The sequence below is a fragment of the Gavia stellata genome, unplaced genomic scaffold (genome assembly GCF_030936135.1).
Source record: "Gavia stellata isolate bGavSte3 unplaced genomic scaffold, bGavSte3.hap2 HAP2_SCAFFOLD_38, whole genome shotgun sequence".
NCBI classification, from domain to species: Eukaryota; Metazoa; Chordata; class Aves; order Gaviiformes; family Gaviidae; genus Gavia; species Gavia stellata.
Genome location: NW_026776490.1, coordinates 1511353 through 1655531, shown reverse-complemented (window position 1 = coordinate 1655531; position 144179 = coordinate 1511353). Strand labels below are relative to the sequence as shown.

Below are 144179 nucleotides of genomic sequence, written 5' to 3'. Positions count from 1 at the left end.
AACAGATATTCTGTTACTGCATCCTGTCTTCATACTTAACTGTATGTTAGTGAAGACTTTCCAGCTATCAATACCGTTAAACTGAGAGGCCAAAAAGGAAATGTTATCTGAGCAAAGATAAATGCTGGCCAGCATTGTCTTTACTTGCTCAAATCCAGTGTTTTAAAAACCCTTGTCTTGAAGTTAAAGACACTCTACAGATAAAATGTCTCCAAATAATTCTAACTTTCATGTACAAAAATGTACATGCAGTCTTTATTTTTAGCTTCCGCTTGATTTCTGTCTGTCTTTGTTGCTATTATGCTAAAGAAACCTGCTAAAAACTAGGTACACAATACTGGCTTTAAAGTGAATATATTTTGGTATTGAAGTATTTTATTGTTCACTTCTAGCCTCTTGTAGTGCCTTATAGGATTCATTTGAGAAGTAGAAATGGGAGAGAAGAAAAGACATGCTCTGAAATAAACTGTAAGCATATGACAACATTAACTATTCTTAAAATAACCATTGATATTCACTTATTTCAACTCGTATTCTGCATAGCTGACGTATATAGAAACAGTTTTAGTGATATTCAGGAAAAGAAAAACTTATGCTGTTTCACTTACGGATATAGTTTCTAGATGACTATGCAAAAGAAACATTAGTGTAAAACATTTGAATGCCCCTTTTGTCAGCACTTCAGCAAATGTCACTATTGCTTCACCTTAACTGAACAGGACGCAACCTGAGCTCTTCTGAGAGCTGGTTGGTATCGCTTCATATGCCACTGCAGCAGGGATATTCGGAGTGATGCCAGATTGTGCTAGGTAGCAGAATGGCAGAGGAAGATTTTTCTGCCTTAAATTAGTCTCTTGTTGTGGTTTTTGCTTTTGAACTGAAACAGTCCTTTAGAAATCAGGAAAGGAGGTGGTTGATCGCTGGCCATTAAAAGCAGACTCCATCCCCCAAACTGTCGTCATTCTTTTGCTTGAATTAAATCAGAGCAGTACTTGGAGCTTTAGTTGTGCAAACTTTGTGCAGATGAGTTAAGATGATACTGCATTGCACAAACTGAAATATGCATTAGTTTTCCCGGAAACAGGCTGGGTGTGGCGATTAGCTCTATTGGGTTATGTTAATGTTGTCTACCTGGAGACAAAAGTAGATCTAGCACCTGATATAGCCTCTGGGTCTCCTGATAATGGCCGATATGCAAACTTGAGACTTGGCCAAACAGCCAAGTCAGTGAAATGCCCCAAATGGGTGCCCTAAGGCTGTCCTACCTCATTATAATGTTAAAAACCACACCTCCTAGCTAGAAAAGCCCCCAACCCAAATAAGCCCCCTACTCTCTGGGCATGCGTAGTGAATTAAAAGAGAACTGTATTTTTAAGATGAAGTAAGAAAGATCCTAACCAATAGTTAGCTAAAGGGTGGGACCAGTAGGCATAACTAACTTTGTTAACTGTTTAAATACCTGTCATGATTTCAACTGGGTGTGCATGCTAGGAGGAAAGATCCCCCATGCACCCAGCGCTGCAATAAACCAATGTCGGCTTTCTAAACTATCATTTGGTTTGGAGAGTTTTCTTGGTTACGATTTTCGGTAACATAATTACAGTCCAACTTAGATTCTTGTTTTCATTTCTCCTCTGTAGTTGGTCAAGTAAAATTTGGTCCACCGTTGAGGGAAGAGACAGAGCCACATCGTGAGTTCGTGAGTTACAAGCATGGGCTATGCTCTGCACATTATTCCCTGCAAATGTCTGTGGAGGAGGAGAAACCCAAGATGTGTAGCATACCTCCTTAGCGCTACTGAAGTTGGTAGTGAATTTTTCTGACAAGTAGCATATTGGTCCTGGATCTTTTGGTGCCATTGCACTATATGCAGCAAGACCCCTTATTTGTGGGCTCTGCCAGGTGTGATGTATGTGCTAAGCAACAGCCCTTGGTCTTGTGGGTTTCCCCTATGCTTTATACCTCATTGCCAAGTATATAATTCCCTTTATTTATAGAGTTATTTTTTTAATTGTAGAATTACTGTGCATATTCAAATGTTTCTCTCCCTTGTGCTTGTATTGACACCTGAGCCACGCCGAGTCTGGCAGTTGATGTATTCTGTGAAGGTGTGTTGCCAATGTTTTCATCCTACGGACCTGTCAGTACAAGGGGTGTGAGAACTCAAGCAGTGAGGGAAAAGGTGTCTGTGCTGCCTCACGCACACGATTGCAGCAGCTTCCTCTCTTCTATGGAGACTGTTGCTTTCCACACTTGTGCACTTGGGCAGTTTCTTCACATTCCTGGATAAAAAAGACACTCCTTTGCTTCCTTACTGCAGACTTCTGTGTTCTCTTTGTTTTTCTAAGGCAGGTGTTGAGGTGAAAAAGTTGGCTTAGTGCATAGGTGGGAGGGACATTGGCTTTGCTGAGTTGGTTTTGGGAAGGGTGTGTAGCTGGGAATGTAATTCCTCTTCTGAAGGCTACAGACTACACGTGAGTGGGATTTCTGGCGTAGGTTTCCTTGTACTGCTCTGTCGTTGTACTAAAATCTCCTTCCTGGTGCCTTGTCCTTTAGTAGTGGGTCAGCTGGCTCTGGGTGTATGAGTTTGTATGTGATCTTGCTCTTCCTCAGCAACGGCTGGACAGGTAGTCTGCAGGTTCTAGTGCCCGTTGGAGACAGGGGAGAATAGCTTACCACATCTCATGTAGGACTTAGGCAGTTGTTTCAGCTATGTTATTTAGACCTTGACATGACTGCATAACAACATCATTTCGGAGCCCTGGTTATACAAGTGTTTGTTAAACATGGTAATAAAGTCAGTGTTTCACTGTAAACTCATCACCGTAAACTCCAAAAGATTTTTGAACTGATTCCAAGTTATCCCGGCTTTGCTCCCCTGTTGCATTGTCTGGATTATAAAGAAAATACAATTGGTAGCATCGTATAGTTCAAATTATAATGCTTGGCTCCTTAAGAATTTCATTTATTTCTACAGACACAGACTCATAATTGCAAAGAGATGTTAAGGGAGAAGCTGAAGTTTTAAAAATACTTTTTCCATTTCTTTCTTGCTTTATCAGTTACTGACCAAACCAAACCAGTTAGCGGACAACTTCATGGGGCAGAGACGTGTTTTCCTTGCACCTTAGGAACCTGAGTTGCTAAACCGGGGAGAGGGATTTTCTGCAGGGACTAAAGCACCACTTTGGAGAGCACTTCTTCATCCGGTGTTGTTGGGAGGGAGGAGCAGAGCCTTTTCCTACCTTGTGGGTTAGCAATCAGGGCCTTTGCACTTTGGAATGGCAGAAGCCCTTGCTGCTCCAAGAAGGGACTTGAAGGATGCAGATTAATTCTGCTGATAAGGAAATCTCTTAGTATTGTCTGCTCCTGTTGGAGTTTGGGTATTTGAAACCTGTCCAAAGAACTTGCCTCATCTCCCTGCCTGTAGGGAAGATCCCTGATTGCTTGTTTGGATCTTTCTGAAGAGGGCAATTAACTGGTCCACTGCTCGTATCAGAATGAAGCATGCAGTCCTGATCTGTCCTTTCCAGATAAAACAGAGTTATGGTTTTGAAAATGATGATGTCGGGGTCTAGAGACCAAAGAAAATCTGTATTTTGTCATTAGATATAGAACCGATGGACAATTTAAATTGGCATGTCAAATGCAAACTAGAGCTCTGTTCACAGAATGGCTGCTCCAGCAAAGAGCCTTAGCACAAAGCAGGCTGAGGGAGAAGTTTGTAACAACCTACACGCTCTTTTAAATGCAAGCGGGAGCAAGAGGTGCCTGTCTGTTCCTCCAGCACTAACAGTGTGGATCCCTTTTCCTTACAGCAGTTCTTCTGACCCTTTTGCTTCTGTCTCACTAAAGCATGCTTAAATTTGATGTTTATAAGGCAAAGGACTGGACCGCTGCAGCATGAGGAGTTATTGGTGGTGGTGCACGGAGATGTGGAACTGGCACATACTCGCCTCTAACTGAGGCAGTTTGTCGCTCATTGCCACAGCTCAGGTGGTGAACAATAATCCATTCTTTTGGTGTGACTCGGTAGTGTCTGGTAATGTGACCGTACCCTTCGCTGTGTTTTACCTCCATCCCCAGAACTGGCTTAACATGGTTTGAGTTTCAACTAACAACTTTTGTTTTAGCAAGAAACTTTCCCTTTGTGTCTACCTGGCTTTCAGTCACAATGTAAATAATTTGAGTGTCTTGATCTCTGTCTAACAAACAGCCTGGCAGTAGTGATTTTTGGACGATTCGGAAGAAAAATACTACACTGCAAGATCTAACCTGGTATTTTTCATCTTATACCTTTCTTTGTCAATGTTAGTTTTGTCTTTGTTTTCCTTTTTCAAAGCTCATGTTGTGCCCTGTTGTTGTACTGGTGTTTTCATCTGTGTAAAAGCCATTCAGTCAGTATAAGGATGAGTCTAGATGTGGGTTTCTGTAATGTGGGAAGGAATTCTTAGTATGTGCAGTATTGAAAGTATTTAACCCATATTCATGTTTAGTTGAATCATTTGTATAGAAGGGGCTCAATATTAGGCATTCATTCTAATTTGTTTATTTAACTGCCTTGCAAAGCATAACTTGTTAATTTTTTTGAAAGTGATTAAAAATAGAAGAGATAGTCTCTTTGTATTTTTGTCTGGTAGTTCCTTTAAATAGTCCCATGAAAGACTATAAAATTACATAAATGTAAGTCTCTGAATTCTCCAGATGGTAATTATGTGACAGAATGAATATACACTGAATAGCAGTAACAGAAAGTGGGGTCATAAGTGTTTTCAATGGCATTTGGCATCGCTTACAGACTGATACGTTTTTGACATTTTCTTTTACTGCACTGCTAAAAAATTTGGTTCCTAGCATTGCAGTGTAGAAATTACTCTAGAAAGAGAGTTTTCTTATTTCTGTGCTCTTTAGGCACTGTGTAGTTCGAAAAGTAATGCTTTGAAATCTTGGACATCTTCATATACTGTTAAAAAAGTTAAAGAAACGTTCTGTACTAGATGAAGAGCATTATTCTGCTAACTTTCTTTGATTCGTGAGATGTTTCATAGAAGTGCAGTGAGGGGAACATGGAAGGCTGGGCTGCTTGGGAATGTCTTGGTTTGTTTTTCATGTGGTGTTTTTTGTTTTGGATTTGTTACAAATCTGTAATATAAAAACTCATCTACACGATGTACATAGGTGAGCAGGCACTTCTTTATTGCAGCGCTGGACGCCCAGGGGATCACTCCACCTAGTGTGCGTGCCTAGTTTCTCTGCTACAAAAGTTATATTCAACTAAAGTATACATATTCATCATATTTCATTTCATGAGGTTCAGAGAGGACCCCCTTGCTTTCTAAACTTCTGAGAGAGGAGGCTAGGTGCGGCTGGATCCAGACCTGGGCAACATCCTGCGGCTCTCCAGAGCTAAACAGAGGGTAGGAGCATGGGGCACACAGGGCAGGAATGCCTGGGTGTCCCAGCTTCATCCCCTTGGGGCTGGGGTGCACCGAGGTGGACGGTCTCTTTCTAAAGACCTCCCAAGGAAGGGTTTGTCCTCAACGTCCAGATTCAGCCCCCCATGGGTTTCCCCTGCCCATGCTCCTCTTCCACCTCTCAGCCCTTCAAAGAGTTGAAGGGGTGCTTTTCTCTCTTTGGCCTCAGGACATGCAGCTCAAGCTCGCCCTGGTGCAGAGCATCACCGAGGTCAGCTGTGCCATCCAGGCTGTGGGCGACTGTGGCAGCTTTGAGCTCTCCTTAAAGCGGAAGGCGATGTGGACCTTGCTGGTGAGTACCCGTAGGTGGGGCAGTCGCACGGAGGAGTTTTGGGCTGCGCCATCAGACTGGTTTCCGCAGAGGCACGATGGTCTCTGGGCTTCGTGCGAGCTCTGGAGCTGTGTCCGGAGCTGGTGGGGCCCTTGAGTGCTGGTGCTGGGTGGCTGTGGCTGGGGAGCAGGGTCCCTCCTGCGGTGCCTTTGGGGATGCGTGGGGGTGATGGGGCAGTGTCTGCCCAGACCTGGCAGCAGAGCCTGTCCCCAGGGGAGGCGGGAGGGCTGTCCCATGCCCCGGCCAACTCTGTGCTTCTCTCTCTGGGACTTGCAGGACTGGATCAAGGGGGAGCCCTGGGACTCCCTGGTGTATGGAGTGTTCCAGGCCCTGGAGGAGTTGAGGTGAGGTCTGTTCCCCAGGCTCTGGGGACTTCTAGTGTGCCCCATCCCAGCTGTCTGGGGCAGCCCCAGTGGCCTTGAGCATGGAGCCGGGAGCTGCTGGGGCTGTGGAGTGGGAGGGTGTCCCCCATGTCGGGTGTCTCCCCCAGGAAGGGAGCCCCCAGGGTTCCTTAACCTGGGGGCGGGGGTTTGCCTGCTGCCTGGGAGGAGGCAGGAATTGCTGGTGCTGAAGGCAGTGCTCGCTGGCATGGGCTGGGGGTGTTGGATTTGGGGCCCTCGATTAGGAGGAACCCAGCTGTGGTCTAAGCCACTCTGGAGAGGGCTAGTAAATCCTCTTTCTGTTTTCTTTTTTCCTCTGGCCAGCAAGCTGAGGCCACTTCTGAGCAGGGAGGAGAATCGCAAGCTGCTGTCAGTGTGCTGCCAGACTGTCTTGTCCTGTCCTTCCGAGGACTGGATGAACAAGGTCAGGAAGACAGTGAGGGCAGCTGTGAACACGCAGGTACCCACCAGCCAGTGCCTGCCCACCCCTGGGTCAGGGTCCCACCTCAGTGCGCCCCGGCAGCCCCCCAGCTCTGCTTTCCTGCTTTCAGCTTCTGCACATGAGATGCATGGAAGATCTGGGCCACCTCCTAGAAACTCTTCTGGAGGCAGAGGAGACCTCTGCCTGCTTTGATGACGTGGTCCATGTGAGTGGCCATGGTGCAACAGGGAAAGTGTCGTGGGGACAGAGAGTGGAGGCATTAGAGGGTGTTAGGAGGTGGATACCTTTCCTACGGGAAAGTGGGGCTTTGGCTCCTCGCTCTGAGGCTGTGCGTCTGGCTGGAGCAAGGGGCTGAGCTGGGGGACGGGAGCGCAGGCCAGGCAGGGAAGTGGGCCCTGATTTAGGCAAAGCCAAGAGCCAGCCCTGAGCTGGGTGAGAGCAGCCTGGGGGAAGGCTGGAGCGGGGAGGTGCCGGCAGGGAAGCAACAGTGGGCTCAGGGCAGAGGCGGCTGGAGAGAGCGAGGTGGTGGAGCCTGCAGTGCCAGTGCTTAGTGGGGCTGGGGGCCGTGCTGGGAAGGGGCCAGAGAAGGAGGGAGTTGGAGAGGGACCTCAGGGAGAGAAAGATGCCTGTTGCGAGAGAGATGCACCCTGCCTCAGGTCCTGAAGGGCTGGCTCACCTCAGCCAAAGAATGGGAGCGGGAGAGAGCCCTGCAGGTTTGCGTCCATGTGCTGGGAGCTTGCAAGGAGCAACGTGAGCTTATGGTGAGTAAAGCCCCCCTGCATGCCCTGGTGCCCCCTTCCCACCATCTGTGTCCCCCAGAAGGGAGCCCTGCCCAACTGGGTGCTGGGTTTGGGGGCTCCTGGGGGATGGAGCTGCTAGGAGCAGAGGCTGCTGAAACCCTGAAGCCCCAGCAAATGGTTCCAGGAGGAGGAGGGCTCTTTCCAGCCCAGGATTTCTCAGCAGGGAATTCCTGCTGCACCGAGTTCAGGAGGGCCCTGGGTTTCCCTGTGGCCTTCACTGCCATCCCTTGGGTTCTCCTTTGCAGTATCTGGGGTCAGTGGTTGGGTTTCTGTAGATGTGACTTGTCTTTTTTCCTGGTGTTTGCTCCAGCCAAGACCATGGAGGTGGTGCCTCAGGCAGATGAGATCAGGTGCTTTGGTGAGGAGCTGAACAGCCCAGACACGGAGACTGTGGTGGAGACCTGTACCAAAATAGCAAAGGTAACTGGCCCCAAAAGACCGGGGTGGGGGCCCAGCTCCTGGGCTCCTGCACGTCTCCCTGCTCCCCTCCAGAGTCTCTCGCTGTCTCCAGAGCAAGCTGTCCAGGATGGCTGTTGTTAGCAAGTAGCAGGAGGCTTTGAGACAAGACTGTCCTTTAGACACACTGGAGCAGATAATGTGATGTGTGTATGTGCGTTCGCACATGTGTGAGTGCTCTTGTCAGAATACAAATTTGGTATATGAGCCAACGACGTGGGGGGAGACACTTCCAAATCGGTTAGCTGTGTCAGATGTAAACAGCACTGTATGCACAGCAGGAGGAAAAAGTGATTGCCCCCTCTACGATTGCCTGACTAACAGTCCCGTCAAGTTTCCTTTCCTTGCCGAATTGCTGGAGCAGAGCTGTGACACGGTTTCTCCTGTTCCTGACTTCTCTCCAGGCTGTTTGCAAATGCATCCTTCCAGCACAGGCTACAGACTTTCTGAGTGCTGTCCTGGACAGCTTGCTGCATGTCAGACCTGCGTGTGTGAAGGCAGTATGGAAGTGGGTGTTCCATCTTCCTGGTGGAATGCAGGAAGGAAATAGTCCAGGAGGCAAAGGAGACCTTTTTCCCGTTTGACTTTGTCTTTTCTCCTGTTGGCTGTTGCACGACACCCTGTGCAGTTGGCATGGGCTCAAGAAACACTGCCTGTGTGCCGAGCCGAGGGGCTGCCGATGCTCTGAGTCGTGCATTGGCAACTGCTGCTGGGGTCTGCTCCAGCTGGTGACAGGGATGTGGGCCCGTCTTGTCCAAAGTCTTCCGTTGTCCAGGTCCTTCCCACGAGTGACGCACTGGGAGGCACCGACCTTGCCGTTCCTCCCCTTCCTCCGGGGTCACTGTCAGTCCTCCCTGCCCTGGGACCTGCTTCACTTTGCTCTTTCCTCACTTCTCCCCAATTCCCCCTACTCTGAGCTTTGCTGGGCACACCAGGTTTTCCATAGGTTGCATACTTGTTCATTGCTCTCATTGCTTTCCCCGACTGTGGTGTTTCCCAGCCTGCGAGGTGCCCTTCCTTTAGCCACCAGTTGCTGCCTGTTTGTAGCCTGGGAGCCTCTGGCCTCGTGCTGTGCCTGCCCTTTCAAGGCTCCTGTTCTCCTCCTCCGTTCCTGCTCTCCTGCGCTCCGTTTGGGCTCCAGGGCCAGCAGCAGCTCGCTCAGCCCAGACTAACTCCGTGGCTGTCCACCGCTGACAAAGGTCGGTCGCAGTGACAGCAGCCACGGGTAGCAGCCCACAGGATCGCGCCCAGCTGAGCTAAAGCTCACCCAGCCGTTAAGCCACTGCCATTACAGCCAGGGCAGGGTGTCCCTGTGCCGTCCCTGCGCCGTCCCTGCAGAGCCCGCGGCCGCTCTGGGCAGCGGGAGTGCCGCATCCGTGGGCTGTGGGGTCACCCCTTGCTGCTTCCCCAGGCGCAGAGCAGGTTCTGTCTGCACCACGGGCCAGAGGTAGGCAGCTGTGGGAGAAGCTGGAATCTTCCACGGATGAGGGACCTGGCTGCCTATTTGTCCTTATCATGGCCACGGCTTCTAGCTGTGAAAGGCTCAAGCAAACACTCCTTCCTTCAGGGGAAGGTCCTCTGTGTGGGGAAGGGGTTGGCGCTTTGGGAAAGGAGGGTAGAGGCAAGGAGAAGTGTCCCCGGAGAACTGGGTTCCTCTGGAAGGAGTCACGAGCCCTTGCAGAGGCCCTGCAAGGCATCTTCAGGGTCTCAAAGAGCGTGTTTGGTTTTGCTCTTGCATCGCTACAGACACGTGGGGAGAGTTAGTCAAGCGTTGGGTGTGAAATGTGTCCGTGTCCTCTGTGTGCACAATGGCACGCAGCTGCTCATACGGTGCCCAGGGACATGCCATGACTGAGTCTGCGCGTGTGAGTGCATGCATGTCTGTGTGTGCGTGTGCGCGCACAATTGCTAAGAGCACGCTCGGCTCCAGACGTGAGCCAGGATCAGGCAGGGTGGAAGGGGTGAGGTTTCGAGCTAGGTCTGGACTCTGTGTCACGGGAGCAGGCACTGCTCATATGCTGAATGACTGTGTCTGGGCCCCGCAGGAGGGGGTAAAGGATGCACCGAGCCCTTCTTTCTCCTCTTCTTCCATTCAGGTGCCAAAAATCCTGAACACCCTTTACACCTGCATGCAGCAGAGCACCCACAGGCCCTTACCCAATAATGACCAAAAATGGCTCTTCACATCAGTTTTCTGTATGTTCAGGTTAGTTCTTTCAGTCAGACACAGAAATCAGAAGTGATTTCTTCTTCTTTCCCTGAAGTAATCAGTCTTTTAAGTAGTTACTGCTAAACAATGCAGAAGCTACCAAAAGAAGTTGAAGCAGGTACTTTCCTCCTCACAAGCAGCATATCATTGAAGTGCTTCCCCTGTTAAATTCTCTTCTCTACTGTAAAGGGTCCCTGTTTTCTCTGCCCCCAAGGTAAACTCCAGAGCTATTCATGGGGTTTCAAAGAAAGGCACAGGTAGTTTACCTGCCTTTAAAAAAAAAAAAGGGCACTCAGAGCTGTGAATGGAGACTGTTTACTAAACACTGCACAGACAAATTCACCAAAGAGCAAACGTTAATGGGAAAAGCTGGGAGCAGAATGAGAAGCATCACACAACTAAAGCTATCCCAAGCACTTAGGCCTCCATCAAGGACCACAAGCCCTGAGGCTGATGATGGCTGTTGGATGAGCTTCCCTCCCCCAGGTGGAAACACCTCTCACTGCACTGTGCTCAGACCAAAGAAGGAAAAAGCGATACACCCCCCCCACATCTAAAGGCATGCCACTCCTTTCAAAGGTAAATTTTGATTTATTTAGATAAACTGCCTGGCCAGTTTTAGCACCTGCCTCTAGAGTATATTGATTTCATCCACCCCTACCCACAAAAACTTCTGACTGAGTGCTGAGTAATGTGGAGTCAGGTGGACTTAGACAAGCACGCTGCTACCAGGGAACTGTATTTTTAACCTATTTACAAGTATTTGTTGCTTTGAAGCTGCCCAAGGGTCAGCATGCCCTCGCTGCTGGAGGTTCTTGCTCTGTGCAGGCACTAAGGAAGACATTTCTGGCCACAGGTTATTTTAAAGCACAGCAGAACATACCATTTATGACCTCCTGAGAATTATCTCCCAGACAGATCCGGAACAAGGGCAAAACTTATATATTTAACATGCATTTGGGTTACCTGACTGTTAAACATGTTACAAATCTGTAATATAAAAACTCACCTACACAATGCATGTAGGTGAGCAGGCACTTCTTTATTGCAGCGCTGGACGCACAGGGGATCGCTCCACCTAGTGTGCGTGCCTAGCTTCTCCACTACCAAAGTTATATATAATCAAAGTATACATATTCATCATATTTCCAAGAAACAATTAACATATGCATACAATTTCTGAGAACTCATTAATATATGTAAATGCTCGTGAGGCATGGGCCTCCAGGTACAGAGGTGGTCGTCTGATGTCCTCTGGTGGTCGTCCATAGTCTTCCTCATGGTGTCCTTCAGTTGAACCCCATCTTTGCGCATGCTCAGGTTGGTTGCAAAATCCCATTCTTGGAATCTTCTTAAGTTTTCCTCGGTTTACTGACCAGGCCTATAACTTACCATTCTCTTGACAAGCAAACCCTATCGATTCACAATGCTACATTGTTCAACAGTTAGTTTATGATTAAATCACAGATAAATCATGCCTAGTTACCTTCATACAGAATATATATAATTTATTTTTTATTAATCGCTCTCTGGATTATACTATTCTATCAATATCCATCCTTAAAGTAATCAATGGTTATTTCTATTAATATCTATTGATTGGCATTCTTGATATTCAAATCAAGATGGGAAAGGTAAGGAATTTTCCAAGCAGCATCACTGGTGCCTATCAGGTCACATTGTCACGGGACTCAAACGAAACTTTTCTATTCAATTCTTCATCGTTCCATCTCGTTACTGTTAGTTCCTCAGTATGGAACGGCAACTCCCTGGTGAGGTTCCTATGGTTATTGTTTCTAACTGAAAAATCCTAACATATGCATTTGTATTTTATTATTTTATTTATTAATCATATTTAACCTTTCTGTATGGTTATATTTGATTATTTTAAAAAATCAGAGTATTTACAACAGATTTGTTTGTTTGTTTTGGCATGAGCTGGCTTGGTGTGACGTGAATCTGCCAATACCATAGTTACTGAGAGCTTAGACTGTCTTCCCCGTTCGTGGAAGGATTTTCCTGTATTGCTTGATTATGAAAATGTTTCATAAATTGTGTTGAGATGAGTAGCTTAGATTTCTCTGTACGCGGTTGGAGCACCTCCATCGTGTGCAATTGCTCTGGTTTGGGGAGTGTGGTTTTGGTTTTTCGGTTTGGTTTTCTTTTGTTTTCATCTTTTCAGTTTAACGCTTTTTAAAATCTGCCTTTTTCAGGTTACTTTCAGTGTTTGTCGCATGTCTTGCTAGCCTCGTGTCTGGGGGTCTGAGAGACGAAGGAGAACATGTCTCCTAACTGGACTGTCCTTTCCCATCCTTCTTTTGCCCCATGCTGTTCAGTACCCTCTTCAAAAATTATTACTATGATAAAGCTTGTAAAGTACTGTTGTTGTCCCATTGGTGGGAGGGTTTTTAAAGTCAATCGACAGCACTTTCTGTGTTTCACTGCTTTCTTCACAACCTCCTCTGCTCATTGTGAATCAAAGAGGAGAATTCTGGTTTGGTGGCAATGTTTCACCCATTTGTGAGGTTTTTTCCAGTAAGACCTAATCCTTCTGGAAATTAGGAGATCTGTTTAGTAGTTGGTTCCTTCTTCTGTTGTGGACCAGCACACACTGATCAGACTTTCTCTCTCTGTCTCTGTCCTTCCCCCACTCCCCGCTCCTGCTCTGACAGTATTGGCTTCAGCTATGTTCAGTGAGAAAAGTGATATGTGGATTTTTCAAACGTCATCAAGAGGAAAAGAAGCATAATATATCACCTACTATTGTTGGGGTCTTTCCCATGCTGTTTTACTGGGTTTATAAAATGCCTTATGAGCAACAACTCTTTTGCAGAGCTCCATGTCTCTAAGATCCTGCCCCAAAAAAATCATCAGAAATTGAGACATATTTGGGGCATCATGAGTCATAAAAGGTATACAGTCAAGGTTGGGAGCAAATCTGGGGAGTGAGTGAGGGTATTTTTTCCTATCGCCTCGCATTTGGCTCAGCTTGTGCAGTCACCATGCACATTACCTTTTAAAAACTTGACAGCTACGATGTGGTTACCCTTTAAAAATCATTCCTCTCCTTTTCCTCTTCCCCCTCCCTCTGCTGCTGTGTTCCTGAAACAGCTACCTGGATCTGCCAGAAGGATGGAGAAATTCAGTAAAGGTCTTGTTAGCAGGGAAAATTCCGTGTCCAAACCCCAGTAGCCGTTCATGCAAATGGCAAACAGACAAGAACAAGATAGTACTCCTCTTTGATCTTCTACAAATATACCCCTTTGATTCGTATCTAAAGACAGAATAACAGAATATTGTGGTCTAGGTACAGGGCTCTTCTCTTTTTCAGGATAGATCTTTTTTACTTTTTCTGCACCTAGACAACAAGTTTCTGAGGAACTTACTAACTTGAGTACCTTCCGCCGTTTGAGATTGTCTTGCACATTCTGCTTCCTGTCATTTCGAGTTCCTCCTGTTCCTATTCCGGTCATTGCGCTGTGTTTTGGCAGCTGTTTTCTGACAATCTCCTTTGCCTCAGGAGCAGCAGAGGTATGCCGGTCTTTAAAAAAAAAAAAAAAAAGTCTTACCTTCTGTGCATGTAGGTGAGCAGGCACTTCTTTATTGCAGTGCTGGATGCACAGGGGATCACTCCACCTAGTGTGCGTGCCTAGCTTCTCCACTACCAAAGTTATATACAATCAAAGTATACATATTCATCATATTTCCAAGAAACAATTAACATATTCATACGATTTCCGAGAAATCGTTAATATAAGTAAATGCTCGTGAGGCATGGGCCTTCAGGTACAGAGGTGGTCGTCTGACGTCCTCTGGTGGTCGTCCATAGTCTTCCTCATGGTGTCCTTTAGTTGAACCCCATCTTTGCGCATGCTCAGGTTGGTTGCAAAATTCCATTCTTGGAATCTTCTTAAGTTTTCCTCGGTTTACTGACCAGGCCTACAACTTATCCTTCTCTTGACAAGCAAATCCTACCTATTCACAGTGCTACATTGTTCATAGCTAGTTTATGATTAAATCGGGGTAGCTCATACCTAGTTACCCTTATACAGAATATACATATATATATATAACTTTAGATCTTTTAATAATCACTTTCTAGCTTATAATTTTCTGTCAATTTCCATGCCTATGAATAATCAATGGTTATTTCTATTAATATCTATCGATTGGCATTCTTGATATTCATATAAAGATGGGAGGGTAAGGGGATTTTCAAGCAGCATCACTGGTGCATATCAGGTCACGCTGTCACAGGACTCAAACAACACTTTTCTATTCAATTCTTCATCGTTCCATCTCGTTACTGTTAGTTCCTTAGTATGAAAGGGCAACTCCCTGGTGAGGTTCCTATGGTTATTGTTTCTAACATAACAATCCTAAATTATTTATTTATTAAGTAAAGTTAACTTTTTCTATATACCATATTTTGATTAAAAATCAGAATATTTACAACAACTCTGTCCTGGGAGGGGGCCAGGGAATCCAGTTTGGACTGGGAATGATCCCAATCTGTCCTGGGAGGGGGCCAGGGGATCCAGTTTGGACTGGGAATGATTCCAGCGTGTCCAGGGAGGGGGCCAGGGGATGCAGTTTGGACTGGGAATGATCCCAGACTATCCTGGGAGGGGGCCAGGGGATGCAGTTTGGACTGGGAATGATCCCACTCTGTTGTGGGAAGTGGCCAGCAGATCCAGTTTGACTGGGAATGATCCCAGTCTGTCCTGGGAGGGGGCCAGGGAATCCAGTTTGGACTGGGACAGGTCCCAGCCTGTCCTGGGAGGGGGACAGGGGATCCAGTTTGGACTGGGAATGATCCCAGTCTGTCCTGGGAGGGGGCCAGGGGCTCCAGTTTGGAATGGGAATGATCTCAGTCTGTCATGGGAGGGGGCCAGGGGATCCAGTTTGGACTGGGAATGATCCTGGTCTGTCCTGGGAGGAGGCCAGGGGATCCAGTTTGGACTGGGAATGATCCCAGTCTGTACTGGGAGGGGGCCAGGGGATTGAGTTTTGACTGGGAATGTTCCCAGCCTTTCCTGGGAGGGTGCCAGGGGATCCTGTTTGGACTGGGAATGACCCCAGTCTGTCCTGGGAGGGGGCCAGGGGCTCCAGTTTGGACTGGGAATGATCACAGTCTGTCCTGGGAAGGGGCCAGGGGATCCAGTTTGGACTGGGACAGTGCCCAGTCTGTCCTGGGAGGGTGCCAGGGGATCCAGTTTGGACAGGGACAGGGCCCAGTCTGCCCTGGGAGGGGGCCATGGGATCCAGTTCGGAGAGGGATAGAGCGCAGTGTGTCCTAGGAGGGGGCCAGGGCATCCAGTTTGGACTGGGACAGGGCCCATTCTGTCCTGGGATGGGGCCAGTGCCTCCAGTTGGAACTGGGGATGATTGCAGTCTGTCCTGGGAGGGGACCAGGGGCTCCAGTTTGGACTGGGGCAGGTCCCATTCTGTACTGGGACGGGGCTAAGGGATCCTTTTTGGACTGGGACAGGGCCAAGTCTGTACGGGGAGGGGGCCAGGGGATCCAGTTTCGACTGGGAATGATCCCGTTCTGGACTGGGAGGGGGACAGGGGATGCATTTTGGACTGGGAATGATCCCAATCTGGAATGGGAGAGGGGCAAGGGGATCCAGTTCGGACTGGGATTGATCCCAGTCTGTCCTGGGAGGGGGCCAGGGGATTGAGTTTGGAGTGGGACAGGGCCCATTCTGTACTGGGAGCGGCCAGGTGCTCCAGTTGGAAGTGGGAATGATTGCAGTCTGTCCAGGGAGGGGGCCAGGGGATCCAGTGTGGACTGGGAATGATCCCAGTCTGTCCTGGGAGGGGGCCAGGGGATCCAGTTTGGACTGGGAATGATCCCAGTCTGTCCTGGGAGGGGGCCAGGGGATCCAGGTTGGACTGGGAATGATCCCACTCTGTGCTGGGAGGGGGCCAGGGGATCCAGTTTGGACTGGGAATGATCCCAGTGTGTCCTGGGAGGGGGCTAGGGGATCCAGTTTGGACTGGGAATGATTCCAGTCCATACTGGGAGGAGGACACTGGATCCAGTTTTGTCTGGGAATGATCCCAATCTGGACTGGGAGGGGGCCACCGGATCAAGTTTGGACTGGGAATGATCCCAGTCTGTACTGGGAGGGTGCCTTGTTATCCAGTTTCGACTGGGACAGGGCCCAGTCTGTCCTGGGAGGGGGCGAGGGGATTCAGTTTGAAGTGGGAATGATCCAAGTCGGTCTTTGGAGGCGGCCATGGGATACAGTTTGGAGTGGGATAGAGCCCAGTGTGTCCTAGGAGGGGGCCAGGGCATCCAGTTTGGACTGGGAATGATCCCGTTCTGTCCTGGGATGGGGCCAGGGGATCCAGTTTGGACTGGGACAGGGCCCAGTCTGCCCTCGGAGGGGGCCAGGGGATCCAGTTTGGACTGGAACAGGGACCAGTCTGTCCTGGGAGGGGGCCAGGGAATCCAGTTTGGACTGGGACAGGTCCCAGTGTGTCCTAGGAGGGGGCCAGGGCATCCAGTTTGGACTGGGATTGATCCCAGTCTGTCCTGGGAGGGGGCCAGGGCATCCAGTTTGGACCGGGAATGATCCCAGTGTGTCCTGTGTGTAGGCCAGGGGATCCAGTTTGGACTGGGAATGATCCCAGTCTGTCCTGGGAGGGGGCCAGGGGATCCCGGTTGGACGGGGAATGATCCCAGTCTGTCCTGGGAGGGGGCCAGGGGAACCAGTTTGGACTGGGACAGGTTCCAGTCTGTCCTGGGATGGGGCCAGGGGATCGATTTTGGATTGGGAATGATCCGTGTCTGTCCTCGGTGGCGGCCAGGGGATCCATTTTGGACTGGGACAGGGCCCACTCTGTACTGGGAGGGGCCAGTGGATCCAGTTTGGACTGGGAATGATCCCAGTCTGTCCTGGGAGGGGGCCAGGGAATCCAGTTTGACGTGGAAATGATTCCAAACTGTCCTGGGAGGGGTCCAGGGGATCCAGTTTGGACTGGGACAGGGCCCACTCTGTCCAGGGAGGGGGCCAGGTGATCCAGTTGGGACTGGGAATGATCCCAGTCTGTCCTGGGAGAGGGCCAGGGCATCCAGTTTGGACTGGGAATGATCCCAGTCTGTCCTTGGAGGGGGCCAGGGGATCCAATCTGGACTGGGTCAGGGCCCAATCTGTGCTGGGAGGGGGCCAGGGGATTGAGTTTTGACTGGGAATGTTCCCAGCCTTTCCTGGGAGGGTGCCAGGGGATCCTGTTTGGACTGGGAATGACCCCAGTCTGTCCTGGGAGGGGGCCAGGGGCTCCAGTTTGGACTGGGAATGATCCCAGTCTGTCCTGGGAGGGGGCCAGGGGATCCAGTTTGGACTGGGACAGTGCCCAGTCTGTCCTGGGAGGGTGCCAGGGGATCCAGTTTGGACAGGGACAGGGCCCAGTCTGCCCTGGGAGGGGGCCATGGGATCCAGTTCGGAGTGGGATAGAGCGCAGTGTGTCCTAGGAGGGGGCCAGGGCATCCAGTTTGTACTGGGACAGGGCCCATTCTGTCCTGGGATGGGGCCAGTGCCTCCAGTTGGAACTGGGGATGATTGCAGTCTGTCCTGGGAGGGGACCAGGGGCTCCAGTTTGGACTGGGGCAGGTCCCATTCTGTACTGGGACGGGGCCAAGGGATCCTTTTTGGACTGGGACAGGGCCAAGTCTGTACGGGGAGGGGGCCAGGGGATCCAGTTTCGACTGGGAATGATCCCGTTCTGGACTGGGAGGGGGACAGGGGATGCATTTTGGACTGGGAATGATCCCAGTCTGGAATGGGAGAGGGGCAAGGGGATCCAGTTTGGACTGGGAATGATCCCAGTCTGTCCTGGGAGGGGGCCAGGGAATCCAGTTTGACGTGGGAATGATTCCAAACTGTCCTGGGAGGGGTCCAGGGGATCCAGTTTGGACTGGGACAGGGCCCACTCTGTCCAGGGAGGGGGCCAGGTGATCCAGTTGGGACTGGGAATGATCCCAGTCTGTCCTGGGAGAGGGCCAGGGCATCCAGTTTGGACTGGGAATGATCCCAGTCTGTCCTTGGAGGGGGCCAGGGGATCCAATCTGGACTGGGTCAGGGCCCAATCTGTGCTGGGAGGAAGCCAGGGTATGCACTTTGGACTGGGAATGATCCCGGTCTGGACTGAGAGGGGGCTATTGGATCCAGTTTGGACTGGGAATGATCCCATTCTGTACTGGGAGGGTGCCACGGGATCCTGTTTGGAATGGGACATGGCCCAGTCTGTCCTGGCAGGGGGCAATGGGATTCCGTTTGGAGCGGGAATGATCCCAGTCTGTTCTGGGAGGCGGCCATGGGATCCAGTTTGGACTGGGACAGGGCCCATTGTGTCCTGAGAGGGGGCCAGGGGATCCAGTTTGGACTGGGAACGATCCCAGTCTGTCCTGGGAGGGGGCCAGGGGATTGAGTTTGGAGTGGGACAGGGCCCATTCTGTACTGGGAGCGGCCAGGTGCTCCAGTTGGAAGTGGGAATGATTGCAGTCTGTCCAGGGAGGGGGCCAGGGGATCCAGTGTGGACTGGGAATGATCCCAGTCTGTCCTGGGAGGGGGCCAGGGGATCCAGTTTGGACTGGGAATGATCCCAGTCTGTCCTGGGAGGGGGCCAGGGGATCCAGGTTGGACTGGGAATGATCCCACTCTGTGCTGGGAGGGGGCCAGGGGATCCAGTTTGGACTGGGAATGATCCCAGTGTGTCCTGGGAGGGGGCTAGGGGATCCAGTTTGGACTGGGAATGATTCCAGTCCATACTGGGAGGAGGACACTGGATCCAGTTTTGTCTGGGAATGATCCCAATCTGGACTGGGAGGGGGCCACCGGATCAAGTTTGGACTGGGAATGATCCCAGTCTGTACTGGGAGGGTGCCTTGTTATCCAGTTTCGACTGGGACAGGGCCCAGTCTGTCCTGGGAGGGGGCGAGGGGATTCAGTTTGAAGTGGGAATGATCCAAGTTGGTCTTTGGAGGCGGCCATGGGATACAGTTTGGAGTGGGATAGAGCCCAGTGTGTCCTAGGAGGGGGCCAGGGCATCCAGTTTGGACTGGGAATGATCCCGTTCTGTCCTGGGATGGGGCCAGGGGATCCAGTTTGGACTGGGACAGGGCCCAGTCTGCCCTCGGAGGGGGCCAGGGGATCCAGTTTGGACTGGAACAGGGACCAGTCTGTCCTGGGAGGGGGCCAGGGAATCCAGTTTGGACTGGGACAGGTCCCAGTGTGTCCTAGGAGGGGGCCAGGGCATCCAGTTTGGACTGGGATTGATCCCAGTCTGTCCTGGGAGGGGGCCAGGGCATCCAGTTTGGACCGGGAATGATCCCAGTGTGTCCTGTGTGTAGGCCAGGGGATCCAGTTTGGACTGGGAATGATCCCAGTCTGTCCTGGGAGGGGGCCAGGGGATCCCGGTTGGACGGGGAATGATCCCAGTCTGTCCTGGGAGGGGGCCAGGGGAACCAGTTTGGACTGGGACAGGTTCCAGTCTGTCCTGGGATGGGGCCAGGGGATCGATTTTGGATTGGGAATGATCCGTGTCTGTCCTCGGTGGCGGCCAGGGGATCCATTTTGGACTGGGACAGGGCCCACTCTGTACTGGGAGGGGCCAGTGGATCCAGTTTGGACTGGGACAGGGCCCACTCTGTCCAGGGAGGGGGCCAGGGAATCCAGTTTGACGTGGAAATGATTCCAAACTGTCCTGGGAGGGGTCCAGGGGATCCAGTTTGGACTGGGACAGGGCCCACTCTGTCCAGGGAGGGGGCCAGGTGATCCAGTTGGGACTGGGAATGATCCCAGTCTGTCCTGGGAGAGGGCCAGGGCATCCAGTTTGGACTGGGAATGATCCCAGTCTGTCCTTGGAGGGGGCCAGGGGATCCAATCTGGACTGGGTCAGGGCCCAATCTGTGCTGGGAGGGGGCCAGGGGATTGAGTTTTGACTGGGAATGTTCCCAGCCTTTCCTGGGAGGGTGCCAGGGGATCCTGTTTGGACTGGGAATGACCCCAGTCTGTCCTGGGAGGGGGCCAGGGGCTCCAGTTTGGACTGGGAATGATCCCAGTCTGTCCTGGGAGGGGGCCAGGGGATCCAGTTTGGACTGGGACAGTGCCCAGTCTGTCCTGGGAGGGTGCCAGGGGATCCAGTTTGGACAGGGACAGGGCCCAGTCTGCCCTGGGAGGGGGCCATGGGATCCAGTTCGGAGTGGGATAGAGCGCAGTGTGTCCTAGGAGGGGGCCAGGGCATCCAGTTTGTACTGGGACAGGGCCCATTCTGTCCTGGGATGGGGCCAGTGCCTCCAGTTGGAACTGGGGATGATTGCAGTCTGTCCTGGGAGGGGACCAGGGGCTCCAGTTTGGACTGGGGCAGGTCCCATTCTGTACTGGGACGGGGCCAAGGGATCCTTTTTGGACTGGGACAGGGCCAAGTCTGTACGGGGAGGGGGCCAGGGGATCCAGTTTCGACTGGGAATGATCCCGTTCTGGACTGGGAGGGGGACAGGGGATGCATTTTGGACTGGGAATGATCCCAGTCTGGAATGGGAGAGGGGCAAGGGGATCCAGTTTGGACTGGGAATGATCCCAGTCTGTCCTGGGAGGGGGCCAGGGAATCCAGTTTGACGTGGGAATGATTCCAAACTGTCCTGGGAGGGGTCCAGGGGATCCAGTTTGGACTGGGACAGGGCCCACTCTGTCCAGGGAGGGGGCCAGGTGATCCAGTTGGGACTGGGAATGATCCCAGTCTGTCCTGGGAGAGGGCCAGGGCATCCAGTTTGGACTGGGAATGATCCCAGTCTGTCCTTGGAGGGGGCCAGGGGATCCAATCTGGACTGGGTCAGGGCCCAATCTGTGCTGGGAGGAAGCCAGGGTATGCACTTTGGACTGGGAATGATCCCGGTCTGGACTGAGAGGGGGCTATTGGATCCAGTTTGGACTGGGAATGATCCCATTCTGTACTGGGAGGGTGCCACGGGATCCTGTTTGGAATGGGACATGGCCCAGTCTGTCCTGGCAGGGGGCAATGGGATTCCGTTTGGAGCGGGAATGATCCCAGTCTGTTCTGGGAGGCGGCCATGGGATCCAGTTTGGACTGGGACAGGGCCCATTGTGTCCTGAGAGGGGGCCAGGGGATCCAGTTTGGACTGGGAACGATCCCAGTCTGTCCTAGGAGTGGGCCAGGGGATCCAGTTTGGACTAGGGCAGGGCCGAGTCTGTACCGGGAGGGGCCAGGGGATCCAGTTTGGATTGGGATAGGGCCCAGTCTGTCCTGGGAGGGGGCTAGGAGATCCAGTTTGGACTGAGACAGGGCCCATTCTGTCCTGGGAGCGGTCAGGGGCTGCACATGGAACTGGGAATGATTCCAGTCTGTACTAGGAGGAGACCAGGGGCTCCAGTTTGGACTGGGACAGGTCCCATTCTTTCCTGGGACAGTGCCAGGGGATCAGTTTGGACTGGGAAAGGGCCAAGTCTTACAGGGAGGGGGCAATGGGATTCAGTTTGGACTCGGAACGATCCCAGTCTGTCCTGGGAGGGGGCCAGGGGATCCAGTTTGGACTGGGAATGACCCCGTTCTGGACTGGGAGGGGGCCAGGGGATCCATTTTGGACTGGGAATGATCCCAGTCTGGAATGGGAGAGGGGGCAGGGGATCCAGTTTCGACTGGGAATGATCCCAGTCTGTACTGGGAGGGGGCAAGGGGATCCAGATTGGACTGCGAATGATCCCAGTCTGTCCTGGGAGGGGGGCAGGGGATCCAGTTTGCACTGGCAATGATCTCAGTCTGTCCTGGGAGGGGGCCAGGGGATCCAGTTTGGACTGGGACAGGGCCCATTCTGTACTGGGAGCGGCCAGGGGCTCCAGTTAGAACTGGGAATGATTGCAGTCTGTAATGGGAAGTGGCCAGGGGATCCAGTTTGGACTGGGAATTATCCCAGCCTGTACTGGGAGGGGTCCAGGGGATCCAGTTTGGACTGGGACAGTTCCCAGTGTGTCATGGGAGGGCACCAGGGAATCATGTTTGGACTGGGAATGGTCGCAGTCTGTCCTGGGAGGGGACCAGGGGATCCAGTTTTGACTGGGAATGATCCCATTCTGTCCTGGGAGTGGGCCAGGGGATCCAGTTTGGACTGGGAATGATCCCAGTCTGTCCTGGGAGGGGGCCAGGGGAAACAGTTTGGACTAGAACAGGGCCCAGTCTGTCCTGGGAGGGGGCCAGGGGATCCATTTTGGACTGGGAATGATCCCAGTCTGTCCTGGGAGGGGGCCAGGGGATCCAGTTTGGACTGGGAATGATTCCAGTCAGGACTGGGAGGTGGACACTGGATCCAATTTGGAGTGGGACAGGGCCAAGTCTGTACGGGGAGGGGGCCAGGGGATCCAGTTTGGACTGGGAATGATCCCGGTCTGTCCTGGGAGGGGGCCAGGGCATCCAGTTTGGACTGGGAATGATCCCACTCTGTCCTGGGAGGGGGCTAGGGGACCCAGTTGGGACTGGGCATGATCCCAGTCTGGAATGGGAGAGGGGGCAGGGGATCCATTTTGGACTGGGAATGATTCTAGTCCATACTGGGAGGAAGCCAGGGTATGCACTTTGGACTGGGACAGGGCCCAGTCTGTCCTGGGAGCAGGGCCGTGGATCCAGTTTGGAGTGCGACAGGGCCCAGTGTGTCCTAGGAGGGGGCCAAGGAACCCAGTTTGGACAGGGAATGATCCCGGTCTATCCTGGGAGGGGGCCAGGGGATCCAGTTTGGACTGGGACAGTGCCCACTCTGTACTGGGAGTGGCCAGTGGATCCAGTTTGGACTGGGACAGGGCCCAGTCTGTCCTGGGAGGGGGCCAGGGGATCCATTTTGGACTGGGATTGATCCCAGCCTGTCCTGGGAGGGGAACAGGCGTTCCAATCTGGACTGGGGCAGGGCCCAGTCTGTACTCGCAGGGGGCCAGGGGATTAAGTTTGGACTGGGACAGGGCCCAGTCTGTCCTCGGAGGGGGACACGGGATCCAGTTTGGACTGGGAATGATCCCAGTCTGTCCTGTGAGGGGGCCAGGGGATCCATTTTGGACTGGGAATGATTCTAGTCCATACTGGGAGGAAGCCAGGGTATGCACTTTGGACTGGGAATGATCCTGTTCTGGAGTGGGAGGGGGCCATTGGATCCAGTTTGGACTTGGAATGATCCCACACTACTGGGAGGTGGCCAGGGTCTCCACTGGAACTGGGAATGATTGCAGTCTGTCCTGGGAGGGGGCCAGGGGATCCAGTTTGGACTGGGAATGATCCCAGTCTATCCTGGGAGGGGGCCAGGGGATCCTGTTTGGACTGGGAATGATCCCAGTCTGTCCTGGGAGGGGGCCAGGGGATCCAGTTTGGACTGGGACAGGGCCCATTCTGTAATGGGAGCGGCCAGGGGCTCCAGTTGGAACTGGGAATGATTAGAGTCTCTACTGGGAGGTTGCCAGGGGCTCCAGTTTGGACTGGGACAGGTTCCAGTCTGTCCTGGGAGGGGGCCAGGGGATTCATTTTGGACTGGGATTGATCCGTGTCTGTCCTCGGTGGGGGCCAGGGGATCCAGTTTGGACTGAGACAGGGCCCACTCTGTCCAGGGAGGGGGCCACGTGATCCAGTTGGGACTGGGAATGATCCCAGTCTGTCCTGGGAGAGGGACAGGGCATCCAGTTTGGACTGGGAATGATCCCAGTCTGTCCTGGGAGGGGGCCAGGGGTTCCGATCTGTACTGCGGCAGGGCCCAATCTGTCCTGGGAGGGGGCCAGGGGATTAGGTTTGGACTGGGACAGGGCCTAGTCTATCCTGGTAGGGGGCTAGGCGATCCATTTTGGACTGGGAATGATTCTAGTCCATACTGGGAGGAAGCCAGTGTATGCACTTTGGACTGGGAATGATCCCACTTTGTACTGGGAGGGTGCCAGGTCATCCAGTTTGGACTGGGACAGGACCCAGTCTGTCGTGGGAGGGGGCCAGGAGATCCATTTTGGACTGGGAATGATCCCAGTCTGTCCTGGGAGGGGGCCATGGGATCCAGTTTGGACTGGGACTGGGCCCAATCTGTACTGGGAGGGGCCAGGGGATCCAGTTTGGATTGGGACATGGCCCAGTCTGTCCTGGGAGGGGGCCAGGGGTTCCAGTTTGGACTGGGAATGATCCCAATCTGTCCTGGGAAGGGGCCAGGGGATCCAGTTTTGACCTGGACAGGGCCCATTCTGTCCTGGGAGGGGGCCAGGGGCTCCAGTTGGAACTGGGAATGATTGCAGTCTCTACTGGGAGGTTGCCAGGGGCTCCAGTTTGGACTGGGACAGGTTCCAGTCTTTCCTGGGAGGGGGCCAGGGGATCCAGTTTGGTCTGGGACAGGGCCAAGTCTGTATGGGGAGGAGGCCAGGGGATGCAGTTTGGACTGGGAATGATCCCGGTCTGGACTGGGAGGGGGCCAGGGGATCCAATTTGGACTGGGACAAGGCCCACTCTGTACTGGGAGGGGGCCAGGGGATCCAGTTTGGACTGGGAATTATCACAGTCTGTGCTGGGAGGGGGCCAGGAGATCCTTTTTGGACTGGGAATGATTCTAGTCCATACTGGGAGGAAGCCAGTGTATGCACTTTGGACTGGGAATGATCCTGGTCTGGACAGGGAGGGGGCCAGGGGATCCAGTTTGGACTGGGAATGTTCCCACTCGGTACTGGGAGGGTGCCAGGGGATACTGTTTGGACCGGGAGAGGGCCCAGTGTGTCCGTGGAGCGGGTCAGGGGATCCAATTTGGACTAGGAATGATCCCAGTCTGTCCTGGTAGGGGGCCAGGGGATCCAGTTTGGACTGGGAACGATCCCAGTGTGTACTGGGAGTGGGCAGGGGATCCAGTTCGGAGTGGGAATGATTGCAGTCTGTCCTGGGAGGGGGCCTGGGGATCCAGTTCGGACTGGGACAGGGCCCAGTCTGTCCTGGCAGGTCACACGCAGAAACAAAATTCACAACTCACACAGTTATAAAGCTGACATTGGTTTATTGCAGCGCCGGGTGCAAGGGGATTTCTCCTCCTAACATGCACACCGGGTTAAAATCATGACAGGTATTTAAAACTGTTAACAAAGTTAGTTATGCCTCCTGGTTCTACCCCTTAATTAACTCTTGGTTAATACTTTTCTTACTTCATCTTAAAGTTACAGTTCTCTTTTAATTCACCACGCATGCTCAGAGAGTAGGGGGCTAAATTGGGTTGGGGCTTTTCTATCTGGGAGGTGTGGTTTTTAGTATTAAAATGAGATTATAATGAGACAGGTTAACTCTAGGGCACTATTTTGGCAGTCTTTTCTATATTTCTACGATTCGTCCTTGTGCTAATCATTATTGCTAGTTAGCAGAGAGTCAGTGCAGACAGTCTTTATCAGCAGAGAGTCAGTGCAGACAGTCTTTATCTCTAATATGTCTAAGTACCGGGTGCAGTTGTTACAAAGTATTTTCTCTACATTTTTCTTTCTTACTTTTAACCCTTGTTTCTCACGATGCCCTGTAACATTGTAAAGTTCCCCCAGGATCTAGAAAAATCCTCCAGGATACTATCTTTTTGAATGTGAGGTATTGTGGTTGAAGTTGTTCTTTTTAATTAGCTTAAGCAGGAATGTGTTCATTACTTGTAAAACATGCTCTGGAAGCTAGGCAGTATGCAGAGCTGAAAAGTAAACCCTCATCAGAGAATGTTCTGAGGGCCCCACAAGCTTTACCACGCACTTTTCAGAGTACTAGAAGTTGGGAAACTATTTGTCAAAATCGATGAAATACTGCCCTCTTCAGATTAAATTTGGTCTAGAGGTAGCTGCACTTGCAAGGAAAGAAAAGAGATCTGAAGAAAGAATAAAGGGACAAAAGATGCGGCTTGGCAACTGGGTGAACCTTCTACAGCGGTTGTTCATTGGGGAACCTTCATAATTTCTGAGTGGCAAATACAGTGACCCCCATCAAAGCGAGAGATATGGGTAGCCTGAATAAGAGCAACACGCAATGTACCGGTGTATTTTAGGATAATAGCGTAATGAAAAGAAAGGTGCCATGAAATGCAAGCAGCAGATGGATGCCTGAAAGTAAGCAGGCGGTGGTTCTTGGTGTAATTAAGCAATGGAACTTCTTGCTGCTCAGTTTTGTGCATACTAAGCTTTTGAAACGTTCAAAACCAAGGAATCCAAGCCCCCAAAAGAAAAGCCCATTGGAGAGCTTTCACACACAAAGACACATTCAGGAAGTCTCTGAGCTGCAAACTGCTGGGTGAGCGTGCTGCAAAACTACCACCATTTGCTTGCCTCTGTCTTATGCCCTTTCCTAGGTATTCTCCCCTGGCAGCTCTCACTGACTCACTTCTAGTACCTTCAGTGCTCACCTTAGTGAAGTATTCCTCCATTAATGGCAAAACTGACTTGCACACTAGCCACTAGGTAAGGCATTTTGCAGACCTACAAGCAGAAAAGGGTTCAAAAATAAGATGAGTAAGACGCGCTCATACAGAAATTTGTACACGCTGAACCATTTGTCTGATTAGTTTCACTGTTTTTATGATAACTTCCTCACACAGAGTTGCACACAACATTGTTCCAGCTGTAAGTCACCACACACTCTGAAAATCTGATTGCTTTTCAGACCTTTAACGAGAAAGATGGGCACAGCAGGATCTGAACCTTCATTGAGCATCTGCACAGCTGAGGGTCCAGGACATCGCTTTACCCTTTCACAAGATGAGGCCTAATCCTTCTCGCACGTCCTGCAACTTCTGCTGCAGAGATGAAAAGTGCTCTTGTTCATCCCTTCCTTTTTTTGACCCTTTGAGACTCCCGTGGAGAGAACTGAGGAAGTCATCCTTATGCTCCCATCCTGGTAAAACCCACAACTCCATTCAGCTTTCACACGTCTCAAACAAAATGGAAATCACCATCTAAGGAAACTGCTGCTTTCTCTCCACCATGGTGGACTGACGTGGATGCCACTTCCATTTTGACACAGTTTTACAAGTGAAAGAGTTCTTTAAAACGCTGTAATTCCTTCAAATGCATTGTAAAATCCTTCTGGTATAGAACATTTTTAAATACGTTCAGTGTATGAACAACACAAATCTTTTTGTACTGAAATATTTTATTTGTATTTCTTTAATTAATGTTGAATTGTAAAAATACTTGTACGTAACAAAATTTAAAAATGTACAAATTGTGTCACATTTTAATACCTGTCAATTGCAGTGCGTTTTTGTGCAGAATGCATAAAACAAGATGATCTAGTATTAATGTACACAGTTCTTAATTGTATGCTATAAATTTAAGTGTATGCAAAACTCTTCACACTAGAAGGAAAAAAAAAAAAAGGATTTTTTGGCAAGTAACATTGCGAGTTACATGCTCCATTGTGTCCTTAGGTAGGTACCCTGTTGCGAGTGAGAGCAGAATCTACATCCCAGAATTTTTAGAGTAGATGTCGTGGTTTAAGCCCAGCCGGACTAATCACCACACAGCTGCTCACTCACTCCCCTTCCTCAGCTGGACAGGAGAGAGAAAATATGAAGAAAAGGCTCGTAGGTCGAGATAAGGACATAGGGAGATCACTCACCAATTACCATCATGGGCAAAACAGACTTGACTTGGGGAAATTAGTTTAATTTATTACCAATCAAAATCAGAGTAGGATAATGAGAAGTAAACCCAAATCTTAAAAAAACAACACCTTCCCCCCACCCCTCCCTTCTTCCCGGGCTCAACTTCACTCCCGATTTTCTACCTCTCCCCCCGAGCGGCGCAGGGGGACGGGGAATGGGGGTTGCGGTCAGTTCATCACACGTTGTTTCTGCCGCTCCTTCCTCCTCACACTCTTCCCCTGCTCCAGCATGGGGTCCCTCCCACAGGAGACAGTTCTCCACGAACTTCTCCAACGTGGGTTCTTCCCACAGGCTGCAGTTCTTCACGAACTGCTCCAGCGTGGGTCTGTTCCACAGGGTGCAGTCCTTCAGGAACAGACTGCTCCAGCGTGGGTCCCCCGCGGGATCGCAAGTCCTGCCAGCAAACCTGCTCCAGTGTGGGCTCCTCTCTCTACGGCTCCACAGGTCCTGCCAGGAGCCTGCTCCAGCATGGGCTTCCCACAGGATCACAGCCTCCTTCAGGCATCCCCCTGCTCCAGCGTGGGGTCCTCCACGGGCTGCAGGTGGATATCTGCTCCACCGTGGACCTCCATGGGCTGCAGGGGGACAACCTGCCTCACCATGGTCTTCATCACGGGCTGCAGGGGAATCTCTGCTCCGGCGCCTGGAGCCTCTCCTCCCCCTCCTTCTTCACTGACCTTGGTGTCTGCAGAGTTGTTTCTCTCACATATTCTCACTCCTCTCTTCTCCGGCTGCCGCTTCCCAGTTTTTTCCCCCTTCTTAAATATGTTATCACAGAGGCGCTACCACTGTTGCTGATTAGCTCAGCCTTAGCCAGTGGCAGATCCGTCTTGGAGTCGGCTGGCATTGGCTCTATCAGACATAGGAGAAGCTTCTAGCAGCTTCTCACAGAAGCCACCCCTGTAGCCCCCCCCGCTACCAAAGCACTGCCACGCAAACCCAATACAGTAGACGTGGTATAAAAGCTTACTTGCAAAGGAGCCAACCTCAGTGGCATGGTTTGGATCACTTACAGTGACTGCTACACTCATTTATTAATATGACCTACAAGAAAGAAATACTACCTTGCACTTAGCTACATTTCTTCATGAAGTGGGCACTTAAGAAGGTCTTCTATGGCATGTTAGAATGACTAGTTCCAAAAGCATGAACAAGACGTTTTGTGGCCAAATGTTGTCAGGCTAAACCAAAACATCAAGCAGTTTGGTTTGCTTTTGTACTGTGGCGTGAGCTGCTATGCTTATAGACTACACTGGAATATTGAGACGTTACATTATGGAACGTATATGTAGATGACATGTGGCTGCCTAAAATGTTCCACAAAATATTCCAGCACTAGCTGCTAGGGGAGATGGGAAGAAGAAAGTGTCCGTGTTTCCCAAGGCCATTCCTGAAATATATGCCATGCAATTTAAGCGGCTGTCTTATTCTTTAAGGACGTCAGCTTTGCGATTTTTCATTTGGGAACATCTGCACTTTTGAAGTTCTGACCACTATCGGATATCATAGGAAACTCAGAGGCCAAAATTCACCCTCACCAGGGTTTCATGGGGCCCAGATGAGTTGCTGGCACGTATGGTGCCTTGTGGCAGCTCCCCTGAAACCAGGGAGGAACAGTATTAAAAACCAGTACTTGGTCTCTCGGCATTTCATCGGACGCCATGCTGAGAACAGAATTGCACTGGCTCAGAGCAGGGTCGACAACGAATATAGATCTGGATGCTCTGGGTTGTGGCCACTCAGGTCTTGAAGGCTGATTTGCAGGCTCAGGGATCCAACCTCGTCTCTGGGCAACCCACTCCAGTGCTTCATGATCCTCACAGGGATTTTGGTTTTGATCCCTTACCTCCAGCCTGAACCTCTCTTGTTTCAGGAGGTGCCGCCGTCTCTCACCCTCCCACCAGGCAGTGCTGGGAAGAGCCTGTCCCCATCCCCTTGATACCTTCCCCATAGGCACCGGGGTGTGCTGTGAGGTGCCCCGATGCCACCTCTGCTCCATGCTGAACCAGCCCCAGCCCCACAGACCCTCCTTGCCTCCCCTGAGCCCCTCTGCTCTGTCAACGTGTCTCCGGGACCCCACGTGGGATGTAGTGCCCGCATGAGGCCTGGTGGGTGCTGAGCAAAGGGGATCACCCTTGTGCCCTCCAGCTAGGGCAGAAAAAGAGGAGAAAACCCTGATGTCACCGAGTCCCCGAGCGATGGGTTCTGTTGTCAGCGACGGATGGGCTGTGTCACCTAGCGATGGTGACCAGGCGACCCTCGCTGCTCCTATGCGGGCACTGAGTCCCACTGAGCTGGCTCATGCCCACACTCCAGCTGAGCAGCTTGTGAGGCTGGAGTGCTGAGCGAGGCCTTGGAGCTGGTGTCCTGACTGGGGAGCTGTTGCTTGCAGCTCTCTGTGCCTGACCCCAGAGCCGTCAGCAGATTATCCCCGGCCCTGCCAGCTTTAGGCAGCCGGGGCACCCAGGAGACGCGCTCGAAGCAGCAGCGGTGAGCTGGGTGGGGAAACCTCACCCTGGGGAGCTGGGAGGGTTTCCTTCTTGAGGGACCTGGGCATTTCTTCCACCCCTCGCCGGGCCACCCAATGACCGTGGCCTCTCTTCCTTTTCCAGCACAACACCCGCTGCTGCAGCGCCAAAGGGAGGGAGCAGTTCATCACCCCCGGCTCCCCCCGCCCACCGCAGTGAGTGGAGAGCATGGCCATGGAGGTAGGCGACCGCTGTCCAGTATGCCTGGACAGCTGGGATGATGCTGCCTACGTGATGCCGTGCCTCCACCAGTTCTGTTACGGGTGCATCCTGCGGTGGGCTCAGAGCAAGCCCGAGTGCCCCCTCTGCAAGAGGAGAGTGCAGTCCATCGTGCACTCGGTGCGGGCAGATGATGACTTCGAAGAGGTCATCATCACACCATCTGGGTCGGCATCACCATCACTTAGCACCCGCCAGGCAGGAGGAGCGCCCAGGCAGCCAGCCACCCAGAGCCCCCCGCGCCCTGTCACACCCCAGCCGCGGGCGGTGGAGTCGGGGCCCAGGCCTCCAGTGGGCGGCCTCCAGCCCGACACCTGGGCCTCCCTCTTCGACGAGCACCCAGCTCTCCTCCAGCGCTTTCTGCCCTGGCTGCAACAGCAGCTGGGGCTGATCTTTGCGGAGGAGCCTTCAACAGCAGTCGTGCTGGAGGACCTCATCCTGTCTGTCCTGGGCTTCTTTGGGCTGGACGAAGGGGTCCTGGTCCGGCTGCTGCAGGCCAGCCTCCACGAGCGCGCGGCGACGTTCGTACACCAGCTGATCAACGTCGCCGTGCAGCGCTGCAGCAGGGAGGCCCACCGTCTGCTGGGCCTCGAGGACGGCCATGCCGTCGAGGAGCGGGAGGGCAGCCCTGCGGCTGCCCCTCGGCCTGCTGCCTCCCGAAGGGGGTCTCCTGCCCCTGGCCCAGGCCCCTCCGGCAGCCCTGCGGGAGCCGGCGAAGAGGAGCGCCCCGGCACCTCAAGCGCTGCTCTTCGTGGGGGTCCCAGCAGCCCCCCCGACGCCCCCGTTCCCACCCACGGGGAGCAGGAAGAGCCGCAGGAGGATGCGGGGGAGGCTGGGGCAGGTCCCTCCACTCCCAGCCGGGGCAGGGACCGCTCCCCTGGAGGGCCTCGGCGAGCCCCGAAGAGGAGGGCCGGCAGCTCCCCGGACTCTTGCCAGCCACCCAAGAGGCCACCCCACCGGCCCAACTAGGACCAGGCCCCAGGAGCTGCCGAAACCAGGGCCGGGCCAGCAGCTGGGGCGCGAGCCGGCCTGCAAGTCCATCAGACGGCCCCAGATCTATCAATCCAAATAAACTGCCCGCAGGCAAGTGCGGCCCAGCTCCAGGCCTGCATCTCTGCAGCTGGTCCCCGGACAGATGTTTCCAGCCGGGGGGTCTCCAGGGCCAGCCCGTGCCCCATCGCTCATCACCCCAGGCCCGTCCTCCTCCTCACCGCACCCTCTGCCCCCACGTCGCGGGGCTCCGCTCTCCTACCAGCCTGCGCTGCCCGGGGCAGCCTCCCTACGGCGGCACCCAAATCCTCCTCCTGCGCCGAGTCACCAATGGTGCTGCTCTCTGCATCAACCTGGGGTCGTACCCTGCCAAGGCATCAGCCCCAAGAACTGCAGCAAGGGGAAGCGCAAAGCCCTGCACCTGGGGAGGGACAACCCCCGGCACCAGCACTGCGGCAGGCTGCCTGGCTGGAAAGCAGAAACAGCCCTGGAGGTCCTGGGGGGCACCTACTTTTTTGGAAGTAAAAAGATTTCCTTCAAGCTCAAGCTCTGAACACCCAGAGATGCTTACGAACCTCAGTTTTCATTACGAGGAAATGTTTTTGATCCTTGTGACTGCAGAGGAAAAGCTGAAAAGAAACAAAGAGGAGCAAAGCAGAGAGAGTAAGTAAACAAAACTCCGGGTTTCCCCACTTTCTGACTCTATAGCACCAAAAAACCCCGACAAACCAAAGCCAGGGAGTTTGGTGACCAATTTTCTTGAATTCAATTGCAATTTTGCAAATTTTGCAACTTGCAATTTGCAAATTTTCCAAATTTCAGAGCAGAGGTTATGTAGCACCTGTTCAAAACACTAAGGCTATTAAAAGGCTATTAAAAGGCCAGCTCTATCCTGAAAATTTTTTTTTCCCACAGTGGACATTTGGGCAGCCTGATGGATCACTATTCAAAGTCTGCATGAGAGATCCTTGGTCTTGTACGCACTTCTAGGCTCGTTGTAATACTAACTACATGGGCAATTACCTAAAGGCTATGTACCTCAGGTATCTCAGGGACATCTCAGGTACCTCAGAGAAGTAGGACATGAACTTGACGTCGGGGCCAACACACACAGGGCTGTTTACATTTCCCTAGGACTGCAGAACATTTCTGGAGAGTCTTACCTGCTCTTTTACCCACACAACTTTACCTATGCTTTATGGTACATACAAGACCCTGCCTGCGGCAAAAAAGTCCACAAGTTAGTATAGTCACGGAATGTTGTTAAAAATGTAAGCAATCTTGATGAACATACCAAAAGTCCAGCTTGTCAGTAAAATATTTCCAAACTGCAGAGTGGAGGCCACATCATTTAGAAAAGGCTCCCAGACTGCTCAAGTGTTCCTGAATCCTAGATTGTCACACAAGGTGTTTCAAGTATTTGTAGTAATCATGGCTGAAACTTCAAAAAGGAGACCGGTCGATGTTACGCACATCAGATTGTAGGGATCTTGTGTGATCTTCATAAGTCCTCCTCGATGACCGTTTCAAGAGATGGCAATTACTGGTTGCCTGAAATACGCTAACAAAGTTAATAACACTGATGCTAGAAAGGTTTTTTTCCAAATCTTAGTACGTGCTTGTGCATGATGTTGTTTGAGACTTCAGGGTGCTGTTCTAAATACTGAAAAAATGATAAATAATGCAAAGTTATGAATCACCATGTATTGCAAATGCCAGAAAATCCTGAGGTGAAACCTGGCTACCTGAGAAGGTACACAGTGTATTGCCTGAAACGTGTGCATGTTCATCAGACTGCTCAAACCTGTGGAGGATTAGATGATGGTCTCAAATTCCATGGGACCACAAAAACAACGCAGGCAGCGAAGAAGAGCATGTTGGGCGCATCTTACAGATGCACAATACTTAGCATACATCCATAATACACATACGATACCATACGAATTAACTGTTTGTTTCCAACTTTTTGGGGATTTGCCAGGGTACAAAAACAATCTAGACAAAATTATGACTCCAAGTTTTAAAAAAAAAAAAATGTGTCAAATTGCTTCCTGAATTCGTTTTCTTTCATTTGGTTTTTGGATCCTTTTTACATTTCTAAACTTCCAACTTGTTTTTAATTGCCAGTGTCTTTTTCATTCTACTGTCACCCTGGCCACATTCTTTACTCTGGATGAACTCCTCTGCCCTGACAAACTGCACAATCTTTTTCACTCTTTACTCCCTTTTTCTTTTTTATATTGTTCTGGGCCTTTGTATTCTGGTGAACTCCAATATGGTATTTTTAAAAGTTCTCAAATTAAATGGTGGAATTGTAATTAGCTTATTAACTCCCAGTCTCTGTCTTAAAACTCATTATTAATTATAGTAATGTCTTTTATACCTCTGAAATAGCTAATCTATTATTCCCCGCCCCCCCCCCAGGAAATAATATGGGCTTGCACGGGGCTGTCACTTTGCACGTGGCTATGCACGTGGCTTTTGACAGTTGCTGGAGGACTAGTGTTGCTGCTTGTGTCTCTGAAGACCTTTTTCCCATCTTTCTGGGAAGATCTGATCTACTTCTTGAGGCGCAAGAGCTTAAAAGCAAGAGCAAAGAAGTGGGCAAGCAGTGGAATTCTCTCCATAATTGACCTGTTCATGCAGAGAGTGGGAAAGATTCCCCACAAGCTGTTCCTCATCTCCGAAGGGAAGGTGAACACCTACCAGGATGCGGACAGGAGGATCAGCAGTGTAGCGCAGGTCTTCCTACACTCTGGGAATCTGAAAAAAGGCGACACAGTGGCCCTGCTGATGGGTAATGGACCTGACCTCATCTACGTCTGCTTCGGGCTGGCCAAGCTGGGCTGTGTGGTGGCTTTTCTCAGCTTCAGCATCCACCCTAGATCTCTCCTGCACTGCGTTAATACACGTGCAGCAAAAGCAGCGGTGATAGGAGAAGGTAAGTTCTGTACTGTGTTTGACTTACTACTGACTTTCTACTGCTTCATGCTTTTGCTCAAAAACAGGAAATCAGAGCCATTCCAAGCTGCAAGCACTTCCTAGAGACATACACATATGCTGGATAAAAAAGAGGGGAAAGCGATAGTCTTGTTTAAATATCAAATGCATAAGCACCAAAAATATGTGGAATTAATTAGTGTAATAAAGGACTCAGATCTGAAACTCTCCAATGTACCAGCAGAAACAATCATCCATCAGCAAGAGAACAGCCTGGGCAGATGCTTTAGCATCATCTCATTGCTGTTTCTATTTATTGGCTTAGGTAGCTACAACTCCACTGACTACAGGGAGACTCAGATTCCCTTTGTTAGTGGTGATTTCCTTCAGCTCAGTATTTTCACATACAAATTTATGGTTACTTCAGAACTCTTTTAAAGTGGTGGTCCCAAGGTAGCGCTGCTTGGAGCAGAGTACAGCATGTTGAGCTGCAATTTTGGCCCTCTTACTGGCGTATTAGGTAATACTGGGCAATTTATTCAACCTTTCTACTCCTCTTTTCCCATCTTTCATACAGGTTGGCAATACTTCCATAACTCCATATGAACCCGTGAGGGCTCATTAGTTGGTATGTGTACCAAGACATAAAACAAATGTTCTAACATACCGACTAAATGAAATCCTGTATATTAGCATCACCAAGTAGGAACAGGGAGTTCCTCAGGACACATACCAGGATGTATGACACAGGTGCAGTTTCTGCTACTAAGTAAATGGACTGAAATCTAGGACTGCTAGGAAAGACCCGTAACCATATTACGCTCTAGGATAAATGTTTTCTCTCTCTTCTGCTGATCCTGTCGTTTTTATTTCAGCTGAGACTGTTCAGTCTTCTTGACCTCACTTTGTGTGTACTTCCCAGTGTTGTCCTTGCCTTCAAGGACAGAAAAACCCACCTTTAAAATACATTCTTCACAAGGGAACAGCAACAGCAAAATCACACATCTCTACTTCCATTATTAGAAATAAACCAAACCGTTCCTCTGCCTGACCCTCCCTCCTAGCCATTAGCTTCCTGTTTTTCTTGCTCTCTGACAGGCCATTCATGCTTTCAGACAACCTACTCCATAGTCATGTGGTCTCCTTTACAGCTTCTTTAATCTTTTCCTCCAGTCAGGGTGAGAGTCCAATCCTTCCATAATGTGCCAATGTACCATACGACCGGCCCAGAATTATGTCCTCCAAACACAGCAAATGAAATGAAATATTTAGTATGTGAACAGAACAAAGTCTCTAAGCTTAATTAATATATTCTAATCAGGTGACATAATGTAATCTCTTAATTATTCAGTAAAATGAATTGTAGGGAAAAAAGTAATGGCCTACAGCTTTTCTAAAATCCGAACACCATCATTATGCCTCAGAGAACATTCATACAGTGATAGAAGATCCTTCTTATGAAAAATTAAATAGTACACAAACAGGAATGCAGCACACCCATGTGTATTTAGCAACCTTTTTCAAAAGCTGTTCAGCTTGTGATTTTGACTTTTAGAAATGAAAGGCTTAGTCCGTGTGATTTAAGTTGTTAGCCAACAGTGTATATGCCTTCCTGTATTCATGTAGTATTGCCTACTTCTTCAACCCATTAGGCAGCCAGAGGCATATAGTATAGTGTCCTTTTTCAGCATTTACAGTCTGTAACAAGACTGTCCTCCGAGGTTTGTATGACTAAGCTTAAAAAATGTGTTTGTCAGAAAATACTCTTCAACCTAATGAGGCCTTTGTACCTACTGCAGAGAACATACGACAATGTGAGAGAAATGCTATGGAAACATTTGCTGTATACTGAATGTATTGGAGTTAGGAGTACACAGCAACATCACTACACTTCTTCCATTACACTGAAACAGTCGTTTCAACAGAGTAGTCCTTTCCTTTGGTACAACGCTCTGCCTTGCTGCTTATGGTCCTTTTAAGCACATAAACTAACAGAGCGTAATTGACTGCTTTTGCTTTTAACAATTCACTCTCCATACAGTCAGCAAACACACTGCGTTCTAAGGTGCAACGTCCGATTCCCTTTCAGTCAGATGCTTGAAGATAGCTGCAAAGCTGAGGAACTACAGAACAGGAGACCTGGGACATCCAGGAGACAGAAAGGAGGCTTCAGCTGTATGTGTGGGCATGCAGTCACCAGTGAAACACTACGGGTGTGGAGCTTCAGGAGAACATCTGCTTGGATAAACTGAGTATGTTCAGATTACCCACGCAACCTTCCTATGAGTGATGCACAGGGGCAGAAAGGATCTAACCGAATACAGGACACTAATCAAAGTACAAAATCAAAAAGTTGGTAAGAAAATATCTGTTTACTTATCATTCAGATGCTGGAAAAAGCACTGGTTATACACTTAGCTAAATTATAATGTTCTCATGTCTTTTATAGGTAATTTCTCAGTACTTACACAGAACAACGTCCACTGTATGTAGCTGAAGTCAGATTAGATTATTTCCTTTCTTTGCTTGCCTTACACTTCTCTGAAGCTGTCTTCTGTGCCTCTCTGCCTCAATCAGATAAACTTCTTAACCTATTCCTATTAACGAGACAGTAGGGTGAGCTTCAAAACGGAACTTTTGCTGCCTGCTGATTAGATTGCTTTTAGCAAGGGTAGCATGTTGTGTAACTGAAAAAGCTGGCAGATGACTTGGAAAACAGAACCTTCACTTGAATTCTTAGTGAATGTTTGGGCTCACTGTGTTTGGAAAGCCTTCCTGTTTGTCATTAGTGCTGTGGTTGCCTAAATACTGGAAGATAGTTAATTGTGCATTTCAATGCCGTTGACTACTGTCTTAGCCTTTTGTGTTTTACTTCAAGCTCAGGCTCTGAACACCCAGAGATGCTTAAGAATCTCAGTTTTCATTACGAGGAAATGTTTTTGATCCTTGTGACTGCAGAGGAAAAGCTGAAAAGAAACAAAGAGGAGCAAAGCAGAGAGAGTAAGTAAACAAAACTCCGGGTTTCCCCACTTTCTGACTCTATAGCACCAAAAAACCCCGACAAACCAAAGCCAGGGAGTTTGGTGACCAATTTTCTTGAATTCAATTGCAATTTTGCAAATTTTGCAACTTGCAATTTGCAAATTTTCCAAATTTCAGAGCAGAGGTTATGTAGCACCTGTTCAAAACACTAAGGCTATTAAAAGGCTATTAAAAGGCCAGCTCTATCCTGAAAATTTTTTTTTCCCACAGTGGACATTTGGGCAGCCTGATGGATCACTATTCAAAGTCTGCATGAGAGATCCTTGGTCTTGTACGCACTTCTAGGCTCGTTGTAATACTAACTACATGGGCAATTACCTAAAGGCTATGTACCTCAGGTATCTCAGGGACATCTCAGATACCTCAGAGAAGTAGGACATGAACTTGACGTCGGGGCCAACACACACAGGGCTGTTTACATTTCCCTAGGACTGCAGAACATTTCTGGAGAGTCTTACCTGCTCTTTAACTGACTGAATGCTTCATGTGTTCTTTCTCTCTCCAGGACTTCCCCTGCCTCCCTGCCTTCAGGGAAAATACACCAGAGTCTACCGACTCATTGGAACAAGTAAGTTTATTTCTGACCACGCAGAGATACAAATCTGGATACACGTGCAGCAAAATGCCCCTTTGTGAAACCTGGTGAAAAGAACGCAAAGGAGAAGTAACACAGTCACATTGCAAGCAGTTACCTCTTACTTTGACAGAGGGCCTTGGCAAAAAAACCCCAAACCAAACCATGCCAAAACTTGACCATTAGTCGATACTGTAAGAAGAATACAAAGGCTTTGCTGAGACTGCCAATTAAGCATGCACTGGGTAAGATGGGGAACAACTGAGTTGTATGCATTTACAGCTAAATCCCAAGTTATTCATCAGTGTATGAATAATTATTTTCTCCAGCGTGCCTTGAGTTTGTCTAGATTTAAGAAAATGCTTCACTGTCCTGAGCAGCTCCTTCTTATGGAGTGTGTTATAAATTCCTGGGCACGTAGCCTTTGTGAATGTTTTGGAGAATCCTGAAGTCCAGTAATCAGAAGCAAGCGAGGTGGTACCGCCAGGTTACTGCAGCCAAAAGCAGGTATCAAGCTTGTCATTCCAGGCATAGGGGAGGTCATGGCAGTATGGCTTCTGGACTGCAGCTGACTGTATGCCTGTAGTCTCACTCAGAGAGACGCATACTCTTTCTTAGGAGTCACTCTTTCCTAATATTCCCTCCTTTTCTTCTCCATCTATATATCCTACGTTTTTCCTTTCATCTCCTCTCTTTAGCTTGTATTTAATGTTTCTGCCCCATAGACAGTACCTCGCTCAAACAATTCTGAAACAAGGAATTGGTGGGCCTTCCTGTGCACATTCAAGTGTGAAAAGGGTGAACCTAAATTAATCCTGAAACAACTCTGAAGACCAAAACTCTTTCATGTAGCCTGCTTTAGTCTTTTGTCTGTTTTAGAACAGGGAGTTTTACTTACTACAATTAAATCCACAAGATAAATAGAGGGACATTAAACCATGATTTTTTTTTTCCACTGTCGAATAGATGGGTTAGTTCTGCTGTACGCAGGTTCACTGTACGCAGCAGTAGTGTCTATCATTCCAATGCAGCTTATCGGGTCTGTAGTTGTTCTTATTTTAATAATAAGCATATAAATTCTTTAACTTGGCAGATTGATTGGGATCAACAGAGAAAGACTTTCTTTTTCATCTCTTGGAAAATAATGTTGCTGTCTGGCTGATGAGCACTAGCTCTCCTTTCCAGCATCTTCACACTACGCCAGACAAATTCGACAAGGTGCCAGATCACCCCGTTCCATCTCACCGTAAAGTTTTCAGTAACACAAGAAACACTGCTTCATGTATCTTCACATCGGGAAGTACAGGTGAGGATGTGTGCTAACAAAGTACAACTGCAGCTCTCTGAAAATTTAGCTGGTATAAATTTAGCAACAAAACAGGTGCACAAAAAGACAGAACTTGAATTTTTAAGCCAAGATAGGGAGAAATTCATTTAGTTAAAAGCATAGTACACTTTAAACCATTTTTGTCTTGGCATAACAAGGGCGTAATTCCAGTTAGTGACCTTTCACATAGCTATTCCATGGCTGAACTTTATTTCTTAAACATAAGGCCAATAAAGTCAGTCTCTAACAGCTGCTCAGATTCCATAGTGACAGAATTTCACAGGTCTATACTAAAAAGAAATATGGGCAGTACAAGTGCTTGGGCCTTGGGAGAAAAGTGTTCCTCTGAGACTGACCTGAATAATGAAGCTTCACCTTACTTCCCTGGGAAGCAAAGGGGAATCCTTCCTCTTGTCAAGCCAATCAACTTTGTAAAAGTTTTTCCTATTGCAAATAGCAGCCGAGCAGCACAGCGGCTCTTCAGAAGCTTTCCCATTCTCGCTTTGTGGCGAGGGAACACTGTGTGCGCGGTCGGTCTGCACTCGCCTGTGAAGGGTATGGACTTTCTCCCACAGACACAGCAGATGAGAGGATTTAATAGCCTTACAGGCAGAAAGACTAAAGAAGCTGAGAGACTAAGGAGATGTACTCATGAGGTAAAGACTAAAGGACGGGACAGACAAAGACTCAGAAGAAAAGACAATTCTCCCTCTACCTTCCAAACATAATTCTGTTTGCAGCAAAATTATTAATGCAAGCAGTACATTTATAATTATTTGCTTTTCTCCCATTGACAGGTTTCCCAAAAGCCGCTATCATCACTCATCTAAGAGCTCTATCTGCCTGCTTAGCATTTACTCAGTGTGATGCAGTTTCTCAGCATATTCTGAAGCTCACTCTTCCCTTGTACCACATGAGTGCTTCTCGGCATCAGTGGATGCACTGAGTTAGGCAATCTTTGCCTTCTAGTGAATTTTCATTAACTTGAGAATGCTGTAACATTCTGTTGTTTGGCAAGTATCTCCGTTTGGTGAGTAACTCAAATATTATGTCTACCAATAGACTTGTGTCATTTTCTCATTTTTATCACCTTCTACGGTCTGCAAACAATATCTAAGATACATGCCTAGTTTTTGAAGCTTAGAACAGATGCCAATCGTTACATAGATCCACCATAACATGACTTGAGGTCTGCGTATTGCTCATACCACTGCGTATGTTCTGCAGGTTTAACTTAGAATCATATTTGTATCCTGTACCAAAAGTCTAAAAGGGCATTCACATAGGCATCTCGGCAGTCAGGCTTGATTTTTAGTGTCAGAAGGGACAAATGCATTGCGGAAGCTTTAACTAACCTTCAGAAGAAGGTCAACTAAATCTGTGTTGGAGCTTTTTGAGTCACATATTTGAGTAACACCTACAGAATTGGATTCTTTATATTAAAGGGAAGGAAAGGAAGAACGACGGAGCCTCCCCTTTGGATTCTGATAAGGGGGGTTATTTGTAGAGAGCTAGCAACCAGGTGTTTTTTCAGGTATGTCCTCCTGTCCTGTCCTTAGAGTCTTGCCCAGATGCTGGTTTTTGGTATGCTAAGTATACACCTGGACTGTTTTAAAAGCCATTTCAGTGCTTTGTTTCTTAGGGAACAGCATGGGCAGGCATGCTGGGCTACAGCAACTGATCCCAAGACTGCTGCTGCCTAACCAAAACACAAAAGGGATAGGAAAAGGCACCTTAAAAGTGCAAGGAATACACCCCTCGTGTACTCCCCACAGGATGACCTTCTGCAACAGGTCAGGAGAGTATCATCTGCAGAGAGCAGGAAAGGGCCCCACATTACATCTTCTGAAAGTTTGAGCAGACTGTTTTGTGCTGTTAGGGGATGCCGAGAGGCATTCGGCAGTTTTGCCTCTCCCTAAATACTGACAAATTGCCTGAAAGGCACAAATTTGACTGCGAACAAGATGGGAACCTAACGGAGAAAGCACACAGAGAGAGTATACATTTAGAGAGAAGTGTAATTTTTAGATAGTTTAAAGAATTGAGGAAAGCTATTTTTTCACTAATAGGTTACTGTACTAAGTAAATGTATCTTCAAATGCAGTTAGCATAGGTTATCTACGGTGCCTCAGGACAGCAGTGCCCTCTTCTCGGAAAAACCTTTGGAACAGACTTGTCTTTATGGTTCCATTAGATGGAGAAAATCTATATGGAGCTCTAGGGTCTATATATGTGGAAGCGATTAAACCTGTTTGCATTTATGTGTTCTCTGACTAAAGCTTTTTTTAGCTAGCTTACTACCAAAGATACTATCAGTACTAACTGATGAACATCTACACATGTGTAAATTCTTATTAAAGCAGATAAAAACAATCTTAGAAAAAACCCTCAAAATTACAAAAAAACATATCGTTACTTTAAAAAACATCTTAGGGGAGGATAATAGGATGAATGCTGAACTCACAATTTTCTGAGTGGACAGATAATTCAGTCCCTTCTGAAAAAACCAGATGTGTCTTGAGAAAGAGTTCATCCTAATCAAGAGTGACAAACAAAAATATGAAATTCTCATGCAAAATTGGATTTAAGATCAAATCAATCTTGAAAATTTTTCAGCAGTCCATACGTAGGCTCTTTCTAATATAACTTGCAACCATGGTTGACTGATTTTGTGAAAACCAGACAGGCTGAGAGTTGTTCTTCTCAACCTCCCTGACTTGACTCTAGAAGAAGAGCAGGGGCCCAGGGACAATGATGCATAGAACCAGTGTACTCCGAGGCTCTGAGATAGTAGGTTTTTCACTTGACTTTTGCTAGCTTTATTTCTTGTTTGCAGAAGGATATTAGGAAGAGGTTTCTAAGAGCATGCAGGGAGTGATTTCAGTTTTGCATTATTTGTGCTCTGGTTTGGTTTGAGGTTTTTAGGGGTTTTTTGGTTTTGTTTTTTTTTTTTTTTCCAAAACTCATCTTTCCTTGTAGAAAAATCTGACTTTATTAAAATAACATCAAGGGATCATTTAAACAGAAAATCTCAGCAATCTGTATTCATAACACACATTTAAAATATTTAGTACCTGTCTTTATTGAACTTTTAATCTTATCATTACAACTTTTTAAATAATTACCAAGACAAATTCATGCTAGCTATTCAGTTTGAAGCAATCCCACCTGGTAATGACTGAACATTATTACCATCTGGCAGCTATTCGGTGCCTGTGTGAAATGACTTGGTGGTCTAAGCGTGGATCCTGTCCTAAGTGCTGCCAAAAGAGAGAAGGAGCTGGCAAACTTATTAGCAGTCTCAGCTCAGAAGCCAAAGACTAAATGATCTGGGAGCTGTGGAAATGGAGTAGCAGTGTGAAGAGGAAATCAGGCATGTTACAGATCATATTACAGATCAAGACGGAAAAACAAGAACTGAAAAGTGGCCTGTTTCAGCAAGAGAAGTGAAAGAAAATGTTGGCTACATTGAAAACACCGTACAAGTAATAACAGTGCTTGAAAACAGTGTGTTTTGAGCTTTTCCCTTAATGTAAGCCACCTTTTAAATGAGATTATTTTATATACCACTTCTGCTCTCGTACACTGACTATCGTGTGTAGACCAACTTGTTCATGAATTGGCATTTGAGTCACTGCTGTACAGCAAATGCTTACACAGAAAAATAACACAGGAAGGCGTTTAGCGTATTTGTATTTAATGTCTTAAATGAAGTTTAACAGCTGGAAATGAGAGGAGAGCCAGTACCATAAAATCAGCCAGCTCTCTGCAGAGCATCGCCAAGTGTCCCATGAACTAGAGATTTTGTGATCAGCTGCACCAATGAAAGTTAAAGAACATTCTTATTTTGAAACAGAAACTTCCAAGCTCGCATGTGGCTTTGATAGAGAAATGAGTAAGAAATAAATGCTGCATTTAGACTGAGATTTCACTGTACCTGTGAATCAGATCATTCTGTCTAACTGAAGACATTCCATAGTAAAATGGTATGATTCATTTTACTCAGTAATTGCATCCAATTTTCACTGACACAGGCTGAAATGGAACATTGCATTTTACTTGAATTACTTCTTTGTTAGGATGTTATGCAAATCACTGCAACTTTCAAGCATCAGAAAATGCATCTGGTGAATGAAGGATTTAATCCAGAAATTATAGCTGAACCTCTGTACTTCATGCATCAGCCTGCACATTCCGATATTCCTTGGACAAGAGAGCTATACAAGAATGGGGTTTCCGGTGAAATACGTTTATAAAGCATATGTGTGGATGTGGCATTGTGGCATGTAGCTTGATGGACATGGTGCTGTGTGGTGTTGGGTGGGTTGGTTTTTGGTGTTTTGTGGCTTGTTGTTGTTGTGTGGTGGTTGGCTTTTTTTTTTTTTTTTTTTTTTTTCCAGGTTGGACTTGATGATCTTACAGGTCTTTTCCAACCGTAGTGATTCTGTGATTCTGTGAAATAAAACTACAATACAGAAAGTAAATGTCAAGTATACTCCTGCAATCATTTCAACAAAAGCCAGGATGCACTATTTGTTCTAAAAACACAAGATAATTTGTTCTAAAAACACAAGATAATCAAATTAGTCTTAATGTGATAGAATTTACCTCTTCATAAGACAGAGCCACAATAGTTATGTGCATTGTGTAAGCTGCGCTGCATCTGCTCATATTACTTCCAGTGCTCACACATGCAAATTTTTATTTTACACTTCTCACCGATTCAAATTATTTTTGCCTAAGCCACCAGTATCTTACCTTAGCTGAATATTTCACTCCTTTAGATCATCATACTGATTCTGCTTTTAGAACGCATAAATGAGTAGATGAATAATGTCATAGGCAATAATAAAATATAAAATGGGCAGACAGAAACAGAAGCAAAATACTGCGCAAGCACTGCATGTAGACTTCAGTTCAATGTCTGTTAATTATATTATGTAATATTTATTGCAATATTTTATGTGATGCTCAATTTCAGATTTTTATGGAAAATAAACATTCTATGTCAAAGTACAGTTGTAGTATTTAGTGGTCGTGATTTTTCACAACTTACACCACAACTAACACAGATTAAACTCTCCCCAAAAGTTCATCCCCGCTGACACATGACCTCTTCCTTTACTTGCTGATTGTCATATTCCTGAAATAGAGTTCTCATGAAAACAGGGCAGAAATGACTATAACTTCCAGCTTTTGCTGGAAGTGAACACCCAGAACCTGTTACAAGGTGAGGTGACCCCTGAGGCCTCTCCTGCCCACGCCCCTGGGGGGTCCCTCACCCTGGAGCCAGGCCTTGGGCTGACCCATGGCCTTGTGAGGAGTGGGGCCCGGCTGTTCCCCCCGCGCTGAGTTACCGGGGTGCCTCTGCCCGCCAGTGCTTCGCTGCTTTTTGTTTGTGCAGATTAGCCTTTAATCACGTCACCTAACATTCTAGGTAGTTCCCAGGCGTGCCTGTAGATTTTATAGGATGATAGATAAGCCATAGTCATACCAGCTGTAGGAATACTATTGAGTGTGTTTGCAGGTAAGAGAACATCATTATTTCTTGGTCTAGGCTTTTTTTTTCTAGTTGTCTCAGTGATGAACGCTGAACGTATTGGTTTAAGTCTTTACATGCTCCTGTGTGTGAGTGTGCACAAAGCCCTGCCTTCTTCAAATAAACCTAGGGCTCTGTCAAATTGAAAAATAGTTGAAAGGCTTTCTGTTATGATTTCTTTCTTAAACCTTTGAGAGGAAAAATGTTAAGGGTGACTCTGACATATCCGACTGCCTCTTGTTAAGCTTTAGGTCTTGTTACATCCATCTGTGCTGGATCTGAGAAGCAGAAAATGTCTTCAGGGGTTTCATCTCAGATGCCCCAATTCAAAAGCCAGTTACGGGAGGCGTCTCATGAGGCCTTGCTCCACCAGCCCAGAGGACTGCTGGAAGGGAGGTGCTCCTTAAAACGAGCGATGAAGGAAAGGTGATGGAAATCCTCCTCGTGCAAAAGGTCTGTCTTATCATGAGAAGTTGTCAGGTGAACGGTGGGGATGACTTGTTCAAGGTTGACTGAGGAGAAGACCGTCAGACAGTTACAGGATTGCCCAGCTCTGTGGCTCAGGGCTGACCCCTCAGCAGCAGGTGGCCACAGCTCTCATTGCATGGCCCTGCATGGGCCTTACGCATGCATCACTGCCCTCCTGTAGTGACATTCTTCACGCTTCTGTCACCATCTCCATCAACTACTAATGGAAGTACCTCTTGGTAAAGTTAGTGTCAAGAAGTAGAAGAATCTGGTCGTTTTTCTGCCTTTTTCAGTGTGAGATGTAGTTTGGGGTATTCCTAATGAAACCTTGGGTTGTAAATTGAACAAGCCACCTCTCATGGTCATCACAGCTTTCCTCACATAGTAGAAGTGATAGTACTCATCCTCCTTGCAGAAATACCAATGTGAACAAGATCAATGGTAATAAAAGAAGTGTATCTTGAGTTCCCTTTGGCTTCCTGTGGATAAATGCCATCCTCCTGAAGGAAATCTTTTAATATCCCTCCAAATGAGGTCACAAATGGAACGGAAAGAGGAGAAAAACTCTCCTAACTAGATTTTAATCCCAGGACATGCAAGGTCAAGCTTGGCTGCTTCTCTGAACCAATGTTGAAATAAAAGGTGGGGGTTTTTTCATGAAACACTAAGTTTATCTGAAAGGTTTTGCCGCAATAATTTTTTCAAAGGCTATTAAGCTCAAGTTGTCCACAAGAAAGGTGTGGCGGAGAGGAGCTTTAGCTTTGAAAGCTGGTTGGCTGGGTTTTTTTTCTGAGGGCTACTTCTTGGTGCCGAAGTGGTTCAAGGCTTACCTGCCATGAGTTGCACCACTATCAAGTCATGAGACTTACAGAATAAACTTGCCTAAAGGAGGGAGAATTCCCTTCTTAGCTCAACATACATGGTTCAGATTAATATGTTCTTATTTCCTTCTTTCTTTCCCTAGGAATTTTCCTTTGGCAAAATTGAATGCTTCAGTGGACACTGTTTGAAATCAATGAGAAAAAACATGCCGCCCTGTTCAGACTCTAGCTTTGACAAAAGCATGGAAATATTAAGTGAAAATGTCAATTGAAGACACTTTACGAGGTATTGTATTTCTAGATGTCCAATCCCTGTTCAATTCATAGAATTAAAAGGAAAAGTGAAAGCATGCACAATGAGTCATGTCATGATAAATCTACAGCTAAAAATCTGCGGGGCAGTATGATTATGTTAATGTCAGTGTCAGTGTCTTAGAACGAGAATCACTCTTCTTAGTAAAAGTCTTCTGCTTGTATAAAAAACGTGCATCTTTTCCCAACTCTTTTGAGATCTCTCCTCCGCTTTGGTTACTGAGATGTTATTTGCACTATTGAGACTTCAAGATTAGCCGGTTAGGAAAGTTGCGTCCTTACCGAACTGTCTGCATATGGTACGCAGCAGACTTGGGACCTGAATCCTCAGTGTGGTCCACAGGCTTTTCTTTGCATGATGTGGAGCACTGGATTACAAACTTGGTCAGGTTTCCTAGTCTTGATGGGGAACAGTACAATACAAGACTTCTATACAATATTCTAATACAATAATTCTTTTCTTCTTTCTCTCCTCTGTTCTCTTTCTTAATGTAGGCGGTTGGCAAAGCCAAAGTCAGACCAAAAAAAAATAAGAATATAAAGAAGGTAAGTAGTGGTAACTCCCTAGGATTCCTTTTTACTCTGGTTTCTGAGAAGGATTGTGTTGGGTCACTCCATCTATTTAACTTGGCCACAAAAACTGCTGAACTTATCAACCCAAAGCAGCTGAAGTTGTGAAAATAGATAGTGAAAAGATAGTGAATTTCCTACGAGTTTTAGGAAAGAGGTAGGTGAGAATAGAAGGATATGCTATTAATTCCTGTCAGTCTTGGGGAGAACACAGCTTGAATTCCAGCCTGCTCTTAGGCACTAGTGCCTGAGAATCTGTTCCTTAGCTCAGGTTTCTTTGTGACACGGATTTTCTGGAGTCTGCAGGACACAAATTAATTGAAAATCGTTCTTGCAAATAGGAGGTAATATTTGAGTTAAAAAGTAATTCAGTCATGAGGCGCACAAACCCGCTGATGTGGGGAAGGTGTCACTGAAGTTCAGTGATTCACCTTGGAACTGAATCACTGTGCTGAGTACACAAGCAGGCTTGGTGCTGTGAGGCTGCTTGCTGGCAGCTGGGAAAATGTGTTATTTCCAGCCAGCGTCCTGCCAGCCATGGATGGGCTGAACGCAGGAAGGGGCCTGAAATGCGCTTTGTGTGTAGTAATTCAAGTTCTAATTGTGCACTACTTCCTCACTGACCTCTCTTAACTGTTTTAATGATAGTGCAAGTAACAGACCCGTGGCAAAGGATGCTGTGTGGTAAATACTGGGCAGATCGTTTTTAAAGCAGGCAAGCGTTTGAGTTCTTTGCTATTTGGGAGTTTATCTTGAGACGTTTCTTATCTTCTAGAGCTTTTGTGTCAGGATGCAGAAAATGAGTGATGCATGCTTAAACAATGGACTAAAACCACGCATCTTAAGAAGAGACTTCCCACATAAATATTTTTTTAAAAAAACTATTCGATACAATTTGACATGAATGGAGTAAAAACACCTTAGAGAGAGGTATTTGTTGCTTTCACTTTTCCAGAAAGAAGTAACTGGAATGAACTTGCTTCCTGCATGGAACAAAAGCTGCGTGTTTGTTTTCATCAGATTGGCTTCCCAGTCTATTAAAAAATTGCTATACAAGTCATGCTTTTAGGTAGGTAGTTTAAACATAATTAATTTAAGTTGAATGCTGTGGTGATGACAATAACTTCCAATTCAGTATTTAAAGAAAAAATCAAGCCACTGCAGATTTTTTTACATTTTACTAGAGCAACGGTGAAATAAAGGGACTAACGTATTTTCTGTCTCAAAATATTTTATACATTAATGCATTGTAGTCACCAGAACACTGAAGACCGGAGCTGATGCAAAAGCTGCACAACAAGTCCATGAAGAAAACGGGGATTTGGAGGTCCGCTGAAGCTGCAGACTTCAACAAAGTCGTTACACCATTACAAATCAATCTGTTTTGTTCGACAAACTTATAACAAAGTAAGTGGGTTTTTTTCATGATCTTACAAAGCTACTAAAATGAGCCTTACTAGCAAGCCTTTCTGCTATGGCATAATATTGGCTAGGGACTTTCTCCTTCTTTTGACAACAGAAAAAGGTATTGTTATTCCTGGCAGCAAGAGCTAAATGTATTCAGTGGTCAGGCTGAGACTTCCCTACGTGCCCTTACGTATACGGTACATCCGTGTGACAACTGCTGGGCTGCAGGTGCCTTCCATAGTAGAGTTCCAACAGGGTGGTGCAGCTTGGAACTTCTGGGTTGTTACTGGCAACCTCTGCTAACATTCCGTGGTCGTTGATCAGGTAGGGTCTCCTCCTCGTCCTCTGCCTGCACTGGTATGTCCTGCTCGCAGGAGCAGGCAGTGCCCCTGTGCCGTAAGAAGAGCCGGCGGGGAAGACGGCCGGCCTGGCTGAACAAGGAGCTTATGCTGAGGCTCGGGGAAAAAAAGAGAACTTACCACCTCTGGAAAAAGGGGCAGGCAAGTGAAGAGGAATACAAGGACCTCGTTAGGTCATGCAGGGAGGGAATTAGGAAGGCGAAAGCCCAGCTAGAGCTCAACCTGGCCACGGTCGTGAGGGACAACAAAAAAAGCTTCTATAAATACATTAACAACAAAAAGGGGGCCAAGGAGGATCTCCATCCTCTACTGGATGCGGCGGGGAACATTGTCACGAAGGATGAGGAAAAGGCTGAGGTACTTAATGCCTTCTTCGCCTCAGTCTTTAACAGCCACACCAGGTATCCTCAGGGTATCCGTCTCCCTGAGCTGGATGACAGGGATGGAGAGCAAAATAGGCTCCCCATGATCCAGGAGGAAGCAGTTAACGACCTGCTATGCCACCTGGAGACTCATAAGTCTATGGGGCCTGATGGCATCCACCCAAGGGTGCTGAGGGAGCTGGTGGAGGAGCTTGCCAAGCCGCTCTCCATCATTTATCAACAGTCCTGGTCAACGGGGGAGGTCCCGGATGACTGGAGGCTTGCCAACGTGACGCCCATCTACAAGAAGGGTCGGAAGGAGGATCCGGGGAACTACAGGCCTGTCAGCCTGACCTCGGTGCCGGGGAAGGTTATGGAGAGGCTCATCTTGAGGGCGCTCACGGGACACGTGCAGAATACCCAAGGGATCAGGCCAAGCCAGCACGGGTTCATGAAAGGCAGGTCCTGCTTGACCAACCTGATCTCCTTCTATGACCAGGTGACCCGCCTAGTGGATGAGGGGAAGGCTGTTGATGTTGTCTACCTGGACTTCAGCAAAGCCTTTGACACTGTTCCCCACAGTATTCTCCTAGAGAAGCTGGCGGCCCGTGGTTTAGACAGGTACACTCTTCGCTGGGTAAAAAACTGGCTGGATGGCCGAGCCCAGAGAGTTGTAGTGAATGGGGTGAAATCCAGCTGGCGGCCGGTCACAAGCGGAGTCCCCCAGGGCTCAGTTTTGGGACCGGTCTTGTTTAATGTCTTCATTGATGATCTGGATGAGGGGATAGAGTGCTCCCTCAGCAAGTTTGCAGACGACACCAAGTTGGGAGGGAGTGTTGATCTGCTTGAGGGTAGGAAGGCTCTGCAGAGGGATCTGGACAGGCTGGATCGATGGGCTGAGGCCAACCGGATGAAGTTCAGTAAGGCCAAGTGCTGGGTTCTACACTTGGGCCACAACAACCCCAGGCAACGCTACAGGCTTGGGGATGAGTGGCTGGAAAGCTCCCCCGCAGAAAAGGACCTGGGGGTGTTGATCGACACCCGGCTGAATATGAGCCAGCAGTGTGCCCAGGTGGCCAAGAAGGCCAACGGCATCCTGGCTTGTATCAGAAATGGTGTGGCCAGCAGGAGCAGGGAGGTGATCGTGCCTCTGTACTCGGTGCTGGTGAGGCCGCACCTCGAATACTGTGTTCAGTTTTGGGCCCCTCACTACAAGAAAGACATTGAGGTGCTGGAGCATGTCCAGAGAAGGGCGACGAAGCTGGTGAGGGGTCTGGAACACAAGTCTGATGAGGAGCGGCTGAGGGAGCTGGGGTTGTTTAGCCTGGAGAAGAGGAGGCTGAGGGGAGACCTCATCGCTCTCTACAGCTACCTGAAAGGGGGTTGCAGAGAGGTGGGTGTTGGTCTCTTCTCCCAAGTGACTAATGACAGGACTAGAGGAAATGGCCTCAAGTTGCGCCAGGGGACGTTCAGGCTAGATATTAGGAAAAAGTTCTTTACCGAGAGAGTAGTGAAACATTGGAATAGGCTGCCCAGGGAGGTGGTAGAGTCACCCTCCCTGGAGGTATTCAAGGAGCGTGTGGATGTGGCATTGTGGGATGTAGCTTGATGGACATGGTGCTGTGTGGTGTTGGGTGGGTTGGTTTTTGGTGTGTTGTGCCTTGTTGTTGTTGTGTGGTGGTTGGCTTGCGTGGGTTGTTTGTGTGTGGTTTTTTTTTTTTGTTTTTTTTTTTTTTTTCAGGTTGGACTTGATGATCTTACAGGTCTTTTCCAACCGTAGTGATTCTGTGATTCTGTGATTCTGTGAATTATTGTTAATACATTGATTTGTGTAAGGTGTGGGGCTTTGTACTTCGCAGCAAAACTGTTTAACCTGTTTTTTGGAAATAGGTGCTTGTGGCTGCTTAAGACTTCCAGGTCTGAGAGCATGTGCGGGAGGATGTATTTGGAAGGTGTTTCATGTGTAAAGAATTTGGGCACAGCCAATGTTGAAATTTGCCACTGGTGTCTCTGTTTTGGGATTGCCAGTTGCAGAGAGGTCTTCATACCAGAGCATCTTTTATGTACTTGCCCTCTAAATGAATTTTCTTAGCATCAGAACTGCCTTCACTTTTAATTAACTTTTCTTCCATGCTTATGAATGTTCTTATAATGCTTGGTTGAGTTAAGATACTGAGGAAAGTTGGATAAAGCCAAAGTGAAGTAGTCCCAGTGTTTCTGCCTGTCTGTCCATGGCTTAATTCTCTTTGTGAAGCCCAAATGGACATTGTTTTCAGAAAGGTTTGCCAAGTGTAACAGCAGTGGGATGTTTTTTCCAGCATGTATAGTCATGGAAAACCAGTACAAAACTTAGATTACAGTTAAGAGAAGAACAAGCAGCCTGTTGTCTGAGGAAGGCTGTGAACTGAAAATTACTTAATGCTGTCATGCAGAACAACTTAAGTGCTATTATAAACTGCCATAATTTCTTTCTGTTGTCTTACTATGATCTTTAGAATTCTTATTTTTCTCTTGCTTAAATGGATTTTTTTTACTGTGCTCACCGAGAGGGAAAATAAACCTGAAAACAGTGTATTTTTGCAAATCTCAAATGCTTGTTCTTAAATCTATAAAAACCTTGAACATTTGATCTAATTTTTAAGTAGTGAGAGCTTGCATTCATGTATGTGCTGTGTTGACTGGTGTGGCTATTCGTAAGTGCTAAGAGTTGTTGAAGTAAACCCAGTTTAATGCCTGCAGTGACCTTTTTCCTTTATTTACTCACAGACATTAAATAGAAAACAATTTGAACACGTATTTAACTATTTAGGAAGTTTAAGCTCATTTGTAAGGTTTTCTGCATTCACTTGCCATTGTTATAAAAGCAAAAACCTTCTAGCTGCATCCTAAGTTAGAAAGCGCTTTTCTCTTTCTCCTTAATTCAAATCAGGTGTCTTCCACTAAACTTTCGGAAAGACGATTTGAAGGGAATTCACAAGGATCGAATGAAAATTGGAGCACGTCTGGCTGACGTTGATCCAATGCAAACAGATTGTTCAGTAAGTATTTTTAGTTCATTGTGTCAGTGAGATGTTTCCAGTGTTTATGAAAGCTTTCAATAACGTGCTGTCTACAGTTACCTTGGTTTACAGTTTTCTCTCAAGCAGTTTGAAAATTGCCCAGAGCATTTCCTTTGTGCTGACATACAATTTCTGATGGAACCTTATCAAGGTTGCAGCTTTCTTTAACATATAAAATGTGTTCTTTTGAATTTCTCTTTAGGTACGGTTTGATGGTGTGGGTGGTCTTTCTGACCACATTTCAGCTTTAAAAGAGATGGTCGTTTTTCCTTTGCTTTACCCAGAAGTCTTTGAGCGATTCAAAATTCAACCTCCAAGGTAACAGACATTGTTTCATAGAATCATAGAATGGTTTGGGTTGGAAGGGACCTTAAAGATCATCCAGTTCCAACCCTCTTCCATGGGCAGGGACACCTTCCACTAGAGCAGGTTGCTCAAAGCCCCATACAACCTGGCCTTGAACACTTCCAGGGTTGGGGCGTCCACAGCTTCTCTGGGCAACCTGTTCCAGTGCCTCACCACCCACATGGTGAAGAATTTCTTCCTTATAGCTGATCTCAATCCACCCTCTTTCAGTTTTAAAGCCATTACCCCTTGTCCTGTCACTACATGCCCTTGCAAAAAGTCCCTCTCCAGCTTTCCTGTAGGCCCCTTTTGGGTACTGGAAGGCTGCTCTAAGGTCTCCCCGGAGCCTTCACTTCTCCAGGCTGAACAATGCCAACTCTCTCAGCCTGTCTTCATAGGAGAGGTGCTCCAGCCCTCTGATCATCTTTGTGGCCCTCCTCTGGACTTGCGCCAACAGGTCCCTGTCCTTACGTGGGGGGCCCCAGAGCTGAACGCAGTACTCCAGGGGGGGTCTCATGAGAGTGAAGTAGAGGGGAAGAATCACCTCCCTCGACCTGCTGGTCCCCCATTTTCATGAGAATATTCAACTGAGGTATCAATATGTTTCCATGCTTCAAAATTTTCAGGAGTGTTGATGGGGTTTTTTAGCAGTAGTAAAAAGTAATTTCTTAAAAATGGATAGAATCCAGAATATATGTAGGATCAAAGATGTACTGTGTGGGGAGAATATACTTTGAAAGTGTCTCGCCTTTAAAAGGCAGGGTTGGAGTGTTTTTGTTTTGAGTTCTACGTACAAGTCAACTTCATTAGTTTATAAGCAGGAAGAAGGAATTACCTACTGGTAGTCAACTGTAATTTGTTTCTTGGAAGTCCAGTTGTCTCTCCCACCGACTCTCTTTTTTTTCAAGTGCTCAAGTATCAAGTTTACAATTGATAGGACTTGCAACTAGAACCTTGCAGCGTTTGTTGTACTTAGTTATGAAATGAAATTATTAGTTAGCTTTACATATTCTTGGTCAGCAAAACTCAATCATGGTATATTGAAATACGACTTTTAATCCTTTGCTTTCAGTAACTTTAAAAGTATTACAAAGAACGACAACAAAATCTGTGTTTTGCTTCTTTATTCATTTAAATTCTTTTTGAAACAGCAGTGTATTGGCTTTTCTAGCTGATGGCTATATTTATCTGATGGCTATATTTATCTGATGGCTATATTTATATATCCCAGCTTTAGACTTCCTCCTCATTTATCATCAGCAATGGGAGACCAAGTCCACTAACTTAAAGCTTTTTACGGGAGAATTAAATGCTTTACTATCAAATCTTGCCTTTTGTGAAAACAAGAATGAATGTGCCGTGTATCATTGAAGAATGAACTGGTGATTCATAAGTTAGCCCAGTCTTAGATTCTGTGCTGAAGTTTGTTCTTGTTTGGCTCCACTGTGCTGTAACCACCCCTGTTAGTTTGTCAGCAGTTTTGGAAGTGTTGTTCTGGGACACTACGATCATTTCTCAAGGTTCTGTACATCTGCATGATCCTCTTTATTCATGTTGTTTACTGCCTTGTTGAGTTGTGTAGGAACACAAAACTTCCATCTGGTTTGACTTTTCTCACGCTTCAGCTGTTACCGCTCTCTTACACGTCAAGTGTAAGCTAGAGAGAAGAGTTGTGTGTTGTAGGGATGAGGGTTGTAATAGGTACTTTGCCATGATGTTTTTTTCTTATGTGAATCTTTGGTATTTTTAATTGCAGAGGCTGTCTCTTCTATGGCCCTCCAGGGACTGGGAAGACACTGGTTGCTCGTGCACTTGCTAATGAATGTAGCCAAGGTGACAGGAGAATAGCCTTTTTTATGAGAAAAGGTGCCGACTGCCTGAGTAAATGGGCGGGGGAATCTGAACGACAGCTTCGTTTATTGTTTGATCAGGTAAGGTGGAAACGTGCCATGTGTTCTGTCCGAGTTGTAACTGTAGTTTTCTGTGGTCAATATTTTTAAGAACTCACTCTTTTTTGGGTTTTGTCAGTTCCTTCCACTGAAACGGGATTGTCAGTGTTTCTTTTTTCAGTGGGTTTTTTAGGGGCTTGAAATCTTGAGATGTATTGGGAAAGATTAATAAAACAAATGAGAGAACCTCGCAAAGCACCCCCCCCCAAAAAAAAAAAACATCAAACAGCCACAAAAAAGGTTTCAAGAGGCAAGAGACGGTGGCTTTAGATCAGAGGGAAACAGATGCAGGCTGCAAGCATGGTCATTTAAATTCATAACAGAAGCTTGCTTCCAGAACCTGTAATTGAATTAAGTCCTGGCTCTGTTCTCGGTGGTTGCCAAATAGCTGTAAAAACTACTGGTATGATTTGTTTCCTGTCACCCAGTCTCAGTGGGTTGACATAGCTGCTGTCTTCTGTTACTCGTGCCACTTACTCCGTTAGCTCAATTAGTAGAGATCCCTGATGCTAGTTGGAAAAATCTAGCTCCAGTGACTTTCCAACCATGACGTTTTTCTCTTTAAAATTGTGCTGGTTTACTTATGTCAGTATTCCTGTGTTTTCATTCTAGGCCTACCAGATGCGACCTTCAATTATTTTCTTTGATGAGATAGATGGTCTTGCTCCTGTACGGTCCTGTGAACAAGACGAAATCCATAGGTAGTACATTTTTTGTACCTACATAGAAGCTGCTTGATCTTTGTGAAAAGAAGACCACAACCTATTTAACTTCATGTGACACATTCATTTGTCCTGAAAACTAGTAATTCAATGCTACTAAACTTCAGATGGTTTTTAAACAATAATTGAAAACAATTCACTAAGCTTGATAGCAGCACAAGACCTGTGTTACCTTGTCTGGTTTTTTATGTCTCAAAACGAGTCTTTCAGTAAGGAGCATCTCATCAAGAAAAGCTTGTCCTTTTTGAGTGGTCATTGGAGAAGGTCATGTAAAATGTAACAAAATTTACTAAACCAGTGAATGAAAATTATATTTTTCTGTTAGCTCTATTGTATCAACACTTCTGGCACTTATGGATGGGTTAGACAGCAGAGGAGAGATTGTGGTAATTGGAGCCACCAACAGGCTGGATTCTATAGATCCTGCTTTACGAAGACCCGGACGGTTTGATCGAGAGTTCCTCTTCAGCCTGCCAAATAAAGAGGTCAGAACTTAAACTCAACCCTAATGCTAATGTGGCAAAGTCCCTCTTTGCAACAAAATCACATAACAGTGCAGTATCCCGGAGCAGTTAAAGTCGAAATCAGTGTTGTACAACTTGGACAAAAGAGGGATGTCTGGAGAGAGCTGCGTTGTGCTGTGGAGGGCAGACCTGGTACTGACTATATATGACTAAGATGATTTCAACAAGTAGGTAGTTCTAGAATTAATTTTGGTTTCACTGTGACCAGCCAAGAAAAGGGGATGCTGCTAGTCACCGAAATGTTTAAGTAAGGATCAATGTCTGAATTAGCTATAAATTACTGCTATCTCATCTGGAAAATGACAGAAATGGTGTGCACGCAAGAATTCCTTTTTGCTAACAACAACTTTTACCAAGGCTGGTGCTGGAGCAACTTAAGATTTTTCATTCCCAAAGCGGTTCATGTTTGCTTACTTATTTAATCCAATTAGGCACTTTCACCCTGAAGCGCTCTTGCTCTCAGTTCTTGGTTTATGAATGGATAGTGGACGTACCTGTGTTGGACTGTTCCCAGGCTGGGTATCCTGGGCGTTACCTATAAGTATTTGGGGATCTGACATTCTTACTGGTACTCGTTAACAGCGACTTGGACAAAGATGTGAAGTACACTGCACAGGTGCAGGGCTTGGGAAGCTTCTAGTTCAATGGCAATAGCTAAGCAATGAAAAAATAGGTATATAGCAACAAAAACATATTGGGGGGACGATCGTGTGCAAAACTGGAACCCTGTTTTTGTGGTTTTTCTCTGGCTACCGCTGATACTGCTTTTTCTTTTAGTAGCACTTTTTGGAAAAAGGATAAAATGCTTATTGGAGTGAAGGCTAATAAAAGTGCACTGAGCAGTGTAGTTAACACACACATTTGCCTCCAGTTTCTATCTGCTTTCAGGAACAGGAGAGGAGGTGCCATGAAATGGATATAATACACAGTTCCCTACTGTGGAAGAATTCTAGAAATCTGCCATAATTAATCTGTGTACCAGGAAATACTTAAATGAAAGTCTTGCTAAGATCAGACACGAAGACAGGCAACATTTGACATTTTCTGGATCAATGACAGGAGTTTGAGTCATAATTATTGTTCTTTGTAGTAACTGTAGCAATTTGAAAGGTAGTGCTAGGACTGTCTTCCTTGAATGAACTGGCAGAAGACCAAATTTGATGAACTAATGAGCCTGTCAGCATGAGATTTTGCTGAATAGGAGAGAAAAAGTATTTTTGTTAATGTGAGGTGGTTTTGTGTTTTGTTTTTTATTTTTAAGAGAAAACTTAGGACAAACCAAAATGCAACCATTTTGTTTCCAGGCTAGAAAAGATATTTTCAAGATTCACACACGAGACTGGACCCCTAAGCCACTGGACATGTTTCTTGAAGAGCTAGCTGAAAAATGTGTTGGTAAGCTTGAAAACAAAGTCAGTCCCTGCACGTGACTGAGTCCTAAGGAATCTGAGCTTGTACCCGGCAGCACCCGAGCTCTTGTGCCTTGCTGCAGAGTGAGGCAGCTGACACGCCTTGGGAGCAAACAAAGTTAGATGCTTCTTTTCTTGTCATTTTCTTCTTGTCTCTCAGAACATTAAAGAGCTTTGGGGCCTCTTCCTCAGGACTAAAGTTCTGATTAGGAGGCCGCTTCATAAGCGCAGGGTATCAGGCTGCGAGCCACGTAACAAAACTTCTCTGCAGTTCGGTAATGCTTTGGATTATCTCTTAGCCTGTTAATTTTTAGCTGCATACAAAGTCTTTCAGTGTTGCACTTTGGAAACCTTGGCCTTGACTTCTGTGTTGCCTGAGACTGACACAACATTTGATTCTTGTTTTGTTTATTAGGATACTGTGGTGCTGATATTAAATGCTTATGTGCTGAAGCTGCCCTCTGTGCTCTGCGCCGCCGCTATCCTCAAATATACAAAAGCAGTGAGAAACTGCAGTTAGATATTGCTTCTATTAAAATAACAGCGAAGGATTTTGTCATGGCTATGCAGAAGACTGTTCCAGCTTCACGGAGGGCTGTGGCTTCACCTGGGCGAGCACTATCACCTATTTCAAAACCACTGCTTGAAAACACACTAGCAAGAATTTTACAAGCCTTGCAGAGAGTATTTCCCCACGCAGAGCTTGCTCTAAAGAAGGGCCAACAGCAAGGTATAACAATAGTAGCTGCTTCTTTAAACTTCTGCCAAAGCAAAAACTTCCGATTTGTGCAATCAACATACAGAAACCTCTCAGCCATAATGACAGTAGGATTTTATAATATGCACATGCACGCCTTTATTTCAGGAATATCGTGCATAGTTTTTATTCTGGATTCTAAACTGAAGTGCTGGACGGGAGCTGTGAATGACTCGCAATACATAGGAGAGAACTATGCATTCTCTCCTAGAGCACCCTGTTTCTCACAGTAGCTAATATCGTGTTTATCATTCATAGAGATGGATTTAAGGTTTAATGTGTGAGGCACCTCTTTCAAAATAAATGTTTAAATGGGGGGAGAGGGCATTTTTACATGAATGCTTCTAATTCCTGTGAAGACTGTCAGAACCACAATACAACTATAAGTGGTTTAAGCTAAATATTGTTACAGCTATCGTGATTTTTAACCATAGTCTCCTAATTTGAATGTTTGTGGATCACACTGTACGCCTGCACATGAGATCAGAATGTTTCAGTAACGTATACTCTGGGGCTTGGCTTGCATAGCGTATGTGAGCTCACACTCCTGACTGCATCAACCCTGACCAAGTTGTCTGTCGGTTGGTGACAGCAAATAAATTGATAAACTCGCTGCACTCCTGATTAACGGAGATCCATGAATAGTTAGTTATTATCCTAATCCCTGGAGAATATCCTGCCAGTATTACTCCCAGTAGAGCTGGTAGATTGTTTGCATTGGTGAAAGAGGCAGAAACCCACCAACAATATAAAAGCAGAGAGGCTAACGGATTGGTAATTGCATCCCGTCTCCGTTGTTGGCCTTTCATGATCTCTTCCTTCGGGGATCTTTGAGGAGCCTTATTTAGAAGATGTGTTGGTCTGTATATTCTGACTCACTAGTCCTAGACAAAGGGAAGTCTGTGGCCACCACATTCACTTAATTTCCCCACATCCAGTGGGGGAACCTGCTCCAGAAGGAAGTGGCCTTGTTGGGTTCTTCAGGTGCCTAGGAACTACAGAAGTTCCTAATCATCTTTATTCTAAGGAAGAAACCTCCTGTTGTTTTCACCAACAGAGAGAGAATACCTTATGCAAATCATGTGATGTAGGACAGCTTTGTAGAGACTTGTGCAATCTCCTTAGATCTGTGGTAGGATAAACTCTTCAGAAAATAACATTCTGCATGTGCCCTCAAATGAAGAAATACAATATAAGGGGTCTCCAGCACTGATTTAGAAGCTGTATTAATGTGAGAGGAAGATATGGACTATTCAGGAAAGTTAACAAACCTCTCTTGTCTTTCAGACAGTTTAAATCATATTTTAAGAAATTATGCAATTGACAGTGATGAGGAATCACCATCAATCTTTGAAGATAAGCCAACTCCTGAAATGCCTGGTAGACAAAAGGAAAAATTCCTCAATTTTAGCAGGTACATATTTGTCCCTTTATGTTTGCATTATTCAGATGGCCGTGTCTGTAAACAGTTTTGGTGTGAGGGGTGGTAGATGAAGAAGTAGAGGGGAGGGGTGTGGGGGGGTGATCAATATTTGCAAGAAGTAAGCGTGAAGATCCAGCTGGGTACTGAGGTTCTAATGGAGTACACTGCCATAACCCATCAAACTGAATGGCCCAGCCCTCTTTTCCTAAGTCAAAGTGGTCCACAGACTATTAGAATGTGTTGATTTAATCCATGGCATTCCTTGAAAGACTCAAGACCAAAGAAACGTGCTGCCTGTCCTTTTAGCTAAAAAAACCCTACAGATTCGTGTAGACATCTTTTGCCCTTCTAATTTCCAAGATTGTTAAACCAGTAGCGAATTATGTAGCAGAAACAGAACTGAGAAATGGTTTGTTAAAACACTGTGAGAAAAACTTAAACAATGTCTGCATTTTGTACCTTTAACCAACTAAGTTTATGTTAACTTTTTAACATTTTAATGTGGAAGTCATATAAGCTGACAGTTGAAAAAACAGATTATTGTCGTCACTGGTGGGTCAGTTATTTTTCTCACTTTCTATTGCTGCGCTGTCCAGAAAATCTTCTGACCTGCTGAGCTTGGTTAGGTCTCTAGATCTTTGACTTCAGCCAGCAAAGGTACAATAGTATTGTGGTGGAAAAAAACGAATGCTCTTCACCAATGTGTTTCATGCTAGTAAAGCAGGATTACTAGGAAATTAATAGACAATTCAAAGATGAAACATTAGAATGACTGAATAAAATAAATATACATCTTAATACATATTGAGTGTACTGCTGTAATTTAACCAGTCCATCTGTGTACTTCTTCAGATACAGCTAATGTGTTTCAGTGCCCACGTTAATTTTTTTCTAGAAATGTTGTTCTACTCCTTCCTTCCCACTATCTCCAGTAACTATGGCCAAATTTCAGCTAAACTAGACAGATGTAGAGATCTCACAGCTACTTAAACTCAAGACCTACTGAAAATCAGTGTCTACGGGCAGTGAGGAGATCCAGATAGGCGTGTGCTGAGAGATAGAGTTGTTATTCTCCCCCAAATCGGGTTACTGATGAGTTGTCACATGTGTATTTAGCTGGACAGTCCCCCTGTATGATTTAAGAGCCGTTACTTAACCCAGCCAAAGGAACAGCAGACATGCTGGGGATTGGCAGGATTTCTTAAGGGAGGTATGGTACAAGTTTTTTAAAAAGAAAATGGGCTTTGACAGTGTTCCTGATCACAGACCAGCTTATTATTTGCTGGAACATGGAGAGTATTTACCGAAAGGGAAAAAAAAAAGAAAGAAAGGTGTATAGGAAAAAACCTTATCCTCTGTGTGCCTATTCATCACCTCATTTTTAAACTTGTTTTCTTCTTCCTGTTCTAGAAATGCTTATTACCAGCCAACATCTTGCAGGCCACGGTTCTTACTAGTTGGAGAGCCAGGATACGGGCAAGCTTCTCATTTGGCACCTGCAGTAATACATGCCCTGGAAAAGTTTCCAGTCTATACACTAGACCTATCTGTTCTGTTTGTTAGCATCACATCATCGGAAGAAACATGTGCACAGGTACCTTTTTTTCTCTTTAATCTCATAAACTAGTAAAGTAAGCAAAATTCATTGTTAATGGAGGTGGCCTGGTTTGAATGTGCTGTTAGGTTTACTTCTGTCTGAAAAGCCACTTTTCTGCTAGATCGAATGATACCAAATGAGGATGTTACATGTGGCCGTATCTTTCATTCCAAAGGAATGGAAAGTGAGGATGTTGCTAGCAGCTTGGGAAGCTGGGAGGTGCTGCTAATAAACCCCTCTTTATAGCAAGAAGTCCTCCCCATCTCGGTGGGATCCAGAAAGTTGTTTTCATGGCTGCTTAAGAATCTGTGCTCCCAGTAGATGGCTCTGCAGCAGCCTGACTGCCTGTCATGCACTTTTTGTAACCTTCATTTTCATTATATTTGTAAGGCAATCAAGCTTTTGGGGAAAAGAAGTGTTTCTTTTTTATATATACATATACAGCTTGTACTGCTGCAGTATATGCAGGAAAAGCGTTAAAATTCATGGAACGCTTACGTTTGTTTTTCTTATACTAGAAATTAAATATAAGCAGATTTAGTGCTGTTTTCCTTTTTACTTTTAGGCAGGAAATCCCTTTCATTGTTTGACATCACTGTATTAAAATATTTTCACCTTTAGTAGCAGCATTTGAGAGCTCTACAAGTAAGGATGGACATGTTACATGACTGGAGACTCATTTGTCACATAAGAGGAACAATTCCTTTTGTGTTATGTGATGGTTGCACCTGCGGTCATATAACTAGCATGTCTAGTCACTGCCTGGATATACCACGTGCACTTCCCATCTTGTGACAGGAACTCCCTGAATATTGATAATCTGAAAGGGTGCACGGAGAAATTTGTCATGTGAAAGGACTGTTGCCGCTTCCCTCATGTGGTAGATGCATGTCCTCTTCTGTGATCGAGGTACCATCTGTAGGCAATGGCTTGTGGTCTTCCAAAGCACGTAATCTGGTCTGATTGATAATGAGAGGCTGTGAGTGATTTAGCTATTCAGGCAGCTGTTCAGACTGGTCACCTCTTATAAAATGTACGTGAAGTTATGAATTGTAACCAGGCTTCTTTCACAGTGTCAGCCCTCATCTTTTCACATAGGTCTTTGCTTCTTCAAACTGTGCTGACTTGGATATGTGCGCACTCTGAATTGAAAATGGTGCAGTCAGAGTCATGTAGTGATTTACCCAGGCTAATACATCTTGCTCAAGGGTTAGTCTTGTTTTTTCAGGCACACCACCACAGCAGCTGAGTTGTAAGGCTCTTTAGGCATTACCTTACACCTAAGTAGTTTTGAAATCAGGCAGAGATTCAGGTCAGTTTCTGGCTGTGTAGCAATGTCCATATTTGAGTAAAGTGAAAATTTTACCTTATTGTTAAGGAGTTGTTGTTTGTTGGATTGTTTTGATGTTTTGGCTGCATGTGCTCCTATTTCATAAGATAGTTTGACTGACACGTAGTTATTTATTAGCCTGTTCTACATGGTTTAGTTTTCTTATCCAAGCTTTCATTTTACCAGTTGATGCGAGAAGCACAAAGAACAGCACCAAGTATCATTTATATTCCACATATCCATTTGTGGTGGGAGGCTGCTGGAGCTACATTGAGAGCTACTTTTACAACACTACTGCAGAACATTCCAGCATTTGCTCCAGTTTTGCTGCTTGCAACATCTGATGTGTGTCATGCAGATCTCCCAGAAGAGGTATTTCTGTTGATACTTTTCTTACTTTTTTTAGTCAGTTTTTTGTTAATTTATAAATCCTTTAAACGTTGGAGTACTGTGCACTCTTAAGCAAATTCATACTGTTATTACTCAGGCACCCTAACCAGGTCTCTTAAAATTTGCTTAGACAAAACAATGCTTGAAAGCATTTGCCTAAAGTGTTTTCTGAGTAAAGAGATTGACTTTGACCCAACTTTTTCCCCCTTCTCACACACTCATGCTTATTAGACAGACATAAACATTTACTTCAGACAATAATTCCAGTGACTTCAAGATTGTTAGGTATGTACTTAGTCAAGAATATACGGTGCTTGAAATGTACATGGGAAAAAGATACTTTTACTGAAAAGTGAAAGATAGTTTTACAGAGAAAGTACGATGGTCACACTCTTAATGATGGAATGTAATTTCAAATTTAAATTCTTTATTAAAAATTTCAATTTCTTTCTTCATATCAGTGAAAGCTTTACAAATCAGAAAGCTAAGTTCCAACTTCTGTTTAAGTAACTTGGAAATCTATTTTTAGTTGTATTTCTTAACAAAATTCAGTAAGAGTATGTGCTTAGCTTTCTAGGTATCTGAGAGTGTGCATTAAAGGAAGGTGTTCAAAATGTGAATATGCTGCTCTGATTATTTTGTCTCATTTACTGGGGGGGAGAGAGGGGGTTGCCTAGATGTGTTTATCATCAAATGCTTTGAAAGGGCTTAACTTTCTACAGAAATTCTTCTACGGTTAATAAATTCTTTCTAAAATAAGTATTGAAATTCCTTCCATACTTTCTGGTAGTAGAGATTGAAAAATGGAGTAAAACTTGGAAGTGTGCAGCTTTAGACACCTCATTTAAATTAATTTAAAAAAAACCCACAGCACCTTACCAAAAAAGCCCACACTTGTCTCCTGAATCCTGCCTGTTCCTTCGATAGCTGCCATAAAGATTCAAACTAAAGGACGGCAAGGCAGGTAAATACAAAATAAGCAGTCTAGGAGGTGCTGAATGTCAGCACTTTATCAGTGTATCATAGGGTCCCTTCATTGAGCTTTAACTCTAGAGGTGTTCCTTACAGAAGATACTTTAATTTGCCATGCTAACCTATGAAAATCCAGCCTTTTAAGGCCAAGAAGATACCTTTTCACAGTTTGTCTTATCAAGGTGATTATTCGGTTTAATTTGGAAAGGCACTCATCTTTTTGGAACAGAACATGAATTTGTGTGACCTTACATCTGAAATATCTTTTCTCCTCATGCTTTAGATAAAAGAATTGTTTATTAATGATGATGAAGTGTTCAAAATCCAGTTGCCTAATGAGGAAGAAAGAAGAACATTTTTTGAGGACTTAATTGTAAATCAAACTGCTAAACCTCCTGCATCAAAAACTAAGACAGGTGAGGATATTCTACATAGAAAACTTTGCTAACTGTAAGTTAACAGCTCTACAGCATTTGCTTTGGTGGTAATTTTCTATCAATAATTTTTCATAGGCTTGTATTTGAGTACCGTAAATTGACTAAAAGTTTCTGATTCTTTTAAGCTTGGCAGACATTGGAAGTACTGCCTGTAGCACCACCGCCTAAGCCTCCACAGCTGACAGAGGAAGAAATAAGACAGCTGGAGGAGCAGGAGGAGGATATATTGCGTGAACTGAGGATTTTCTTAAGGGATGTGACTCGTAGACTTGCCGGTGACAGACGTTTCAGAGCATTTACAAAGCCTGTCGACCCAGAGGAGGTAAATTAGTGTTGATCTGTAATACCATTTTATCTGGGTGTATTCATAATTTCTGCGTGTTTATATTTCTCAGAGTTTGTGTGCTCTTTATAGGAAGGTTTGTCTTTGTTTTTAGGACTGTACTATTCTGATTTTTCAAGAAGCAGGAAGTTTGCTTTTACTTTTGCTGACTCCTTGAGGCCCTCAAATGTCTGTTATTTGAGTTTCACTGAAAGCCCCGGGTTCCTTCTGCAATGCCTTCAGAACTTTAGAATATTTCAGTTGGAAGGGACCTATAACGATCATCTAGAGCGACTGCCAGTTAGACCAACTGCCAGTTAGACCAACTGCCAACACAGTTCACTCATGAAAAGGCTTTGACATGTAGGCATGTTACAGCACTGAAAAGCAGAGAGATCTCTTTCTTTATAATTATAAACAGTATCTATAGGACTGTTTTAATAAAGCCTAAAGCTCTTTAATTGACTGTCAGTAGTTTCTGTGAGAACAGGAGTAAGAACAGCAGTTTTTAAAATAAATTCTAAGATTCTATTCTCTGTTTCATCTGGGGCTCCTCCGTATAAGATCAACCATAAGGGCTGTGTGGTTTCTTCTTCTTCCCATACGCTTCTGTCTTTTTTTTTTCTCATGTAATGTATTGAATAAGTCTAAGCCAGGGGCATATACTTCGAAGTCAGCTGTCGTTTTAATAGAGCTTTGCATTTCAGCAAAGTCCTGTTCCCCTAAACATCCACTGACTTGTCTTTCCCTTTACTTCTAGTTTCTGAGATGTAAATAACCTAAACAAACCTAGATGTCCTCATCTATACTAGTCATTAGGCTCCTTTTATGGTCTGAGTAAAGAAATCGGCACCTCTCGGTCCAGTTATCTCATGCAAAAGTAGATGCCTAGGACAGATACTTCAAAGGTGCATTCCTGCACCTTTTTCTTCCCGCCAACAACAAAGAGAATCTCGGGTGACTCTACTGAGAAAGCTTTCTTTGCTGTGATTTTCTGAAGCGAAGTGAAATGAATCCCACTCTGGGTGTCTGCTCCCTTCTCTGCCCCACACGTGCTTCTGACCTCCCTGCTTCTTGTTTTTCCCTCTTCTGGTCTGTCTCTTCAAAGCCAGTTGAAATAGCCCTTCTATTTTCAAGCAACTAACTGGTTAATTTCCATATCTTTGGATGTGTCATAAATATTTGGGGTTTTGAAGAAGTCCTTTATTTTACGTTATTAAAATAATTAATGTTGGTAGATACTGTGTTAAATCTCTGAACACGCATATTTCATTTGTAGGTACCTGATTATGACGCAGTTATTAAACAGCCCATGGACCTTTCGGCAGTTCTCTCGAAGATTGACTTGCACCAGTACCTAACTGCAGGAGATTTTCTAAAAGACATCGATCTAATCTGCAGCAATGCTTTACAGTACAACCCAGATAAAGACCCTGGAGGTGAGAATGTGTTTTTATCCCTCATTTGGAAAAATTAAAAATGTATAAATTGATAAACGTCATCTGTGGACAGTAGACTTGGAATTAGATCATTTTAAACATCCACAGAGAGCATTTCTTGCCAGGATGTAAATGTTGGAGCATTAAACTACTTGGACAAGAAATTGTGATAGAAGTGTTGATCAGTAACTAGTGCTTTTGCTTTAATGATTAACTTTTATGTTGTTATGCTGAAAATATTCACTGAGATAACCCTTCAGAACCTATCTATGAAAAGAGCAAAATCTTTCGATAAGTAATCAAAAGAAAGGATTTCATCAGCTGGTAGAAAAGACTCAGTTCTGACTGTAAAATTTCAGATCGTCTCATTAGGCACAGAGCTTGTGCTTTGAGAGATACTGCATATGCCATCGTGAGAGAGGAAATGGATGAAGATTTTGAACAACGCTGTAAAGAAATTCAAGAATCTCGCAAGAAAAGAGGTATGGTTTTTGACGCTAATGATTTTAAGACTTGTCTCGGTATTTGTAACCAACAATGCAAGACACAATTCTTTGCTATCTGTTCTTTATTGCAAGGTTGTAGCTCTTCAAAGTATGCTCCGCCTTACTACCGTGTAATGCCAAAGCAGAACTATGTTCCTGGCTGTGAGAAAACAGACCCAAAGTGTAACGAAAAGATGAAGATGCCAGCAGCGCCTGTAGATTCCAGTACACCGTGCTCTGAAGGCAAGTTGCATTTTATTCAGACTTTCCTGGAGAAGGTGCTAAAGTCACTGATACCTTCTCTGGTTTTGTGACATAACAGGTTTCTGTGATGCCTGGTTCTTCGTGCCAGAGGCGTTCAGTGTTTTTAATTTGCTTCAAAACGTGAGATAAATCCAGAGGTCATTCATTCGATAGAGTTATGAAGTTCAAGTACAGTGGATGGTTTACATTGTAAGACACTGGACTTGATGACCCAACTGACATTTAACGGCTCCTAAATTGCTCTCTCTTGAAGTCAAAAATGTTGTACATGGCAGTTTCTGAATACTCAACTAGCTTTTAGTTATGAGAAACAGTATTTTTCCCTTCCCTGCCCTCAAATGCTAAAATCTATGCCACCTCTTAGTGTGATTTCCAACTGAAGGGGGAAAGGGCAGAAAAATAGGGGAGCAATAATAATAGATATGTAAAGGAAAGACAATTATTTCCTCACTTTTCCTGTGAAAAGGACATGAAGGAACAAAGGGACTTGGGTCTCTTTCGGCTAAAACGCATGACATGGTGTGAACTTTCCTGGTCTCCATAACAGGACTAGGAATTTTGCCATTGACTTCACCCATGCGCTTTGTGCAGTACTCCGTCGATACAAAGAACGGTGGGTTTTTCTGGAAGGCAAAAATGCTAAGTTTGTTTTAAACAAGGTTAACAGAAAGCGTGTGAGGTGTAAGTCTTCACAGGCAAATTTTTCTCCAGCAAATATTCCCTTAAAATTGTCTCTTTAACTCTGCCCAACATGTGTTTAGCTTCTGAAGTTTACAGCTTTATAACCGATTTGAAGAAGGGCTCGTCTCCAAATGCTTTTCTGTTCATCTATATTAGTTCACGTAGTAAGACAGTAAGCAACTTCACCTAATAACTTTGCTTTCTGGTAATACTTCCTATATAAAGTAAGAATTTTCTGCTCATAAAATCTTGAAGCTGATGGTTTTGTGAGTGAAATTCTGTAGCTGGCTTTTTAAAATCTAATAGCAAATTGACCTCATTAACTTGCAACTCTTTCTCTAGACATATGTAGGGAGACAGACAATGTTACCTGAGCTCCTTTGATAATTTTCCTTGTAAGTCAAGTAAGATGAGGATGCTGGATTTTGAAGGAAGAACTGTTCTGGTAATGTTTTGGCTTACTTTTTCTGATATCTCTTTGTAGAGATGTCAAAAAGGAAACGCAGAAAGAACAAAGCGTCTTCAAGTATCGCAGCAAAGAGGAGGAAATTTTAGTTCAATAAAGAGAATAAAGTTCCAGAAGACCAAAATGAAGCAGAGAGTGCGGAAGAGTCTCCAGAAGAACATGTTTCTAACATGGATTGCACGGAAGTTGAGTCCACGCAGGATTCTTCTATGGAAGAAAATGGAAGCGTACTTCAAGAACGACAGAAAAATGGGCATGAAAATAAATCTGGGTCAGAAAACGAAAGAGAGAGGGTTCTTCTTGTGGCTAAATCTGCTTCTGAAAAGAAAAGTGTCATGCTTTCTGAACATTCAGACCTAAGAGAGGACAGTGAAATGCCAGATTGCCAAATAGCAGAAAGTTCTGAAGACGGAGATTCAAATGGTAAGTGAAAGGTCAAACAGGTCCTTTAGCTCCTTTTTCTTCCTGAGGAGGATTACACTATTTATTAGGAGGGGGGGGGGGGGGGTGGGGAGAAGGGGAGGGGAGGGGAGGGGAGGGGAGAGGAAATATTTCCAGTCGGAAGGGACCTACAATGATCATCTAGTCCAACTGCCCAACCAGTCGAGGGCTGACCCGAAGTTAAAGCATGTGGAGGGCACTGTCCAAATGCCTTTTTTTGGGGCACTGACAGGCAGGGGGCATCGACTACTGCTCTAAGAAGGACTGTTCCAGTGTTTGACCACCCAGGAAATGGTGGGCATAGCCCCAGGAAAAGGGGGAGAAAGCAGCACGGGTGGGGATAGCAACGCCACCTGCACTGTGAGAAACACCAAGACTTTTTTGGCAATTTTCAAGCCTTTATTTTCTTTTACTGCCTGATAATTAGACTTAGAGGGCTGGCAGCCCTTGAGGGCCGGCACATGCCCCAGCTGCTGGCCCACCCCGGTTTCGGCAGTGCCTGGGGCATTCTTCTAGTGCTGCCGGCGGGGTGGCCTCTTCTTGGCTGGAGAGGAAGCCTCGGGGCTGCCAGCCCTCCTCTTCGGGGGCCGCCGTGGCCCCCCAGGGGAGTGGTCCCTGCCCCGGCTGGGAGTAGATGGATGTGCCATGGCCTCCTCGGGATCCTCCGGGGGCTCTTCTTGCTCCCCAGGAATAGGAACGGGGGCAGAGGGAGGGCTGCCAGGACCCCCACGAAGGGCAGCTGCTGAGGTGCTGGGGAGGTCGTCCACATTGGTTCCCTCGGAGCTGCTGGAGGGGGCCGGGACAGGTGTGGGAGACCCTCCTCGGGAGGCAGCGGGGCTGGGGGCAGCCACGGGGCTGCCCTCCCGCTCCCCGGCAGCATGGCCATCCTCCAGACCCAGCAGACGGTGGGCTTCCCCACTGCACCGTCGCACAGCAACATTAATAAGTTGGTGCACAAATGTTGCCGCACGGTTTTGGAGGGAGGCCCCCAGCAGCTGGACCAGTAGGTCTTCATCCAGCCCAAAGAGGACCAGGAGGGGCATGACGAGGTCCTCCACGATGGCCACCAGCGAACGCCGGTTCCCAAAGATCCGTCCCAGCTCCTGACGCACCCACGTCAGAAGGGGCTGGAGGAGAGCTGGGTGGTCCCGGAAAAGGGATGCCCAGGTGTTGGGCTGGAGGCCACCCAGAGAAGCCCTGGACACCATCCCCACAGGCTGTGGTAGTGTCGCTGCAGGGCTGTGGGCAGCTGGATGGCCAGGAACTCCTCCTGCCTGGTGGCTGACGACGGATGAAGCCACAGGTGGGACAACATGCTCCTCAAAGTTGTCGTCTGCCCGCACCGAGTGCACGATGGAGAGGATCCTCCTCTTGCAGAGGGGGCACTCGGGCTTGCTCTCAGCCCACCGCAGGATGCACCCGTAACAGAATTGGTGGAGGCATGGCATCACGTAAGCGGCATTGTCCCAGCTGTCCAGGCATATTGGACAGCAGTTCTCCAGCTCCGTGGCCATGCTCTCTATGTGCTGCGGTGGGCTGGGGGGAGCTGGCGATGTCAAGAGGCTCCCTCGCACCGGTGCTGCAGCAGCGGGTGTCACACTAGAAAAGGAAGAGAGGCCACGGTCATTGGGTGGCCTGGCGAGGGGTGGAAGAAATGCCCAGGTCCCTCAAGAAGGAAACCCTCCCAGCTCCCCAGGGTGAGGTGTCCCCGCACAGCTCACCTCTGCTGCTGTGAGGGTGCCTCCTGGGTGCCCCGGCTGCCTGAAGCTGGCAGGGCCGGGAAAATCCTTTGACGGCTCTGGGGTTGGACACGAGAGCTGCAACAAACAACTCCCTGAGCACGACACCAGCACCAAAGGCCTCGCTTAACACTCCAAACCTCGCGAACTCGCTCAGCTGGAGTGCTGGCACGAGCTGGCTGGGTGCGACTCGGCGCCCAGATATAAGCAGTGGGGGACGCCTGGTCACAATCCATCGCTTGGGAATATCACAGTCCGTCACTAGGTGACATCACAGTCTGTCTCTCCGGGACGTCTCAGTCCATCCCTTGGTGACAACAGAACCCATCGGTTGAATCGGGGATTCAGTGACATCAGAATCCATATCTTGTTGATGACACTGTCCCAACGGGCCATCCTCGCCCAAGGCGCTCACCCTGGCAGCGCTGCAGCCCCAGTACACACACCTGGGGTTACCGCAACACCAGTGCCCACTCCGTCCCCCCACCTCTTGTCTTGTGCTCGGCATCGGTGTTTCATGCCAGTTACCGAGGTCTCAGCCATGTCTTCCCAGAGCCCTGTCAGGTCGCTCTGGCCATGGCAGATGTCTCCAGGCACATACGACAAGAGGGTTCATTGGGTAACACCCCGTGCCTCCCTGGGAGGCTGCGGGACAAAGTCCCACAGGCTCTTCCCACACCCCAGCATGCTGGCCAGCCCTCGGGGCTCCCCTGCTTCCTCCCACAGGGATCAAGGGCAGCACTTGGCTCGCTCTCACAGTTTTTCTCCTGTCTTTCTCCCGTAGCCAGAAGGCACAAGGGTGATGCCCTCTGCTCAGCACCCATCAGGCCTCATGCCGGTGCTATGTCCCATGTGGGATCCTGGACAGGAGGGAGGCCGACATAGCAGAGGGGCTCAGGGGAGGCAAGGAGGGTCTGTGGGGCTGGGTCTGGTTCAGCATGGACCAGAGAAGGTGTTGGGGCACCTCACAGCACATGCTGGTGCCTATGGGGAAGGTATCAAGGGGATGGGGACAGGCTCTTCCCAGCACTGCCTGGTGGGAGGGTGAGAGACGGTGGCATTGCCTGAAACTAGAGAGGTTCAGGCTGGAGGTAAGGGATCAAAACCAAAATCCCTGTGAGGATCATGAAGCACTGGAGTGGGATGCCCAGAGATGAGGTAGGATCCCTGAGCCTGGAGGTCTTCAAGACCTGAGTGGCCACAACCCAGAGCACGGCGGTCACAAGCCCGTGAAGGGGGGCTCGCCAAAGTCCCAGAAGAGAAAGCACTGCCTGTAGAAAATACAGCAAAAGTTTCCAAAGGTGCAACAGCTTCCAGAAGCTGCAGTGTCAGAAGCCACTTTCTGGTTTCCTTCGATTCAGCAGCTTTCACAAACATTGATTAAAAATAGAATAGAACAGAACAGAACAGAACAGAACAGAATAGTTCCAGCTGGAAGGGACCTGCAACTATCACCTAGTCAGACTGCCTGACCACGCCAGGGCTGACCAGAAGTTAAAGCATTAAGGGCATTGTCCAAATGCCTCTGAAACAGTGACAGGCATGGGGCATCGACCACCTCCCTAGAAAGCCTGTTCCATTGTTTGACCACCCTCTTGGTAAAGGAATGCTTCCTAACATCAAGTCTGAACCTCCCCTGATGCAGCTTTGAACCCTCCCCACGCATCCTGTCGCTCCCTCTCCACTTCCCCTCCTCAGGAAGCTGTAGAGAGCAATGAGGTTGCCCCTCAGCCTCCTTTTCTCCAAACTAGACAAACCCAGAGTCCTCAGCCGCTCCTCATAGCACATGCTTTCCAGCCCTTCCACCAGCTTTCTTGCCCTCCTCTGGATGCATTCAGGGACCTTAACATCCTTTTTCAACTGTGGGGCCCAGAACTGCACACAGTACTCAAAGTGAGGCCGCACCAACGCTAAATACAGCAGGATAAACCCCTCTTTTGACCGGCTGGTTATGCTGTGTTTAACGCACCCCAAGATGCGGGTTGCCCTCTTGGCGGCCAGGGCACACTGCTGACTCATACTGAGCTTCGTGTCAACCAGCACCCCCAGATCCCTTTCTGCAGGGCTGCTCTCCAGACACTCTGCTCCCGAGCTCTACTTGTGCCCGGCGTTCCTCCATACAAGGTGCAGATTGCCCAACGCTCCAATCTATCCAGGTCCCTCTGCAAGGCCTCTTGTCGCTCGAGAGAGTCAACAGCACCTCCCAGTTTGGTATCATCAGCAAACTTGCTAATGGTGCGTTCAACTCCTGCCTCCAGACCATTGGTAAGAATATGGAACAGAACTGGCTCTAGGACTGAGCCCTGAGGAACACCACTGGTGACTGGCCACCAGCCAGATGTAGCCCCATTCCCTACAACCCCTTGAACCCTGCCGTTCAGGGCCATTATTTGAACTTAGTATTTTAACAAGACCACAAAAGTTATCTGTCTCTCCCATCTTCTCCCACGTCCAGTTAAACAAGTGTCCTCTAACTCTCAAAGAAAGGACATAAAAGTAGCAAACTTCCAATAAAGGAAAGAACACATAACTAACGTGAAATAAACAAGGAATGGAGAAATATGACAGGGAATTAAGTAATACATCACAAATACAAATAAGCTTAAAAATGTTGACATAAAAAATGTTCTTTTTTCAATAGCTATTGCTCGAGCAAGGCACTCGAAATTTCTTGCCAATTATGTTTTATTCCTCTGTCTTAAATATACATGTATAGTTCTAACTTTTCACTGACTGTTTTTGAATGTTTTACTTTTTTATATTATCTCTTTCATATTTTTCCCCTCCATTACTCTGCTTCCTCAATAATTTATTTAATTGATTCTTTTCGTTCAGTTTTCCTTCCTTCATTTCTTTTCATTCTCCTTCCTCTGGGTTCTGGATAATCTAGATCATCTGTGTTTCTAGTCTTTTTTTTTTCCTCTGCATCCATTTGGTGATGAGTCAATGCCCTAGCTGGAGCAAAAGGAAATAGGCTATCCCAGGCATATTCTTACGGAAGTTGTCTAAGAGAAAGCATAGTTAACTACAGTTCTACATTTTTAAGCCTGTGCTTTGTAAGTGTCCAACTTACGTATATTTAATTTAATGTTACAAGTAACCTATTGCTACTAGAAAGTAGTGCTCAGAAACAATTTAAAGTCCGTTTATGGAAAAGCTTTACAAGGCAGCAGCTATTCAACAGAGTCATCGAATCTATCAGATATATTTAAGTAATACTTTCCTGTCACATTCTGATTATCTATTCTCAGGCATGCAACTTTTTGCATCTTAATCCCGTAAGATTAAGGTGGGCAATCTTATTTGCTTACCTTACTATAATCATCTACTTATAAAAATGCACTTATCATTGGACCCTTTAAAAGGCAGGATTTCACTATTTTGACACTCACCTGCACCCTCACACACCCGCCTCCCCTCCATTTTCAGCCAAGATCATCAACCACTGCTTCAAGAGTACTCAGTTAAACCCTGCCACTGAGGCTGAAAGCAAGCTGCCTAGGACCTTCCAGGAGATCTCCAAGAAAATGCATTAATAAAAAGAAAGAGGAGGACCTTTGCACTGCTGTTTTGAGTTTCTCCCTCAAATGACACTGGGCTTCCAGGAAAGAACATGTTAACAGTTTTAGGAGATTGTATGTCTTCTCTGTGTCAAACGCATGGGAAAACCATAGGCAAAGCCATGTGCTTTTTTAGTGTCACCTACCATAGTTTCTTCTGTAGGTTTTATTAGATCCAACAGCAGTAAGATTCAGATTTTTTGGAATGATTCTGATAGCCTTTGATAATTATTTTCTCTAATTGTAGATAGTAAGAAAGAACCTAGCAAATTACAGAATGATTCCCTGATTGTTAGCCCACCTGTGGTAAGGAATGGCAAGCCCTGAAATCACATGAACAAAGCTAACGAGAAACCTTTAAGGACATGGGAGGCATGAAGTAGATCCTGGAAATCTTGGCAATCTGCTGCCTGTGGGCTGAGGGGTGCTGAGGATTCTCAGGGCTCAATGAGGAGAGTGGCAAGCTAGTAGAAACAAATGTGAGGGGTTGCTTTTTTGGGGTGTTGGTGGTTTGGTTTGGTTGGTTTTTGCCTTGCTTTTGCTGCTCTCTACGTTTTAGTCTAGGTTTATGTAAAATTCTGTTGCTAAGCCAGGATAAGTCTCCTGGGTCCAGGACCCTTCAAAACACCTGTCTTGCCCCGCAATGTGTTGCTTTCAGCATCTAGCTGTTGTTTTATTCTGTTAATATGATAAGACACAGATGAGATTGCTAGAAATACAGAGGAAATGGGCAGTACGGAATATGAATTGGATGTTTAAGAGGAAATACTTAATGGCAAAAGCTACAGATAACAGGGGGAAAATTACATGTCATCAGTAATTAGAAAAATCCTGGCAATATTATAGACATGACTGTCCTTTAGGGGGAGAAAAAGTAGAGATGATATGCAGTGACAGGGTATTGTTCACCCAAACAAAACCTAAAGAGATAGATATTAAATATCACCTGCTAAAGTAGTTTTTCAAATCAGACGTTTCAGACAAGATGTACCTGAAAGTTTCAAGGTGGTTAGCCCTGGTAATTTCTGCTACACTGAAAGAGTGGGGAAAGCCCAGGTATGTGGGAAAAAAATGAAGTCAATACTGCTAAAAGCTCATCAGAGCACACAATCCAGTGGATTACAGGTTTAACCTGAGAGTTAACTGAAAGTAAGCAATGTAAGAGATGATATAGGTTTCAAATAACGACGACTTTCTCAGTGACATGGTTAATAGTTAATATATATTACATATAGTCTATGTAATTAATTCTAATTGAAGTATTTATGTGGAAAAGTTACTTTGTCGAGCCCCGTATCTTGCAGAACTGATGGATAAAAGTAACTGCATGTGTCATATTTCAGCACCTATAAGGCATCTAATGTCACACTGTGTAATCAAAAAGATCAAAAGATTTAACAAAATGTAGTATCCATGAAGCATAGTACATGGATTAAAGCTGGCCAACTGAAGGATCTCAAATTCCGTGTTAATGGGACTTTTTTACTGAATGTTACTCTGAAGTTTATTTTTCCTAATGAAGCCCTGCAAAGACCGGTACCTCCTAAGGACTGGTACTGATACCGTCACAGCTCATCAGGTAACAGCCTGGATTTCACGTGATCAGACGCTGCGTAACATCTAGATACAAAGCATCTATGCCATACAGCAGGATGAGAATTGTACTTGGGAGAGCACAAATCAAAAAGACGGCGGGAGGTAATCATATCAATATACAATTTCTGTGTGAGCCTGCACACAAAATTGTTGTGAGAACAGGGAGATTCTACCACTGTTCAAGTGGCCCAGCTGAGGTTCCTGAAGACATAGCTTACAATTTAAGCAGTCTAGCAAATGGAAAGCTGGGAGAGAGAGGAGTCCTGTCAGTATAGTACTGACTAATTTCATTTTAAAAAGGGCATAGGGTCTTGAATGAGACTAAAAGTTTGATGATACCTGTAATCAACTCGAAGAATGTTACAAATGTGGGGTAGAAATATTCCAGGATACAGACTACAAGTTCCCTTTTTTGAGGTGACAATGCAAGTTATAATGTACTTATTTAAACTGTCCATGAGCTGATGTTTATGTCCTTTGGACTATTTACTTTATTCTCTGGACACTTTTTTTAGTTAATGTCTTTACTTCGCCTTAGTCATTCTAATCTGGTATAGCTGCAGTTTTTTGATGGGCTTAATTAGGAGAAAAGAAGATTTCTTTTTCTTTAAAAAGAGATAGTATTGTAAAGTGACCAAAAAAAAAAAAAAGAGTACAGATTCAGGAATAGTTCTAATGTCTGAAATTAAATACATTTTTGGAAAGTGTATTAGATCTCAATGTGATAAAAGAATACAACCACCAAAATAGTTTAGTATAGACAAAGTGCGAGGAGAACAGGTAGAGAGTGAAAGATGCATCACATAAAAAGCCAGGGTCTGAACACGAATAGATTTGTATTTCCTCAGAAGACGTTATTTCTTTGTCACACTTGGAATATGGCTCTGGATTCATCTAGCAGCTGACCAGCAGCATCCCTGTAGTCCTTAAGAAAGTCTTGCCGACCTAAAGGGACCTTGCCTTCCCCAGTAAATGAAGTTTCCTTCCTGTAAAATATTGCAGGTCGTTGTTAGGTGAGTGATAGGTAAATAAAAAAAGTGATTGCCCTGTCTTACTACCAAAAAAAGTTTCTCCTCCACTGCAGGAGGTAAAGCAAAGGTAAAAATCGCCAAATTAACTTTACATTTGTGTATAACAAACTCAGAGCTATGTTAGCTCTATGAACTTCGACTAAAAGGATGAAAAGATTGCTCTGAATACACCCAGATAGGGATGAAGTCTGTCCTCCCTGGACTGTATAAAAGAGAGACCATTGGGTATAAGGATATGCTATCAAAAAAGCGCAGTTAAAATCATTAACTTGAAGACACAAAAAAACCCAACCCCAAAACCTAGCATTTAAGTTATTTACTAAAGCAACAACAATAACGCTTTAATACAAACTAGCTATCATTTCTTTATGTACTGCCTGTACAATCATAGAATGGCTCAGCTTGGGCAGGAGCTCAGGAGGTCTCCAGCCCAACGTGCTACTCACAGCACAGTCAGCTCTGAGGTCAGACCTGCTTGCTCAAGGCATCCCCCATCCAGGCCTGAAGCCTCAAAGGATGGAGCCTGCACAACCTCGCTGGACAACGTGCTCCACTGCTCGGCTGTTCTTACGGGAAAAATGTTGTCCTCATATCCGTATCAGGGATCAAAGCAACATTATGCTAATAATCTGCATGCAAATAATCTCTGATCTGGAAAGCGCTTACAGCCCGCTACTGTAATTCTCACAGCGAGTTTAACACACGTTGTCTCTGAACGCAGAGGACCAAAGCTGCTTATGCTGGTTTGGACAGAAAAGGATCATGGCAGCAGACTCCGTGAGTCTGAAGCTACAGTTCGCAGGTGCAACGGCAGCACAATCGTTCCGGTAAGAGCTGAAGTCCACGTCCGGGATCGAAGCACCGGTGTACAAATCAACTGAAGAAAGACAGTCTCTGGTCTGGAGAGTTCCTGGGGGCTGTTACTACAAATGAGAAGAGGGAAGGATGCTTAAACTGAATGTGGGCCCTCACGGGAAGCCAACAGTAGTAGGGAACCGTACCTTTTAAAAGGATATGGTGTGACTGGAGAGTCGGTTCCTCCCTTCCCTTTTGTGGAGAAACCCAGTCTTGCAGGAAGCAGGTAGCTATGGGCATCCTTACTTCTGAGGGACTTCTGAAGAGCACGATTTATCAGAAGTAGCCCCTGCCCACCTCTTTTGTTAATGCCTGTTGTGTCTTGTTCCGCTACTGCACAGGCCTCTTTCTTTAAGAGGTCAATACGGACTCTTGTCTTTCCCTTTACAGTCAAAATTTTCAGTGCTGCTCTCTCGATTAATGCAAAGACATTTTCTACCCAGATATTACTATTTGTTACTCATAAACCGAGAAGACTGTGATTTGATTTGTCTTGACCCACCTAAAAGATACTTAGGTTTATGTAATGATCATTTATTGAGAACTTTAACCAAATTTCCTCTTCAGTTTTATTTTGATTAGTGTAATAAAGATGACCAAAAGAGCTGGCCAGACTTTTTCAAATACTGAATTGGGAGTCCATTAGAGCATCTCTTACTGCCCTATTTTTTTACTTCTTTCTGTGCATGATGAACAGCCTCCTCGCCATCACTGTGTTTTTAGGTGCCAGAGTTTCCTTACAAGTAAATTTAGTAGACTGACTTCAAACTCTCTACAAAGGAGGAAACTACGAATTCAAAATATTAAATGTATAATTCCAATTAGAAATAGTGATTCCACATTGTCAGAAAAAAGATGGTATTACCCAAGGGGAAAACTGAGGAAAAGATTGGACACATGGGTGTTCTTACATTGTTAGAAAAGCAAGACTGAACTAGTTTGTAATAGCTGCTAATTAAATTTGCAGTGCTTAGAAAAACATTTTAATTTGCTTGTTGAAGCATAGCCATCACAGCCGAGATCCAGTACACAGCACGGAAGGATGAATGTTTTGAACAAAGAAACGATGTTGAAATCTGCCTCCTTTCAGAATTGGACTGTGATACGCAGAGGTGACTTTTCAGTTTGAAAAGTTTATAACAGGTTCACGCAAACAAGCACATTCTGCCCTTCCTCTATTATTCTAGTCATTCCCATCTCTGGCTGCGTCTATGAATTTTCTCAGCCTGCAAAGATGGATATTGGATGTTTTCTACTGTCACATTCACATATATCTGCCACTACCGAAAGTCTCTTTGAGGCCTGTGCCAATGGAAATCAGTGGAGAACGTGGCTTAGTTTTAGCTGCTGGTCAGACAAGCTCTGTCACGGTAGTCTTACAAGTCTTTGCTCTTATTGTGTGCAAAGTACTTTCTAGGCTAAGGTAAATATCGTCACATTTTCTTTGTTTTGTTTTCTTTGCTCTAGCTGGGAAGTTGATACCAAGTCCTTCTAAAAAATATTTACATTTTACATATATAAAACCATACTTGCATATTTGCACATAGCTAAAAATATAAATATACTTTCTTCCTTAGCAAAGGAGAACATCTAAGAGAATAAAGGTGTTCACATTTTCATGTGTGCATGTTGAAAAAAAATCTGAGACCCAAAGGCTAGGCTTCCTATATTGTTAAAAAATATATAGCTCATAGATATGATGCTTGAATTAGCAAACACAGGGTTTTGATTTTAAAACGTCAATGACAAGTTAAAAACAGAGTCTCTGGTCAAAGAGATCTAGGACTAGTTTCCTCTGAATGCAAAACACATAAGCAATCTGTGAAATGTTCTACTGTAGGCTGAAGGGGAAAGGGGTGTAACTAGCATTTCCTTTTCAGCCTGAAAATTTACAGGAATGCAACAGCACATCTGTATGGAATTAGCATGGCTTCTCTCCCTAATACATTGAGATTCATGTGACTGCAACCCTAGAGCCTACGATCTTGAGTCCAGATTTGTTTTACCTAATAAAAACAGCAGGGCTGACTGTACCTTAGGGTCTAATATTTAAAAAGACTAAAATTATATTTTTAAGAAAACAAAAATAAAAGCAGGCCATTTCATAGCATTTTTAAGCCCTTACATCTTTAGATAGCTGTTTAAGAGGCTGTGTGTAGCAGGCTATATACCAAACCATGTATCTAGAGTTGCCGGCACTACAGCTGGATTGGAGACCATCAGTACACTCAGAGAAATCCTCCTTTTTGGAAAGCCACATTACAAACATCTCTGCTGACTGCCAGTTTTCTTATGGAATTTGCATCGGTACATGACCCATTCTTTTTCCTTCCATTAGTCTATGTGAAGGGCATGCTGTATATAACATGCCATAATTACAATATGCTGGCATCGTGCTGCTGAAATAAGTCAATGCAAAGTTTTGAATTGTTCTTAGTATATGTAGTGCCATCACAGATTTTTCACAGAATCACAAAGGTTGGAAAAGACCTATAAGATCATCACGTCCAACCATTAACCCAACACCACCGTGCCACAATGATAATATATATTGTAGAGATAATATTCTATATACTACTATATATTTTACTTCTATCATAGAATATATAATAGATATTTATTTCTCTATGTGTTTTGAGCATGGACCTTTTTGAAATCTCCTGCGTAATGATCAGAGTCTTATATATCAAGATTCTGCTGAGTGGAACCTTACATAGATTTGGCACCCATCTGTTTCAATTTGCAGTCGAGTGAAAATTACCAGCTTTGCATTTCATAGGTGTGTGCCTATATAAAGGAACGGCCATGACAGCAGTTTAGCAACTTCACATTTGCACGTGTCTTACAGCATGCAACGAATCAAAGTCCACCGCTATTTACATTCCAAAACCCTATTTTAATTTGGTAAAAATGAAGTTTGGTTCTAGTATGCAAAACCAATGATGTCATGTCCATCAGAGAGGAAGAACACAAAAAAACGCAGCAGAAAATTGTTATTAATTTCTCGTTAAGAATTCTTTTTGATTCGATAACGCCACTGCTTAGTTTGGGGCTTATCAGAGATTCTTGGGACTGCAGTCAAGGTCGCTTTACTTCGGTGATTCCACAGGTGAAGTAATATTTCCTACGAAGAGAGAACAAAGGCTTTAAGCAGTGACACAGCCAGAGTATCACCCGGTACAAAACTGCACCATTGACGTGAATGGGGGAATGCAGGTGAAACTTGGCTGCAACTCTTAAACACCCTCCCAGCTCACCCTTTTAGTCTGTAGTTGACACTTTCTCTCCATGTGGGCATGCAGAAGCTTTGACATGTGGAACAGACCGTGTTAAACTTGACCCCAGTTTTTCAGATTCCTCATTTCCCGACTCCCGCCGGGCCCGACGCAGGCGGCAGCGGGGGCTGGCGCCGGGACAGCGGGAGAGCCGCCCCCGAGGAGGGGCCCCGCCGCGGAGCGCCGGTCCCGCCGGAGCCTCCCGGAGCCCCCCGGCCCGCGCTGAGGGCGGCGGGGCGGAGCGGAATGGCGGCGGGGGGCGGGCGGTGCGTCTGCGCGGCGGGCGCGGGCGGGAGCCCTTCTTCGCGCGGGAGGGGCGGGCGCGGCTCAGCGCCGGTGCCGGCGCTCACCCGGGGCGGTCCGGGCCGGTCCGGAGCGGCGGGGAAGGCGGCCTCGTCCGCTTCGCGCCCCGGAGCCGGAGGGAACCTCTAAACCCCCTGGTCCCGCCGCTGCCGCGGGCAGGGACATGAGCCGCTCGGGCGGGCCGCGTCCCCTCGCCCCCCGCGGGGAGCTGAGCTCCGCGCTGCCCTCCGCCCTGCCCGGGGCGAGCGGGCCTGAGGGGCTGCGGGGCTGCGGGCAGCGCTCGCCCGGAACGCCTTCCCGCGGGGGTTCGGCTCCGCTTCTTCCCCGGGTGGACGGCGTCGGGGAAAGGTCTTCTCCGGCCCGGCCCGGCCCGGCCCGGAGCGGAGCGGCGGGGAACGCGGCCTCGTTCGCTTCGCTCCCCGGCGCGGCCGCGGCGTGGGCTGTGCCGCCGCCCGCGCGGGGCCCCACGGGCCTGGCCCGGGCCCGGGCCTGGGTCGGAAGGGACCCCTCAGGGCCGTCCGGGCCGCCCCTGCCGCGGGCAGGGACATGAGCCGCTCGGGCGGGCCGCGTCCCCTCGCCCCCCGCGGGGAGCTGAGCTCCGCGCTGCCCTCCGCCCTGCCCGGGGCGAGCGGGCCTGCGGGGCTGCGGGCAGCGCTCGCCCGGAACGCCTTCCCGCGGGGGTTCAGCTCCGCTTCTTCCCCGGGTGGACGGCGTCGCGGAAAGGTCTTCTCCGCACGGAGCGGGGCGGGGGGGGCGGGCGGAGCAGACGCGGGCCCGGGGAGCGGCTGTTTCTGCTGCGGAAGAACCCCCCCTCCCCGGCAGTGCCTCGGCCCAGGTACGGCCCTGCGCCTCCCTCGGGTCACCCGCCGGTTCGCTCGGGGGGGTGTGCGCAGGAGCGGGAAGCCCCAGTTCGAGTCCTGTTCATACAGTCACCGTTTGATTATTTTATTTCGTTTCTGACGGCTGTGGTTCTCATTGGCAGTCATAGATTCTGAAGTATCCTTCACCCAGATATGTTTTCAATGCTTTTTTTTGTGCTGAAAATGGCTTTAAAATTGTTTTAAATAGGTGTTCTGCTGGCACTGTGCATAGATGTGTGTGTGCACCACCACCCGCCCCAAAAAAACCCCACCCCACAGGCACTTCTGTGTTCCAGACCGTCAGTATCACAGCCTCATCCACTTCTTGTGGTATCTGTCCCCTGCGCCTGCACTTTCTCTTGTGTCAGTAATACTTCTGCTGTCTTTGATTCAGGTATTTTCAAAACAATATCCCCTTCCTTGAAAACTATTTGTGCACTCGGTTTGGATAACAAATCCCATCCCAACAAGGGTATTGGACATTCTGGCATATACAAAAATTCATGTGTAATAATTTTGTTTCCAAATTCCAGATCTAGGGGTTGAAGGAACGTCCTGTTTTCCTGCTTCCCAGTTGCTCCAATTATATTAGCAGTTTTATTTCCCAATCTTCCCTTACAGGTATTTAATACTGAATACGTTGCCCCGGTATCTACCAAAACCTCAACTTTAGAATCTCCCAGCCTGATTGTAACCAGAGGCTCAGCTGGGTTCCCCTCCAGTTCCCTTCATTCATCCAAAATCATCATTCTCGCAGCTTCCTGCTGGTTTGCCTTTAGTTTAGGGCAATTCTTCTTCCAATGCCCCTCTTCCCTGCAGTATGCACGCTGATTTATCCCTAGTGGCGTGTTGAATTCTCTTCCTCCAAAATTCCTAAAAGCTCCTCTTCCCCTTGCTTGTCCTCTCCCTATTCCCCTTCCAGAATTTCCCATTAAACCAGCTATCAGGCGATTCTCCCTAACTTTTTCCTTCTTCTCCTTCTTCTGTTCTTCTTCTCTTTCCCGATTATTGTAAACTTTCCGTGCTACTTCAAGCATCTTACTTAGGTTCCTTGAATCCTCTCCTTCTAATTTTTGAAGTTTCCTCCTGATATCTGGTGCTGCTTGTCCCATAAAAATCGAAGCTGACTGTTGCTGCTCTGCTTGTGTTTCCGATTTCCTATCAGTGTATTTTCTAGCCATCTCTTTTAATCTTTCTAGAAATACCGAGGGGGATTCATTTTTATCCTGTCTCACCTCATATAACTTCGACCAATTGATAGCTTTTGGCATTGCACGTCTAACTCCATACCATACCCATCTTTGGTAATGAGTCAGCTTCTGCCTGTGATCCACAACATTTGGATCCCACTGGGGGTCCCCCGAAGGGAAGTTCTTTTCTATAGTTCCTGTAAGTATACCATTTGCACCTGCTGCCTCTGCCTGTGTTTTCGCCACTTTTAACACCATCTTTTTTTCCGTGCAATCTAAGAAATTGTCTAATACCACTTGCAAATCATTCCAGGCAGGGTCCTGAGTCCTAATAATCATTTCCACAACTCTAGCTACTCTTGTTACCAAAAATTGTAACGAAGAAAACTCTCCAAACCAAATGATAGTTTAGAAAGCCAACATTGGTTTATTGCAGCTGGGGGCATGGGGGATTTCTCCCACACCGGGTTAAAATCATGACAGGTATTTAAAACAGTTAACAAAGTTAGTTATGCCTACTGGTGCTACCCCTTAATTAACTCTTGGTTAATACTTTTCTTACTTCATCTTAAAGGTACAGTTCTCTTTGAATTCACTACGCATGCTCAGAGAGTAGGGGGCTTAGTTGGGTTGGGGGCTTTTCTAGCTAGGAGGTGTGTTCTTTATAATGAGATTATAATGAGACAGGTTAACTCTAGCGCACTATTTTGGCATTCCATTCTATTTTTCTACGATTCATCCTTGTGTTAGTCATTATTGCTAGTTAGTAGAGAGTTAGTGGAGACAGTTTTTATCTTTAATATGTCTAAGTGCCAGGTGTGTTTGTTATGAAGTATCTTCTTTACATTCTTCTCATTCTTCTCACTTGTTTTTGACCTTGTTTTTCAAGATGTTCTGTAACACTCTCTGGATCTTCTCTATACGTTCCTGCGGCCTGTTTCCACGCCATTAAGTCAGTAACAGAAAACGGAACTTTCACATATAGCGGTCCGTACTGCCCAACCCCTTGTCGCAAAGGAGCTAACAATTGTGTCTGGTGTCTGATTCTCCGCGATACCGGTGTATGAACCACTACTTCAGGTGGTCCCACCACATCCTCTTCCATTCCACCACTACTATCTGGTTCCACCCTTTCTCCTGGTCTAATACCTCCCTCTTGCGCCTGATATGGGGAAGAATTTTGCTCACGCGACAGTGGGGCTATATTTAATTCTAGCTCCATTTCATCCTCTCTTGGAGTTGTGCATTTTATGCATCTCTTTCCAATAACACAAGCTGAGCAACAACTTTTAGATTTCCTGTTTTCAGAGGTTAAAGCCATCACTAAATGACCTCGACTTACCAATTTACACTCCTCCTGCCAGTCAGTTCACTGTCTCAAGTAAAAGAACAAATCCACGTAAGGTACCTCATTCCATTTGCCATCCCTCCTACAGGACAACATCAACTGCAAAATAGTATTATAATTTAAAGTCCCATTAGTTGGCCATTTCTCTTGATCATCTAAAACATATAAAGGCCACCAATTATTACAATACTCAATCATTTGACTTTTATGCAAATCATCATGCAACTCATTCCAGTGTGTCAATAAATGTCCCAAGGGTGACGTCTTTGGTATCTTCTCGTCAATGGCTAAATTCCCCGCGCTCTTACTCTTAAACAATTTTGTTAACGCCATTATGTTTATTATTCTTATATAATTATATTATAAAATATCAAATTACCAAATGACAACTGTCTCAAATACACAAATGTCCAACCCAGCAATAGCTTTCGCTTATGACTTAGGGGCAGATGCCTAGGCTTCCAATGCAAACAAAGCCCCAACCCTGCGAAGCTTTCACTGCACCTTACGGGCAGGCTATCCAAACAAATTCCCAAGAAGTGCCTTACCCTTTTCCAGGGAACGTTGCGAGGAGCTCGTATGGGTCGAGGGCGATGGTACTCACCGAGAATCCCGCGGTGCCGGCTGGAGTCTGATCAGCACTCGATCCCTTCCAGTCTCACTCGCAAGGTCCCCTCTGGGTCGCCAAAACTGTTACCGTAAGTCAGCAAAACCAAGAACTTTCTAAGACTTAATTTGAAGTTTAGAAAGCAGGCACTTCTTTATTGCAGCGCTGGACGCACAGGGGATCACTCCGCCTAGTGTTGTGCCGAGTTACTCTGCTACAAAAGTTATATACAATCAAAGTATACATCTTCATCATATTTCCAGGAAACAATTAACATATCCATACAACTTCTGAGACCTCATTAATATATGTAAATGTTCATAACGCATGCGCCTTCAGGTACACTGGTGGTTGTCCAAAGTCCTCTGGTGGTCATCCATAGTCTCCCTCATTGTGTCCGCTAGTTGAACCCAATCTTTGCGCATGCTCAGCTTAGTTGCAAAATTCCGTTCCCCTTTAATTTTGGAACCTCCAGATTTTCTCGGTTTACTAACCAGGCCTACAACTTACCATTCTCTTGACAGGAATATCCTCCTTATCGACAAAGCTACATTGTTTAACAATTAGTTCATAATCAAATCATAGATAAATCATACCTAGTTGCCATTACACAAATTATTTAGCACAAAATATATAATGGTTTTTAATTTTCGTCTGCTGGGTAGACTGAGGTGATGCGGGGAGTCTGCTCCCAGGGAAGCTGTTCCCCTTCGTAGAATTCAGTAACTGTTTTGTTGGGGGTTTGAAGCCGAGTTCCCAGCAGGCACACCATAACTCCTTTCTCTCTCTCTCTCTCTCTGGCCCGTTAATTGTCTCGATACTGCTCCAGATTTACAGAGAGTGGGATGCCCACCGTTAAAGGGAGGTTCTCGCCTCAGGATGCCTGCCACCTCGAGCTTAGCCTTGCGCTTGGTCCATGAGAAAGCCACGGCTCTGACTGCAAAGCTGAGTGAGTAGGGGATGCAGAGATGGGACTTTTGCAGGGAGCGCCTGAGCCGCCGGGCTGCTGGACAGGGTGAGACCCATGCCAGCCAATTCATCTTTTAGCTCCACATGCCTTTTGGCAGAGATGCAGGTCTCGTGAGGATTGTGGGGACGTGCTCCTGCATCTGGAAAAGATGGCTGAGTTCTGGCATAAGAAGGGCCCTGGGGTTTCAAGGTCAGAGTTGAGGCAGGTATGGAAGATGGCAATAGCTGTGATCTTTAGTCAAAAAAATTCCTTTTTGTATATTCAAGCAGTCTGGAAGATGAGTCAAAAAAGAGAAGCCGATGCTACACACACTGCACACTCTTAAGTATTTGTTTTAAATAGGCGTGAGGTCAAGCTAGAACATGCTTTGCAATTTGGGTATTTACTGCAGCAAATTTTCTGCTCTTTCTGACTGTTTTCTGTGACTTTTAGCTCGTTTCACCTCCACAGAAAGAAATACTGTGCATATGAAAGAGGCCGTTACGAATCTTCCCTTGGGAGATATTTTTTTTGTGCTCTGCTTTTAAATTACAATCTTTATTATTTATGCCAACGTTTAAAATAGCTTTCTGATTCCCTGGTTAAAGTATTCTGAACGTACTCCAGCTACATTTTACTATGCACAACTCCCACCAACCATCAGATTTTATTTCAAGTCATTTTTCATGAAATAACACGCATTGCAGCCAGAATCCTGTGTTGCTGTTACCTGTTTTTTTCTACAGTTTCTCTACAGTTTTCCAGCTGTGTTCCTCCTCCCTGTGTTGCCAGTATTTCTTTTTATCTTAGAGCACACAAGTTCCCATCATCTCCCTTCCTAAACAGTGCCCTGTAATCGTGTTACCATTTTTGTTGACCTTTTTTGGGATTCCTGCAGGTTATTAACGCCTTTTTAATGAGAATCCTGAGATTGGAACTGTTTTCTGAGCAATGTTTACTCAGGAATTGGTAGATTATTCCCTGTTCTCTTTTCCTTTACATCCCCTATTTCTTTTTTTGTCTGACACCCTGTTATGTTCAAAGTGGAGCTATGGGAATAACTGATTTGGGGCTTTGCTGCCAAATCAATGCATTAAAGAAAACCTGTGTTTCAGACTGAACAGAGATGATACTCAACCTAAAATATTTAGAATGACTGGGGAGATTTTTTAATGTTTTCACCCCTTTTTAAAAGAAGAAAGAAATTTGACAGTTTTCAAAATGAAAGCATCATTTCAGACAGAAAATAGAAAACTCTGGTTTTCCATTTTCTGGCCATGTTTAACTTCAAATCATAAACAGTTTCAGTGTTCGCTGAACTTTGTTTTTTGGTGGCCAAATTACTTCCCTAAAAGTATTTGTTTCCCTCAGAGTGATTCCTTTTAACACTTTTTGAGCAGTATTGAGTGCATATGTCTCTATGTTCCTTCTGTTTATGTATCTCTATTTATGTGTAGGCATAGAAAGCGAAGCGAATGTCTTTATCTTAGTCATGCAAATCTCACTTATTTGATTCCACTGTGGTATAAGAGCATGGGGTAAGCGGTGGTTACTGGGCTCAAAAGTGGAAGCTCGACCATAAAGACCTCAGCAGGTCTTTGCAGAGAGATAGTGGTGGCATTTCGAACATTTGGCCCCTTTAAACACTGGGATTTTACTTGCATTTATGTACCTAGATATCTAAATCCTGGGGAGGTTGTGTTTTAGATGCCTTCGCTCTATTTTTGGTTCTCATTTGACATCACAATTGTGTGTTCCGAATCACTGGGCTTCTGACGGAGCCACGTGAGCAGCCTCATTCACGTGCTGATGGCTGTGAGAAAGCAAACAAGTTGTCACAACAAATGTTCCTGGCCGCGTCCTACAATGGCTTCTGTAGCACGAGGGTTTTGTGTTCAAATGTTTTTTCTGCTCTTGTTGAAGTGCCGGTTCTGAAGACACGTTGAAAATCTGGAACAAGCCCAGCGCTTGTCCTCAGGGATGTTTGAAAATTCATGCGACTTCTAAAATTCACTCAGGATGGACAAAGGAAGGATGCTTGTGATTCATTGTTATTTTGAAAACAGACTTTGAGTTATCATCATGTTTTCACTCTTCCCTTTTTCTTGCCAGGGAGTGAAGCCGATTTTAGCTCTTCAAGCAGCATGGGCGGTATTTCAGCGCCTGAAGTCCACGTGTCTGCTGCTGGAAGCAAAAGATCTTCTTTTTCTCTCAAGTAAGCAAAGCAATCTTTTGTGAATAGTGCAGGTGTCACTAGTGCAGAGGTAGACTACTCTGTAAGGTCTTGTAGCTAATACAGACAATAGCAGTATTGTGAGTTTTAAAACAATTTGGGTGATGCTGTGCTCTCGGGCAGTACTTATGTGGATGAGACCTGTGATATGAGAAAGAAGAAAAAAAAAATACAAATGCTGTGTTTGGAGACCAAAACCAAAGAGTTCAAACTGACAGGACTGGTTTCCTGCCCTTTGTGGAAGAGCTGGCAGGCAGGCTGGGACTGGCAGTGGGATAGCCCTGTGCTTAAGGCACACACGTCTCCAAGGTCGCAGCTTGCCCCAGTGTACAGAGGTTGGCAGAATGATGCTTAATGAGCAGTTTCCTGTCTGTGCCATGAGACTGTTGGAAAAATAAATGTTACTGAAGTGCTCTCTAGGTTAAACCTAATAAGTAAAGGTACTGGCTGGGGGAGAAAGCAATACTAGATATAATATGAAGCCCTAAAATCACCTTACTTGCAGTAAGATGATGTATCATTTCATAGATTATTGTGCATTTAAATGTAACTTTACGTTAGAGCATACTGACCTACTTAATTGGACAGAAGTCCTCTGTAAGAATGCTCCTTCAAATGCGTGGCTGTGTTACGCACAGTCTGGGCAAATTCTGCCTCACACAAGAGTTGATGCTGTACTGTACCGAGTGGAAAGAGATGTCTCCTTTGCAATATGTTCTCTTTTAACTGTTTGGCTTAAGTCGCTGTGAAACGTTTCCACGTTGTCACAAGCCACAGTCCTGCACTTCATTGTGAAATGGTTATAAAATGACCCAAACGGCAGCAGTGCGATGAAGCTCTGCGGCAGCCACTCAACCACCTGTTCCTTATAAACGGTTCCATTTTCGGAGAAGGGAGGAAACCAAGTCAGATGATTTTGAGAAGAGAGCTTGCTTCATAATTCTGTGGTATTTCAATTTTTATGCTTAAGGTTTCTCTTTTGCTGTCTGGATTTGCCTTTTACCATATTTTTTTGAAACCAGCCCTTCCGTTACAGTTTAGAAGAACAACTGGCATGAGAGGATGAAGTTAGCAGCGTAGTAGTGCAGAAGGCAAAGCAAGTGAGGAATGCCCCTCGAGAAGCTGTCCTCAGAGCACCCCAGCCCTTTGGCAGCTGTCAGGCAATGCAGATACCAATTGCTGTCAAGCACACAGTTGACAGTCCGATTATTTAGTAAAGAGTGGGAAAAGAAAGGTAGATATGTATGAGGGGAAACTGGAAGGAAGAAAGAAAAGGCTGTGCTTTTTTAATACTCTTTCAGACTGCTCACAGTGGGTTTCGAACTATATCTAAGCAAGTGAATAGCTGACAATGGCAGCTGAAGCAGCCGGTATGCCAAAGGCAGGAAAGAACAGTGGCTCAACCAAAATCTGTTTTCACTGCACGCTGTGATCCTTCAGGCTGCTTGCTGAGGAGCTTGAAAGCAGTCTTACAGCAGACCTCTGTGGACAGGCATCTCTATGCAGACCTGGCTGGGAAGGGCTGAAGTGTGGTTCTTTTGGCACTAGTCCAGGCTGCAGTTCTCTCATTACTTAATGGAGTCAGAGGTTCAGGGAACGTGGATGATCTGATGGAGTCACTGGGAATCGTGCTATCCACTGAGAAATGTGAAAATGGCTGAGGTTTTCCTAGATCACGTAATTCAGACTGAGTGCCCCACAGTCAGTGAAAGAACGTGCAGTGGCTGATGACTTTGGGACTGACTTTCTTCACGGCCACTCACAGTTACCTGTCTGTTTTAGTGTTTAGACAACTTTGTGTGTAAAATAAGACACATAATGGGTTGCGTGATGAGGATAATCCAATATGCCTTAACCGTGTTGCTTCCCCTGCAGCCGTGGCCCTTATGGTCGGAATAATGGATCCTTATCCTACAAGTCCAGAGCCAGCCCACCTGCTTCTCGTGAAAAGGACCCTTTGTCAAGACTGGGCAAAAGCCAGCTGTGTCCTGCTAACGTCCGCCAGAATTACGGGGCTTCTTCAGCCAGCAGGAGCAAGCCAGGCTCATGCAAAGGAAGCGACAGCAGCTCAGTGATGAGGCAAGTCTTTATTTCAGCATGCCAGTGTTCATCGCACTGACTTACCGTCTCTGCACGGTAATGTGGCATTGGCTGTCTGGGTTGCCGTGCAGGTCAACTTGCTCCTCAGCATAGGTGTGACTCCTCATATTGGTGGCTCGCCAGTCAACAGGGTGCTCCATCCCCTGTAAAAGCTTTATTGTTTCAGCACTGTAAAACTCAAGGTTACTTTTAGTCAAAGCCCGTTATAGTTGGTTTTCACTCCAAGGCAGGCTCCTTCATGTGGTTTCATGGCATCAATTCCCATGTGGATTTACTGGATCTTTTGTATAAGGGTCCTTTCGCTTTGGAGAGTCTTGGATGGGGTAGTATAGAAAATATGATACACTCAGGTGAAAATTCACCCTGCCCAGCCTTAGGCACCTCTCTGTGCAGTTTCCCGTACAGAAAAGAAAACAGATACCTGTCAGAGCATGCAACACGTATTGCAGAGAAGAAATTGCCACCACGCTGCTGCTGTTGCCCTCTCTCTCTCTCTCTCTCTCTCAGGCAACTCAACAGCCAAGCATGTCAGATATGCACCTAAAGCCAGACAGGATGAATCTAGGTTTCAGGGTGCTCAGCTTCCTACCTCACATGTGGAGCTGAACGCAGTCCCTACACTACCTCACCTGACCGTGTCTGCAGCTGGGTGCCTTTGCCGGTGGCCCGGCTGCCTGCCCTTGGGCACACCACCTGTTTAGGGTGAGGGGTTGGCTGGGTGTTTTAAAGTTAAATGTCTCCCTGCACTGAAGACAAGTATAACAAATACCAAATTTTGCACTAGAGCCACAAATCAGCCATTTCCTCAAGTACTTTGATTTGCCGGAGGGAGTCACTTGTGCAGACGGTGAGGAGCCCCAAATGAGTCAAGCTTTGTATTAGTGTATGGGATGTTTTTCTTTTTGCCAGGACTTAAGAACTGTAGGAGTGATGTTATGTGATGGTTTGATTTTTTTTTTCTTGTCACCATTTCTTGTGGTGACAATCACAGCATGAAGCCAGAAAATCCAGAGCAGTGCTTGACTCCTCTGCAGCAGAAGGAACTTACAGTGCGGCATTTGAAAACAAAGCTGAAGGAATCTGAGAGCAAACTTAAAGAAAGGTATATTTCACTTCAGAAATCAGAATTAGAAAGACTAATTCAGGAGCATTTAGGGGTGGGAATCCTGAATGGTTTTACTCATTTCTGGACCACATAAAGTCTTCATTAAGAAATTTGAAATATGATCAATCTGATTAGGTTCGTTTCAGGTATTTCAGGTTTCATAGCGTGCTCCGTGAATACATACCATGCAGTTTAGTTATGAATATGGCTGCCTCTTTTCCCTTTTCTGAACTTCCCTAGCAGAATGTTTTTAAAGGGTCATTTTTTACCAGTCTGATTTAGCATTGAGACCTTTTCCACATAAGAGTTTCAACTTGCAAGCATGTTATTACCTTAGTCTCCTGTTCTGCTTGATTCAGTGAAAGATGACTACAGCTGTCCCCCTTCTCCCCTAATGAAAGAAAAGCTCTTACACCAACCAGTGTGCCCGCTTGTGGTTTTGTTGCTTAGATACTGAATTTTTCGCAAGAGCCCTTTGTATGGATGCTGAGCAAAAAAGCGGCAATGTGCATTCCACAGCAACAGACGTCATCTCTGTCATCTCTTTTACTAAAGCTGCGCTCTGAGAGCTGGCTCTCCAGCACACACAGCCCAGGCGGGCACAAAGGGGTGTTTGAGTGGAGCCCCAAGGCAGAGTCCCAGGGACCCCTTGGACCAGCTCGGGATAGCCCGACCTCTGCATCTGGGAGGGCTGGATCTCAGTAAGGGCCCCCTCTCCCCACTTGCTTGCAAGTCAAGGCAGCAGCCTCTGGCTCCATGCTGGGCTGGGTGGGTGCAAAGCAAGCCAGATGCCTGCAGCCCCGAGCCCTCCTGCTGTCTGAGGCCAGTGTTGGCTCTGGCTGTACGTGACGAGCTGCTGGCAGGCACAGGGGATGCATCCAGGCAGCAGTTCCTCATTTCACAGAATCACAGAATCATTAAGGTTGGAAATGACCTGTGAGATCAGCTAGGCAAACCATCAACCCCAGACCACCATGCCCACTAAACCGTGTCCCACAATGCCACGTCCACACATTCCTTGAACACCTCCAGCGATGGTGACTCCACCACCGCCCTGGGCAGCCTGTCCCAATGCTTCACCACTTTCTCAGTATAGAAGTTTTTCCTAATATCCAACCTGAACCTCCCCTGGCACAACTTGAGGCCATTTCCTCTAGTCCTGTCACTAGTCACCTGGGAGAAGAGACCAACACCCACCTCTCCGCAACCCCCTTTCAGGTAGCTGTAGAGAGTGATGAGGTCTCCCCACAGCCTCCTCTTCTCCAGACTGAACATCCCCAGTTCCCTCAGCTGCTCCTCATCAGACTTGTGCTCCAGACCCCTCACCAGCTTCGTCGCCCTTCTCTGGACACGCTCCAGCACCTCAATGTCTTTCTTGTAGTGAGGGGCCCAAAACCGAACACAGCATTCGAGGTGCGGCCTCACCAGCGCCGAGTACAGAGGCACGATCACCTCCCTGCTCTTGCTGGCCACACTATTTCTGATACAGGCCAGGATGCTGTTGGCTGCCTTGGCAACCTGGGCACATTGCTGGCTCATCTTCAGCCGGCTGTCAATCAACAGCCCCAGGTCCTTTTCTGCCGGGCAGCTTTCCAGCCTCCAGCTTTCCATTTCCTCCAGGGTGAGGCAGTAGGTGAGATGTTAAGCGCTGCACTGGTTGGACCTTACCTAGAGCCAGCACTTGCACCTCAGAATGTCCAGGATCAGAGCACAGCCCACAAGGCTGCTGGCTGTGTGGCGAGGTTGGTGACTCTAGTTAGCAATCAGCCGGCGTGTCTGGGCAGCCGACTGACATCTCTGCCAGCTCCGTTCAAGGCAGCAGCAAGTGCTGCATGGAAAAGCTTGCTTCTTTCTTGGAGCATCTCCGCAGCATAGCCATCCCAGTGCAGTGGAGCCTCATGTTGACCCTTTAACTGACCGGTCAGCAGAAGCTTTATAACTTTTTTATTTTGCTACAGGGAAACAGAAATAGAAGAACTCAAAGCTCAGCTGGGACGGATGAAGGAAGACTGGGTTGAGGAAGAGTGTCATCGTGTGGAGGCAGAGCTGGCCACCTTGGAAGCAAGAAGGGAAGTTAAACAACTCAAGCAGGTTATTGAAAGCATGAAAAACAGCTTGGCTGAGAAAGACAAAAAAATGCAGCAATACTTCATAGACATTAGCATTGAAAACAAGAAACTGGAATCTTTGCTGCAGAGCATGGAGATGGCTCAGAGCAGCTCTGTGAGAGATGAGCAGTGCCTGGAGCACAGGTGTGACTCAGAGGGGAAGCCGTTGGTGTTGTGTGCCACAGTGCCAGACAGCCTCACCACAGAGGACCAAGCTCTGAAGGAGGTGGCAGATAGTGGGCTGCTTCTTAATGAGGGCACAGCTAACGGGACTGATTCCTGTGAAGACAGTTTGACCACCATAACCTCTGAGTTGCGTGATCCAGCTCCCTCCAGTTCTGCTCTGAATCAAGAGATGCTTGAAAATGTTCTGGATGAGAAACTAACTTCTTTCCAGGAGGAGGAGAAAGTCAGCAACGTGATGGTGGAACAGGCCATCCAGACTGACGTGGTGGCATCTAGCCTAGATGTGGAGCAGCTCATTCAAAACATCTTCAGAGCTCAAGATGCCTGTCCTCTAAGCCCACCGTCTTCACTGAAGGAACTGGGTGAATTTTCTCCTGGAAGGTTCAGTGACTCTGGTATCGTAGTGGACTTAACTCCAAGTCATCTAAACGCTGCCATCCTTTTGTCACCTATGGAGTCTCCATGCAGGAAGGTGGAGCACGGAGTTAATGAAAACTATTTCGTGAAAGAACGTGATTTTACAGAACCTCATGATGATGAAGCCTTTGGGTATGTCAAGACAGGAATAAAGAAGAGATACTGTAGCAGCCCCTGTTGTACCAACTATCCTGTGGGCTTTCCGTACTCGGAGAGGAGGAACAGATCCCGTTTACAGTATTGGAGCATTGCTTTGTGTTTGTGGCCTGGTGGCCCTGCACTCTACACCATACACCCTTCGAGATGAAAACCTGAAGTCCACTCCACCCCTGGGCACCGGCTGGCTGAGGCAGAGAGAAAGAGGGGTGAGAGAGATCATAAAAAGTTATTGTCTATTCTGATAGTCCACTATTTTGCTCCTGACTATTTGATCGGCATTATAAATTGTTTCAAAAACACGTTTCTTGTTTCAAAATGAAAAAGCTGAACCCTGTAGTTCCACAAGATGGTTTTAACTGGTGTTTTTAACAGTACTGCTGCCTACAGAAGTAGTCTTCCTGCTCCCAGGCACTGTGTCTCTCCCCTGTGCTGATGTCTTTCTGGTGCCAGCACATCTGCACAGCGAACATGACCAGGGAAATCAAGGAGAATTACAGCTAGCGCTCTGCCATGTTTGTTTGCTGAATTAGCTTGAAGCTCAATCAGTTTCCCTGGCCGGTTCACTGAGCAAACGTACAAGTGCTTTGCACTGGCTCAAGGGTAGCACGAGATGCGCATGGGAACAGATGGCCGGAGAAAGGTGGGGTATGTCTTTAGGCAGCACTAACCTGAAACATTTGTGAAACTACAGTGTTAAGTGAGGGACGTGGAGACTGGTTCCCACTAAGGGTATCACTCATGTACTCCAGAAAGGCTGCTAGTGTTTACAATTTGTTGTCCAAAGAGTCAATTCAATTTAGAGGTAAAACCCATATTTCCCAGGAAGCTTCAAGCACATCATTCATGCCTGTCTCGTGCAGTGCTCTTAATCGTTGATGGGAGTCTTCAAACATGTTACAATGCTAAGTATAGGTGTGGATACACTTTGAAGATTGATGTTGTTTTAAAGTCTTAATGAGTTGGAACCTGATAGTCATTTGAGCCCTTTGAAATACTTTGTATAAATGTATGGTGTTTTAACTTATTGTTTATTTAATTGCTTTATTGTAAATTGCCTTTATAATCACAAGTTCAGTAAAGCATGTTAAAAATATTAAACATGTGTGTTTTCTTGTAGCAAAGCTATACAAAATGGCCCGTCTCAGCTGAGCTATCAGGCACAGGCAGAGCTGGAGGGGGCACTGTGTCAGGGCATAAGGAACCATCAGGACCCGGAGAACACCTCATTTCAGCTCCGAGCGTAAGCACTCAGTCAGAGAAAAAGGCTCCAGCCGGTCTGTGGACACGCAGGCCACCCGCTCTGCCGCATCCACGCTGCATTAAAGATGCAAGTGACCTCATCTTTAACCCAATGCAATCTTCCAGAAGCTTGCAACTTCTCATTTCTGCACTGCCAGGAGAGTATCAGTCTTCCTGGCATTTAACAGACATCCAGAAGGCCTCGTTTAACCCGGCCGAGAGGCATGCAGTCTCCGTGTGCCCAATGAGATGTCACTGTGACCATCAAACCACGAATTCTCCGTGTCCCAAACTTGAGATCTGTGCCTAGGTCAGATGAGGGCAATGCTATCCAACAGATGAAATAGTGGAGTTTGTCTGGCTCCACCCAACCTTTCATCAACACCTTACAAAGAAGGTAATTCTTACTGTCTTGCTTGCTCAGTTACTTCTCTTTTAAACAAAACTTGTGTCAGAACCTACTTATGACTTAGTTAAAATTTCTGGTTTTCTAGGCAGAGATGATCTAGGCCGATAGCTCCCCCCACCCCTTCCCATTCTTTTACAACTTCACTGTTCCCTGTGTTACAAATCTGTAATATAAAAACTCACCTACACAATGTATGTAGGTGAGCAGACACTTCTTTATTGCAGCGCTGGACGCACAGGGGATCACTCCACCTCGTGTGCGTGCTTAGTTTCTCTGCTACAAAAGTTATTTACAATCAAAGTATACATATTCATCACATTTCCAATAAACAATTAACATACTCATACCGTTTCCGAGAACTCATTAATATATGTAAATGCTCGTGACGCATGCACCTTCAGGTACACAGGTCGTCGTCTGACGTCCTCTGGTGGTCGTCCATAGTCTTCCTCATGGTGTCCTTTAGTTGAACCCAATCTTTGTGCATGCTGAGCTTGGTTGTAAAATTCCATTCTTGAATCTTCCTAAGTTTTCCTCGGTTTACTGATCAGGCCTACAACTTATCATTGTCTTGACAAGCAAATTCTACCTATTCATGATGCTACATTGTTCAACAGTTAGTTTATGATTAAGTCACAGATAATTCATACCTAGTTACCTTCATACAGAATATATATAATTTAATTTTTATTAATCACTCTCTGGATTATACTATTCTACCAATATCCATCCTTAAAACAATCAATGGTTATTTCTATTAATATTTATTGATTGGCATTCTTGATATTTGAATCAAGGTGGGAAAGGTAAGGAATTTTCCAAGCAGCATCACTGGTGCATATCAGGTCACATTGTCACAGGACTCAAACAAGACTTTTCTATTCAATTCTTCATCGTTGCATCTCGTTACTGTTAGTTCCTTGGTATGGAACAGCGACTTCCTGGTGAGGTTCCTATGGTTATTGTTTCTAACTGAACAATCCTAACTTATGCCTTTGTATTTTATTATTTTATTTATTAATCAAATTTAACCTTTCTATATGATCATATTTTGATTGTTTTAGAAAACCAGAGTATTTACAACACCTGTATGGACAGGGACTAAGGCTCAGGCACAGAATTTGCTGCCTTCACCCATCTGTCACAAGACAGGAAATCCATACAACCCATGAATTCAGGGATAATAGCATCCACACAGCAGAAGATGGAGAAGGTATTCACCGAAGCTCTGAGCGGCACCTAAGAACCACAGGGACTCCCCTCTTCCTACACACTTTTCCTTCCCCCAGACATTAACTTTTCCTCTTCATTAAAGCACTGTTGCCTTCTGCTGCACATTTACCTTGCACACTTTTCCGAGAGGAATTCCACTGTAAATACATATAGTAAGTGTACAAAAATTGCATTTGAGAAGCGCTGTTAACTGAACTGAGTTTTCACAGTAGCTTTATGAACAGGAGGATGCAAATTTTTTTCAGTTATACTACCTATGTAACGAGTATAAGGTGGGAGGATTTTTTTCCCTAACTGTAGGAAATAAAAGAATTTCTGCTAGAAATACGAATTTACCAATGGAAGTAAGTGGTTAAATCGCTCCCCTACGTTCACAACATCAACCTTCCTCAGAAAGGAGCGGTGTGCACCACTGTTCTGTGGTGATGCCCCCGCTGGTAACCACTGCAGTGTGGTAAATGGCCATGGTAGCGCAGGAAGCTGCAAGTGACAAAGTGACAAGAAATCGACTTCAGTGTACGGCTCTAACTTGTGCTCTACCATAGTGGCCTCTACCAGGAGTACATTTAGAGTTGCAGGTCAGCCATAACAAGTCATTTTCTTCTGCATTGGTCACTATGATCTCCCATGGAAAACGGTGAAGTATTTAGAAAGACTTTGATAAAAAAGCAAAAGCAGACATTCTTCATCAGGCAGGAAGCAAAGGGGTCTTTAAAACTCTTTAATGACATGTTTCAGGTAAGCACAGCTTCTCAGACTAATCTAGTCTTAGGCAGTAATATTTGTTCAAATACTGTACAACCAAAAGCCACTCAGTTCTCAAAGATTCAGAGTAAGTGAGTCAGTGAGAGCACAGGACAGTTACAAGGCCTCGAGCCTAGGCCCCCTCCCAGGACAGACTGGGATCATTCCCAGTTCAAACTGGATCCCCTGGCCCCCTCCCAGGACAGACTGGGATCATTCCCAGTTCAAACTGGATCCCCTGGCCCCCTCCCAGGACAGACTGGGATCATTCCCAGTTCAAACTGGATCCCCAGGCCCCCTCCCAGTACAGACTGGGATCATTCCCAGTCCAAACTAGATCCCTTGGCCCCCACCCTGGACAGACTGGTCCCTGTCCCAGTCCAAACTGGATCCCCTGGCCCCCTCCCAGTACAGACTGGGATCATTCCCAGTCCAAACGAGATCCCTTGGCCCCCACCCTGGACAGACTGGTCCCTGTCCCAGTCCAAACTGGATCCCCTGGCCCCCTCCCAGGACAGACTGGGATCATTCCCAGTTCAAACTGGATCCCCTGGCCCCCTCCCAGGACACACTGGGATCGTTCCCAGTTCAAACTGGATCCCCTGGCCCCCTCCCATTACACAGTGGACCTTGTCCCAGTCCAAACTGGATCCGCTGGCCCCCTCCCAGGACAGATTGGGCCCTGTCCCAGTCCAAACTGGATCCCCTGGCCCCCTCCCAGGACAGACTGGGCCCTGTCCAGTCCAAACTGGAGGCCCTGGCACCCTCCAAGGACAGACTGGGATCATTCCCAGTTCAAACTGGATCCCCTGGCCCCCTCCCAGTACAGACTGGGATCATTCCCAGTCCAAACTAGATCCCTTGGCCCCCACCCTGGACAGACTGGTCCCTGTCCCAGTCCAAACTGGATCCCCTGGCCCCCACCCAGTACAGACTGGGATCATTCCCAGTCCAAACTAGATCCCTTGGCCCCCACCCTGGACAGACTGGTCCCTGTCCCAGTCCAAACTGGATCCCCTGGCCCCCTCCCAGGACAGACTGGGATCATTCCCAGTTCAAACTGGATCCCCTGGCCCCCTCCCAGGACAGAATGGGATCATTCCCAGTCCAAACTGGATCCCCTGGCCCCCTCCCATTACACAGTGGACCTTGTCCCAGTCCAAACTGGATCCGCTGGCCCCCTCCCAGGACAGATTGGGCCCTGTCCCAGTCCAAACTGGATCCCCTGGCCCCCTCCCAGGACAGACTGGGATCATTCCCAGTCCAAATTGGATCCCCTGGCCCACACCCAGGACAGACTGGGATCATTCCCAGTCCAAATTTGATTCCCTGGCCCCCTCCCAGGACAGACTGGGCCCTGTCCCAGTCCAAAATGGATCCCCTGGCCCCCTGCCAGGACAGAGTGGTATCATTCCCAGTCCGAATGGATCCCCTGGCCCCCTTCCACTACAGACTGGGACCATTGACATTCCAAACTGGATCCCCTGGCTCCCTCCGAGGACAGACCGGGATCATTCCCAGTCCAAACTGGATCCCCTTGCCCCCTCCAAGGACAGACTGGGATCATTCCCAGTCCAAACTGGATCCCCTGCCCCCCTCCCAGGACAGACACGGATCATTCCCAGTCCAAACTGGATCCCCTGGCCCCCTCACAGGACATACTGGGACCTGTCCCAGTCCAAACTGGATCCCCTGGCCCCCTCACAGGACAGACTGGGCCCTGTCCCAGTCTAAACTAGATCCCCTGGCCCCCTCCCTTGACAGACTACAATCATTCCCAGTGCAAACTGGATTCCCTGGCCCCCTCCCAGGACATACTGGGATCATTCCCAGTCCAAACTGGAGCCCCTGGCCCCCTCCCAGCACAGACTGGGATCAAAACCAAATCAAACCAAACCAGGCTGTGATTGCTGGTAACAGTTCAGGAGAGGGCATCAGATGCTTCCACCCGAGGAGCAAAGTGGCCGTGAGACCTTTTCGCTTGTGAAGTTCCAGAGCTACATGGGATATTTCTGAACAGGGAAAAGAGCAAGAGAAGGTGGGGGGGAGAAAAAGAAAAAAAAAAGAAGAGTAATTTTTGACAGGAAATCTTGCTGTTTGCTGGGATTATTTGGGTACCAGCTTCTGTTTTGTCTTTTATGTATTTTCATATTTAAAAGGACAAAACAGATGAGGAAGAAAGCAGTGTAAATGCAAGTCCCGGGGAGAAGCTTATAAGAGACCTGAAGGCTGAAAATAACAAAGTGTTGTCCAGTCTGGCTGGGCTCGGGAGCACAGGGCCACCAACAGCCGACGAAACACGTACCTATTTCAGCATAAATAGCAAGTAGATTTTGACTTCCCCAAGCGTTATCAGGAGGCATCTTTGGTAATCTGTAAGATCGAGGAAGTGTGGTGGGAATGCAGCTGAGGTAGGTCCACCGGTGGATTTCTTACAAAGTGGGTGGCAGAGAACATTTTGAACAACTGTGAACACGCTGCGTGGCTGCCACGGTGCTGGTCCTCGTCCCTCACGGGGTTTGCTATCTTACACGTAGATACCCTGCTTAAAGCTGTTCAGAAGAGGTGTGGTTTTTGCTGGCTGAGCATGAGCGGCAGATCCGGAGCACACGGGCAACGAGGGAGTCCCGGCTGGAGGAAGCCCGGAAGGAGTGGGAGCACCAGTATGCCGCCGTGGCTCAGGCGAGTTTCCCAGTAACAGGCATCGCGGCCAGATACCTTAACCTGTGGTCTGATGTTTTCCCCTTCTTGTCATCTTTCAGATTTGTTACTCACACACCTCTCTGCCAGCAATGCCCCGACAAGACCTTCCAGGGGCTTTTAAGCCTGGGTAAACTGGCAATAACGTAGCCCTTGGTTAGGGGTCCACAATGTAATATCAAATCTCTCATGAGTTCAGCTGACAGAATATGCTGTCTACTTCTAAGTACATTGTAGTTTCTTGTCTTCATTTTGTAGTTATAAGAAATTATTACGGAAATAAGAGATGCCAGTGAATGCACCGAGCCATGTCGAAGCAGCTCAGGCTTGTGTCATTTCAAAGTCCTTGACAGGGAGAACCAAAGATATTCCCTGTAAAACCAGTCATGAGATAAACACCCTGGAACGTGGGGCAGACGCGTTCTTTGTTCTTTTTCTTAAAAAAAGGTTAATACTGCTTTTAATTTGGGGCATGTTTCTGAAAGCAACCGATCTCAACGTGACTTATTTAGCCAGACAGAAGCATTTCAGTAGGAGGCTGTGGCGTGTAAGAGCCAAGGAGTGCGTGACAGGCTGCTCTGGGAAAGACGGGGTCTGATGGTGACTTGCTTAATAAATCGTTCAAGGCACACCTTCGCTGAAAGGCCATATGCTGCTCCCCTCCCAGTTGCTCTTCGCGAACCGTTTCTTTGCTTCAACATGGGTAACTGCCAAAGGGAGGCGTCAGGAAATTCGCTATCTGCGTAGAGCGGCGATCGCGGCAAGAGGGCTGGGTTTAATGGGGAGAGCACAGCTTTACAGGAATCCAGCGCGTTTTGTGCGGGTCTCTGGATTTTTGCACGAAGCACGCATCACGCAGCAAAGTTGCTGCCTTAAACAAAAGTGCTTGACTTCTTCCTTAATGAGGGAAGGTGACTCCGGGTCTGGAGCTTCTGCCAATGGAAAGAAGCGTGGTGTCAGTCTTTCAGGTTTAATGATTGCTTCCTGATCGTGCTTGGTAAACTTATGGGAAATTTAGGGACTTAATTCTGTGGGGAATGCTGAACCCCACGTGGTGTGTATGGCTAAACGTGGTAGTTCAAGTGCCTTCTTAGTCTGGACGGTTGTATCAGTCTTGGCTGGCAGCTGCCACAGGCGTTTGGGCACACAGGACTGTATCCTGTTCTGCTGAGGACAGCTCCTCATTCACTGACTGCATCAACTCATTTTCCTGCATTGATTTGCCTGGGGTTTGCTTTTTTAGGACAGTGAAATGAACTTAATCAGGCATCTATTAATTTTGTTTCTTCTACCTAGTAAGCTGTCAGGTACGGTTTTAGAGAAATAACGGTGACAAGGCTTTGCTGGTGTGGTAGTGTTTTCCTTATGTGGTGGAGAGAATGCTTAAATTGGTAGGAGAGAGTCACCAAAAACCAGGGCCTGTTGCACGTGTTGCAAATGCTTTTGCAGTTCAGCTTGTCAGGTTGCTGCTCGTAAAAGTACGTTTCAGAATGAGCTATTCAAAAGCCGTGTGGGCACGGTGCTGGGCAGCCTGCTCTAGGTGACCCTGCTTGAGCGGGGGGGTTGGGCCACGTGGGTTCCAGGGATTGGAATCCTCTTTGTTGTGATTCTGTGATTCCGGAACTTGTGCTGAGAGGGGCAAGCGTGTGGTACGCTGGAAATGCCTTATTAACTACTGTCTCCCTGTGTTGGAAGGCTGTGTGTGTTCTGTACTGAGACACTTGGCACCTCCATCCATCTGTCCAGGTAGAACAAGCAATGTAAAAAAGAGCGTAATTTCAGAACTGGCTTTAGGAACTTTTGCTAGCTTAGCCACGTTAGGCAGGGACTGCAACTCTTGAATGGCAGTATAGTTTTGTTAGAGAATAACCATATGAGGTAGCTGGGTAAACTGGCTCTAGTGTCAAATTCCGATCTGTGTTGGTTTTGTTTGTTTTCTCATTTAAAGGGAAATCAAGGCTATGGTCTGCATCAGATACAGGATCTTAGCTGTTGGGGGCTGTTGGGCTAGAGAGCTGAAATTCTTTCTTCTTCTCACCTTCTGCTGTAGATCCGTGCTTCTCAGAGAGCTTGTGGAGCATCTGCACAACCTCTGCAAGGCAATGTGTAGGGTGCACTTGAGTGAAGTAAGCCTGACTCCAGAATTCTGATACAGACAGTCTCTGTTGTGCTAGTGGCTTTTGAGACTAAAACTTTGGTTTTGGATTAAATGTAGGGGTTTTGCCTAAAACATTTGGGGGAGGTTTTCTGCCTAAGTGGGAAAGAAATGACCCAGTGGTACTCACTAAATCACCGGCTAACTCGCTCACAAAATCCTCTTTCTGCAGGAGTAAAATATGGCAAACTTCTGTCAAGCTCAAAACTATTTATGGCTGACATGAGCCTATTTTTGCATTGTTTTCTTTTTTTAGAGTGAAGAATGGGAGAGCTAACGGCTCGGGCAACGAGCAGTCTGCTGCAGTTTCCAGAGGTGACTCTTCAGGCACTTGGGGAAGATGGCATACCCCTAGATTCTGTGCTGTGCGGGAAGCTTTCTAGAGGTGAGCATTTTCCCTTAAATTTGATGGTGGTATAAAGCTGTTGCGGCTTGGAGGTTACCTGAAGCATAGGGTCATAGTATCAACTGTGTCAGGTTGGCGCTGTTAAGATGCATCAAGTTTGGAGAGAACAAAAAGGATGTTGTAACGATTGAAAATGCTAATATTAAAACACTAGTATAGTTAAACTTTGAAATTACAACCACGTGCACTGATCTTGTGCTATTAGAATAATTTACTTAAACCTGCTGAGTCAGTGAGCCCTCCTCAATTTCTGCTTAAATACAAGGCAGTTTTGCAAAAAGTAATAGTGTTGGTTTGGGCCGTATTTATTTGCACCAGCTCAAGCTCTATGACCGTCATAACATCACACGCAGAAATAGTTCTCCCACAATGTTACAGCGGCAAAAGCCCCTGCTTTTTCTTTTCTAGTCTGAATAAAAACAGAAGGAAGAGGGCAGCACTGTTAAGCGCTGCAGCTGTATTTCCAAAGTATTTAATAGGATGCAGATGAGTAGGCAGCGAGAGCTGCTGGAAGTGGCTAAGCAGATTAGGTAGTTGACTTTCCAGGTGATCTGAAAGCAGAGCTGGGTGCCGAGCTGGATGTCGAGGCTTCTGTCAAGACCAGGTAGAATCTATCTGCCTAACTGTCAATGCAGTAATGGAGTTAATACTTCCTTCGAGTTTGAAGCAGTTCAGTGGAGCAAATGTCTTAAATTCTTTCTGTGATCGGCACGTGTAAAAGTTTAAATTTACTAACGCAGTGCCCGTTTTAAGACAATTTCTTGCTGAAGTCCAAATCCCTGCCCAAAGTAGGCACGCGTCAAGTGAAATTTATAAACTAAAAATGAATTGGCTTAGATTTGTTATGTTTGAAGTATGCTTTAAGACTTGTATTCCCGTCTGTATGTAGATGATTTCTAGCAAAACCAAGCCGACTATGGTATAAAGACTATAGATCAATATATTGTAATCTTTATCCCAAACGATCAAAATTCTTCAGTGCAGGAATGACAAGTACAAATGCAAAATAAAAAGGTGGTTGATGTTAAGATGTGTTGCTTGAGGATTTCAATGGGTGATTTTAGAGAACCGACCAGAATTAGGGAAGTCGGTCTTCCTCCGTTAGGGCCTTTTATTGAAGGAAAGGGGCAGTGACTGTGACTTTTTTCAGTTGTTTTGAGTCTTGTGTTGGAAATTTGCTTTAGTCGGCTTTCTTTTCTCTTACAGGGAGAAATGGCCTAGCATGGTTGGCGTGTGGTCCTCAACTGGAGGTGGTGAACTCTGTGACAGGAGAGCGGCGCTCTGCATATCGTTTCAGTGGAGTAAATAAACGGCGTCCCACTGTTCGTGTGGTAAAGGAGTTTTCCTGGCAGAGGAGAACTGGACTACTGGTTGGATTGGAAGAAGCAGCGGGAAGTGTTCTCTGTCTGTACGACCTTGGAATATCGAGAGTGGTTAAAGCAGTTGTTCTTCCAGGAAGGGTACGTACTTTTTAAGCGGCGAAAGGAAGCTTTTATGTTGTTAGGTGCTGCATAATCCTGCTTCAGGAAAAGCTTTGGAGCGCCTCTTTGTAGGAGGTGTTTTGTTCTGTATTGCATTAACGTACTGTCACTTCAGAGAATCCAGTCAAGAGAGCCTTGATGTAAAATCTTTGGCATAACGGTACCATTATCTTCTGAGTCTACTGAGAGTAAACCAAATTTCCTGGTTTTATTGTAGAGCACATAGTTACCTAATTCTCCGCTTCCACAAAAAGGCATTGCAAAATACCTTTTCCTGGCCAGAGTGAGAAAGGAAAAAACCCCACTCTTTCAAGCGTCCGTAGCATGCGTTTCCTAAACGGTTAATTTCTGTTAGAAATAATGTCTTTAAAATACCTCAAACTTCCACAGTTGTGCTGTAAATGACTGAGACACATTCCCTTGAATCTCAGGCTAGCAAGCAGGTCTGACTTTAGAGCAGAACACATTTTTGTGTTGACCTAAGTAGGAAAAACGAGCCTTGAGTGAGGTATCTGACAGACTGTTGAAAGATTGACTTTCAGTCTGAAGTCCTTGAATCTCTGCTCATTGAATATTGTGTTTGTGTAGATGGGATGCACTGGTGTGATGTTACTCATTTTTTTCAGTCTTCTGTAACCCATAAACTCAAGTGTGGTAATGTCCCCTAGTCTCATTGTATTAATGTAAGCAAGAATCAGCATCAGTTAATAGAAAACCCAGATTCCCTGTATTTTTCTCACCTTAGAATCTGCCACAAATAAATACTTTTCTGTTACTCAGCTTTCCATAACGTGATTTGGTTTAACTTGCTAGAATACAGCTGGAGGGAGTTTTGTTTGTTTGTAGTGCTACAGCACGATTACTAGCAGTAAGCATTTGTATTGTGGTAATTTCTAAAGATATGAGTTGGGTTGGTGCTCCGCTGTGTTAGTTTGCCTATCATCTTGATAAATTTTAGAGTTTGAGGTGGAAGGACAAGCTGTGTGCTGACATCAGTGTATAATCAGCAAGTAAACTATGTTTGTGAAAAAGGTCATAGCTTTGTTAAATTTCTTTGATCTACGTAAGCAGGGAATAGGAAAAGGAAAGGTTAAGAAGGATCACGTCGCATACCGAATCTGCGTCTACCAAAGTGATTTGAAATAAAATGTAGTTAGACCTGCCCGTTGTATTGGGGAGTTCTTCTATACCGCAAGGCAATGGTTCAGGAGAAAATACGAAGAAGCCTCGGGGGGAAAAGTTGGCTGTTGTGTGATAAAGGTTATGGATTTTGGAATAAAGCCAAAGCTTACCTGAAGTTCTGCTCTTATGCCCTCAACGCTCTTGATGACAAGCATGTTTGGCCTGTTGCTTTCATTTTGCTTCCTATCTTTTTGCTATTAGCTTAGTTAGATCAGCATAGCCAGGCCACAGGTATTGCTAGTCGGACTGTTAACTTCTAAGTTGTGAGTGGGAGTAAGGGTTAGCAAGAACAAGTAGATAAAACTTGCCCTTGGCCACTGTCCCTATGCTTTGAATTTATTCTGTAACTCATACTTCCAAATTATACATTACGTAACATGCGTTTTTAATCTGCCTGAACGTTTCTCTGATTTCCGTAATGATTATTTTTAAAACTAAACTGCAGACCTAGTCTTAACATCATGTTCTGCAGTTTTTGTTGTTACTGTTTTAAGGCTTTGATGAGCACCTTAATTTCTGGACTGTTTTCCATGTGGGTATATCTTCAGTGGACAACTAAGTTCTACAGGTTAACCCTAACTTTGAGCAACTCTGGTCCAAGGTGTCAAACCATTAGTGTATTAATACGGGGTATTTATAGTGACTGTATGACTGCCTTTTAGTGTAAGAGCAGATGTGTAGTCATTGAGAGAGCAAAGGAATGAGTTAAAAAACCCAAACTCACAAGCTGAGAAAGAATTTAGGCATAATTTTTTTTTTTGTTTTTTTTTTCCTTTTTTTTTTTCTTGGTCTCTAATCCCATGTATCTAGCAATAGAACGAGAGAAAATGGCCTCAAGTTGCGCCAGGGGAGGTTTAGACTGGATATTAGGAAAAATTTTGTTACTGAGAGAGTGGTCAAACATTGGAAGAGGCTATGCAGGGAGGTGGTGGAGTGACCATCACTGGAGGTGTTCAAAAAACGTGTAGACGTGGCACTCTGGGACATGGTTTAGTGGGCATGGTAGTGTTGGGTTGATGGTTGGACTTGATGATCTCACAGGTCTTTTCCAGCCTTAATGGTTCTGTGATTCTGTGCTCTCTAACTGCCCTCTGGATATACAGGTGAAATGCCGCAGACAACTGAAAGAGTTAATGGAGTATTATTTGAACTGGATTCTAGTAAAAGCAAATCTGAATTTAAAACATTCATTATATTGAATTGGTTTCTAATGGTTGTATGTTTCAGAACTATGGAAGGGTTCAAATTTTGCTGGTTTGTATGAGGCAGAAGGGTAGCATTCAGATTCAGTGAGGTGAGAAAAGCGTCCTTTCTTCATTCCCAGAATGAGTTGGCAGTAGTCTGGGAGAATATGAAAAGCCAGTGCATAGCGCAGTGGAAAAATATGCAGTTTCAGGAGCTTCTACGTGGAAAACTGAAGTGTTAAAACCAGGCAACATTTTTGGAAGACCGTATGCAAAAATGGAAGAGATTCCTTTGGGGCCAGTTGTACAACGAAAGAAATCTTAAAAGAAAAAGAGGTTAGAAGGAACACTTGACCTTTGGCTAATTCTGCAGCAAGATATGTACAGTATTTTGAAGATTGGAAATTTCATTAGCTTTCCTATAAATCTGACAGAAACCCAAGTTGTCCAAATTACTGTAGGTACTTCTAAGATTAGAATTCTCGTGACCAAGATGAAAGGTAAATTCTGTGGTAGATTTCCAGGCAGTGTAGTCCCAGCAAGTGCTTGATATGGGAGAGGAGAAAACTTTGGGGCTTAGGGGTTTGGTTATTTTTCCCCACCTCTTGGGGGGTGGAGGGGGGCGGGGGAAATGTATTAAAAAATGGACTGCCTTGTGATGCTCACTTCTTTGTTTTACTTTCCTGTCAAACTGTGCTGTTGATGTAAAGGTTCCTGGTTTTGTCGTGCTGCTTTTTGTAAGAAGGCTAAACCATAGCCTCTGTTCTTTTGTTGTATAGCTTTAGTGCCGGAGTCTTTGTGCGCTTGTATCTCTGCTAGAGCAGTCCGTATAGTCCTGGGACGTGTTGCAGGTGCTGAAAGGTCTGTCTTCCCCTTGTAATAAAGCTGCGTGCAGACTGCTCCACATGTTCAAGAGCAGTGTGCGCTTCTTCCTTAGCTGGAGTTAGCTCTTTCTCTAACAAGCTGCTGTTCTTTTTGCCATTGTTTTAGGCTGGCTTTTAACATTTCTGTTAACATTCCTAAAAGTGCTGGTGTGCATTTACACCTTTTCTGACTTTATCTGGTGGTTATTTTTATTCTAAATGAGGACTCGTGTAAATTTTGCTAAGCTACTATCTCCCTTCAACACTTTCCAAAAATGTTTCATTCCCATGGAAAATGGTGTGTCTACCGTGCAGCTTGACTGCTGCCTCATCTGACTTACAGCCATGATCTCTCCGAATACCTGTTTGGCAAAGAAGGCGTAGACTCTATCGCAGTGCTGATGGGCTGTGAGCAGTGGGAGAACTAGGTGTAGCTTTGTCTTTCTAACTTAAGTCCCTTAAATAGGATGAAGTGTCTTGCATATACCTGGTTTTCTGTGTTTAATTCTTAGAGTTAATTATGTCTAAGTAGCGAGTGGCAATTGGTAAGCTGTAATAATAGAATGGACCTTTTCAGCTGAAGTTAATTCAGTTCAATATTAACTTGTCGCTTTCCTGCAGGTAACTGCCATAGAACCCATAACTAATCACGGAGGACCCAGTACGAGCACTCGGCACCTACATCAGAGTCTGCGATGGTTCTTCGGAGTGGCAGCCGTGGCTACAGATGTTGGTCATCTACTTCTGGTTGACCTTTGTTTGGATGATTGTTCTTGCACTCAGAATGAAAGAGAAGCATCGGGTAAGCTTGCCGTTTTTAAGCTTGAATTTAAAAGTCAGAAATCTTGTGTCTTTTAAATAAACTATATGCATCCCGCTTTGAAGGTACTCGTGTGCAGACATTCATGGCTACTGGTTACAGACGGCGGTTTGACATCGTGTAGTGCTGAAGTGATTAAAAATGGGAGTGGCTTAATACGCCTTCTAATGTTATAAATGCCCCCCTCCCACCAAGATCCCCATGTCACTATGATTCTTGCCAGTGAGGTGTAGGAATTTTCCCATCTGAGTCAGTGCAGCTGCCTGATAGGAAGTTGTGTCAGAGGTGCCCTGTTTCTTGGGAATGTTCTTCTGCTTCTGTTAATTGACTTGTGGCAGATCTTAGGCTTGTTTTTTAAAATCAACCCGACTTATCAAAAGTCATGCGTTTGGATGAACGAAATCTCTGATTTGTGTGTTCAGATTGCATAGACTGTTTTGGCTATTACAACAGTGGCTTCAGGAGCTGATGTCACTTCAAATAGCTTCGTCATGAGGCCCAAACTCCTGATTACAGAGTCCAAGAAGAATTTGTCTATGAAGGCTACACTGTTACCTGGTTTTGAACGACGAGTGAGAACAACTTTCCGATCAGAGAGTTGTGGTGTTCTTTGAAAACGTACAAAATGGAAATGGCAAAACCAGTGTTGCATAAAGGGGTATTTTGCCTGGGACGGTAGAATTAGGTTATACACCTTGTCATGTCAGTGTTTAAAATGCAACCTCAGTGGCATAACGCATTCATTTATTGCGTGGTGTTGGGTGTCTAGGTCTGGAAGCTGTCACTGGAATTCCTGCTGAAGTTGCACAAAGAAGAGAAACTGTGGCCGGAGAAGGGAGACATCTCTGTTTGCAATTACAAAATCCTTCAGGAACAGCAGTATCAACCCTGTGCTACATAAGCAGAAGCAATCAGCTCGCTGTGGGTTTTTCAGATGGCTACCTGTCACTATGGAATATGAAAACTTTGCAGAGGGAGTAAGTAGGCCTTTACACTTGGCCGTGCCTGGAGGTGCAGGGCTCTCAATGTTTTGCTTAAGGAAGTATGTTAATTTAAAGAGAACTTTTTCGGGGACTGAAATTCTGAGTATAGTCTTGGAGGGTTTAGCAATCCTCTTCTGAAATAACTGTTAAGTTATACATGGACTAAATGGGACCGCCTTCTCCCCAATGGACTAGGATTGTTTTCCGTATTGTGCCTGTGGATTGAGGAATTGTAGAAAGCACGCTTCTTTGGGTTATGCCAAGCAGTTAGGATGTGATAGAGCTGGTTTCCATACGACGGTTTGTTCTATCAGTAGTATTCAGTGAAAGCAGGAAATGTGTGTATTTTGACGAAACAGATTTTAAAAGTTATTTTTCAGAAGAAGTTCCTGCAATTAGGGCATATGTTGAAAGGCTTAAGTATGTTAATAATGTGATTTAACCTGTAGGCACCACTCTCAGCTTGAAGGAGGAAGGATTCCTGTCTATGCTGTTACTTTTCAAGAGCCTGAGAATGATCCTCGCAATTGTTGCTACTTGTGGGCTGTTCAGTCTACACAAGAAAGGTGAAGAAAAACTTACTATTAGCCCCTGAATTAATTTTTATATATAGAGATATATTTGTTCACGTACAGTTAATACCTGTATATTTGTTTTGTTTGTTTAGCTGTGCGGGAGATTCTCTCAGGTAGGGAAGCTGTTAAGCTTACAATGCAATTTTGACAGGATTCAACGGACGTGAAGGAGGGACCTAGGAGTTCCTCTCTTCTGAAAGAAGGCAAAGCAACAGTGGCTGTATTTTTGTGCTTGCATTCTTAAGTGATTTCCTTTGTTGCTTGATGACTGCTTCATGCTTTGTCTGATATTCACACCATGGCATTAACACAGTAGTTGAGGCTGCAGACCTAGAACACTAACCGTGCCGACATAACAGCCTGCTGCCCCTAAAGGAGGGAGGTGACGGTACTGCCCATTACCTTGTGCCAACTTTAGCAGTCTCTGGAGCCTTCATGAGCCAGTTCAGCTCACCTGGCAGAGAACGATCACTGTTCAGCAGAAAAGCCAATGGCTTCCTGCTGGGCTAATGGATGAAATCGATATGTGGAAGGGTGCAGCATATGCAAGAGAGGGACTGGAACTCTGGTGGTGAGGGAAGGAGAGAAAGGTATCTCTCTCTCTCTCTCTCTCTCAGCATCAGCAAGCTATTTAATCAGCTCAGCTGTTCATAGGGTGGTAATCTTTTTAAGTTTGACTTTAAAGCAGTTTTGATTGAGAACTCTTCCCTGTGAAGAACTATTTCCGACAATTTTTAGCCCATACAACACAGTAAAGCTTTCAAAGGGTATGGTTAGCATTTGCCCCTGAGGTGGTTAGTGTCAAAATTTCCTCCTTTCTGATTCAGCGGCCTAATGTGACCAATTATCATGTCTTGGGAAGTGCTGTTTGTCTCTTCAGCAAGAGAGCGCTATTAAGAAAACTTCAGTCTAGATCTAATAAAATGGTAATGAGGACTATAAAGCAGCTTTGTAATCAAATTTCATAATGTACACCTTTTTCAGTGAAGGTGATGTTGTGAGTTTACGTCTGTTGCAGTTAGCATTTGGTGACCGAAAACACTTGGCATCAGGACAGGTCATGTATGAGGTAAGACGTGCACGTATGTGAAAGGATGAAAATCGTAGTTTTCTCTAAGCGAGGATCAGTTAAGTTGGCAGGAGTAATATTTACCATCAAAATTCAGAGGTGACTAAAAAACCGTAATCTTTGGCTGCGTCTTCTTGGGCATGGCCTTTGTCCATACTTTTTGACAACAACTCACGCCATTTCATACTGCGGCGTCGTGTGTTCCAACTAGATTCATCTGCAGAGAGCCCGCATAAATTCAGTTGCTGAGGAGGAAGCAGCTTTTACAAATAAAATTATTCTTCATTTAAACACCAGATTAACGGCATGTCAGAAGAGAAGATAGGGCTTTGAATAGCTTTGTTTAACCAAACTGCAAGCTTCTGTCTGTCTCCCTTTCTTAAAGTAAGGTCATGCAGCTTTATTCTTTTCTGATCTTTGGGGTTATATATTCTTGTTTCTCTCTTGAGCTCTGTCAGCAGGACTTCAAATGAAACGTGTCTACAGTGTCTCTCTTAAGTGTTGGTCCTGAAATGTAGGAGCTCTAAAGATATCTCCTTCTACTTTTTGGCTGGGTTACCTATGAAATCTACTCTTAAAGCCAGCAAAATACGTCAATACAGGAACCGGTGGTATGATTTGGTCAAAAGAGTAGACGTAAATTGTTAGAACTGGCTCCAATGATGATGTTGTGTTTAAAATAGAGGTGAGGTATCATTATATCTCAGAGATGTAACAGATAGGAGACACATCTGTATAATGTATAATTCTCTTCAGTAGTATGCTTGAAACTCTTCCAAAATCTTTTTGAGGGGGAAGCGATCTTAATTCCGAGCAATTCTTTCCTCCTCTTTTGATACTTTCTCTTGCATGTTCTCAATAGGTATGCAATGAAATAGGGGTGATTCTTGCATCGTGGTACTCCATTTCAATAGGGACGGGGCGTTTTGATTTTTTTGAATAAGTTTAAATGTTGACCTTTTTCCTTATATATGGGAAAGCTCCTTCCTCATCTGTAAATGTTGCTGTTGAATAGATGAAGGTTAGGCGTTTGGAAAAGGTGGTGTTTCTTTAAAATGCATTACCTATCCTGGTGACAAGGTATAAATATCTTCAAGTCATTCAGCGTGGTCTAAATATGGATGTCATCTCCTTATCTTTATGTGCATTTTTTTTATGACACAAACGTACGATGCTCTAGAGGAACAGAGCACCCTGATTAGTTTTTTTCCGAATTTTAAATTAAAATTTAATTTGGTGGGGTTTTGTTGTTGTTGTTGTTGGTTTTTTGTTTGGTGGTTTGTTTGGGTTTTTTCTTAATTGTAGAGCGGCTATTTGTCCACAATACACACATTCATGTGTTGCATTGTAGACAGTTTGAAGGAATGCTGTATTTGGAGAGGCAGTATTTCAGTTAATGCTTGCTTAGAAAATGGTGGTATCAGAGGTTCAACACAATCCTGCTGGAGTTTCTGTATATCCCAACGTAGTTTGCTGACTCCGTAGGAATTCGTGATCCTAAACGCATTGCCCATGTGCATCCCACGTCCTCTCTGTTTTCCCCTTTTGCTGTTGGGTGTGCTCGGTGAAGGAACTGAGGGATATTTCACCCATTAGTCTCTGACCAGATTAGAGGAGGAGCTGGTAAGAGCTTACGTGGTTTGAAAGGAGATTGCTAAGCAGTAAGAAGTTCTCATAGCTACTAGAGAGAGAGATGCGTTTTCACTCTAGTGGTGAGCTTATAGAGAACACCTCTCAAAAGAGCTTTAGCTGCTGTAATGCCATGACTTCTCTACCTACCTCAGTTCTGTTCTCAAGACATGGAGCAAAGAGCTTTGCATGCATATGACGTGTTGCATTATTTCGGATATCTCTTTGTAGATATATATTTAGGTTTGTAAAGAAACCTTGATGTTGCAAGGCATTCTGCAGAACATGTTTAGAAATGAATAATGTTAGGGAAATGCTAACTTTTGAAAGCGTGCAAAGCCTTTGCAGCCAAACTTACCTGTTACGATTTGGCATTTAATTCTCTTGCATGTCAGCTGTAGTTTCTATTTGCCATCAGAAATAAGCGCGTGGGAAACATACACTAGAATATGCATATTATATTAGAGATATACGTTCTTTCGTATTTAGGTATAATGTATGTTTTCATCTCCAAATGACCTTTTCTCTCTCCTTTCATTTTTTCCCCAGGGTTTGGAATACTGTGACGAAAAGTGCAGTTTAGATCTCACAAATGGAGCCATTCCCCTGAGAGGGGAGGCCAGCAATACCAAATTACTCAGCTGTCAGACTGTAGAAAAATTTCCCAACCATGCTGACGGAGAGGATAGCATTAACAAAGGTTTGTTCTGATGTCCGCGTTTGGCTATTCTAAAATAAATGGGTTCGGAATCTAAGCGATGAATGCTGCTCTGTACCCACAGTCTGCAAGTCTTAAATATCTGTATAGACTAGCTTGTTGGGCTTATTTAAAAAGAAAAATTGGGTGCTTAAGTTATGTGGGACTCCTTTAAAGGAAAAAATAGCCTTTATTTTATGCTTGCTGACATGCCATAGCGATGTATGGTGGGGTCATGTCAGTGTTCTATTCCTCCAGCTGTTGTCTTGGAACAGTAAGATCATTCTCTCCCTTGCTTAGGAATGTTACCTTTCTGTCTCCTTTTTATGAAGTTTGAGGCATGGAGAAATACCTGTAATTTTTCTGATGGTTTCTAATGAGCTTTTTTTCAGAATCTGTCCAAGTTAAGTTCTAGGCACACATGAGCTTCTGCTGGATGTGGGTTGAGGCTAGCAATGAAGCTGTCTTCTGAATGATGAAAATAATTGCTATCTTCAAAGGCGGTTTCAGGGGCTAACAAAACTGAAAAGGCACAGAAGTTCACAATGCAACATAGTAAAGTGTGTGAGGATCCCTAAACGGTCATGATGAATTCAAGAGAGAATCATTTTGCCAAACAAAGTGTCGTCTTGTTCCTTGCCCCATTAGGGTGAACGATAGACCACATACTTTGCTTCTTACATCTGGAGAATGCATTCTCCCCAGAGAAGAAAGACCATTCCACTTACTGAGAGAACTGGAGTGCAGCATTGTGAATGTTTTATGTTACAGTCTTTATTCCGCTTTCCTGTTTGTTGGGTTTGGGTTCTTTTTGTATTTATTTTTGTGTGCTAGTTGTGTTCTTTCATTCTGAATATGCTGGGGAGGAGCTATTCTTAAAATTTGTAATTGACTCAAATCTGGAAATTAATAATGCCAGCTGAGCAATACAAGTGTATACAATAAGTATTTGTCTGCTTTCTGAAAGTAGCAATGTATGTGTTGCTAGCACATCTTTTTTTGCTAAACTGTTCATCTAGCTAAATGTCTTGGTCAACTCTTCATGTATGGAAAACCGAATTAGCTAAGAAGCGTGTATTTGATTTGGCTTAGAACTGATACAGTTTGAATGAGAAAAAGGGGCAGTATGACTGAAACCTACCACAGGGATGTTTGCTACTCCGTACATCATTTTTTTTATTATTCTTAGCAAGTGGTGTGTTTCAGGAGTGATAGAACAGGATTAAGCCAAAGCAGAAAGTGGTGTTTTAAAAATAGCAGCTGTATCATATTTTCTACAAATAAGAAACAATGTCTTGTCTTTTCCAGTAATATCCCCTGACACCAGCGTATCAATCTTCAGTTGGCAAGTGACTACATGTAGTCAGAGAAAACCATCTACTTATTTGGGTGTATTTGACATTAATCGCTGGTATCATGCTCAAATGCCAGATTCGCTAAGGTAGATTTTCATTAAGTTGTTCTCAACATCCCTGCAAATAATTCATTTGAAAGTCAGCGTTCAGCTTATGCACTTGTTTTCTTTAAGGCCAGAAGAGTTCCTTCATGATTGCCCCTATTTTGCACTGTGGTCACTGGATACTGTAATAAGTATGACTTCGCCAAACCTCATTTTGGATATTCTGGTCCGTGAGCGGAGTCTAAGTCGGGGACTTCCTCCTTCTTATCCACCACCGGAGCAGTTTTTTCATCCAAGCACCTATAATTTTGGTAGGTATTTCACCGCTTTTAACAGCGAGAAGCGTAAATTGAGGTCCAACGCCATTTACTGGTTCTCTTGTTTGTTGTTTTTCACTCAACAACCAAACCAAACCAAAAAACCCCAACCCCCCACAAACCCAGCTCTGATTACATTGTACCAGCAAGGTATGTAATGTTGTGAAATGCATCTGACATTCTGCTGAGTTTTGGGGTTTGGTGCTTTTGTCACGTAGCCGGTGAAGTGGTGATGGTTACAAAATGAAATGACTTTGAACTGAAGCTCAAAGCACAGCACCTCGATAGCACTAGAGATGAAATTTCTACACGCAGTAATAATTTTTTAAAAAAGGTTTGCCTGCGATCTGACGAAGAAAATGGGTACTCAGTTATAGCTTTCCAGATATTGCTGTTTAAAAAAAATAAAGTGGTCCTAATATAACTGTGAGAGCATGGAATGTTGTCAAACGTTCCTTGTTTCTGCAGATGGTTCGTGCTTGCTGAACTCCGGAGTCGTTCATATGACTTGCACCGGCTTGCAGAAGGAGGTGATCTTTTACTGTATCTTTATTGAGACTGTCAAGAGATGTAGCTTTTCTAAGTTTTCTATTGCACTGCTTTCAGTGTCAGAGACCATTCTATGCTCATCCTGCCCATCCACACGCAGAATCGCAATTGTACCCTGCCAGTTTTATGCCAATGGCAACGTTTTCGGTCCACTCTTGGGACTTTAGAACTACCATTGTCTATTGTTGAAGCACGATCAGGGATTGAGTGTCTAGAACGGAATACAACGTTGCTGTAGGAGCAAGAACAAAAATGTCGTGGAAGACGGCGAAAGCTGTTACTTCTATATTACCCATCAGTCCAACTGCCTGCTTAGGCTTGAGTTAGGGTTTGGATCCCTGATTAACCTGAAAAAGGAGGACAGAATGGAGAAAATGAAAAATAATTTGACTGTTTAAGAAGCAATGAATTCTTTGTTCTCCCAGACTTGGCCAAATCATAACTTCTGAGCCACTGCACAGATTGTAACAAATAATTTTGAATTAAGTTTGAGCTCACTAAACATTTCCAACGTCAACCAGCTTCTGCACAAACAAGCATAGAAAGGGTCTTCCACAGTGTGATTTGAAGTTGTGCTGTTGCTGGTTCAGCTATTGAAAGTATGTAAGATTCTCATTTTACTTTGTCTGTTATGTTTAGAAGGAGCAGTTAGAAGCGGTATTGTCAGCTGCTGTCCGGACAGGTTCTTTAGAACTTCTGACTGGGTGCATTAAACAGTGGGCATCTGAAGGTAATACTTCTTTACATTGTTTTTATGTTATATATTGGTTAGTTTGAAGTTGTTGATTTGTTTCTTTTTTGTTGTCTCTTTTTAAAGAGCAGCCAAGTTCTGCTGCTAATTTACGGCTTGTTCTTGAGTGGACATGGAACAAAGTGATCTCTACAAAAGAAGAATTGGACCAAATATGTGAGTACTAGTGTAGTCATTCCACAAACATAAAATCATTCCTTCTAATTGAGCTTATCCAGTAATCTGCTGGTATATGGCATTGCACGCGGTTCTTTAAGTGTGCTTTGAAACTCTGAAATTGCTCTGTAGGCTAATGCTTTAATGTTTGTTCTTGAAAAGGTGTTCCGCTCTTTGATGGCTCTTGCAACTTCGTTGACCCACAGACGTTACAGTCTCTTCAGCACTGCCAGTTGCTTTTGAGCAACCTTAGGACAATCTTAAACTGTTCTCTAACAGAAGCACAAGAGCTGACTGAAAAAGGTTTGTCATAGTATTATTAAATCTTTGCTATGCTTTCTTAAGGTTTGGAATTATGCTTGGGTTGTAATTGTGGGAACGTGAGCTTTTGTTGGGTTTGGTGATTGGAAGACGGTTAAATTTAGCTGGGCGAAGGGGCTTAAATCTGAGAAGCTGGGACGACCACTCAATATGCGTTGAGTTGAGGGAAACAGTTTCTTGTGGAGTTCATGCAAGCGGCTAGGGGAGGCTACGCTCAGCAAGAAGCTATGTAAGCAACTGGGTTGAAATTGCAGCACCTGAATGTGGTAATGCTCAACATGTTTCTTTTTAATTCTTAGCCAGCAATTTATAATTGCATGCAAATATTGAATTGCAAATTACTTAAAAAGATAAAGGAAGCGCAAATGAGTGACTTGTAAAGTAAGTTAATTGAGTTTCTATAGCTTTTTAGATCATAAGTTGTTCTTGGCATATTGAGAAAAAGAAAGACTGTCCCTTTGCTCTAGTAAAAATCTCTGCTACTTGAAAACCAGGTGTCATCTTCCTGCGTGTATTTAATAGTTCAGGCTTAATTTTGTTTTATGTTAACCTTTAGTGAATCTGGTTCTTTGGAGGGGTTGCTTTCTCTTTTCGTGGTGATTGTGGGTTTTTTCTTCAAATAAGAAAGCGATACAGAGTAGAAAATGCAAAGATGAGAGATTTCTACCGTGTCATTTTTGTATTTTCTATGTAGTATGATGAAGGGAGTTTTGTAAAAAGGAAAGGAATTGCATAACAAAAATCATCCTATGCCTTTTTTCAGGTTTTGCAGACTTGACAAACAAGAAGGTGGTAGCTAGCCTCATTTCTTTGTACACACGAGTGGTCATCTGGTTCTGTCGAGCGAGTCTCCTTCCAGAGGGTTTAGGTAAGCATAAACCGTAAGACATTTGTACCAAGGAGACTGTCCAGTAAGTGATTCCTAGGAACACGTGCTTAGCCACGCTTTTGTAAATGTTTTGTCAGCAGCAAGTAGTGTTGGTTCAGTGACAACGTATGCCGAGAAGCTCTGGTGGTGAAATTGAGATTCTTCAGGTTTTTCAAATACATAGCATAGAATAATGCAAGCAGTTTTTTTCCTGGATGTTTTTTAGAAATAGCAATAAGGCTCTGATTCAAGGAGCTGCTTGTGTCCACAGCTTGAAATACTTGGGATTTTAGACAAATTACTATTAGGCAACAAACGCCTGTTGGAATGCTTGTTTGGACAGTAAAAGCACTACCTGCATGTTTTGAACTTTTTATGTCTTGCTTGAGGAAATAATACGCCTTGGAAATGCTTCTTTATTTGGATGGATTATAAGCCCTAATTGTCTTTACAAATGCTCACATGACATGTTTAAAAAGCCATTCCCTTTGAGAACTGGTGTTTTTTATAGTGAACTTCAGCTAACGCTACATGTTCTGAATGCTACATCAACTGCAAGCTTGAAATGGCGCTTGAGACAAGAAGGAATTGAGTTTTGTCTCTTACATCTCTTCTGGCAAAGGCAGAAATGGGCTTGGCTTCTTTCAGAGTTGGAGGCTTCTTGATGCTTACCTTGTGTCTGTCTTTTTAGTCAAAAATTTTATTCGAAAAACGTGCTATTGTTTCTTTAACTTGCTTTTACGTTATTGTCTGTAGATGATGATATGCATTTGTCTCGACCTTTCTACAACTATCCTCTGATTCAGAGCTACTATGCTGGTCAGCGACAGAAACTTGAGCGTTTGTCAAGGTAAGCCTTACTGGAAAACTCTGGAACACTTCCACTGCAAATTTAGAAGTGGAAGGGAACGGCTTTTATCTCAGCCGTTGTATTTGCTGTGCTTAATGCATTTGCCGGCCATACTCGTGACGTCAGTGATGCATGTGTTCTCTTGAGCCCAGGGGTTACTTGCCCATGGTAAAATCCTTATATATCCCTCGGCTTAGTACCACTTGTTGGTATCATCGTTTTTTGTAGGGTACTTAATTCATTGGCTCATCTGTATAATTTGTCACTACTGGAAAAGATCACGTGACTAGGCTAGGATCAGTCGTGTCTGGTTCAGGAAAGCACAGCGTTCACAGAACAATTGTTTTGGACACAGAAGAAAGCATGTTTAAAAAGAAAACAAATCATCTCTTTTATGGGCTAGTAATAGATGGTAATAATTGTATTGGCCTAAAGCTCCTACTCGCAAGTACCTTTGTGTAATTTCGTAAGACAGTCAGAGTTACGTGTAGTTGGCACACCTAGCACTCTATTGGCTAGTGCATAGAAGTCCCTTCCTAACGTAAACTCTCTTTCCTGGACTAGCTTACTAGCATATAGGTGATAGGCCTTGGATTAGACGATAATAGATTTTTCTTTGGAAATGGTACTGGAAACTAAGGAAAGACCTAAACAAGCTTAGGCTATGGCACTGTGAAGAAGAGGCTGCAAGATGAGTTAAGGTGGAAGCTGCAGCGTATGAGGTATTGACTGTAAAGTTCGTCTTTCTGAGCTTAATTCTCAAGTAACTTGCACACAGGCTCATGTGATCCTTAGAAGCACACAAGCTCTGGTGTGCTTTTGGCGCTTGCTGTCGTCGGGAAATTAAAGGGTAGCGTCGCAGTCAGCAGAAGGCTGTGATGGACTTGTGACGAATGTAATTGTTAAAAGTTCAGCCATCCATAATTGTAATTCTATTTTGACCTCCGTTAATAACTGAACATGATCTAACGAACATCTTTCACCTGACTCAGAAATTTCTTTCACGTGCATTTCAAGTCCTAATCATGCCTTTGTATGTCTGTTACTTTCTTTGACTCCTGGGAGCTTTTTTTTTTGCTTTTGACTGGAGGAAATGTGTTACACTGCGAGGGTGGAATTCGTGGTTTACTCTGTCTGAATCCTTGCTACCTTCTGTTCCAGAGGAAAATGGGATTCTAACTGCTTGATGATTGATGGAATGGTTTCCCAGTTAGGAGACCAAGTTGAGAAGTTGTGGCGGAGAGATGAAGGAGGAACTGGGAAATATCCACCTGCTAGTTTACATGTGAGTGTTATGTTCACAGAAAACAAGAATGACAACAGCAACAACAACAAACCCTCACCCCCCCCAAAAAAAACCCCACCCAAAAGGCAGTGATTTATGAAAGACAGGAGTTTTTAAAAAACTTTCAATTTTTCATTTCAGGCACTGCTGGATCTCTATTTGCTAGAAAGCATTGAAGAAAGCTACAAGCATGCAATTGTATCCTTTCTAGTTATTTTTATTACACCTTCAGTATATGCACGTAAATGTTCTTAAATGCTTGTCACCTACGTGTTTCATAACATTTTTTAATTTATCCTTTAAACACAATGCAAGTGAAAACATTTAGTTTAGAATTAAGTCCTAGACAGAAGCATTGTTTTATTTCTTTGTACTGTGCATTTCTTTTTTCTTTTTTTTTTAATGTTTTGTTGCAAAGCTTTTGTTCTGTTAAAAGTGCATGCACACAGAATAGTAAACAGAGGAAAAAATCATTGGGCAGAAACTTAATTTCTAAGCTGCGGAAATATCCAGAATTGTTTTTGTTGTTTGTTGCCTAAGCTGAGAGGAGAGCCTAGAGAGCAAGGGGTTTAAAAACTGTTGTACCCCAGAGCTGTCTTATTAGAGTACGTCCCTAAAAATGGATGTCAGAAAGCGAAGATGACACTGCCAGTGAGTGATCCACATACTGGTGTAAATCCCATTTTAATCATTCCGAGCTGAGTTGTGTTGTAAGGACACCATAACTTACATTGGTTCATATACTCTGGAAATGAGGAAAAAAACCAACTGTAGAATTTGTTTGCTTTAATAACTAAGCGTGGGATGTTCCAATGTTTTGAATGTCCAACTGGTAGCTCCACTGACTAAAGAGGGAGCCTGAGTTTCTAACTGAAGTAGTTAAATACCCGAAGTTAACCTTTTTGAATGCCTTACAGAAACCAAAGAGCCTTTCTTTCTGGTTATTTATTCAGAATGCAGTTTTGTGGTTAGGACCCGAATGTCGTCAGGTTAGAATAGCTTAAAACGGCAAGACTAAGCCATTAGTATTTTCTGCTTCCTACCACTTGCATATCCTTACTTCCTGATGTTTTTCTAAATGTTATGTGATAAATTTTGGTCTTACAAATGTATTAGCCTTAATTAGATACGTGATACCAGACAATTTACTTGCTGCTAGATGTCATGCATTCCTTTCCGAACAAAACAGAAACTTTAATCGACTCCTTCCCAACTGCCTTTGCTGTCCCTTGGGGTCTTGTTAAGCTTGTTCAAGGTTTCTGGCTTCTAGATCACAATGATTATGAAGTAAGTATGTTACAGTTTAGCGAGACATACATTGCAGTACAAAGCGATGATCTAGAAAGCAATTTTAATAAATTGGTGCTTAGCTAGTAACAAGTGATAAAACATCAGAAGCTTTTTTGTAATACTGCCACGACATCTTCAGCAATAAATTATGCTTTGAAATGTTTGTTTCAATGACTTTGACAGGCAGTTGGTGAAAAGGAAGACAAAGTCCACTTTAATAATGCTTGATATTTGACTTTTCAAAGCCATCCGTTTAGGCTGTTTTCAGCAGACCAGTTGAGCACTTTCTCCAAAACAGTGGTTTAGGTACTTTAAATACTAAAGCTAAGATCATAGCAGCCAGAGTTGAGACAGAAGACTGCAAAAGTGACTTTTCAACCTAATCCATGTACTTTCTGATGCTGAAGGTTGTTCTTTGCCTGTCACAGCGGTTTGTCTGGAAGAACTTATTATTTAGTAGTGTATTTATAAAAAGCCATGTTTGTATACAGAGATATGATGAACCTAGAAAAGTGTGACCTACTCCTTTTAAAACACTCACTTTGTTCTGTATGGCTAACTGAATGCTCTAATGCTTTTTCCTGCAAATACTTGTTATTTACATGTCCCGTATCAGGTATTTCATTGGTTAGTCACCTAAGTTTATTTAACACCCGTTCACCCTTCCTTAAGAAACTTTTGAGTATTTTTGTTGCCTGCGTGTATGTATGTATCTTAGTAAACGTGATCTCTGACTTCTACAGAATTCGCTGGCCCTGCTCTTTCATCCAGCTACAATCAAAACTGTGTCATGGCAACATATGAGAATTCTTCAGTCCCTCATGTGCCAAGGAGAGCATAGGCGAGCCCTCAGATACGTACAGATGATGAAGCCCTCAATGTCAAGCAGTAGTGAAGCGCGGCTTTTCCTCACTGTGCTGTTGTCCAATAGGTAAAGAAATATATCCCCCCGTTTTGGCGCTCAAATATTGTGACAGGTGGAGAACAAACAATACAAATCACGATGCCCTAAATTTCCTTTAAACTTTGAATACCACAACTTTGGGGCATCTTTTTGGCTATACTATTAATATTCCTTTACGTCTCACAAAAATTAATTGCAGGTGCATGGTGGAGGCTTGGGGTCTGTTGAAGCAACATACCACTAATTTAAACCTAGAAGAGCTGTTAAAACACATGTTTGAAGTCTGTCGGGAGGTGGGACTAATGGAAGACTTACTGAAGCTACCTTTCACAGGCCCTGAACGAGTAAGTGTGGACAAGAAAATAAAAATCTTAATCGTCTCTTTGAACAGAGAAGAGGCAGATTCATAATCGATTTTTGAAATGTGTTATTTCTCACAGGAGTGTTTGGAGAAGTTTTTACAGACCACTGCTGGTGTTCAGAATCACAAACTTCTTTTAGTCCAGCATCTGCAGCGTACCAACTATATCCCAGCACTACAGTTGAATCAGACAATAAAGGTTAATCGCATGGTAAGCGTCAAGTGTGCAAGGTTCTCTTAGGTGTTACTAACCGTTTTTGATAGTACTCAACAATGCTTGGGGTTTTATACCGTTCTTTGAAATACTAGGAATAAGCTTCTACACCTTAAGTTACAGCCGAACCTAAAAGTTGAACAAAATATTCCACTACTCCAAAGTGTGTGCTGATGGGTAGCACTTGCTGCTGTTCTGTGCGGTGGATGCATTTTACTGTATCTGCAGAGGATGTTTATTCACTCATTAGAAATAGCACAGGCAGTTCTGTGCAACGAACTTCTTGTAATTCGTCAGCGTTCTGCTTTACGCTTTTCATTCATCAGAATGATCGTGATCCTCGCTTGAGAGAGACAGCGCTTGCCAGAAATTCTGTATTAGACCAATATGGCAAGATCCTTCCTAGAGAAAGGAAGCTGGATGTAGAGAGAGCCAAGACTAACCATTTGCCTTCATCGGTCTTAAGAGAAGGTAATTTTTCGGGGGGGAAATACAATGGACAGCTAACCATTGCTTTGATTACACGAGGCTGAGAGTTTTTCCCTCTCGCTTTACAGTCGTAAGACTGAAGCCATTATCAACAGTAACAAAAGAAGCTAATGCAGGAAATGTGCACCCAAGAGCAACTTTCATCAGTAATGTATTGTCCAAAATTGGAGAAGGACGGGGAGCAAATAAGCAGAAAACCAGTTTCTCACAGCATGATAGGTAAGCAGCCTTCTAACAAAGTTTAGTCTTGAGCTACACGTTTGGAGAGAGAGAGAAAAATCCATTTGAATTGCGTTAGCGTTTTGGAGGGAAGGTGCGCCTGAATAGAGCTTTGTCTGGCTTTTTTGCGCATACAATATGTAGCATTTAAGAATCAATACATCGTAAGTAATATTTGGAGAGTGAGTTTTTCTGCTATGATAATAGAGCGGAAAAGAGGCTAGTAGTTGTCAGATGATTTTCCTGCAGGTGGTATGGTCAAATAAACTTGGATTCTGGTATGTTTGGACTTCAGGGGAATGAAAGTCATTTACATTTTCCTTTTAATTCTAGTCCTGGAGTGACAGAACCACCAGTCATAACACATCCTCTCCCTGATGCAGAGTCGCGCAATGCATCTGTTGGGGCACGAGTTAGAAAATTTTCAGGAAAATGTTCCAGGTATAGTAGATCTACAGAATGAATATTTCAAAAAGGTGTTGCTTCTCATATATATATATATGTGTATGTGTGTGGGTGTGTACACATCCCGTGCTTGCAAAGCGAGGGTTCACCTGTATTTCTTGTTCATGGAATGTTTTTGAAACGTACCATCTCAGATTTCTTGAACGCAGCATGATTCTTTCCATTGATTTATTTCTTTTCGTATTTTAAATTGTGTACCTTAACAGATTACTGGATTCGGTGGCTCATCCTGTTCCTCCACGCTCTGCAGCACGGGGTGGTAGCTCACATTCACCATGCAGAGCTTCTACTTCATTCATGCCATCCAGCCCACTGAAACCAAATACGCATGGTTCCGTCTCACAAAAGAAGTTTTCAGGAGCATCAGAGCTGAATTTGCTAGAGACTCCTCTTGTGGTTAAGGTTCGTACTGTAAAAAAACGTTAACAACCAACCAAACAAAAAGCCCGTAAACTTTGTTTAAAATGAAACCACCAGAAAAGTCTTTAGAAACAAACACTGATTGGTCTCGAGGAACGGAAAAAGGTTTTCGGTGTCCCAGACTTCAGATGAAGTTAAATAGGCTGTCAGTTAGTTAGCTCGTTTCGGCTTTGGGAACAGAAATCTCAGAAATGGAGCATGTGATTGCGTACACTGAATACTCTGGTCTCTGTCCCTTAACCGCATAAACTTTTCTCTGTAGGAGAGAGTACATTGTATGTTTCTAACTTTACATTCAGTGGTGATGTGAAAGGAAACGCAGTATTTCACTGTCCTCAGTTTTGTCTCACTCAGTTGGAAGTTAGTCTGTTTGGTAATTAATAATGCATTAACAGACGTTTTTTAACTCCAGGTCATTGAAGATAGTGCGGGTAAGGCGCAAACCTCAGAAGCAGCACCTGAAGCATCACCATCTAGTGGACTACATCCGTCAGGCAATCTTCAATACAGCTATAATACCACAGAGCAACAGTTTCCATGGGATTTGCCTGCTAACCAAGATGGTGAATGTGATGCAGCTGAGGGAGATGGAGAGCAGAGTAATTTTCCTTTAGTCTTGGAAGGAGAAGGTGGTGAAGCAGAGATGGGAGACCCTACACTGTTAAATGCTTCTAAACCGTCTGGCACAACAACAGGGGAAAAACCTGTGAACAGTTTAGGAAATACTGAAAACCAAGAACATGTGACAAATTCAGTGTCCCCTGTAACTAGTGATCAGGAATCTCAAAATATTGCAGAGTCACTCCCATATGTGCCTGAACCCCTTAAGGTAGCTTTTGAGAACTTACTGTATGTAATCAAAAGCACAAGAATTAAAGAATTGACATCTGGAGTTGTAGAACAATCTATTCATGAAACCACGGGTAAAAAGGAAACTAGATCCCAGAAGGCAAAAGCTCCCTTACCAACTGTGCCAGAAGAAGTGGAAGATGAAACCAGCACACGTCAAGTAGAGCATGCCGTCACTCCTAGAAGACGCGCAAGGGGACAACTGACTAGCAGTCAAAGTATTCCATCGGCAGGCCATCAGCATCTACTGAAGACAGCCAAACCCGTTTTGTTGGGACTGTCTCCTAAGAGAAGTACCAGGCAAACAAAAGAAGCATCTGAGACTTCTAGCCTTCAAACAGAAGAAAATGCTCAAGATGATGAGCGCATACCTGTGATTCCTGTTACTCCTAGGAGAGGTAGGATGCCTAAACGGGCCAATTCAGAAAAAGTAGAAAGCAGCCATTCTGATGGGATTCTCCAGATCTGCGTGTTTTGAGTAAGACAGGTCAAAACATTTGCCTGTCCTGTTTTAGACATCTTGTAGTTGGAGAAGAAATCCAGGGTGCTTTTCCTTAGAAATAATGCTAAGGTCCTAATCATTAAAGAATAACCGTATAAAGAAACTTTGTTGTTGCTGGACTGTGGTACAAAGAGTTCTGTACAATTTCCGTAGTCTGGAAGCATTAGAGGGCAGTCAGTATAGCTCTTGTTTGGCCTGAGCTAGCAAAATTATCCCAGTCCTGCATGCTGTCTGCAAAGGTAATTGCTGGATCCGGAGGAAGCAGACAGTAGAAACAAAGAAGAAGAGGAGGATGTTTCTAGAACGGAACCTGTTGAGATAAAAACAGGTTAGCAAGCAGTTGGGTTTCAACACGACCAGTCAATCTCTAGAGAAAAGAACAAGCAAGGACCTTAGCTGCATTCTTGTAGAAGAGGGGAAATGGAGTCAAGAAAGGAAAGGAGCGTTGCTGGAATGAGACGGGTATCCAAAGAGAAATGAGAAAACTTGCTACCGGATTTTAAGAAGGAGGGGTGTTTTCTGAAGTTTTTATGTGTTAGGTCCGTAACATATCAAGTTTAGTTTGTAAACAGAATATCAATGGCCATTTTGTTTTCTTGACTGAAATTACGCATCAGACTTCTTGTTTTACTGGAAAGAAGACTTCACACCTCCTGTGCATTTGAAGTCTTGGTAGCATTATTTTGTTAGATCGCTATCGTAGGTGAAATGCGTAAAGGCTCACTTTAAAATCATATGATCATTTTAAAAGAAGTGATGTTAAGTGCAACAGGGAAGTCATCCTTCTGTCTGTTTTTGTAGGATTTGTGGAAGAATCAAATGCTGACTCTCTTACCCTTCCTGAGGATGGTAAATTGGTGTTTAAAGCTGCTGAGGCTGCTCCTTTGGGGACTGCACGTGAAGGGTAAGTTTATAAAACAGATACACTGTTGGGTTCACACAACATGTAACTGCTGGCTTTCCTGTGTTTGAAAACTATGATTGCGAGCCGGTATTGCTTCTTTCCTGTGTTCTGATATACAACGGCTTTTCGATTCCTTTCTGGCTGTGAACAGAACTAATTTGGCGTGAACAGAAGTCAAATTGACTAGCTGTCCATTTGAACCTTTTTTCTGAAATCATTGCAGACCCCCAAGTACGGTGATAAAGATTTCATTCAACAGGCTATATGAACCTTTGAACGGTTTGAGGGTTACTAAGCAGATACTGTGAACAGAAGCCCTGCTTTTGTCTGAAAATGGTGTAGCTAAAAATTACACCTGAGATTTCTGTAGTGTTAGTGAGTTTATCTGGGGGCTTTGGATACTTTCTGGCAGTATTTTAGACACTTAATTTCTGTTTTCTGTGTGTGCTCCATTAGCATCTCCTTGCTTATGGAAAGGGAAGCAGTTTTCTCACCAGATACTTTAAAAGCTGCAAGTGCTTAGCGAGAAAGACGGACTGTTAGCAATGAAACAACCCTTGATTTCAAGTGGTAACATGCCCGGGTACAAACTTTTGTTTGGTTTGTTCTAAACCTCCAATAGAGCCGTTGCACTCTTTCTACAGAAGACAAATGGTATCTCGTTCTTTAATATCGCTCTGGTGTTATGTTATTATCTAGTGTTAGATAGCCGGGAAGAATGCTAAGGACTTGATTCATTGCGTAAGAATGAGTCACAAATTGAATGCAGATATGTTGCTAAAGGAATTTCTGATTTTTCTTAATTTTTTCTGTTTTGAAACATGAAGATTTTACAGTGAGAAAGCAACTTGTAAAGCTCTTCAGGGTTTGTTTTGAAGCTTACTGACGAATGTCTCTCTCTCTGTTCATGAAGTGAAACACACCACCAGGAGTCCAAAATGTCCTCTGCATCAGAAGAAAAAGCCATACCAGTTGCAACACACCCACAGCTTTCTGGATCCTTGGAGGCAGACAGTGAATGTGTGTACAGTATGTTGGAGAGGTTACGTGAGTTAAGGGAGCTGAACTCCTGAAGTGAAATGTGTGGTTTGCCATACCACTACAGGGGTGTCAGACTGAAGTAGTACTAGCATGTTGCTGCTAGCTTTGATTAAACTGTAGAGAGAATAGCCTCCTCAAAGAAAGTCCCTGTAGCAAATGCACAGTGCATGTTCCTGTTCTTGATAAAGATACTGAGAAATTGGAAGGAGAGATCAGTATCTATTTTAATGTTGTACACCAGTACTAATTTGTGTGCTATGGGATCTGCTGCTTGAGTTACTATTTCAAAAGATGATGCATCCTCGGTATTCAGGCTGTGAAGAATAATGAGCTATCAGTGGGCCTTTCCAGTCACCCTTTTCTCTCTCGTTCTTTTTCTCTATGGACTTGACAGCTGATTTTCCCCTTCCCTTCCCTCTTTTTTATTTTTTTTTTTTTTTTTAAATAAAAAAATACTGTGGGGCTGCCTCCTTTACCAGACAGATAGTTCTGGCTTCTAGTTTTTGGAGAAAGCCCAATATATGTGTCAGGATGGAGAACTGTATTGTTGGCTCCTGCTCCCTCTGTTACTTCCTGTTGTTTAAACCTGTGTCATTTATATAGCACTTACTTAAGTTAAAATTATACAAATCTCTTCCAGCTGTGATAAGTATCCTTGACAGTGAGGATGTGGTCAGTACTCATTCCGAAAATCGCCTTGAGGGGAAGCGTGTGGATTTACCTAAAGAACGTAACCTAGAAGCAGCTGGAGTTGAAGAAAATGTTCCTTTTCCGCAGGAAGAAGCAAGTGTTGCTAACGCTCTTCCTAAAACTGAGGAAATTAATGTAAGTAAACTATTCTCCCATTTTCTGCAAAATCAAAAACACTTTGCAAACTGAGGACAGTCCTGTCTTACTGACAATTAGAAGGCACACGAAAAAGTCTCGGTTTCTTTAGCCGACAAGCTAAAACCTCATTACGTGATGGCAGATACGTTTGTCTCCTATGCATTTTCTGTACCTATAACACAGAATAGAACCTGTCAAGACTTGGGCCCTTGAGAGCTGTAGTAGTAGAAGGAAAAATGCCTAACCTATTTTTCAAAAAAGCATGCATTCATTTGGTTTACTAGAACTTAAACATTTCTTATTTGACTGAAAAAATAAATAATCTCAATGTTAAAGGCAATAAGAAAAGTTGGGGAGTGCAGCTTGTCGATACTGGGGGCCGTTTACCGAATGAGAAAACGATGTGGGAAGCGAACTCATTTTCAGAATGATTTACGTGCTTAGATCCTTTACTATTTGTTCCTTATTAACATAAACAGAATTCCCAGTAATGAGTTAATTTCAGTGTCAAGATATTTCCAGCTGCTTAAAACTAATTTTTTTTTTTTTTGTAAAAACACGTTTCCTTGACATCTAAACTTTGTAAAATATGAATTTTAAAAAGCTGTTCACATGGGCTGAAAATGAGAACTAGCGATTCTCCAGTGTCCCGGGTTTTCCCCCATTGTTCTTACTTCTACCAGGGCTGATGAGTTCTTTGGATTCATTGTGGATGTCCTCTAAGTACCATATAGACTATACTGTCCGTTTCCTGTAGGATTATACTCACAGGAATTAATAATAGTTAGAGTGAAGTACAAACTGAAAGGTAGGCATACCACAAACAGATTGGTCTCGAGGAACGGGAAAAGGTTTTCGGTGTCCCAGACTTCAGATGAAGTTAAATAGGCTGTCAGTTAGTTAGCTCGTTTCGGCTTTGGGAACAGAAATCTCAGAAATGGAGCATGTGATTGCGTACACTGAATACTCTGGTCTCTGTCCCTTAACCGCATAAACTTTTCTCTGTAGGAGAGAGTACATTGTATGTTTCTAACTTTACATTCAGTGGTGATGTGAAAGGAAACGCAGTATTTCACTGTCCTCAGTTTTGTCTCACTCAGTTGGAAGTTAGTCTGTTTGGTAATTAATAATGCATTAACAGACGTTTTTTAACTCCAGGTCATTGAAGATAGTGCGGGTAAGGCGCAAACCTCAGAAGCAGCACCTGAAGCATCACCATCTAGTGGACTACATCCGTCAGGCAATCTTCAATACAGCTATAATACCACAGAGCAACAGTTTCCATGGGATTTGCCTGCTAACCAAGATGGTGAATGTGATGCAGCTGAGGGAGATGGAGAGCAGAGTAATTTTCCTTTAGTCTTGGAAGGAGAAGGTGGTGAAGCAGAGATGGGAGACCCTACACTGTTAAATGCTTCTAAACCGTCTGGCACAACAACAGGGGAAAAACCTGTGAACAGTTTAGGAAATACTGAAAACCAAGAACATGTGACAAATTCAGTGTCCCCTGTAACTAGTGATCAGGAATCTCAAAATATTGCAGAGTCACTCCCATATGTGCCTGAACCCCTTAAGGTAGCTTTTGAGAACTTACTGTATGTAATCAAAAGCACAAGAATTAAAGAATTGACATCTGGCGTTGTAGAACAATCTATTCATGAAACCACGGGTAAAAAGGAAACTAGATCCCAGAAGGCAAAAGCTCCCTTACCAACTGTGCCAGAAGAAGTGGAAGATGAAACCAGCACACGTCAAGTAGAGCATGCCGTCACTCCTAGAAGACGCACAAGGGGACAACTGACTAGCAGTCAAAGTATTCCATCGGCAGGCCATCAGCATCTACTGAAGACAGCCAAACCCGTTTTGTTGGGACTGTCTCCTAAGAGAAGTACCAGGCAAACAAAAGAAGCATCTGAGACTTCTAGCCTTCAAACAGAAGAAAATGCTCAAGATGATGAGCGCATACCTGTGATCCCTGTTACTCCTAGGAGAGGTAGGAAGCCTAAACGGGCCAATTCAGAAGAAGTAGAAAGCAGCCATTCTGGAGGGATGCTCCAGATCCACGTGTTTTGAGTAAGACAGGTCAAAACATTTGCCTGTCCTGTTTTAGACATCTTGTAGTTGGAGAAGAAATCCAGGGTGCTTTTCCTTAGAAATAATGCTAAGGTCCTAATCATTAAAGAATAACCGTATAAAGAAACTTTGTCGTTGCTGGACTGTGGTACAAAGAGTTCTGTACAATTTCCGTAGTCTGGAAGCATTAGAGGGCAGTCAGTATAGCTCTTGTTTGGCCTGAGCTAGCAAAATTATCCCAGTCCTGCATGCTGTCTGCAAAGATAATTGCTGGATCCGGAGGAAGCAGACAGTAGAAACAAAGAAGAAGAGGAGGATGTTTCTAGAACGGAACCTGTTGAGATAAAAACAGGTTAGCAAGCAGTTGGGTTTCAACACGACCAGTCAATCTCTAGAGAAAAGAACAAGCAAGGACCTTAGCTGCATTCTTGTAGAAGAGGGGAAATGGAGTCAAGAAAGGAAAGGAGCGTTGCTGGAATGAGACGGGTATCCAAAGAGAAATGAGAAAACTTGCTACCGGATTTTAAGAAGGAGGGGTGTTTTCTGAAGTTTTTATGTGTTAGGTCCGTAACATATCAAGTTTAGTTTGTAAACAGAATATCAATGGCCATTTTGTTTTCTTGACTGAAATTACGCATCAGACTTCTTGTTTTACTGGAAAGAAGACTTCACACCTCCTGTGCATTTGAAGTCTTGGTAGCATTATTTTGTTAGATCGCTATCGTAGGTGAAATGCGTAAAGGCTCACTTTAAAATCATATGATCATTTTAAAAGAAGTGATGTTAAGTGCAACAGGGAAGTCATCCTTCTGTCTGTTTTTGTAGGATTTGTGGAAGAATCAAATGCTGACTCTCTTACCCTTCCTGAGGATGGTAAATTGGTGTTTAAAGCTGCTGAGGCTGCTCCTTTGGGGACTGCACGTGAAGGGTAAGTTTATAAAACAGATACACTGTTGGGTTCACACAACATGTAACTGCTGGCTTTCCTGTGTTTGAAAACTATGACTGCGAGCCGGTATTGCTTCTTTCCTGTGTTCTGATATACAACGGCTTTTCGATTCCTTTCTGGCTGTGAACAGAACTAATTTGGCGTGAACAGAAGTCAAATTGACTAGCTGTCCATTTGAACCTTTTTTCTGAAATCATTGCAGACCCCCAAGTACGGTGATAAAGATTTCATTCAACAGGCTATATGAACCTTTGAACGGTTTGAGGGTTACTAAGCAGATACTGTGAACAGAAGCCCTGCTTTTGTCTGAAAATGGTGTAGCTAAAAATTACACCTGAGATTTCTGTAGTGTTAGTGAGTTTATCTGGGGGCTTTGGATACTTTCTGGCAGTATTTTAGACACTTAATTTCTGTTTTCTGTGTGTGCTCCATTAGCATCTCCTTGCTTATGGAAAGGGAAGCAGTTTTCTCACCAGATACTTTAAAAGCTGCAAGTGCTTAGCGAGAAAGACGGACTGTTAGCAATGAAACAACCCTTGATTTCAAGTGGTAACATGCCCGGGTACAAACTTTTGTTTGGTTTGTTCTAAACCTCCAATAGAGCCGTTGCACTCTTTCTACAGAAGACAAATGGTATCTCGTTCTTTAATATCGCTCTGGTGTTATGTTATTATCTAGTGTTAGATAGCCGGGAAGAATGCTAAGGACTTGATTCATTGCATAAGAATGAGTCACAAATTGAATGCAGATATGTTGCTAAAGGAATTTCTGATTTTTCTTAATTTTTTCTGTTTTGAAACATGAAGATTTTACAGTGAGAAAGCAACTTATAAAACTCTTCAGGGTTTGTTTTGAATCTTACTGACGACTGTCTCTCTCTCTGTTCATGAAGTGAAACACACCACCAGGAGTCCAAAATGTCCTCTGCATCAGAAGAAAAAGCCATACCAGTTGCAACAAACCCACAGCTTTTCTGGATCCCATCACAGGGTGGTAGCTCACATTCGCCATGCAGAGCTTCTACTTCATTCATGCCATCCAGCCCACTGAAACCAAATATGCCTGGTTCCGTCTCAGAAAATGAAAAAATTCATGAAACCACAGGTAGAAAGAAAACTAGATCCCAGAAGGCAAAACCTCCCTTACCAACTGTGCCAGAAGAAGTGGAAGATGAAACCAGCGCATGTCAAGTAGAGCATGCCGTCACTCCTAGAAGACGCGCAAGGGGACAACTGACTAGCAGTCAAAGTATTCCATCGGCAGGCCATCAGCAACTACTGAAGACAGCCAAACCCGTTTTGTTAGGGCTGTCTCCTAGGAGAAGTACCAGGCAAACAAAAGAAGCATCTGAGACTTCTAGCCTTCAAACAGAAGAAAATGCTCAAGATGATGAGCACATACCTGTGATCCCTGTTACTCCTAGGAGAGGTAGGAAGCCTAAACGGGCCAATTCAGAAGAAGTAGAAAGCAGCCATTCTGATGGGCAAACATCGCCCGTCGGTACGCAGTCCATAGCTGTTACTCCAAGAACAGGATTAAAGAGAGCAAAGGAAGCCGCATCTGAGCTCATGGAAGTGGCTAATGAGGAAACTTCTCTTGCTGGAGGTAGCATTATTGCTTCTGCTGCTTCCAAAATGACTAGAGGAGGAAAACGTTCAGCAGGAGATCAGGGAACTGGCCAGAATGACACTGATCATGAGACAAAAATGGCAGTCCGTCCCAGCAGAAGTTCAAGAAAATGGGAAAACATTCTTTTACAGTTTACTGAAAATATTGTCAAGGATCAAGAGGTGCAGCCTAGTGACCACCTCCTTTTTCCTGTGCCAACTAAGAGAGGCAGAAGAATAAAGAGGAGTTCATTGGAAGCTTCAGAAAATTCTGACTTTGATCTGTCTAAACCATCGCTGCCTCAAACAGAATTTCAACTTCCTGTCACTCCTAGAAGAAGTGCTCTGAAGAGGGCACACAATCTCTTGGCAGGCACAGAATCTGTCTCTACTCAGGAAGACATACGTTCAGGAGGGAGAGCGGAAGTCTGTGATACTCCTAAGAGAAGAACAATAAGTGTTCCACATGCTAAACCAGAAAAAACGGCTACTCATGAGCAAACACCCGCCCGGACGGCTGGGGAATCAAGCACACCCAGGAGTACAGGAGGGAGAGGGCGGTGCGGCAGGAAGAGACGCTCAGTATTGGAGGAGAGCACAGGGGAGGAGGCCTTCCCCCAGGGACCTGGTGGCAATCCTTTGCTGCCTAAATCCACCAGCATGTGCCGAAATACTTAGAATTTTAGCAGATCGTATGGCAAGAATATGGCCAGTGTGCAAACAAGGCCGCAGGTAGCTAAGTAGTTTAATTCCCCCGTCAGAAGTTCCTTTTGTTAGGAATTGTTCCATTGTTAGGCAATGCTTGTAACCTGTTAGCCTAGGCCAAACAGAAAATACTACGAAAAAAATAGAATTTCAATTAATAAGCTAGCATTTGTTTCTTATTTGGTTTGTACTTTTGTCTTCTGTGTAAAACTTGCGGGTTTCCATTCCAGAAATGCTTTTTTCACCAAAGTAGTCGAGGTAATGAGTCTGTTTGATACGCTTGGCGAGAACTGTACCATGGTTCCTTTTGAATTAAAGCTGTTCCTAAAAGAAAACGCATTTTCCAGTGCACTGTGCTATGCGGCTGAGCGGTATGTGAGGTAGAGGGAAGAAGGCATGTGATGGTTACTGATGCGTCCCTTCGTTCAGGTCACTTACTCCTTGGCTCTGTTATCACCTGGCATGGTTCAAGAGCAGGCTTATCCCACAGCAGTCATTGGTGTGGTGTGCGTTGCTGCTGAACTTGGTTTAAATCCAGACTAAACCATGAATTATTAGTGAATGACTGATCGCTTGTCTTGCGATACTACAATTGTAATTTTAACACACAGAGAGAGAAGAATGCAGGGAGCAGGTGCGTGATTTCTAGGAACACCACCAGCACAAGCATATGTGACCCTAGGAATCGAGGGCCCAGGAAAACCTTTACTTTTGATCTAGCCTATTGGTCTCATAGCGGCTTCCTAAAGGGCGAGAATGGTATGCTCATCTCAGCAGGACCCAACAGTTTACGCCAGCCAGGTAAGATTTTATTCCAAGAACCAACTAAAAGCAGTTGTAGCTAACACACACTTGCAGACTGGTCGGTTCGTTTATCTCCCATTACTAACACGCATGTAAGCGTAATGCAAATGACTGGCACTTGTCAGTTTACTGGTTTGCAGCATTATGTAGGTTTTGTCTACATTTCTGTCATCCTGGAACTCAGTACCACTTTCAAGTGTGTTTGCAAATCCTGATTCCTGATTTAAACTATTAGTGGGAGCACCCGTAGCGGACAGCAGTGCTCGTGTATGCATTTGCTCGCTCATCTATGAAGAGGATGCACTTGATCTTTTTTTTAGAGAGAGGTCTTTTGCGATCTTGGTCAAGGAGTGCTGGGGAATGCCTGGCGGGGTTATAACGCTACTCTGCTGGCATATGGTCAGACCGGCTCAGGGAAGAGCTATTCGATGCTCAGATACGGTGCAAACAGAGGCCTGGTGCCCGTTGTGTGCAAAGAACTCTCCAAAGCCACCCGGAGTCGGGAAAAGAACAAGCAGTGCCAGGTGGGATTAGCACAAAATGTCATTTATTTCCAAGATCTTTCCAGGTTGCACTTTAAAAGACTCGGGTCATTTCAAATTAGCAAAAATAGAAACTGTGACCGTATGGAGCAACTTACAGTACAAGCCATAGTGGAACCTATGAAATAGTGTTGAATAAAAAGTTGATGTAGTACAGGTAGATTTCCAGATAAACCCTAAAACGATGATTTGTCACCGGTGCAATTAACTGATCCGTAACGTGAGAACCAAAAATGTTAGTTTCTAGTAAACCTTCCTTTTTTTTAACAACTGTTCAAACACTGATCTTCCTTTACCTGCCATAAAGTGAGCTGAACTTTAATCTCTGTTATGCTTCCTAACTTCACCCTTGCACAGGGTATTCATGAGAAAGTCTTTCCAGCACCTCGGTAAAGAAAAGTAATGCCTTCTTCTGTTCGCCTTTATAGGGTACAGAAGCTTTATAGTGCCATACCTCTCCTATACAGTAGGAGCGACCTTTTTAGCCTTGCAGGACAGCTGTTGGAGCTGCTGGATGCTCCCACTCCATCAGCACCCTTCTGCGCTTGTAGTCGGGTGGATTCTAGCACCGCTGTAAGCAGAAAGCTTCACTCCCCCCGTGCACTAGTGCCTTCTGCCTACAAAAACACCACCCTGATTACTGAAGGCTGCTTGTGACTTACTCCTGTGGTACTGTCGCAAATGAGTGGTTTAGGCCGCTTAAAGAATCACCGTCAAGGGTATTGGCAAAAGCGATTTTACCAGAAGTTTATAGAATGCGACTTAACAGAACTCGATGGCAAGGTCCACTCTGCTACTTACTAAAACATACAAAGGAAAACCAAATAAAAATTGAATCGGAACGATTTAGGCAGAAAGACTGGAGAAACAAAAGGGTAAAGAGGACTCTGCCATTGAGTCACGAGGTCCAGAATGGACCCCTCTCGCTTTCTAAACTCCTTCTCAGAGAGGAGTCTAGGTGCGGCTGAATCCAGACTTACTCTCAGACGTGGTCAACGGTCCATGTCTAAAGGAAAGGGTGTAAGGAATAAAGAAATCCTCCTGTTGAGTCACGAGGTTCAGGGAAGACCGGCTAGGTCCACTCCTAGTCCCAGACTTGGTCAACGCTTTATATCTAAAGGATTATAGGTATTTAGCAGCAATCTAAGGTTCCTTCACAATTTAAGGTGGATCACAAGATTTTAGCAGCACTTAACCATTGATTAATTTAACATTTGCAGAGTGCGTTAATAGAATTTACTGCAATCACAACAGAGACTTCATTACAGATTCAAAATGGTAATATTTACACTATACTTGTGATCAGGGACTCAAATGGATTCACACACGCACGCACACAGGCACAAAGACATATGCGCATCTCTGTATATATACACACACATATATATGTATGTAGAAAGTTATACCTGTTAAAAATTCCCCTCGAGTTCCGTGGAAGTACTCAGTTCAAATGCCTCCGCATTTCTCAAAGGGCCAGGGTTGAGCCTCGAGGAGGAGAGGGTTTTAGCCCAGGTCTTGCCGCCAGCTCAGCGCGGTCCTCTAAAATTTCACAAACTGGAGAGTTTGTGAAATTCTGAGAGGCGTCCCACTCAGAGGGAGATGCTGGTCGCAGCCCGTTGCGGTCCAGGAGAGCTCAAAGGGTCTCCCTTGGGACCCGCTGTTTATAGGGTTGCAAGACGATTGGCTTTCGTCATTAGTAAAATGATGGCATTTCGGTAACCGTGGTGTCGTTCCACTTGGGTTACGATCCTGATAAGGAGTGCTCCAGGGCTGTCAGGGAATGACGGATCATCCCATTTTTTTGCTCTCATTACCCGCCTCGGTCAGGTAAGAGGAGTGCCTGGAACAGTCAGTGCTGTTCCCTGCCTTAACCATGCAAGAGTTCCTGGCACGGTCCAGGGACACTTAAGCGCCCAACTCGTTACACAAAGGCCAGGGCCTAGCTGGAATTTCTGAGAGGGCAGAGCGGTGCAGGGGAGAGGGGGAAGGAATGCACCACCACAGTTACTTCCCTTAAGAAAGAGCGCTTTGTTTTCCCCAAGCAGCCTCCCCAGCTCTGTGCCAGCAGAAAAGATGCGGGGATGCCATTTGTGAACATGCTTCTGTTTTCCTTTGACATCACCCACTGTGCGCCCCTGTGATAAACACAACAGTGAAAACTCGTTCCTGCCCATCTCGCTCGCCGTATCAACGTGGAAATGCAAAACCCTATTTGAGGTCAGCTTACTCCTATTATAGACAGTTCTTGGTGCTTGCACAGAGGAAAAAATCATGTCCTGGGTCTTTTTCTTTACTTATAATTCTTAACCGTAGTCTTACCATGACAGAAGAGGTTTCTTTTGGAAGTTAGTGGATTTATTATTGCGGAGCTTAACGTTTGATGGCAGTGCCTGTCAAGGAGCGAAGGGCTGTGACAAATCTGCTAAGCCAGGGCTTCCTCCTTCCTGGCCGCAGGAGCCCGGCCTGGTGCACCCCAGACCCGGGGTGTCTCTGTCCCAGACCAGCGGACGTGGCTACTGCTTTCCCGTTCGCGAGGCTGAGCCTGCACCATGCCCATGCGTGACAACACCATGGCTGGCTACGCAGGCTGCCAGAGACGGGGCCGTGCCCTTAACACCCCCATCTAGCACTATGGCAGCTCACCAAAAGCCTCTCTCCCCTGTCCAGCTGAGGAGGGGAGGGATAGAGTGGCTTTGGTGGGCACCTGGTATCTAGCAAGGGTCACCCACCACACCTTGTCATAACCTGACTGGAAATCTATCTTATTCCTTCTAGGTCTATCACACACCTCTAAGCTTCCCTCATTCAATTTGCTCAGCAGTTCAGAGCTCACAGTACACCAAAGCGTCCTCAACAGCAACATGCCCCACTATTTATAGATTGCTGAGCCCCGATGAAATTCCAGAGAGTGTGCAAGTCATCTCAGAACAAATTTCGCAGTCCAACCAGAAGAGGCTGGCTTCCTACCATGTTTTAAGCCATACCATGAACACAGTACTCAGCCTTTGCAATAAAACAAAGCAGTGCCTGTATACCGGAAGCATTTTTACACTGAAAGAGAGTAGGTTTAGACTGAACACAAAGAAGAAATTTTTTACAACAAAACCAGAACAGGTTGTATCCAAGTTGTATCCAAGTGTCCAGGACACTGGAACAGGTTGTATCCAAGTTGTGTATGCCCCATCCTTGGAAGTGTTCAAGGTCAGGTTGGATGGGGCTTTGAGCAACCTGATCTAGTGCAAGATGTCCCTGGCTATGGCACGGGGGGTGGACTAGATGATCTTTAAAAGTCCCTTCCAACCCAAACCGTTCTGTGATTCTCTAATTTGCTGTTTAAATCAGAGACTTTCCAAAAGCTTCCTTGAGTGCCATTTCCTTACCTGCGTTAAAAGTGCAAAAAGTAGAAATGTGGTATAACATCATGTTTTAGTAAGTGTAGACATCAGCTTGCAGGCACAGCCACAACTTGCCGTTTCATGTGTGATGTGTAGTGCAGTAGGTTAACTTTTCTTTCCTCAGCTTTGCAGTTAGCCATTGTCGTTAAGCTTCTCCAGCTTGAATTCTGAAGCAAGTTTAATTAGACGTAACATTGCTTTGTGTTACTCTGCAAAGGTCTTGATTGAGCTTTCCACTTATTCATGTGAATGAAATAACGGAAAACCCTTAAAATAAATGATGGCTTACAAATCAAAGATGTGAGGGACAGTGCCCTAAAATAATGGACTTGGTACCCATTCTGCTCAAAGCTCTTCTGTGTACAGGCATTAAATAGAGGAGTGCTGGCCTTCCTTAAAAAAAAAAAAAAAGGGAGAATGACAGCAGCAGCATATCTTTTTCCTCCATCCTCTCCTCATGCACACATAGGTGGACTTCTGCGTTACAATATACATACCTATCATAACTCCTGGCAAGGTGATAAGAGACACATCTCTGAGGTGGCTGACCATATCCCTATCTCGTCTCCTTTACCGTGCCTCTAGAAAGGACTCTAGCCAGCACCTCGGCAGGTATAAGGGAAAGGACAAAGGGGAAAAAGGGAAGAGGGAAGAGGATGGTTGTTCTCAGCCCTTCTTGTTGAGAGGTCATTGTGCAGCCAAGGAGCACAGACATCATGGAGTGAGAGGGACAGCAATTATAGGGGATGGAGCTGGGGTTTCAGACCCCGTTCCCTGAGATGTGCATGCATTTGACAGGAGACCATTACTGGGTTAAAAATAAACACAGAAATGAGAACCTTGGGTCACTTTCCTCCCAGGAAAACACCCTAACTGTTAAGCTATATTCAGTTTGCCTCACTTCATCCTCCCCCCATGCCTGCATTTTGCAGTGCTACCCCAGGCACCAGCACAGACCAGAACACTGCTGTCTCTGTGTCCGGAGCCTGCATTTGCCTGAGGGACCCGGTGAGGCTCCCTGGCACAGGGCAGGCTTCCAGGCAGGCTTTGGTCTCCCCCTCCTCTCCGATGCAGCGGCACCGGTCCACAGCAGAGGAAACAGGCGGAGGGGCTGGCACATTCTCTTCCACCTGCTGCTCTTTTGCAGACATCCAGCACACCCAGCAATTGTCTGGTAAGAAACCTGTAAGAAGCACCTTTGGGTTCCTAGTGAACATTTTGTTCCAGTTTTGAGGAAACCAGTGGACATGACCTGACAAATGTCACACAATTTTTAAGTTATGTACACAGTAAAAAGAGAAGCTCTGAAATCTAAGGAGAATGAAGTTCTGTGGAAAAATATCAGAGTAGCCAACAGAGGCAGCGAGATTCCAGGAAAGGCCTTGTGCCATAAGTGTCATTTACTTTACATGTAAAAAAAACCACCCCTATTTTGAGCTGGAAGCACTTACTCCGTCCTACATGTGACAGCCACTGTCATGGCCAGACTCAGGCTTGTGTCAGGCTCCTGGAGAGGGCAAGGAGACAAACCTTTGTGCTCATGAGTGGTCATGAACACATGCTGTCAAGTACAGGGCATGTGCTGGCCCATAAGTTACCTCTCTGCAAAAGGCAGGGAACTGGAGAATGGACCCTGGTTGTATATAAAATTAATGAGAGTCCTGGGAAGAGCAGAATTTTAGTCATTCTGCTGTAAAACCGAAAAGAGCAGGAGAAATACAGCCAAGACACGCTGGGGAAGCCAGTCAGGATTTACTGAGTGTAAGCTAGGTTGTTTTTCAGAAGTTATTGAAGCTTTAATGATAATAAGAGATTGACAACAAAAAAGATGTTTTCTACTTTTATCTTTGAAAGTCAACAGCTATTTTAATAAATATACTGTACTGCCCTGATTAGAAAGATCAGAAGAAACAAAGTTTTCAGCTTTCAGTTTATTCTGCAAAAAGGCCCTTGTTGATAGAGCTTTGCTGTGAGCACTGGTGGAAGACAGGAACAAAGTGAGGTTGCCTAAAAATTTGAAAGTATTGCCTGATGATTGATTGATCGTGCTTGATTGATAATATCTCAAGGTGATTCTGCAAGCCAGAAAATCCTGTGCTGGTCCCACACTGACCGATTACTGAGGTGTATGAGGTAGACAAATTGCTTACCCCTGTTTACAGACTAATAGTAGAAACTCACCCTTCAAATAAAAATGTCAAGGAGTGGAAAAACAAACATATGCCCTTGGTAAAGTATATTGCTAAGGTGTGTATTCCAGCAATTTAAATTTATGGTTTTGTGTAAGACTAAATATTAAATTGAGCACAAAATTTTTAAAATACATTTATAATCTTTAATATGTTTTAGGAAAACGTTATTACCAGTTTATTTTCTGTTGTTATTGGTGGAGGTGGTGTTACTGCTGTTTTGGTTTTACTGTTATTGCTGTACTGGAACTTCTTTTCTCCATGGGTCAAAAGAACTTTATATTTGAGTCATTGGCTCAGTTATTAGATTCTATGAAATTCATTCATTTGCTCAAGTCAAATATGGTATATACTTATTTAATAAAATATAAAGGGATATATTCACTTTTCTGAGGAGACACCTCAGAAGAGGGCTTTTTGTTTCTGGTTATCTTATGGCACAAAGTCTCTAGGAAAACTTTTTGACAAAATACCAGATTTTCGATGAGGATTCAGAGTCAATAACAAGGACAGTGCAGCTCCATTGGCCCCAAGAGCGTGTTAGAGCAGTAGTTTTTGCAGCAGGTTAACATGTTACGATGCTCCAGGAACTGCCGTGTGCACACTGACAGGGCAGCCAGCTCAAAATGTGCATTGACTAGCATTGAAAAGCCTGCAATGAACTCGGGCAGCTCACTGAGGTCAGCACAAAACTCCGAAGCAAGCCCAGTCCACTGTATGCAGAGTGACCTTTGCCTCACCATGACCCAAATGACCATGGGCTCAATTCGTCCTGTGAGACTCAGCTTTGGAGCTGCAGAGCTCTATTACCCCTGGGAAGCAGTGAGAGTAATTTTGTTTGATGACTTGATGTACATAGAAAACTTCACTTGGTGAATTCTAAGGGTGCCTTGAAACTCATTAGAGGCTTGGCTCTCAAGGCTTCTGAGCACCTGGAGCACCTCGCAACATGAAATGCAATAACAACATGGGCTTAATAAAGCAAGACCAAAAGTACCTTTCACAGCATGACTAGATTCTTGTCAGAAAAATAAATTCTATTCAGCTACTTTTATAAAATTAGTAAATATGAGGAAGCAGCACATCTGGCTAACTGTTATGGCAGGAAGATATTAAAAAATTAGGTTTAATGAAGACAGATTTAGTCTCACTGTCCATTTAAATACCAGACAGAAAGGTATGATTCCAAACATGAACGATCTTCTGGTTGCCTCAAAAGAAACACTTAAAGATGTGTGAAGTTCAGTAAGTGGTTTCAGCCAACAGGGAGACGGTTTCAGGTTCAAGAAATAATGTCCCAGGAGTTGCTTTCTTTATTCCAGTTTTCCTACTGGGAAACTTAAAATTTAGATAGACATTCTCTTGGAAAAAAGCCCATGAATTACAATAAGCACATTGGCTCACTTTATAGCATCACCAGTGAGTTCTGTAAGCATATGCTGTCATTATTTGAAGGCAACATAAGGATAGGTGGGGTTTCCTGAACTGAAAACTAATCCAGCCTAATAATAAAATAGCAAAAATACGCTCTAATTGTTGTACAGTTATAGTTTGATATTTATAGTTTAGTCTCAGCATCAATCTTTATAAGCCCATATGAGAATTACATGAGAATTCAGTTCCATGAGAATTCTGAGAATTCAGATTTCTTGGTCCACCAGACTGTTACTTGAGAATTAAGCCTGCCAGATACCAAATACTCTGGAGTGCATATCACACAACAGTATCCAATCCTGGGCATTTTGTTGACTCTTTGAAATGGCGTATTCCATCACTGTGTTTTCCTTTTTCCTTTCTTTCTTCCTTCCTCTCATGTCACAAGATGAAGGAGAAAGGTGAATTTAGATAATAAAATGTTTTATGTATCTCTTGGAATAAAAACAAACCATCTGTTTGGAAAGAAGCGTTATTATTACTTGTCTGATTTTCACAGTGTATTTACTTGTTTTCATTACTCTATGGTTTCTTATCATATAATGAAGAATATAGCTTATTCTCTTTCTTCTTATACACTCATTTCCTTTGCTCCCTGAAAAGTATTTTTCATACATAATAAATTTGCCTGCCAGATGCATCCCTTTTGCAACTGTGACCAGACAATTTTTAAGGTTCAAAATACATTTTGAAGGTCAGAAAAAGCAGCCTGCTCAGCCCTAAAAGTAACCAGGTTCTTAAGGGTTCCTAGAACTAGTAGGATGAAGAAATGAAAGCAGAGACCTAGAGTGCATGTGGCGTTAATAACGGTGCTTTTCACCTCTGCGTTACTGATTCAAAATGAAAGTTGCTACCCTGCGATCATTATTCAGTGACCCATATGGAATGTGTGGATGACCTCCATCTAGTTCCTAGCAGATATTTGTCTGTCGTGTAAAAGCAAACACAAAGGTTAGTGCCCTGCTTAGAAGTTTCAAAAGAGAGGCTGATAACTGCTCTGCCACTGCTATTGTGATTTTTTGGTCTGTGTAGTTTCACTTTCTGGCTTTGTCCACTTAGTCTGGAAGTTTGTGGGAGCAAGAGACTGATTTTAAAAACAAGAAAGTGATGTAAAGCCACATGCTAACTTGGATGGCACAAGAAAATCTGCTCAGCACAAATGACTGTGGAAGCAAAGCTTCTGTGATATGATTTTTTCCTGCTTTAGTCTGATGTTCTTATCCCTCACAACACCTGTTTCAGTAACTCTGAAAGACTTTAGAAGCCTCTCATGACAAAGTCAGCAGCTCACCTGCGATTCGCATTTCAGTTCCTTTGATATAATCAGTAAATTGCAGTCTGCAGCCCATGATGGAACTACTAACATTTGTGAAAATTGGAGGAACAAACCCCTGAGACCTCATGAATTTTCTGCATTTGGCTGAATAAAGAACCTAAACTCACATCCAAGATTCTCTGGTATCAGAGCCTGAAAGAAGTTTCTGCCAGAATGTCTTTAGGGGATAGATATTCATGAGCACCTACATACACCCATTACGCTCAAAAGTCTGAGGAAAAAATGTGTTCAAAATACCACTGAAGTCTTCAGAAAGTCTTCCATTAGATTCAATGGACTTTGCGGCAGAGTGAGAGATACAGCACAGAATCGCTGTAATTCCCTTTTACATGAATGCTCTACACGACCTCAGACAGATGACACTTGTAATGGCACAGAAGGAGAGATCTGGTCGGCCGGGGAAGCCACTTACACATGGCATAGTACGTTAATTATATTTGTCCCTGTGATGCTAGGATACTTCTTGGTTTTCTTCGTGGAAAAGAGTGCAGTAAACCTCCACAAAAATGAGTGTGGTGATAAAAGGGTGGTTGTTTTTTTCTGAATGCAAAAAGAAAAAGATCAGGGATGAGACTACAGGTCTGTTCAATCATTACATTCATTTCTCCCAACAAAACCAGGATCATCCTACTACAGGAGTGTTCGTATCAGCCCACTGCTGCTAACACTCTTGGGCATACCACATTAATTCAAGATTGGACCAGTGCTTCTTTCCTTGACATTGATCTCCAGTATAATCACAGGCAATTTGCATCCCCCGTCAAATGCAAATCCTTAAACCAGCACTCGGACCTCTCCCATTTAGTCTCAGGCCCGTTAGCCAGAAGCTGGAGAGTAGGTTATAGTGACAGCAAAAGGAAGAAATCAAGCAGCCCCAAAAGTGAAACATTAACAGGATTGTAGAGAGAATTTTGGAGAGTAGAGAAGTAGCTGAGAAACTGTGAAGAACAGCAAGTGATATAGA

At 45.1% G+C, this 144179-nt stretch overlaps 2 protein-coding genes across 2 annotated transcripts; both read left to right on the top strand.

The window, feature by feature from the left end:
• Positions 1–45313: 45313 nt before the first annotated feature.
• Positions 45314–73484, top strand: LOC132321028 (ATPase family AAA domain-containing protein 2-like). Its single transcript, XM_059834634.1, has 16 exons — positions 45314–45324; positions 52127–52235; positions 52459–52574; positions 54358–54532; positions 55163–55251; positions 55598–55757; positions 57101–57191; positions 57621–57930; positions 60796–60979; positions 62499–62684; positions 63958–64090; positions 64237–64433; positions 65713–65872; positions 66232–66354; positions 67169–67234; positions 73378–73484. Exons 1-16 carry the CDS (start codon positions 45314–45316, stop codon positions 73482–73484), a joined length of 2217 nt encoding a protein of 738 aa, XP_059690617.1.
• An 11968-nt stretch (positions 73485–85452) lies between these two features.
• On the top strand, positions 85453–94331 carry LOC132321027 (syntabulin-like). The gene is given in 9 exon segments (XM_059834632.1): positions 85453–85522; positions 87635–87737; positions 89631–89838; positions 90082–90096; positions 90827–90957; positions 92919–93435; positions 93466–93833; positions 93835–94036; positions 94281–94331. Coding segments are annotated over 9 exon segments (1665 nt in total).
• The last annotated feature ends 49848 nt before the right edge of the window (positions 94332–144179 follow it).

Coding starts and splice junctions, on each gene's coding strand:
- LOC132321028 (XM_059834634.1), top strand. Junction 57,931..60,795: donor GCTCTAAAGAAGGGCCAACA/GCAAGGTATAAC, acceptor TTCCTGTTCTAG/AAATGCTTATTACCAGCCAA. Junction 60,980..62,498: donor CGGAAGAAACATGTGCACAG/GTACCTTTTTTT, acceptor TCATTTTACCAG/TTGATGCGAGAAGCACAAAG.